Source organism: Haemorhous mexicanus, chromosome Z (assembly GCF_027477595.1).
Source record: "Haemorhous mexicanus isolate bHaeMex1 chromosome Z, bHaeMex1.pri, whole genome shotgun sequence".
Taxonomy (NCBI): Eukaryota; Metazoa; Chordata; class Aves; order Passeriformes; family Fringillidae; genus Haemorhous; species Haemorhous mexicanus.
In genome coordinates, this window is record NC_082381.1 from 4,096,309 (window position 1) to 4,238,067 (window position 141,759).

Consider the following 141,759-nt stretch of genomic DNA (forward strand, 5'->3'; position numbering starts at 1 on the left):
CTCATCTTCCTCCTCCTTGGCTTCTTCAGCAATTGGAGGGAGAGCCAGAGGATAGAGGACTCTTGGCCTTGGCACCTGTGGCAAGAGGTGGATCATGGATAAGCTGTTACCTAGGGCGTATAATTTCATTTCCTATCGCATCTACAGCAACAGCACCTAAGGAGAACTCATGAACTTTGTTGGCAATGGCATTCTTAGTCACTTCAACCAGATTGAAATGGGCCAGGTCAACAGATCTTTACATTGCTAAGAAATCTGCTAGAAGCAAGCAACGTTGTCTATGCAAAACACAGCTTTTAGGTCTTGAAAGATCTCAAATGGAAAAGTAGGAAAGAGACAGCAAGGCTTTTGAGACAGCTGCAGCAGACATGGAAAACCAGAAAGTGTTCAAAATCCCTTTCATTGCATGATAAGAGCTGGAAAATAGTGCAGAAGCATCCATGATTACTGGAAAACTAGAAAATGAACAATGCATCTCCTCTTAGGAAACCAACAAACAAATAGATGGAAGTGTCATCGCTGCCTGTGTCTAAAACACATGGATGCAGAGAGAGGATGATGTGAAGGGAAAGAGCCCTTGTGGTGAACACTGTCATGTAGGCATCTAAGGAATTCTGCTTGAAGGTCCTTTATGTGCCTCCCCTGTCCAATCTAAAGCTCCCTCAGTCCCTCAGCACCTCCTCACTGGCCTTGTGCTCCACACCCAAGCCCAGCTCCCGTGGCCTACTCAGCACATGCACCAGCCCCTCAAACACTTTCTGCTTCCCAGGGGCCCACAGCTGCACACAGCATTCCAGCTGTGGCCGCAGTGGTGCCAGGCACAGAGCGACGCTGACGGCCCTGCTCCTGCTGCCCCCACTGCCATTGACACAGGCCACGATGCCCTTGGCCTTCTTGGCCACCAGGCCACGGTCTGCTTCATCTGCAGCTTCTCCTGACCTGAAGCACCCCTGCCTCCTTCTGACCCACACAGCTCCTTATCTAAAAAGTTGCTTGTTTGACTTCAAATACAGCATCCACCATTTCAAGATGGCCTTCCTCTTCTGAGCAACACAAGACAGCTGTCAAGGACTTGCAGCTTCACCCCCACTGCAGGTACCAATGCAATTGCCAAAGCTGCAGACTTCAGCCCAAAAGTGATCAACAGAGAGTTGCCCCTTCTGCTGTTTGCCTAACAAGGAGGCTTCGACACTTCGCGGTTCCTTTCTTTGGCTACACGCAACCAGAAAGGCCAGCCACAGCTTCAAGGACAGCAGAAACATTTCCTTGAATCTGAGCAAAAGCCAAAAGGCAGCTGGGTCAACAGAGACTCTACCAGTGAAGAACGACTCAAAAAATCTGAAGAACAATTCCAAAAGCCAAAGACACCTCTCCAAAAAGGGAAAAAAAACCAAAAGAGCCCTCTGACCTCCAGCACTACCACATGTGCCCTTGGCCATAACATCGCAGAAGCCCAAAGGAGCACCTTCCCTAAGCCAAGCAGCCAGATGCTCAGCCGCCGCCCCCAGCTCTACAGTGCCCCAGCATGACAAGTCAAAGGCCAATTTCTTGCTGTCACTGCCACAGGAAATGCCTACATCCTGCAGGACTCCAGCACTCAGCATCCTCAGCCAGCAACAGCAAGTGCTGGCTGCTCAGAAACTTGCACCTCTGCCTTGCACTCAAGACAGCACCCCCAGAATGGGCACTTACTCTTTTGGTCCGAGCAGGCGGTGATGTGACCACAGCTGGACGCTTCAGTTTTTCTTGCTCATCTTCCTCCTCCTTGGCTTCTTCAGCAATTGGAGAGAGAGCCAGAGGAAAGACAGCTCTTGGTCTTGTCACCTGTGGCAAGAGGGAATCATAGGGTTAAGCCGTTACCTAGGGCTTATAACTTGACTTCCTCTCGCATCTACAGCAACACCTGCTAAGGAGAACTCATCAGCTCTGTTGGCATAGGCATTCTAAGTCACTCCAACCAGATTGAAATTGGCAAATTCAACAGATGAGTACATCGCTAGGAATTCAATATTCCTTCCTGTCTGCTATAAGCAAGCAACATTGTCTATGCAAAACACAGCTTATAGTTCTTGAAAGCTCTGAAAAGTAGGAAAGAGACAGCAAGGCCTTTGCGACGGCAGCGGTAGACATGGAAAACCAGAAAGGGTTCAGAATCTCTTTCATTGCATTGTTAAGGGCCAGAAAATAGTGCAGAAGCGTCCATGATTGCTGGAAAACTAGAAACTCAAGAAGGGTTCTCCTCCTAGGAAAGCAACCAACAATAAGATGGAAGTGTCAGCTCTACATGTGTCTAAAACACTTGGATGCAGAGGGTGGATGTTTATAAGGGAAAAAGCCCTTGTGGTGAGCATGGCCAGGTAGGCATCTATGGAAGTCTGTTTGAATGTCCCTCATGAGCCTCCCCATTTCCTGGCTAAAGCTCCTTCAGCACCTCCTCACAGGCCTTGTGCTCCACCTCCTTGCCTAGCTCCCGTGGCCTTCTCTGCGCACGCTCCAGCCCCTCGATCATTTTCTGCTTCCAAGGGGCCCACAGCTGCACACAGCACTCCAGCTGTGGCCGCAGTGCTGCCAAGCACAGGGCGACGCTCACTGCCCTGCTCCTGCTGCCCCCACTGCTGCCGACACAGGCCACGATGCCCTTGGCCTTCTTGGCCACCGGGCCACAGTCTGCTTCATCTGCAGCTTCTCCAGACCTGCAGCAACCCTGCCTCCTTCTGACCCACACAGCTCCTTATCTAAAAAGTTGCTTGTTTGACTTCAAATACAGCATCCACCATTTCAAGATGGCCTTCCTCTTCTGAGCAACACAAGACAGCTGTCAAGGACTTGCAGCTTCACCCCCTCTCCGGCCTCCAAGGCACATGCCAAAGCTGCAGACTTCAGCCCAAAAGTGATCAACAGAGAGTTGCCCCTTCTGCTGTTTGCCTCACAAGGAGGCTTCGCAACTCCTTGGTTCCTTTCTTTGGCCACACACAAGATTGGCTCCCCACAGCTTCATGGACAACACAAACATCTCCTTGAACCTGAGCAAAAGCCAGAAGGCAGCTGGGTCAACAAAGACTCTACAAGTGAGGAACCACTCAAGAAAACTGCAGAACACTTCCACAAGCCTAAGACACCTTTCCAAAACGAGGAAACAAAACCCAACAGAGCCTTTTGACCTCCAGCACTAACACGTGCGGCCTTGGCTATAACACTGCAGAAGCCCAGAGATGGAGCTTCCCTGAGCAAAGCAGCCAGAAGCTCAGCCGCAGCTCCAAGCTCTTCAGTGCCCTAGCACGACAGCTCATAGGCCAATTTCTTGTTGTCACTGCCCACAGGAAATAGCTACGTCGTGCAAGACTCCAGCACTCAGCATCCTCAGCCAGCAACAGCAAGTGCTGGCTGCTCAGAAACTTGCACCTCTGCCTTGCACTCAAGACAGCACCCCCAGAATGGGCACTTACTCTTTTGGTCCGAGCAGGCGGTGATGTGACCACAGCTGGACGCTTCAGTTTTTCTTGCTCATCTTCCTCCTCCTTGGCTTCTTCAGCAATTGGAGAGAGAGCCAGAGGAAAGACAGCTCTTGGTCTTGTCACCTGCGGCAAGAGGGAATCATAGGGTTAAGCCGTTACCTAGGGCTTATAACTTGACTTCCTCTCGCATCTACAGCAACACCTGCTAAGGAGAACTCATCAGCTCTGTTGGCATAGGCATTCTAAGTCACTCCAACCAGATTGAAATTGGCAAATTCAACAGATGAGTACATCGCTAGGAATTCAATATTCCTTCCTGTCTGCTATAAGCAAGCAACATTGTCTATGCAAAACACAGCTTATAGTTCTTGAAAGCTCTGAAAAGTAGGAAAGAGACAGCAAGGCCTTTGCGACGGCAGCGGTAGACATGGAAAACCAGAAAGGGTTCAGAATCTCTTTCATTGCATTGTTAAGGGCCAGAAAATAGTGCAGAAGCATCCATGATTGCTGGAAAACTAGAAACTCAAGAAGGGTTCTCCTCCTAGGAAAGCAACCAACAATAAGATGGAAGAGTCAGCTCTACATGTGTCTAAAACACTTGGATGCAGAGAGTGGATGTTTATAAGGGAAAAAGCCCTTGTGGTGAGCATGGCCAGGTAGGCATCTATGGAAGTCTGTTTGAATGTCCCTCATGAGCCTCCCCATTTCCTGGCTAAAGCTCCTTCAGCACCTCCTCACAGGCCTTGTGCTCCACCTCCTTGCCTAGCTCCCGTGGCCTTCTCTGTGCACGCTCCAGCCCCTCTATCACTTTCTGCTTCCCAGGGGCCCACAGCTGCACACAGCACTCCAGCTGTGGCCGCAGTGCTGCCAAACACAGGGCGATGCTCACTGCCCTGCTCCTGCTGCCCTCACTGCTGCCGACACAGGCCACGATGCCCTTGGCCTTCTTGGCCACCGGGCCACAGTCTGCTTCATCTGCAGCTTCTCCAGACCTGCAGCAACCCTGCCTCCTTCTGACCCACACAGCTCCTTATCTAAAAAGTTGCTTGTTTGACTTCAAATACAGCATCCACCATTTCAAGATGGCCTTCCTCTTCTGAGCAACACAAGACAGCTGTCAAGGACTTGCAGCTTCACCCCCTCTCCGGCCTCCAAGGCACATGCCAAAGCTGCAGACTTCAGCCCAAAAGTGATCAACAGAGAGTTGCCCCTTCTGCTGTTTGCCTAACAAGGAGGCTTCGCAACTCCTTTGTTCCTTTCTTTGGCCACACACAAGATTGGCTCCCCACAGCTTCATGGACAACACAAACATCTCCTTGAACCTGAGCAAAAGCCAGAAGGCAGCTGGGTCAACAAAGACTCTACAAGTGAGGAACCACTCAAGAAAACTGCAGAACACTTCCACAAGCCAAAGACACCTTTCCAAAACGAGGAAACAAAACCCAAAAGAGCCTTTTGACCTCCAGCACTAACACGTGCGGCCTTGGCTATAACACTGCAGAAGCCCAGAGATGGAGCTTCCCTGAGCCAAGCAGCCAGAAGCTCAGCCGCAGCTCCAAGCTCTTCAGTGCCCTAGCACGACAGCTCATAGGCCAATTTCTTGTTGTCACTGCCCACAGAAAATAGCTACGTCGTGCAGGACTCCAGCACTCAGCATCCTCAGCCAGCAACAGCAAGTGCTGGATGCTCAGAAACTTGCATCTCTGCCTTGCACTCAAGACAGCACCCCATGAATGGGCACTTACTCTTTTGGTACGAGCAACCTGTACTGTGACCACAGCTGGATGCTTGTGGACGTCTACCTTTTTTTGCTGCTCTCTGGCTTCTTCAGCAAGAGTAGAGGCAACAAGGGCAGCAACGGTTCTTGGTCCTGTCACCTGTGGCAAGAAAGAAGCATGAGGTACAGGCCATTACCTGTAATATACAATCCCATTTCTCTTTGGATCTCCAACCACATCTTGAAAGGAGAACTCATACACTTTGTTAGCAATGGGATTCTAAGTCACACCAACCAAATTGAAATGGGCCAAATAAACAGAGCATTATCCTGCTAAGAATTTGATATTTCTCTCTGTCTGCCATCAGCAAGTAAGGTCATCTCCGCAAATTTGAGCTTTTCTTTCTGGAGAGCATTTAAATGGACAAGTAGGAAAGAGCCACCAAGGCCTTTGTGACTGCTATGGCAGACATGGAAAACCAGAAAGGGTTCAGAATCCCTTTCTGTGCTTTATAAGGGCCAAAAAAGTAGTGCAGAGGCATCTTTGCTGTCTGGAAAATGAGAAAATGACGATGGCTTGTCCTCCGAGGAAACCAACAAAAAACAAGATTGAAGTGTCAGCTACGCATATGTCTAAAACACTTGGATGCAGAGAGTGGTTGTTTGGATGGGAAACAGCCCTTGTGGTGAGCACTGTCATGTAGGCATCTATAGAAGTCTGCTTGAATGTCCCTCACGAGCCTCCCCTTGTCCAGGCTAAAGCTCCCTCAGCACCTCTTCACTGGCCTTGTGCTCCACCTCCTTGCCAGCTCCCGAGGCCTTCTCTGCACATGCACCAGCTCCTCTATCACTTTCTGCTTCCAGGGGCCCACAGCTGCACACAGCATTCCAGCTGTGGCCACAGCGCTGCCCAGCAAAGAGCGACACGCACTGCCCTGCTCCTGCTGCCCCACTGCTGCTGACACAGGCCACGATGCCCTTTGCCTTCTTGGCCACCAGGCCACAGTCTGCTTCATCTGCAGCTTCTCCTGACCTGAAGCACCCCTGCCTTATTTTGACCCACACAGCTCCCCATCCACAACGTTGCTTGTTTGACTTCAAATACAGCATCCACCATTTCAAGATGGCCTTCCTCTTCTGAGCAACACAAGACAGCTGTCAAGGACTTGCAGCTTCACCCCCACTGCAGGTACCAATACAATTGCCAAAGCTGCAGACTTCAGCCCAAAAGTGATTAATAGAGAGTTGCCCCTTTTGCTGTTTGCCTCACAAGGAGGCTTCGACACTGCGCGGTTCCTTTCTTTGGCCACCTGAGACAAGAATGGCTCCCCACAGCTTCATGGACTATACAAACATCTCCTTGAACCTGAGCAAAAGCCAAAAGGCAGCTGGGCTAACAGAGACTCTACCAGTGAAGAACGACTCAAAAAATCTGAAGAACAATTCCACAAGCCAAAGACACCTTTCCAAAAAGGGAAAACAAACCAAAAGAGCCTTTTGACCTCCAGCACTACCACGTGCGCCCTTGGCCATAACACTTCAGAAGCCCAGAGATGGAGCTTCCCTCAGCAAAGCTGCCAGAAGCTCAGTTACAGGCCCATGCTCTTCAGTGCCCCAGCATGACAGGTCAAAGGCCAATTTCTTGCTGTCACTGCCTTCAGGAAATGCCTACATCCTTCAGGACTCCAGCACTCAGCATCCTCAGTCAGCAACAGCAAGTGCTGGCTGCTCAGAAACTTGCACCTTTGCCTTGTACTCAAGACAGCAACCCCCAGAATGGGCACTTACGCTTTTGGTATGAGTAGGCGGTGATATGACCCTAGGTGGACACTTGTCCTGTTCTTCCTCATTTTCCTCCTCTCTGGCTTCTTCAGCAAGAGCAGAGAGAGCCAGAGGAGAGACAGTTCTTGGTCCTGTCACCTGTGGTAAGAGAGAAGCATGAGGGACAGGCCATTACCTCTCACTTATAACCCCATTTCTCCTTGGATCTACAACCACATCTTGAAAGGAGAACTCATACACTTTGTTAGCAATGGGATTCTAAGTCACACCAACCAAATTGAAATGGGCCAAATAAACAGAGCATTATCCTGCTAAGAATTTGATATTTCTTCTCTGTCTGCTATCAGCAAGGTAGGTCATCTCTGCAAATTTGAGCTTTCTATTGTTGAAAGCTTTTAAACGGAGAAGTAAGAAAGAACCACCAAGGTCTCTGTGACTGCTGCGGCAGACATGGAAAACCAGAAAAGGTTCAGAATCCCTTTCTGTGCTTTATAAGGGCCAAAAGAGTAGTGCAGAGGCATCTTTGCTGTCTGGAAAATGAGAAAATGACGATGGCTTGTCCTCCGAGGAAACCAACAAAAAACAAGATTGAAGTGTCAGCTACGCATATGTCTAAAACACTTGGATGCAGAGAGTGGTTGTTTGGATGGGAAACAGCCCTTGTGGTGAGCACTGTCATGTAGGCATCTATAGAAGTCTGCTTGAATGTCCCCCATGAGCCTCCCCTTGTCCAGGCTAAAGCTCCCTCAGCACCTCTTCACTGGCCTTGTGCTCCACACCCTTGCCAGCTCCCGAGGCCTTCTCTGCACATGCACCAGCTCCTCTATCACTTTCTGCTTCACAGGGGCCCAAAGCTGCACACAGCACTCCACCTGTGGCCGCAGCGCTGCCCAGCACAGAGCGACGCTCACTGCCCTGCTCCTGCTGCCCCCCTGCTGCTGACACAGGCCACAATGCCCTTTGCCTTCTTGGCCACCGGGCCACAGTCTGCCTCATCTGCAGCTTCTCCAGACCTGCAGCAGCCTTGGCACCTTTTTGGCCCATGCAGCCATCCAGGCACAAAGCTGCCCATCTGACTTAAAATACAGCATCCACCATTTTAGGATGGCCTTGTTTTTCTACAGCGGCACCTTTTAAGGAGATGTTATTAAATAGATAGGAATAGAATTGTCAGTCACTCTGACTAAATTTTAATGGGCCTATTCTACTCTAGGGGAAATTGCTCTCAGTTCAGTGTTCCCCCCTGGCTGCCGTCAGCAAGCAACATTCTCTCTGCAAAACTGAGTTGGCAGTTTTTCTGGGCTCTGAGATGCAAATTAGGAAATATCCACTTATGCCTTTGTTATTTTCGTTGAAGGCGTGAAAATGGATTTTCTTTTGGCCTCCCTAGCTGGCCCTCTACACTCTACTGGTACTGGCCCTGCTGACAGCTCGCTCTACGATTCTTAAAGACCAGGAACATGAAATTTCCCTTTCTCACTCACCTCACGATCAGCACCACTGAATACACGCTTCACGTGACCTGTAGTGGGCAAGGGAAAATGAACCAGATGCTGTGAGAAAACTGCTTGGGCTGCTGAATCGCACAGAAGAAGTCAACCCCAACAGAGATGATTTCCTGTTTCACAACTTCCCTCCAGGAGACACGTTTCATTCACACAGCCAGCAAGAGATTGGGACAGTATTCTTGGCTGTGCCTACACCTTGGCCTGTTTTGCCAGTAAATGAATACAAAGATGACCAAGAAAATGCAAAGTCTTCTTTAACACTCTATGCTCCTGTTCTACCAAAAACATAAAACATCTTCTAAAATCCTCTCCTTCAGGTACTTTTTTAAATTAATCAGTTGCATGCACTAATTCTCATTAACTTGCTGGAAACAGTTGCACAAAAAAGCTTCCCCAAGATCCCCTGGAGCTGTGGCAGTTCTATTGTGGAAGAGCGCAGCAGCAGCTCCAGGGTTAAGGAGCAGACACTCACTGCTTTGGAGTTTGCATTTCATTGCAAAGGGAAAATCACTATTGTTGCACTCAGTAAAGGATTACTTAGTTAGTCAAATCCTTTCATGAGGAAATGTAGAACGAAAGAAGCTTTCCCTGAATGCTGGGAACATTTGCAGAGTTTTTAGAAGGCCCTTCAAGAACGTCTCCAGCAGTCTACATTTTCAAAGCTGTCTTGCTTGTCCCAGCAAACTGAGGAAATGACAGACTCTGCTGCCACAAACTCTCCTGTGGAGGGAACGGAAGCCCTGCAGGTTCCCTTGCAAATGCTGCCCTTGTGGCTACAGACACTCATTTTTCAGCTGAGTGTTTTGACAGGAGCTTTACCAAACCAGTGGCATTCTAATGCTCTTTCTGTTTCTAAATCAACTCAGTCACTAAGAAAGAGCAGGAAGACATACCAAAGCCATCATTCTGGTTACACCCATGGAAAACCTCTACTTACGTGCCAGGTGAGTCACAAAATATACAGAATAAGTAACAGCATATGCTCCAAAAAGTGCAGGAGCAAGTTGCTCAATCATTGTAGCACTGCTCTGCAAGTTTGCAGGCTGTGCTCCAACAGTAGAAAAAGCAAGGCTCTTGTCAGTGCACAGGTGTTCACTGACAAATGCCTCACCCAGGAGAATGCTACTGCACTGAGCAAGCTCTAGGGCTGCTCTGACGCTCAGGCCTTCCATGCACTAAGGCAACCTTCTGATGTCACCACGACAAGGTGGCAACCATGCCCTGACATCACAAAGCAAACACTCTATGTTGGTCTGTGAATTTATGCCAGGCAATAACAACCTTCCCTACAGCAAACAGAAGACAGCCTGGGAAGTTCTCCTCCATCACAAAGCAGCACAAATTCCCCTCGTGGGCCAAAGCCTGTTGTTTCAAGGGATCCAAGAGTAACTCCAAGAGTGCACAAAGCACCTACAGCCTGTACCCCAACTGAGCACTCAGATGGGACACAAGCTAAGGAAACCAGACCAAGAAAATGGCCCACAGTATTGCACTTCTGAGAAACGACCCTTGTTTTTAACTTTTTAAAGGTTTCTTAAACCTTAACAAAGGACTGAATAAGGAAAGATTCCAGCACTGGGAGTCTCCATGACTAGCAGCCACATGCTCATCTACAAAAGGGATGCTCTGCCTTTAATACCCTTAGCCCCTCCCAAAGTTTTGTCTGTCAAATCTTTCTCTGCTGTCCTCTTACATCTTGATTGGAGGTCAGGTGTTATTAAGCCGTGCCTCGTGGTCACAAGCCAGCCCTCCCCAAAAGCCCTGACTACCAAGGCTATTACAAGGGGGATAAGAAAGAGGACTATGGGAGAACATTTTCTAATAACATCACTTCGCATTTGAACACCCACATAACATCTATCTCTTAACTGTGAGAGCCAACTATTTCATTACTCACCTAGAGTGCACAGAACCAGAAGAGAAGGCACTGTGGGCATAACAGATGAAATCATTCCTAACAAATCCTCCCACATATTTGCACATTTATTGGATATTACCCGGACACCTGTGAATGTATATCTCTGCCTTTCTTCCCCTTTGAAAGTAGTCCAACTGGCAACTTGTAGGGAAACCAAGGGCTTTGTGGGGGCTGCATTACTCTGCACACACCCTGGCCAACCATGGCAAGGAGCTTTGGTGCCTAAAAAGACCAACCAGAGGAAACAGCTGGAAAAGGTTGAAAGCTACCAAGCAGGGCCTGATGCCTGCTGCCAGCTCAGGGTTAGAAAGGAGGCATTACTTTATTTTAGCGCTGGGAGCATAGGGAATCCCTTCCCTAAGCCCTGCACACCCAGCAATAACACCTACTAGTTTGTATCCATGGAACTAAGACATATTCAATACTTTCCTGAAACTCCTAGGCTAAACATTACCCCAAATTTATTGACATATTTCAATGACTTCTCAGAATTTATCGACATCAGAGTAGGAGTGTTCTGTAGGTCCCTGGTGGTCGTTGCCACAGGTTCAGGAGGAGACCCATGCACAAAAGAACCTAAGACACAACTGGGGTTGTAAAGCAAATGTATTCCATTAGTTGCAGTAGCAAACAATACATACCAACTGTTGGGGTCTCTAGCTTGTCAGAGTGACCCCGAGAAAAGTTGCAAAGTCCCTTTTTCCAGCCTGGCGCTTGAAGAAGGAGTCAGGGCTCTTCATTTCTCAGTCTCGAGGTTGTTTATTGAATCTTATCTATAAAATTATTTCTCCTGTCCTGCCGAGGTCTGCTCAGCAAGACAGTCACAGGCATTCTGCCTGCCCCCGGGGCGGTGTTATGTCTTTATGCTAAAAACTATGCATACAATGTTTACAATTACTTTCCGATACCTATCACCTATGTTAGACAGTGAGCTTCTACTCTAAACCAATCTAAATGTGCCAACATCCCAGCAGAAGATGGAGGCCAGGAAGGAGAAAGGTAGGACATGCCCAGATCCCTCCATCTTGCCCCCTGAACCCCTATTCTAGAAACCCCAAAATCTACTGTTTCACCCCATGATAAATTCACTATCATTCTACTTAATTTACTGTGGCTTGCAGATATTCATCTATGGTTGGTAACTTGCTCCACGGGTCATAATCACAACCACAGGTATTTTTGGGCTCTGTGCCCGGGTCTCTGAGACCCCTGGCAGGGGTCTTGCCTGCTCAGGACAACCAGAGGGATGTCCTGGGTCCTGACAACCAACCCCTTGATTCCCAAAAATCTGCTGAGCAGGAGAAGGAGATGGAGCATGGTGCTTGGTGGCAGGAGCAGGTAGGCAGTGCACTTGCAAGACATCCCCTGGATCAAAACCGTGTGAATCTCGTCCTTCTCACTCCTCTACCCCAGAACCAGGCTTGTATCTCCTGCGCAGGAGTGGAATTTTCCCAGTTACGGCATCAGTTCATACATGGCTGGCTGTGAGATGAGGCCATGATGACTCCATGACTCCCTGCCACCAAGGGCTCCATTAAACATTGTTCCCCTTTTTTCAAAGCTTGACTGCCCACCGATTGACCAACACATTGTTTCTCTTCCAAGGGTCAAGTTGCCACCTATTAAACAATACACTTTTCTTCATTGTCTTGTCAACCTGCTCAAACATGGATCAAATACGGCAGGGCCTCAGACACGACTCTGGTTCCTGACACAGTCGTTAGGGAAATATCCCATTCCTCAAATTCTCCTTTGGTGGTCAAGAGCCTCCTAAACACTTTCTTCCCTTTGAATGTTGAATGCATTCCAGCTACCTTCTTAGCAGGACCACTTTCTTTATTCTCAAGGCCAAGATAGCCACATGCACACAGTAAGCACTGCAGTGGGGGAATACAGGGTTCAGCACTGCCTGTTAAAGCTAAAGGAATTGACAAGATGAAACCCTATTTGTTACACTTATACGCCTCGCCCTCCTATTCTGGGAAGCAAACACAAGCATTTCATCAATACACCCTGCAAATGCTCTTGCTGAGAGAAGCCACATTGCTGTGTCAATAAAGCAGCTGGGACTCCGTTTGTTCATGCAGAGAAAGCCAATTCTTTATTCACATAACTCATTTTTATACCATTTTCACAGACCTCACGTTCAACTCCAACTGGCTGGTAGTTTTCTTGCCACACAATTCATTGCTTAGAAGGTGTTTTGGTGTGTACATGCTAAGACTCTCTCTTTTGAAGACTCACTCTTACTCAGGTGATTACATTTTTCCTTTGTGGACGTTCATGAGACAGAGTTCTTGTTTATAAGAGATGCAAACAGATTTCTTAGCACAATAGCTTGTTGTGCTAGCTGCACTCATTCCTAGGACTTTCCCCATGGGAAGTTAACTGGCTGCACGTAGAAGACGTAACAGGCCAGCTGGGAAGTTAGCAGAGCAAGGCCTGATTTTAGAAGGCCTTTCTTTTCTAATACCCCTACCTGTGTGCAACACATTGTGACTTTCTTTCAGAAATTAATGAAGAAAACACAGATTGCTGTTATGAGGAGAAAAGTTGTCCATTGTTTTTAAAGGTTGCAGAGTTCACAAGTTAAACCAATTGCTGCCAAGTTGGAGTTGTAACTATTTGCTGTTAATAATTTCATGTTGTAATCACCTGTTGTTAATAGTTTTTCTTTAATTACCTGCTGTTGATGGTTAGAAATCCCCTTCGTCGAGTATCACCCTGCTGCTACCTGGAAAATGGCACCCGGGGTTGTGAGGAGGAGGTGACATCGGGCTGGTATGCAAATGAGGAAACCCCAGACCAAACCTGGCAGGAAAAACCCCTAAAAAAAACGAGCCACCATGGAATTAAGAGATTGAAGTGATGTCTAGATGTGAGGAACAGAAACCAGTATCCGCTAAGACCCTTTTTACCTTTCACCCTAACCTAAAAGACATCGGCTAGAAAGAGGACCTCGAATGTCAAACTGAAAAACTGGGCAATGTCCTGGTACTCCCCTGAGGATGGAAGCCCCAGCTCTGCCTGCAGACCAGCGGACAAAGCTGCACTTTTCCTCCTCCGTGCCACTGGGAGCAGTGGTGGCATGTGCGAGACCCGTGGGTTCTCCCCACCCAACCTGATTTTTAATAAAGGCATTAAAGAGGAGAAGGATCTCTTGCCTTATTTATTTCAACTGCCTACTGAAATTATTCCGCACTCCCTTCCAAATCAGTTCACTCCTCAAGCAAAACTCTCAGGCACATGCCCGATTCCCTCTCTCCCAGCAGCTCAGAGCGGCATTGCACAGCGCTTGCTGTGTGCCAGACAGCACAAAGCAGGCTGGCCTGGTGGCCCTGAATATTTCTGCAAAACACTCTGCATCTCACCCCTTTGCTCTGGCTCGGTGCAGAACTGCAGGATTGCAGGCGCTTCCTCCCAGAGCTGCGTGAGGCACTGGCTCCTGCAGATGTGACCTGCCAAGCTGTCACTGCCTCCCGCCGGCCTCGCTTCCCCTGGCAGAAGTGCCGTGCCTGAAGGAGGCTGCCCTGTGCTCCAGCCTGCCGAGCAGCCCGGCTCACTCCCCCGGTGCCCAGAGTGCTGCACACACTGCTGACCTTTCCCAGGAGTTACAGAGCAGGCAGCAGAAGAGGAGGAACCCTCAGCCAGCCCAGCGGCCCTGGGCTGCCCTTCGCCTTGCTCTGCTCCTGGGCACACTCCAGACCAATGCCTCCAGTCCGGGCTGTGCCCAGCACGGCTGCGCTTCCCCTCGGGAGCAGCCAGCTGCCAGCCGGGCTCTGAGAGCCGAGGATTCGCCCGCTCCCAGGAAGAGGCACCCAGGGCCCGGCTGCTGCCCTTTGCAGCTACCTGGGCCTCCTTCCAGCCTGCCTCTGCCGAGGCTCAGGCTGCTCCGGCCTCTGCCGGGGCTCTGCTGGGGCTCCGCAAGGCCGGGCCCGCTCGCACCTCACAGGCGCTGCTGACAGCTCTGCGCCACAGGAGACCTTCCCGAGCCCCCTCTCTGATCTTTCTGCTTTCTCACTTGAGTAAGGCTCTCCTTCTGCCAAAGTCATTGCATTTAGGGATCCAATTCCAAGTGGCAGGAACCCAAATGCTCTCGAGTCACAGCTCAATGCCTGCATCTGCACAGGGTGTTTGGGCTGCCCCGCTCATTTGGTTTTTTCCTGCAAATGCCATTGCCCTTTCTGCCTCAACTAGAAATACCAAAGTTAGGCAAAAACCAGCCAGCGGGCCATATTCCAAAGGCAGTATGGTCTGGAGAGAATGAATGAAGACGAGCCTTTTCCATTTACAAACCATACTAAAGAAGCCATTTGTGTGACTTAGCACCAGTAAAAAACAACTAGTAATTCAGAAGGAAGTTTTCTGAAGGGGTCAGAAGGAGAGGAAATCTTCCAAATGAGTTGAAGTTTCAGAAACTTTATTGAATTACTTTATTGAATTAATCCTTATATATAATCCTCTTCTATAATCCTAATCTATAATCCTAATGTACAAAACTCTTCAACAGTCCTACTCTAGAATTCTACTCTGCAATGCTACTGTAAATTGCCTTTGGAGATAACATCTTGACATGAGTGTAACTTTCTCGTCTCCTAATTCTTCTTCCTCTTCTTGACTGAGTTGATCAGTTGTGACAGGATAGATGCTGGCTTGGCTGAAGTCACAAATGGATGCTGTCCATAGGAAAAAAACCAAAAAACCAAAACAACAAAGAACAGTGAACCAGGACTTTCCAAGCTCAGTGCTTCACAGACTCAATCAGGATTCCTCTGGGTCATAAAAAGACCCAGAAAGTAGAACAATGGGACCATCAGCTCTCCAGTTGTCATGTGCAGGACCTTGCCATCACAGGCAAACCTGGCCCAGAATGCCACCCATCTCTTTATTGTGATGGCTTCATCTCTCTGGGATTTTTGCCCTGCCAGTACTCTAGAAATGGTGCTTTCTGTCCCTGGGGTTTCTTCCTCTCAGGATACTAATGACTCACGTAGGCCCCTGCCTTTGAAAGACAGGCACCGTGCTGATTTCCACAGGGGGATAGAGCAGCGTCTACCTTTCCATGCCATGCCCCTCCTGTGCTGGATGGCACCTTCCTTCCCAGCAGGGCCAGCCCGGTGGCACTGGGTCCTGCAGTTCCCATTCTGCCAAAACCTGGCAGTGACCCTGGGGCAGTTCCTGTCTGCTTGAGCATGCCAGGCAGCAGATGGGGCTGGGACAAGTCCCTCCCAGCTGTCCCTGTTTGCGTGCCAGAAACCTCTAAGGGTGGGCTGGGGAGAGCAAACCAGGGCCCCTCAGAGGCTCAGAGTGAGCCCCCCACAGCCCCTCCTGCCCACAGCCAAATCTCTGACTGCTAGGCCAGGACTGGCTTCCTTGGGTTCCTTCACCATCATTTCATGTCTCCTTACCCTCATTGCTCTACTTCAATTCTTTTGCCGTTAGATAAAACTGAACACCCAACCAAATTACAAAAGAGGGCAACAGAAACAGAGGACAGAGGACCTGTCCTTTCAGGAAATGCAGAGAGAGGTGGAGATATTCAGTTTTATGAAGAACAAGCCCAGGGAGACTTTTTTGCTACTTTCCAAGACTTCAGAGTGTCTTTGAAGAAAGTGGGGGACACCTTTTTTTACAGGTCCAGTTAGAATAGGATGTGGGCGAATATTTTTAAACACAAAGGAGATCTTATCAGAGCAGGTCTAAGGAAGAACTTGTCTACTCAGAGCATGGTGCCACCCTGGCACAGATGTCCCAAGAGCTTGTAGGTGCCCCCTCCCTGGAACCATTCCAGGTCAGGTGGCAAAGGGCTCTGAGCAACCTGATCTCTTTAAAGATGTCCCTGCTCATTGCAAGACACTTGGACCAGAGGACCTTTACAGGACCCTGCCAGCCCAGCCCAGTCTAGGATTCCTCACCATTTTCATTTGTAGAGCACCAAGAGTGGAGGTGAGAAGGAAGGGGGCTCATCTGATGCCTTGGACTTCAGTCGAGGAGGAGCCCATCCCTCAGACCCTGTTTCACCTGCAGCCCCTTCACACTTTACCTGCAGGAGCTCCATGGCAGACCAGCGCTCCTCCTCGTCTTTCTGAAGGCAGCAGCTCAGGAAGTCACGCAGCAAAGCTGAGAGGAGCTTGGGATGTCGCAGCTTTGGGGTCCCTACTGTGGCTATAAGGCGTTGAGCCTGCAGAAGAAGGAAACACGAGGCTCGCCCTGCTGCTTTCACATCTCTAGGTGCTCTGCCACATGTCTTTGTTTAACCTCTCTTCTTCAGTGACAGTTTCTGCCCTGGCAGAGACCCAGAGATGACTTTCCTTTACCAACCAAAACCCCAAACCCCGATGCAACCACAGCTTTTCCACCGTCCCACAGATCTTGCCTTGGCAGCTGATTTCATTGACTGACCTAGGTAGTGGGAACTACATCAGCAAAAGCACATTTGCATCTCTGAGGATTCACACCAGCTTGAGAGGCTTTTTGAAAAAGGGACTTTGCTATGATAACTAATTTTCAAGGATTAGTAGATGAAAGGTATCTCTGCAGTGCTTGTTGGTCCCTTAAGCACTCGTGCCATAGAACTCATCAAGCTTTTTGTGTTGTTCTTGAAAACAATATTAATTGGAAGAAAGGAAATCCATCTGTTTATCCCCAGGTAAGGAAACAAACATTTACAATCTCATATTCAACACAGAGTCATTAAGATGCCTGCGCAAATGTATTGGGATGAAAATGCCTGCTTGGGCACACAGGAGCCACCTGCAGCTCTGTCCCTCAGCAGTCTGAAAAATTCTGCTTCCCATTATGTGGAAAAGAAAAAATTGTCATGGTCAAAAGAAGAAGAGGTGTCATCCCTATGGTCACCCTCTGCTTATTTGGCTCCTCAAGTCAATATATTAATGATTGGCTCATCCCAGAAAGTGCCAGGAAACACTGGCAGGTTTTGGCAGGCTCTCCACATCCCCAGGCTCTGTCTGGGGATGTGGAGAGCTTGGTGACGTGGAGAACTTGGCTTGGGCTAGGAGAGAAACATGGTCTCTCAGTGTTTCAGCAGCACTGCACAAGAAGCAGAAGAGACCCTGTGGCCTTCACACCTTCATGCCCAGGTTTCAGGCATGTTTCCCAGTGAGAAGAAACTGCACCGTGGGTTATGTTCTTCTCTAAAAACCACAGTTTTGGAAACTTTCTTGGATTTGGGTTTCCTTCTTTCACTTCTGGAAAGATAATAGCAATTCTAAGATGCTTGTTTCCTGTTACTGGGGCCATCTCCACAGACAAAAGAAGTGGAACCACTTATAACCCAAAGGCAAGTGTTGCCTGAGAATGGAGTTTGTTTGCATGTGGCAAGGCTTGAGTTCCCCCACCTGATGCAACCAAAACTACAGCAGATGCTGATGTGTTGCAGGGACATTCTTAGGAGGGGACCTTGGTGGAAGTAGTTCCAGCAGATGGCAATGGGGTTTTGTCCAATGGCACGCAGGACATGGGGCAGGTGAGAAAGACAGCGGGATCAGAGAGTATTTGCTCCTTACCGAGGCAGGACTTTGGTTGCAGTAAGGAGGTTCTCGTTCTACCATTTCAATTCCCACAATTCCAAAAGACCATATGTCCACTTTGGGGCCATATGGTTGACCTGTCACCACTTCAGGCGCCATCCACCAAGGAGTCCCGGCTAACGTGCACCGTCTATTCTGCTCAGGGGTGAGCTGAGTAGAGAGGCCAAAATCAGCTGAGGAGAAAGCAAAATACTGGTTTGATTTTAATTCTGTGCAATTAGGAAACCAACAAAAGAATTCCCCAGCAGAAGTTTGGAAATGTGCTGCTGAATGTCCTGGCATTGGCGACTTTAAAAAGCGCCCCGTTTTTTCACTGCTTCCAGCAGTGGCTTTTGTTCTTTGGAAGCTTTAGACTTGTAGTTCCCTCCCTCTGGAAGGGACGCTCACAGAGCAACGCCACTCTTGACTGCTGGTTCCTTGTCATACCTCTGTACATGTGTCAACCCTGTCACCAGCTCACAGCGAGTGCCCCTGTACTACCACCAGCTCCATTTCTGGGGAGCTGGCCATCACTCAAAGCAGCCTCACAGCCCCCATCCCTGGAACGCTGCACCTGACCAAGAACATACCGACCTAGCTTGACAGAGCCGTCTGTTCTGAGAAGGATGTTGTCGCTCTTCACATCTCGGTGGATGATGTGGTTCGAGTGAAGAAAATCCAGTCCTCGCAGGCACTGAGAGAGAAAACAGAGAGAGGAGGGCAAAAATTAGTGATGTCATTTCATCACACAGGAAAGGAAACAAAGAATCTAAAAGATTCCCTCTCCAGGGGAAAGGGGAGTAGTGGCAGAACACAGTGTCATTGAGAGGAAGAGCTTGCTGCTCCAGCACTTGAAGAGCAAGACCTTTCTAAGGAAAGGCATGTCAGCTTTTTAAAAGAGCAGCAGCACCTGCTCTAGTAGACTGTCCCCTGCAAACCAGCCAGGATGACTGCTGCTGCAGTGCATGTGCTCAGAAGCAAACAGCATTTTAGCTGCACTCCTTTTTAGCTGAGGACTGAGCAAAACGAGTCTCTCTTTTTTCTTTGCTGTTCGTTTCAAATCCTGCCACGAGCACCTTTGCTGTCACAGGCAAGGAATGCAGTGAAGACAGGCAAAAGTTTAGGAAGATGGAGAACAGCAAATACAAGAGGCAGAGCTAGAGTACAACAGCAGGAAATAAGAGTACAAGAACTGAGTACAGTGAGTGCAGTGGCACTGGCAGGCGTTTCACTTGAGATGCTTTTACTTGCCCATAGCATACCAGCCACACAGAAACAAAGTCTGGCACATGAAATCACTCCAGCTCTGAGCCCCTGTTTCCCAGACAATCCTGCCCAAGCCCTCGGAAGCACAGATGGGATTGCTGACCTCCCGACTGATGGCTGCCATCTGCTCTTCAGACAGGAAGGTCTCACTGATGACATCACTCAGGGCGCCTCCGTCCATGTACTCTAAAACCAGCCAGAGTTCCTCACCCAGAAGATAGCTGAAAGAAGGAAACAAGGGTGTGGAGATGAACATGCATGGCTACATTGATTTTTTACTTCCGGGTTTCTTGTTTCCAGGTCCCTTTGGGACTAGGACAGAATCAAAGGAATAGACATTCCCTCTCAGCTGTGCATTGTTTACAATCTGTGCAGTCTGGAGGAGAAAGGCACTGCTGTGAAAAAGGAGATGTCTTAGATGGGCAGCAAGTGAAAAGTGCAGTTTAGTAACAGCCCAGATAAAAAGCCTTTCACACCTGGTGTTTCTGGAAATAAGCACGTAGTCTTCCTGGCATGCATGACCATGGCAAAGAGGGGCAACGATCTAAGGGAAATCCACTTTAGGATGGTTCATTAGCATTTAAGAAACTTTAAAAAATCAATCCCAAAAAATGGGAAGGCAGCGAATTTTGAGGATACTGACTTAAGAAGATACAGCTGATCCAGGTTCTGAATAATTTTGGAATAATTTTCAAGCGTTCCAGGGAAAACTCATGCAAACAAGATGCACTCTCTTCTAATCCATTGGAGATGAATAGAGAAATATTAATAAGTAATAATGAACAGCTCTACTTCCTGCCACTGACCAAAGTGGGTTTTTAACCTCTCATGTTTGCTGTATGTAAATGCACATCCATGGGATAAGACCATGACCTCTCACCTGTCTAAATAATTCACAACACTGGGACTCCTATTCCTCTTCATGATCATGATTTCATTAACTGTTAGTTGCTTCCTTTGCAGTCCTTGAAGATTTATTTTCTTTATGGCCACCTAAAATGACATTGAAAATCAGTAACCTGAGAAGCTGGTGGCACGAGACCACAACACACATGGAGCAAGTGATTTTGCAATGACACAGCTGAGCTGTGCCAAACTGCCTTGTGATTAGGCACTGCAGTAATTAGGAGCTGACATTCCAACAGCCCATTTCTCTGCTTCCTTGGGGGCAGTTCCAGAACACATGGGGCCACTGACATCTTGCCTTGTCCACTTGGAAACAGTGGTGTCTCAGCTATCACCCCCAAACCTCTGACCATACTCTCTGCTGCTTTGTATGGGATTCAGAAGAAGTAATCTATGCCTTAATACTCGGTGGATACATCTTGGGCTGTGGGCAGGGCTTAGGGCTTTTAGGGACACCTTGCAGATCTCTCCCTACGTGCAGTTCCCAAGTGCACACTGCAGGTGGCTAAGGAACTACCAGTAACTTTCAGATGTATTTGCTGGCAGCCAGAAATGAGAATTCAGGACTCTGAAGCTGTAGCCCCAAAGAGCAGGGAGGTGCTCTAAGGCACCACCTTTATTTTGGCAACGAAGAGCGAGTGAGCGCCTCCTTCTCTGAAAGGAACCGCTGCCCTCCGTGCCTTTCTTCGGCAGCTGAGGAGGACAAAGTCCCAAACGTATTTCATGGGCTGGCACCAGTCTGTGCTTCTTGTGCCTTTTCAGCACAGCTCTACCCAAAGCTCCAGCCACAGCTCCCACCCCCCAGAGGGGAAGGCCCTCAAGAGCATCAGAGTCTGCAGGGGCTGTTGACATTTACCTCTCCTCCTGTGGCATTGTTGAGTGCTCTAACCACATGACCAAAACTCCTAGCAATGAAACAGAAGCAGAGAAAGGAGAAGCTGTTTAGCTCCTAGAGTGAAAGTTAGCCCATTTAGGAGATCTCTGCTGTAAATACCTAAAAGCTGCAGGATGCAGGAGGGCTCTGCCAGAAGGCAGATGATGTATGCTCTTCTCAAGTGCATGGGCACTGGGCCTGTTCATGAAGCGCTGGGGTTCAACTTCTAAAGGGAGTTTATTCTTTCCTCTTGCGTTTCACTTTCTAAATGGTGGGTTCCTATCCTGACCATAGAGTGTTTCCTTCCACAAACCAGGGGAAAGAAATGTTCCTGGGAACTGTTATCTCACAGCTTTGATAGGGGGTAGGTTGCTCTTTCTGGCAAGCAAGTTTCTTCTTTTTTCATTAGTGGGGCAGTATGATTTTGAGACATACAAAAATGCTAAAGAAATTAACACAGAGCTGTCCCACACTTGAGAGACAAGGATATCTTCCAGGTCCTGTTCCTTGATGCAGGCAAGACCTCGGCAGCATGGAGGTGTGTCTGACAATGCCTTCTGAGCACACACACAAATTCGGAGCAGCACCGAGAGATGGGAGAATCTGTCCCCAGTGTGTGAACATGTTTGCAGCTGGCCTGACTTCACGCTGGATAGACATTCCACCAGAAAAACACCTGGCCCATGGTTGTGCAGGAGTAACTGCGGTTGGACTCACCCACTGCCAATATGTTCCTTTTCAGTGTAGTTCATTGCAGGATTTTCCGTATTCACCATTCTCCCTGAGGGAAACAAAATGCAAGATGCTGACTTTAAAGCAGAGATCCCAGCTTCCAGGAGATACAAAGGGCAGCCCCACTGTCTGGTGCTCTGAGCCCTTTGTGGTCAGCTGGGTAACAACATCCAACGTCAATAGGACAGGCAGCCCTGCAGTGCAGACGGCTGAGAGACTGATTTTGTACAATCCTTTGAAGAGTTCTCTTGACAGGAAACAAAGCACAGGGAGATGCATTTCCAGGAGAGAAGGACATCTTCTCCACCTTTCAGCAGTTTGCCAAAAGAATTCCTTTCCATTTGTAAACCAGAGCAGCTCATGCTATTACCAATCCCAACAAGGCTTTCAGCATCAGGACCCTCACCTGTTTATGAGCAGGCTGAGCTCAAAGGTGCCCCTCTCCCAGCTAAGGAAGGCTCCAGCCTCTGCAGTCCCACCAGCCCTCCGGGAGAGGGCAGCCAGCACAACAAGTCTGGCAAAGCCCAAGCATGAGCACTGACAAGCAGTGAGAAGAAGCCACAGCCAGCCTGAGCCCCATACAAGTTGTTGCCCCCATTCAGGACACAACAGGATGGGCTTTGAGATCAGCCACACTGAGGTGCAGATCAATGCCCTTTTTGTCCCAACAGGTGATGGTAGACACAGAATCCACGGGGCTCTGGTCTCAGCCCCACCAGGTCTTATCTGAGAGCACAGCACTGGCAGCTCTTACGGGCAAGAAGCAGACTCATTGGGTTGTGCTGCAGAATCACAAAGGACTTGATGTGTTTTCCTAGAGACTGATGTGAGCAGGACTTTGGCCAATGGGTAGGATTGCAACAGTCATGGGAAAGAGTGGGTATCAGGTATGACAAAGTGCCATGGATCTGAGGACTATACCGTGGGTGGGCTGGAGGCTCTCTCCTGAGAAATGCCTCCAGTTAATCTGATCACATCACTTAGATGTGTCTCTTGGACACATCTTGATAAGCATAAAACTAGAAGAATAAATACAGGTTGTTATAAAAGTATCTGTTTTTTTCTTTGGGGGCACATGGAAAACACCTCCTGCTCTCTATTTGTCCTGTAACCTGATGTTCTTTCAAAAGTAGTTCTTATGGACAAAAATACAGCATTCTCATGAAAATAAACTGCAGATGTAGTAGTGGTAACAGTAAGTCACAAAAATGGCATCAACAAGATGTGGGGAAGAAGGGCTCCTTCAGGATGGAGAAAAACCAACTCCAGCAAAAAAACCCACAAGTCAACAACAAAAAACCCCAAAACACCACAAAAAAACCTCACAAAAACAAAAAACAAAAGGCTCCCACAAAAAACAACACAAAAACACCCCACCAAAAAAAAAAAACCCAGCCAAAAAGACAAAAATCCAAAACCAGTCAATTTCTGTGAGGTTTTTTTGCTCTGATGACTGGTTGGAAGTCAGGAGTCTAAGGAGGATTTAGGAAGCTGAAAATTCCATTCAGTTTGGCCACTAACAGACAGGAATTGCCTGGATTATTTGCTAGGTCACAGCCTTCTGCTGATCCAAGAACAATCCCTGCTTCAGCCTTTAGCAGAGAGGGAAGCTCAGACAAACCCAAGCCAGTCCCAGGTGCCCTCAGAGGCAGCAGGAACACCCAGAGCGCTCTCTCGCTGCCTCGGAGCACAGCACTTCCTCTGGGGAGTCCTAAATGGCCCTGTGACACCAAACTCAGGAGGAGCATTCGGTACAGCTGTGCTGACACCTGCACACAACACACTGTCCCTCAGACAAGAAACACACCAGACGTACCCAGCATCTCCAGGTACCCCTTCTCAGTCTGCTGTTTTGGAGAGACGAAGGAACTGCCCGAGCTCGAGTTCCCAGGTTTGACAGAAGGGCTTCCTCGAGGTAATGCTGATGCGGCAGCAGGTTCAGAGCCCATGATGTGCTGGTCCTGTAGCAATTCTGGTGGGCACTGTTCCTGTGCCTCATGCCAAACTTGGGGCCCTTCATTGCCAGACATTCGCTGGAAGTCTTTGCAGGCTGCCCGGTGAGGTGTCAACACTTGCACCTCAAATCAAACAGAACAAAGCAGTCAGAGACTACAGCTTGTCCCTGTCAGCCAGGAGTCACCGACTGTGAGGAAAGGGAAAGAACAGATTGACAGGGGATACAGACAGCTTGCTTCAATCCTCCATCTGGGTCACCATGTTCCCCTGTAAAAACACCTCAAGAAACAAGGAGAGCAGAACAGGCAAGCAGGAATCAATTTAGATGACTGCTGGCCAAAAGGCCAAAGGACAAGTCCAACCATCCAGGGCAGCAGTGGGGATTCAACACACCAGGAAATGTCCTTCAGAGTGACTGTAATACACACGACAGCAGGATGGCACTCAGAGGCATCACCCCACTCCCTGCTGCTCTGTACTAGAAAGGCAAGAAGGGCAGAAACCACCGGTTTGGTGACTGCAGTGGCTATCCCTCTTTCACTCACTTGCTTTTGTAGAGACTGAGAGAGGCGATTAGCTTTATCTCTGATGATTTTAATTTCTTCCTCCAGCCTCTTCTCCCTTACCTTGTTGCTAGCCTCCGAATCCTGCAGCTCTGCCTGCACATGGTCCTTGTTAGTCAGTAAACAAGAAGGGAGAGGATGTTTCATGAGTGGAGTGGCTGCCACTCTTTCACTCACCTGGTTCTGTTGATCGCCCCTCTGCTGATTGAGATTCTCCTCTTGAACTCTTCTCATGTCATCCTTGTTCTTTCTCTTCAATGCCATGATGTCACTCTGAGCTTCGGGCAGCTCTGCTTGTGGCTCTGCCTTGATGTTCTGTACACACAAGTGCAGAGCAAGTGACTGGGAGCTGCCATCAAGCTCAGCTTTCTCCTCTTGCAGCCTCAAAATCACATTTATTCAGCCACTTCTTTCTGCTTCCCTACCCACATCTGTTTCCAATGTAACCCTCCTGTCCCAGTGCTGTTCTCTGCAGATTCCAAGGCTCTGTGCTTCCAGTGCCTGTGGGACTCCTGGCCTCCTCAGTCCCAAGAGCTCCGTTTTATGCCCCTCTTCCTGCCCTTCCTGCTGTCACTTGGCCAGTCAGGCTTACCTGGCCATTCTCCTCTGGCTCTTCCACCTGCTGCCTGTGCTGCTCTTCCTGCTCTCGGGCTGGGAACAGCTCTCCCTGAGACGGGCGTGGCATCTCTGATGAAGCAGTTTGCTCCTGCTCTTTCTCTAGAAGGGCCTGCACAGAAAGCAAGAGAAGATGGGTTTTAACTTTCCATACAACCTTTGTGGGCCAAGACTCAAGGACTGATGGGCTCTCACGTTCCCAAAGCACTGTGCTGCTCTACTGGGTCATTCTCTGCCCATGGGGAAGCACAGATTCCAAAGTGACCTTGGCCCTACATTTAGAGGCCACCTGGGACAGAAGCTCCAACAGCCTCTCAGGCAGCTGACAGGGAAGGTGTGGCATTACTCAAGGGTCTGGTGAGGGCCTCCCTCTTCTTCTGCCATGTCCTGTTTGTCTTTCAGTAGTGACTGTCAGCCCGCCCTGTCGCACAGCTCCATCCTGGCTCTGCAGGTGGTTTCCTGTGTGAGCTCACCCCTTGTGAGACACACTTCTGGAGTTCATGCTCTTTTCAGGCCTGCACCAGCATTCCTGCCTTTCTGACATCTACACTCTTGTTAGAAAACCTGGTCATTCACAAGATGAGGATGCATGCACAGATCTCTGATGGAGGTCAGAGAGCCTCGATGGCCACCTCAGTATATGGAAGAGAACCAAGGTGTTTCTTCTCCCTCTGCTGTCAACTGAGAATTCTGACCAGCAGTAAAAGAGACTCTGCTAAGGCCCCATTAACGAATGCACTTACACAGCCCTGGGGAGGCCAGTGAAGGAAACCATGTGTCATGTAATGCATGGCATGTATGACCAGAGTCACTGAACACCAGCTAAACGTGGAATTGTTCCACCTCTCTAGGACAGGCAGCAATCTAAAAAGTTAACTGGAGACTTCAGGGCAGTAGAGGCCAGAGGAGGAAAACAACTCTGAGGGGGGAAAAAAACATCCTATCTGGAGGGGGAAACATCTCTGCCTGCTCAGAATCGGTGGAGGGAATGTGTCTCTAATTCTCTCCTGAAAGGGATGCTTTAGGTGACCTTTGCACCTCCAACTGCCTTGGACCAGAGCCGGGAAGATTCAATTATGTAAATGTTACATAGATAGATAGATAGATAGATAGATAGATAGATAGATAGATAGATAGACAGACAGATCTCTATACTATAATCTCTATTTTCTGACCTCTCTGTTGCTACACACATCAAAACTTGGTAGCCAGTGCCCCGCTCAGCAGCAATCCTGAGATTGCTCTCCAGTTGCTCAATAAAGCACACTCTTGGGGAATCTGGAGTGTGCAGGTCCTTATGGAAAGTGATCAGACCCAGAGCATTGCACTGGGAAATGCACTCTTTGTGCATCTGTGCTTGAGCAAGTTCTTCTCTTGGACTCGACAATACTGATAGTGCTAAAGTGGCTGGAAGCAATAAAAAGAAATAAAGGCCAGCCCCTACCAGCTCCTCTGATCTCTGAGGAGCAGCTGGAATGCAAGGGCATTGATCTCCTGCTCAATTCCCAAAGAAAACACACATTGATTTCCTTGTCTACAGAAAGTCACAGGCACTCTTAAGTTCAAAGGGATGCTGGAAGGCCTGGAGCCACAAAAGCTTCTTCTGCACCAACATCCCTGTACCAAACGGTGTGTTCTCATGCAAAAATATACTGCATTCACGAGAAGTGACACTTTGGAATAAAAAATTGTAGCAGTCCGAGTACTGTAAAAGGGCAGGAAATAAAGAGGAAAAGCAGTTTAGTTGGGAGAAAAAGAAAATGAACAAGACACTTCCTCTAGGCAAAGCAAAAAAATCACAATAAAAAAAGGAGAAGAAAGCCAATTCCAAAAGTAGGTAAAATATTTGAATGCACAGAGGAGATACTGAAGGTCCCTCACAAGGTTTCAGTGGTTAAGGCTAAAGCTCCCTCAGCTCCTCACTGGCCTTGTGCTCCACTAACTAACTTATCCTGTGGCCTTCTCTGCAAACTCTCCTGCCCCTCAAACACTTTCTGCTTCCCAGGGGCCCACAGCTGCACACAGCACTCCAGCTGTGGCCGCAGCGCTGCCCAGCACAGGGCGACGCTCACTGCCCTGCTCCTGCTGCCCCACTGCTGCTGACACAGGCCATGATGCCCTTGGCCTTCTTGGCAACCTGGCCACAGTCTGCTTCATCTGCAGCTTCTCCAGACCTGCAGCAACCCTGCCTCCTTCTGACCCACACAGCTCCCCATCCACAACGTTGCTTGTTTGACTTCAAATACAGCATCCACCATTTCAAGATGGCCTTCCTCTTCTGAGCAACACAAGACAGCTGTCAAGGACTTGCAGCTTCACCCCCACTGCAGGTACCAATGCAATTGCCAAAGCTGCAGACTTCAGCCCAAAAGTGATCAACAGAAAGTTGCCCCTTCTGCTGTTTGCCTAACAAGGAGGCTTCGACACTGCGCGGTTCCTTTCTTTGGCTACACGCAACAAGAAAGGCCTGCCACAGCTTCAAGGACAGCAGAAACATTTCCTTGAACCCGAGCAAAAGCCAAAAGGCAGCTGGGCCAACAGAGACTCTACCAGTGAAGAACGACTCAAAAAGTCTGAAGAACAATTCCACAAGCCAAAGACACCTTTCCAAAAAGGGGAAAACAAACCAAAAGAGCCTTTTGACCTCCAGCACTACCACATTCGCCCTTGGCCATAACACCGCAGAATCCCAGAGATGGAGCTTCTGTGAGCCAAACAGCCAGAAGCTCAGCTGCAACCCCGGGCTCTTCAGTGCCCCAGCATTACAGCTCATAGGCCAATTTCTTGCTGTCACTGCCTTCAGGAAATGCCTACATCCTGCAGGACTCCAGCAGTCAGCATCCTCAGTCAGCAACAGCAAGTGCTGGCTGCTCAGAAACTTGCACCTCTGCTTTGCTCTAAAGACAGCATCACAGAATGGGCACTTACTCTCTTGGAATGAACAGCCTGTGGTGTGACCACAGCTGGACGCTTCCATTTGACTTGCTCAACTTCCTCATCTTTGGCTTCTTCTCCAGGAGCAGAGGGAGGCAGGGGAGAGATGGTTCTTGGTCTTGTAACCTGTGGCAAGAGAGAAGCATGACGGACAGGCTATTACCCATCAATTATAACCCCACTTCTCCTTAGATCTATAACCACATCTGCTAAAAGGAAATCATCAGCTTTGTCGGCAATGTCATTCTAAGTCACTCCAACCAGATTGAAATGGGCCAATTCAACAGAATAGAATATGGCTATGTATTTGATATTCTTTCCTGGCTCTTTTAATGAGCAACATTGTCTCTGCAAATGCAGATTTTACTTCTTGAAAGCTCTAAAATAGAAAAGAAGAAACGAGCCAGCAAGACCTTTGCAACTCCTGCTGACACAATGGAAAACCAGAAAGGGTTCAGAATCCCTTTCATTGCATGATAAGAGCCAGAAAAGTAGTACAGAGGCATCTTTGCTGGCTGGAAAAATAGAGAAAATGAAGAGGGCTTCTCCTCCTAGGAAACCAACCAACAATAAGATCAAAGTGTCAGCTTTGCCTGTGTCTAAAACACTTGGATGCGGGGAGGGGACTTTTGGCAGGGGAACAGCCCTTGTGGTAAGCACTGTCATGTAGGCATCCAAGGAAGTCTTCTTGAAGGTCCTTCATGAGCCTCCCCTTGTCCAGGGTAAAGCTTCTCCAGCACCTCCTCACTGGCCTTGTGCTCCACACCCCAGCCCAGCTCCTGTGGAATTCTCTGCATACACTTCAGCCCCTAATCACTTTCTGCTTCCCAGGAGCCCACAGCTGCACACAGCACTCCAGCTGTGGCTGCAGCGCTGCCCAGCACAGGGCGACGCTCACTGCCCTGCTCCTGCTGCCCCACTGCTGCTGACACAGGCCACGATGACCTTGGCCTTCTTGGCCACCGGGCCACAGTCTGCCTCATCCTCAGGTGACCTGCAACAGCAGCACCCGTGCCTCCTTTTGACCCACACAGCTCCCCATCCACAATGTTGCTTGTTTGACTTCAAATACAGCATCCACCATTTCAAGATGGCCTTCCTCTTCTGAGCAACACAAGACAGCTGTCAAGGACTTGCAGCTTCACCCCCACTGCGGGCTCCAATGCAATTGCCAAAGCTGCAGACTTCTGGGCAAAACGGATCAACAGAAAGTTGCCCCTTCTGCTGTTTGCCTAACAAGGAGGCTTCGACACTGCGCGGTTCCTTTCTTTGGCCACCTGAGACAAGAATGGCTCCCCACAGCATCATGGACAGCACAATCATCTCCATGCAGCTTAGCAAAAGCCAAAAGACAGCTGGGCCAACAGACACTCTGCAAGTGAGGAACGACTCAAGAAAACTTAAAAACATTTCCACAAGCCAAAGACACCTTTCCAAAAAGGGAAAACAAACCAAAAGAGCCCTTTGAACTCCAGCACTACAACTTGGCCCTTGGCCATAACATCGCAGAAGCCCAGAGAAGCAGCTTTCCTGAGCAAAGCAGCCAGATGCTCATCTGCCGCCCCAAGATCTTCAGTGCCCCACCCAGCATGACAGGTCAAAGGCCAATTTCTTGCTGTCACTGCCTACAGGAAATGATTTTATCATACAGGACTCCAGCATTCAGCATCCTCAGCCAGCAACAGCAAGTGCTGGATGCTCAGAAACTTGCACCTCTGCCTTGCACTCAAGACAGCACCCCCAGAATGGGCACTTACTCTTTTGGTCCGAGCAGGCGGTGATGTGACCACAGCTGGACGCTTCAGTTTTTCTTGCTCATCTTCCTCCTCCTTGGCTTCTTCAGCAATTGGAGAGAGAGCCAGAGGAAAGACAGCTCTTGGTCTTGTCACCTGTGGCAAGAGGGAATCATAGGGTTAAGCCGTTACCTAGGGCTTATAACTTGACTTCCTCTCGCATCTACAGCAACACCTGCTAAGGAGAACTCATCTGCTCTGTTGGCATAGGCATTCTAAGTCACTCCAACCAGATTGAAATTGGCAAATTCAACAGATGAGTACATCGCTAGGAATTCAATATTCCTTCCTGTCTGCTAAAAGCAAGCAACATTGTCTATGCAAAACACAGCTTATAGTTCTTGAAAGCTCTGAAAAGTAGGAAAGAGACAGCAAGGACTTTGCGACGGCAGCAGTAGACGTGGAAAACCAGAAACGGTTCAGATTCTCTTTCATTGCATTGTTAAGGGCCAGAAAATAGTGCAGAAGCGTCCATGATTGCTGGAAAACTAGAAACTCAAGAAGGGTTCTCCTCCTAGGAAAGCAACCAACAATAAGATGGAAGTGTCAGCTCTACATGTGTCTAAAACACTTGGATGCAGAGGGTGGATGTTTATAAGGGAAAAAGCCCTTGTGGTGAGCATGGCCAGGTAGGCATCTATGGAAGTCTGTTTGAATGTCCCTCATGAGTCTCCCCATTTCCTGGCTAAAGCTCCTTCAGCACCTCCTCACAGGCCTTGTGCTCCACCTCCTTGCCTAGCTCCCGTGGCCTTCTCTGCGCACGCTCCAGCCCCTCTATCACTTTCTGCTTCCCAGGGGCCCACAGCTGCACACAGCACTCCAGCTGTGGCCGCAGTGCTGCCAAGCACAGGGCGACGCTCACTGCCCTGCTCCTGCTGCCCCCACTGCTGCCGACACAGGCCACGATGCCCTTGGCCTTCTTGGCCACCGGGCCACAGTCTGCTTCATCTGCAGCTTCTCCAGACCTGCAGCAACCCTGCCTCCTTCTGACCCACACAGCTCCTTATCTAAAAAGTTGCTTGTTTGACTTCAAATACAGCATCCACCATTTCAAGATGGCCTTCCTCTTCTGAGCAACACAAGACAGCTGTCAAGGACTTGCAGCTTCACCCCCTCTCCGGCCTCCAAGGCACATGCCAAAGCTGCAGACTTCAGCCCAAAAGTGATCAACAGAGAGTTGCCCCTTCTGCTGTTTGCCTCACAAGGAGGCTTCGCAACTCCTTGGTTCCTTTCTTTGGCCACACACAAGATTGGCTCCCCACAGCTTCATGGACAACACAAACATCTCCTTGAACCTGAGCAAAAGCCAGAAGGCAGCTGGGTCAACAAAGACTCTACAAGTGAGGAACCACTCAAGAAAACTGCAGAACACTTCCACAAGCCAAAGACACCTTTCCAAAAAGGGAAAACAAACCAAAAGAGCCTTTTGACCTCCAGCACTACCACATTCGCCCTTGGCCATAACACCGCAGAATCCCAGAGATGGAGCTTCTGTGAGCCAAACAGCCAGAAGCTCAGCTGCAACCCCGGGCTCTTCAGTGCCCCAGCATTACAGCTCATAGGCCAATTTCTTGCTGTCACTGCCTTCAGGAAATGCCTACATCCTGCAGGACTCCAGCAGTCAGCATCCTCAGTCAGCAACAGCAAGTGCTGGCTGCTCAGAAACTTGCACCTCTGCTTTGCTCTAAAGACAGCATCACAGAATGGGCACTTACTCTCTTGGAATGAACAGCCTGTGGTGTGACCACAGCTGGACGCTTCCATTTGACTTGCTCAACTTCCTCATCTTTGGCTTCTTCTCCAGGAGCAGAGGGAGGCAGGGGAGAGATGGTTCTTGGTCTTGTAACCTGTGGCAAGAGAGAAGCATGACAGACAGGCTATTACCCATCAATTATAACCCCACTTCTCCTTAGATCTATAACCACATCTGCTAAAAGGAAATCATCAGCTTTGTCGGCAATGTCATTCTAAGTCACTCCAACCAGATTGAAATGGGCCAATTCAACAGAATAGAATATGGCTATGTATTTGATATTCTTTCCTGGCTCTTTTAATGAGCAACATTGTCTCTGCAAATGCAGATTTTACTTCTTGAAAGCTCTAAAATAGAAAAGAAGAAACGAGCCAGCAAGACCTTTGCAACTCCTGCTGACACAATGGAAACCAGAAAGGGTTCAGAATCCCTTTCATTGCATGATAAGAGCCAGAAAAGTAGTACAGAGGCATCTTTGCTGGCTGGAAAAAGAGAAAATGAAGAGGGCTTCTCCTCCTAGGAAACCAACCAACAATAAGATCAAAGTGTCAGCTTTGCCTGTGTCTAAAACACTTGGATGCGGGGAGGGGACATTTGGCAGGGGAACAGCCCTTGTGGTAAGCACTGTCATGTAGGCATCCAAGGAAGTCTTCTTGAAGGTCCTTCATGAGCCTCCCCTTGTCCAGGGTAAAGCTTCTCCAGCACCTCCTCACTGGCCTTGTGCTCCACACCCCAGCCCAGATCCCGTGGAATTCTCTGCATACACTTCAGCCCCTAATCACTTTCTGCTTCCCAGGAGCCCACAGCTGCACACAGCACTCCAGCTGTGGCTGCAGCGCTGCCCAGCACAGGGCGACGCTCACTGCCCTGCTCCTGCTGCCCCACTGCTGCTGACACAGGCCACGATGACCTTGGCCTTCTTGGCCACCGGGCCACAGTCTGCCTCATCCTCAGGTGACCTGCAACAGCAGCACCCGTGCCTCCTTTTGACCCACACAGCTCCCCATCCACAATGTTGCTTGTTTGACTTCAAATACAGCATCCACCATTTCAAGATGGCCTTCCTCTTCTGAGCAACACAAGACAGCAGTCAAGGACTTGCAGCTTCACCCCCACTGCGGGCTCCAACGCAATTGCCAAAGCTGCAGACTTCTGGGCAAAACGGATCAACAGAAAGTTGCCCGTTCTGCTGTTTGCCTCACAAGGAGGCTTTGACACTGCGCGGTTCCTTTCTTTGGCCACCTGAGACAAGAATGGCTCCCCACAGCATCATGGACAGCACAATCATCTCCATGCAGCTTAGCAAAAGCCAAAAGACAGCTGGGCCAACAGACACTCTACAAGTGAGGAACGACTCAAGAAAACTTAAAAACATTTCCACAAGCCAAAGACACCTTTCCAAAAAGGGAAAACAAACCAAAAGAGCCCTTTGAAATCCAGCACTACAACTTGGCCCTTGGCCATAACATCGCAGAAGCCCAGAGAAGCAGCTTTCCTGAGCAAAGCAGCCAGAAGCTCAGCTGCCGCCCCAAGATCTTCAGTGCCCCACCCAGCATGACAGGTCAAAGGCCAATTTCTTGCTGTCACTGCCTACAGGAAATGACTATATCATACAGGACTCCAGCATTCAGCATCCTCAGCCAGCAACAGCAAGTGCTGGCTGCTCAGAAGCTTGCACCTCTGCCTTGTACTAAAGACAGCACCACACACAATGGGCACTAACTCTCTTGGAACGAGCAGGCGGTGATGTGACCACAACTGGACGCTTCAGTTTTTCTTGCTCATCTTCCTCCTCCTTGGCTTCTTCAGCAATTGGAGGGAGAGCCAGAGGAAAGACAGCTCTTGGTCTTGTCACCTGTGGCAAGAGGGAATCATAGGGATAAGCCATTACCTAGGGCTTATAACTTGATTCCCCCTCACATCTACAGCCACATCTGCTAAGAAGAACTCATCAACGTTGTTGGTAATGGCATCCTAAGTTACTCCCAGACTGAAACGGGCCAATTCAACAGATCATTATATATTGCTAAGAATTCATTACTCCTCTCTGTCTGCTTTCAGTGAGCAACGTTGTTTGTGCAAAATGCAGCTTTTTATTTCGTGAAAGCTCTGTAATGGAAAAGTAGGAAAGATCCAGCAAGGTTTTTGCAACTGCTGTGGCAGACATGGAAAACCAGAAAGGGTTCAGAATCCCTTTCATTGCATGATATAAGACGGAAAATAGTGCAGAAGCATCCATGCTTGCTGGAAAACTCGAAAATGAACAGGGCTTCTCCTCCTAGGAAACCAACAAAATCCAAGATGAAAGTGTAATCTCTGCATGTCTCTAAAACACTTGGATGCAGAGAGCAGACGTTTGGAAAGGGAAACAGCCCTTGTGGTGAGCAGTCTCATGAAGGCATCTATATAGTCCCACATGAGCCTGCCCTTGTCCAGGCTAAAGCTCACTCAGCACCTCCTCACTGGCCTTGTGCTCCACTAACTTAGCCAGATCCTGTGGCCTTCTCTGCACACGCTCCAGCCCCTCTATCACTTTCTGCTTCCAAGGGGCCCACAGCTGCACACAGCACTCCAGCTGTGGCCGCAGCGCTGCCCAGCACAGGGCGATGCTCACTGCCCTGCTCCTGCTGCCCCCACTGCTGCTGACACAGGCCATGATGCCCTTGGCCTTCTTGGCCACCGGGCCACAGTCTGCTTCATCTGCAGCTTCTCCAGACCTGCAGCACCCCTGCCTCCTTCGGACCGACACAGCTCCCCATCCACAAAGTTGCTTGTTTGACTTCAAGTACACCAGCCACCATTTCAAGATGGCCTTCCTCTTCTGAGCAACACAAGACAGCAGTCAAGGACTTGCAGCTTCACCCCCACTGCGGGTACCAATGCAATTGCCAAAGCCGCAGACTTCTGGGCAAAACGGATCAACAGATACTTGCCCCTTCTGCTGTTTGCCTCACAAGGAGGCTTCGACACTGCGCGGTTCCTTTCTTTGGCCACATGCAACAAGAAAGGCCTGCCACAGCTTCATGGACTATACAAACATCTCCTTGCAGCTTATTGAAGCCAAAAGTCAGCTGGGACAAAAGAGACTATACGTGAGGAAGGACTCAAGAAAACTGCAGAACAATTCCACAAGCCAAAGACACCTTTCCAAAAGGGGAAAACAAACCAACAGAGCCTTTTGACCTCCAGCATTACCACATGCGCCCTTGTCCGTCACACTGCAGAAGCCCAGAGAAGCAGCGTCCTTAAGCCAAGCAGCCAGATGCTCAGCCGCAGACCCCAGCTCATCAGTGCCCCAGCATGACAGGTCAAAGGCCAATTTCTTGCTGTCACTGCCTTCAGGAAATGACTACATCCTGCAGGACTCCAGCACTCAGCATGCTCAGCCAGCAACCGCAAGTGCTGGCTGCTCAGAAACTTGCACCTCAGCAGCCCAGAATGGGCACTTACTCTTTTGGTATGAGCAGGCGGCCATTTGACCACAGCTGGACGTTTTCGTTTTTCTTGCTCATCTTCCTCCTCCTTGGCTTCTTCAGCAATTGGAGGGAGAGCCAGAGGATAGAGGACTCTTGGCCTTGGCACCTGTGGCAAGAGGTGGATCATGGATAAGCTGTTACCTAGGGCGTATAATTTCATTTCCTATCGCATCTACAGCAACAGCACCTAAGGAGAACTCATGAACTTTGTTGGCAATGGCATTCTTAGTCACTTCAACCAGATTGAAATGGGCCAGGTCAACAGATCTTTACATTGCTAAGAAATCTGCTAGAAGCAAGCAACGTTGTCTATGCAAAACACAGCTTTTAGGTCTTGAAAGATCTCAAATGGAAAAGTAGGAAAGAGACAGCAAGGCTTTTGAGACAGCTGCAGCAGACATGGAAAACCAGAAAGTGTTCAAAATCCCTTTCATTGCATGATAAGAGCTGGAAAATAGTGCAGAAGCATCCATGATTGCTGGAAAACTAGAAAATGAACAATGCATCTCCTCTTAGGAAACCAACAAACAAATAGATGGAAGTGTCATCGCTGCCTGTGTCTAAAACACATGGATGCAGAGAGAGGATGATGTGAAGGGAAAGAGCCCTTGTGGTGAACACTGTCATGTAGGCATCTAAGGAATTCTGCTTGAAGGTCCTTTATGTGCCTCCCCTGTCCAATCTAAAGCTCCCTCAGTCCCTCAGCACCTCCTCACTGGCCTTGTGCTCCACACCCAAGCCCAGCTCCCGTGGCCTACTCAGCACATGCACCAGCCCCTCAAACACTTTCTGCTTCCCAGGGGCCCACAGCTGCACACAGCATTCCAGCTGTGGCCGCAGTGGTGCCAGGCACAGAGCGACGCTGAAGGCCCTGCTCCTGCTGCCCCCACTGCTGCCGACACAGGCCACAATGCCCTTGGCCTTCTTGGCCACCGGGCCACAGTCTGCTTCATCTGCAGCTTCTCCAGACCTGCAGCAACCCTGCCTCCTTCTGACCCACACAGCTCTTTATCTAAAAAGTTGCTTGTTTGACTTCAAATACAGCATCCACCATTTCAAGATGGCCTTCCTCTTCTGAGCAACACAAGACAGCTGTCAAGGACTTGCAGCTTCACCCCCACTGCAGGTACCAATGCAATTGCCAAAGCTGCAGACTTCAGCCCAAAAGTGATCAACAGAAACTTGCCCCTTCTGCTGCTTGCCTCACAAGGAGGCTTCGACACTGCGCGGTTCCTTTCTTTGGCTACACGCAACCAGAAAGGCCAGCCACAGCTTCAAGGACAGCAGAAACATTTCCTTGAATCTGAGCAAAAGCCAAAAGGCAGCTGGGTCAACAGAGACTCTACCAGTGAAGAACGACTCAAAAAATCTGAAGAACAATTCCAAAAGCCAAAGACACCTCTCCAAAAAGGGAAAAAAAACCAAAAGAGCCCTCTGACCTCCAGCACTACCACATGTGCCCTTGGCCATAACATCGCAGAAGCCCAAAGGAGCACCTTCCCTAAGCCAAGCAGCCAGATGCTCAGCCGCCGCCCCCAGCTCTACAGTGCCCCAGCATGACAAGTCAAAGGCCAATTTCTTGCTGTCACTGCCACAGGAAATGCCTACATCCTGCAGGACTCCAGCACTCAGCATCCTCAGCCAGCAACAGCAAGTGCTGGCTGCTCAGAAACTTGCACCTCTGCCTTGCACTCAAGACAGCACCCCCAGAATGGGCACTTACTCTTTTGGTCCGAGCAGGCGGTGATGTGACCACAGCTGGACGCTTCAGTTTTTCTTGCTCATCTTCCTCCTCCTTGGCTTCTTCAGCAATTGGAGAGAGAGCCAGAGGAAAGACAGCTCTTGGTCTTGTCACCTGTGGCAAGAGGGAATCATAGGGTTAAGCCGTTACCTAGGGCTTATAACTTGACTTCCTCTCGCATCTACAGCAACACCTGCTAAGGAGAACTCATCTGCTCTGTTGGCATAGGCATTCTAAGTCACTCCAACCAGATTGAAATTGGCAAATTCAACAGATGAGTACATCGCTAGGAATTCAATATTCCTTCCTGTCTGCTATAAGCAAGCAACATTGTCTATGCAAAACACAGCTTATAGTTCTTGAAAGCTCTGAAAAGTCGGAAAGAGACAGCAAGGCCTTTGCGACGGCAGCGGTAGACATGGAAAACCAGAAAGGGTTCAGAATCTCTTTCATTGCATTGTTAAGGGCCAGAAAATAGTGCAGAAGCGTCCATGATTGCTGGAAAACTAGAAACTCAAGAAGGGTTCTCCTCCTAGGAAAGCAACCAACAATAAGATGGAAGTGTCAGCTCTATATGTGTCTAAAACACTTGGATGCAGAGAGTGGATGTTTATAAGGGAAAAAGCCCTTGTGGTGAGCATGGCCAGGTAGGCATCTATGGAAGTCTGTTTGAATGTCCCTCATGAGCCTCCCCATTTCCTGGCTAAAGCTCCTTCAGCACCTCCTCACAGGCCTTGTGCTCCACCTCCTTGCCTAGCTCCCGTGGCCTTCTCTGCGCACGCTCCAGCCCCTCGATCATTTTCTGCTACCAAGGGGCCCACAGCTGCACACAGCACTCCAGCTGTGGCCGCAGTGCTGCCAAGCACAGGGCGACGCTCACTGCCCTGCTCCTGCTGCCCCCACTGCTGCCGACACAGGCCACGATGCCCTTGGCCTTCTTGGCCACCGGGCCACAGTCTGCTTCATCTGCAGCTTCTCCAGACCTGCAGCAACCCTGCCTCCTTCTGACCCACACAGCTCCCCATCCACAACGTTGCTTGTTTGACTTCAAATACAGCATCCACCATTTCAAGATGGCCTTCCTCTTCTGAGCAACACAAGACAGCTGTCAAGGACTTGCAGCTTCACCCCCTCTCCGGCCTCCAAGGCACATGCCAAAGCTGCAGACTTCAGCCCAAAAGTGATCAACAGAGAGTTGTCCCTTCTGCTGTTTGCCTCACAAGGAGGCTTCGCAACTCCTTGGTTCCTTTCTTTGGCCACACACAAGATTGGCTCCCCACAGCTTCATGGACAACACAAACATCTCCTTGAACCTGAGCAAAAGCCAGAAGGCAGCTGGGTCAACAAAGACTCTACAAGTGAGGAACCACTCAAGAAAACTGCAGAACACTTCCACAAGCCAAAGACACCTTTCCAAAACGAGGAAACAAAACCCAACAGAGCCTTTTGACCTCCAGCACTAACACGTGCGGCCTTGGCTATTACACTGCAGAAGCCCAGAGATGGAGCTTCCCTGAGCCAAGCAGCCAGAAGCTCAGCCGCAGCTCCAAGCTCTTCAGTGCCCTAGCACGACAGCTCATAGGCCAATTTCTTGTTGTCACTGCCCACAGGAAATGGCTACGTCGTGCAGGACTCCAGCACTCAGCATCCTCAGCCAGCAACAGCAAGTGCTGGATGCTCAGAAACTTGCACCTCTGCCTTGCACTCAAGACAGCACCCCCAGAATGGGCACTTACTCTTTTGGTCCGAGCAGGCGGTGATGTGACCACAGCTGGACGCTTCAGTTTTTCTTGCTCATCTTCCTCCTCCTTGGCTTCTTCAGCAATTGGAGAGAGAGCCAGAGGAAAGACAGCTCTTGGTCTTGTCACCTGTGGCAAGAGGGAATCATAGGGTTAAGCCGTTACCTAGGGCTTATAACTTGACTTCCTCTCGCATCTACAGCAACACCTGCTAAGGAGAACTCATCTGCTCTGTTGGCATAGGCATTCTAAGTCACTCCAACCAGATTGAAATTGGCAAATTCAACAGATGAGTACATCGCTAGGAATTCAATATTCCTTCCTGTCTGCTATAAGCAAGCAACATTGTCTATGCAAAACACAGCTTATAGTTCTTGAAAGCTCTGAAAAGTAGGAAAGAGACAGCAAGGACTTTGCGACGGCAGCAGTAGACGTGGAAAACCAGAAAGGGTTCAGATTCTCTTTCATTGCATTGTTAAGGGCCAGAAAATAGTGCAGAAGCGTCCATGATTGCTGGAAAACTAGAAACTCAAGAAGGGTTCTCCTCCTAGGAAAGCAACCAACAATAAGATGGAAGTGTCAGCTCTACATGTGTCTAAAACACTTGGATGCAGAGAGTGGATGTTTATAAGGGAAAAAGCCCTTGTGGTGAGCATGGCCAGGTAGGCATCTATGGAAGTGTCAGCTCTACATGTGTCTAAAACACTTGGATGCAGAGAGTGGATGTTTATAAGGGAAAAAGCCCTTGTGGTGAGCATGGCCAGGTAGGCATCTATGGAAGTCTGTTTGAATGTCCCTCATGAGCCTCCCCATTTCCTGGCTAAAGCTCCTTCAGCACCTCCTCACAGGCCTTGTGCTCCACCTCCTTGCCTAGCTCCCGTGGCCTTCTCTGCGCACGCTCCAGCTCCTCTATCACTTTCTGCTTCCCAGGGGCCCACAGCTGCACACAGCACTCCAGCTGTGGCCGCAGTGCTGCCAAGCACAGGGCGACGCTCACTGCCCTGCTCCTGCTGCCCCCATTGCTGCCGACACAGGCCACGATGCCCTTGGCCTTCTTGGCCACCGGGCCACAGTCTGCTTCATCTGCAGCTTCTCCAGACCTGCAGCAACCCTGCCTCCTTCTGACCCACACAGCTCCTTATCTAAAAAGTTGCTTGTTTGACTTCAAATACAGCATCCACCATTTCAAGATGGCCTTCTTCTTCTGAGCAACACAAGACAGCTGTCAAGGACTTGCAGCTTCACCCCCTCTCCGGCCTCCAAGGCACATGCCAAAGCTGCAGACTTCAGCCCAAAAGTGATCAACAGAGAGTTGCCCCTTCTGCTGTTTGCCTCACAAGGAGGCTTCGCAACTCCTTGGTTCCTTTCTTTGGCCACACACAAGATTGGCTCCCCACAGCTTCATGGACAACACAAACATCTCCTTGAACCTGAGCAAAAGCCAGAAGGCAGCTGGGTCAACAAAGACTCTACAAGTGAGGAACCACTCAAGAAAACTGCAGAACACTTCCACAAGCCAAAGACACCTTTCCAAAACGAGGAAACAAAACCCAACAGAGCCTTTTGACCTCCAGCACTAACACGTGCGGCCTTGGCTATAACACTGCAGAAGCCCAGAGATGGAGCTTCCCTGAGCCAAGCAGCCAGAAGCTCAGCCGCAGCTCCAAGCTCTTCAGTGCCCTAGCACGACAGCTCATAGGCCAATTTCTTGTTGTCACTGCCCACAGGAAATGGCTACGTCGTGCAGGACTCCAGCACTCAGCATCCTCAGCCAGCAACAGCAAGTGCTGGATGCTCAGAAACTTGCACCTCTGCCTTGCACTCAAGACAGCACCCCCAGAATGGGCACTTACTCTTTTGGTCCGAGCAGGCGGTGATGTGACCACAGCTGGACGCTTCAGTTTTTCTTGCTCATCTTCCTCCTCCTTGGCTTCTTCAGCAATTGGAGAGAGAGCCAGAGGAAAGACAGCTCTTGGTCTTGTCACCTGTGGCAAGAGGGAATCATAGGGTTAAGCCGTTACCTAGGGCTTATAACTTGACTTCCTCTCGCATCTACAGCAACACCTGCTAAGGAGAACTCATCTGCTCTGTTGGCATAGGCATTCTAAGTCACTCCAACCAGATTGAAATTGGCAAATTCAGCAGATGAGTACATCGCTAGGAATTCAATATTCCTTCCTGTCTGCTATAAGCAAGCAACATTGTCTATGCAAAACACAGCTTATAGTACTTGAAAGCTCTGAAAAGTCGGAAAGAGACAGCAAGGCCTTTGCGACGGCAGCGGTAGACGTGGAAAACCAGAAAGGGTTCAGAATCTCTTTCATTGCATTGTTAAGGGCCAGAAAATAGTGCAGAAGCGTCCATGATTGCTGGAAAACTAGAAACTCAAGAAGGGTTCTCCTCCTAGGAAAGCAACCAACAATAAGATGGAAGTGTCAGCTCTACATGTGTCTAAAACACTTGGATGCAGAGAGTGGATGTTTATAAGGGAAAAAGCCCTTGTGGTGAGCATGGCCAGGTAGGCATCTATGGAAGTGTCAGCTCTACATGTGTCTAAAACACTTGGATGCAGAGAGTGGATGTTTATAAGGGAAAAAGCCCTTGTGGTGAGCATGGCCAGGTAGGCATCTATGGAAGTCTGTTTGAATGTCCCTCATGAGCCTCCCCATTTCCTGGCTAAAGCTCCTTCAGCACCTCCTCACAGGCCTTGTGCTCCACCTCCTTGCCTAGCTCCCGTGGCCTTCTCTGCGCACGCTCCAGCTCCTCTATCACTTTCTGCTTCCCAGGGGCCCACAGCTGCACACAGCACTCCAGCTGTGGCCGCAGTGCTGCCAAGCACAGGGCGACGCTCACTGCCCTGCTCCTGCTGCCCCCATTGCTGCCGACACAGGCCACGATGCCCTTGGCCTTCTTGGCCACCGGGCCACAGTCTGCTTCATCTGCAGCTTCTCCAGACCTGCAGCAACCCTGCCTCCTTCTGACCCACACAGCTCCTTATCTAAAAAGTTGCTTGTTTGACTTCAAATACAGCATCCACCATTTCAAGATGGCCTTCTTCTTCTGAGCAACACAAGACAGCTGTCAAGGACTTGCAGCTTCACCCCCTCTCCGGCCTCCAAGGCACATGCCAAAGCTGCAGACTTCAGCCCAAAAGTGATCAACAGAGAGTTGCCCCTTCTGCTGTTTGCCTCACAAGGAGGCTTCGCAACTCCTTGGTTCCTTTCTTTGGCCACACACAAGATTGGCTCCCCACAGCTTCATGGACAACACAAACATCTCCTTGAACCTGAGCAAAAGCCAGAAGGCAGCTGGGTCAACAAAGACTCTACAAGTGAGGAACCACTCAAGAAAACTGCAGAACACTTCCACAAGCCAAAGACACCTTTCCAAAACGAGGAAACAAAACCCAACAGAGCCTTTTGACCTCCAGCACTAACACGTGCGGCCTTGGCTATAACACTGCAGAAGCCCAGAGATGGAGCTTCCCTGAGCCAAGCAGCCAGAAGCTCAGCCGCAGCTCCAAGCTCTTCAGTGCCCTAGCACGACAGCTCATAGGCCAATTTCTTGTTGTCACTGCCCACAGGAAATGGCTACGTCGTGCAGGACTCCAGCACTCAGCATCCTCAGCCAGCAACAGCAAGTGCTGGATGCTCAGAAACTTGCACCTCTGCCTTGCACTCAAGACAGCACCCCCAGAATGGGCACTTACTCTTTTGGTCCGAGCAGGCGGTGATGTGACCACAGCTGGACGCTTCAGTTTTTCTTGCTCATCTTCCTCCTCCTTGGCTTCTTCAGCAATTGGAGAGAGAGCCAGAGGAAAGACAGCTCTTGGTCTTGTCACCTGTGGCAAGAGGGAATCATAGGGTTAAGCCGTTACCTAGGGCTTATAACTTGACTTCCTCTCGCATCTACAGCAACACCTGCTAAGGAGAACTCATCTGCTCTGTTGGCATAGGCATTCTAAGTCACTCCAACCAGATTGAAATTGGCAAATTCAGCAGATGAGTACATCGCTAGGAATTCAATATTCCTTCCTGTCTGCTATAAGCAAGCCACATTGCCTATGCAAAACACAGCTTATAGTACTTGAAAGCTCTGAAAAGTCGGAAAGAGACAGCAAGGCCTTTGCGACGGCAGCGGTAGACGTGGAAAACCAGAAAGGGTTCAGATTCTCTTTCATTGCATTGTTAAGGGCCAGAAAATAGTGCAGAAGCGTCCATGATTGCTGGAAAACTAGAAACTCAAGAAGGGTTCTCCTCCTAGGAAAGCAACCAACAATAAGATGGAAGTGTCAGCTCTACATGTGTCTAAAACACTTGGATGCAGAGAGTGGATGTTTATAAGGGAAAAAGCCCTTGTGGTGAGCATGGCCAGGTAGGCATCTATGGAAGTCTGTTTGAATGTCCCTCATGAGCCTCCCCATTTCCTGGCTAAAGCTCCTTCAGCACCTCCTCACAGGCCTTGTGCTCCACCTCCTTGCCTAGCTCCCGTGGCCTTCTCTGCGCACGCTCCAGCCCCTCGATCACTTTCTGCTTCCCAGGGGCCCACAGCTGCACACAGCACTCCAGCTGTGGCCGCAGTGCTGCCAAGCACAGGGCGACGCTCACTGCCCTGCTCCTGCTGCCCCCACTGCTGCCGACACAGGCCACGATGCCCTTGGCCTTCTTGGCCACCGGGCCACAGTCTGCTTCATCTGCAGCTTCTCCAGACCTGCAGCAACCCTGCCTCCTTCTGACCCACACAGCTCCTTATCTAAAAAGTTGCTTGTTTGACTTCAAATACAGCATCCACCATTTCAAGATGGCCTTCCTCTTCTGAGCAACACAAGACAGCTGTCAAGGACTTGCAGCTTCACCCCCTCTCCGGCCTCCAAGGCACATGCCAAAGCTGCAGACTTCAGCCCAAAAGTGATCAACAGAGAGTTGCCCCTACTGCTGTTTGCCTCACAAGGAGGCTTCGCAACTCCTTGGTTCCTTTCTTTGGCCACACACAAGATTGGCTCCCCACAGCTTCATGGACAACACAAACATCTCCTTGAACCTGAGCAAAAGCCAGAAGGCAGCTGGGTCAACAAAGACTCTACAAGTGAGGAACCACTCAAGAAAACTGCAGAACACTTCCACAAGCCAAAGACACCTTTCCAAAACGAGGAAACAAAACCCAACAGAGCCTTTTGACCTCCAGCACTAACACGTGCGGCCTTGGCTATAACACTGCAGAAGCCCAGAGATGGAGCTTCCCTGAGCCAAGCAGCCAGAAGCTCAGCCGCAGCTCCAAGCTCTTCAGTGCCCTAGCACGACAGCTCATAGGCCAATTTCTTGTTGTCACTGCCCACAGGAAATGGCTACGTCGTGCAGGACTCCAGCACTCAGCATCCTCAGCCAGCAACAGCAAGTGCTGGATGCTCAGAAACTTGCACCTCTGCCTTGCACTCAAGACAGCACCCCCAGAATGGGCACTTACTCTTTTGGTCCGAGCAGGCGGTGATGTGACCACAGCTGGACGCTTCAGTTTTTCTTGCTCATCTTCCTCCTCCTTGGCTTCTTCAGCAATTGGAGAGAGAGCCAGAGGAAAGACAGCTCTTGGTCTTGTCACCTGTGGCAAGAGGGAATCATAGGGTTAAGCCGTTACCTAGGGCTTATAACTTGACTTCCTCTCGCATCTACAGCAACACCTGCTAAGGAGAACTCATCTGCTCTGTTGGCATAGGCATTCTAAGTCACTCCAACCAGATTGAAATTGGCAAATTCAGCAGATGAGTACATCGCTAGGAATTCAATATTCCTTCCTGTCTGCTATAAGCAAGCCACATTGCCTATGCAAAACACAGCTTATAGTACTTGAAAGCTCTGAAAAGTCGGAAAGAGACAGCAAGGCCTTTGCGACGGCAGCGGTAGACGTGGAAAACCAGAAAGGGTTCAGATTCTCTTTCATTGCATTGTTAAGGGCCAGAAAATAGTGCAGAAGCGTCCATGATTGCTGGAAAACTAGAAACTCAAGAAGGGTTCTCCTCCTAGGAAAGCAACCAACAATAAGATGGAAGTGTCAGCTCTACATGTGTCTAAAACACTTGGATGCAGAGAGTGGATGTTTATAAGGGAAAAAGCCCTTGTGGTGAGCATGGCCAGGTAGGCATCTATGGAAGTGTCAGCTCTACATGTGTCTAAAACACTTGGATGCAGAGAGTGGATGTTTATAAGGGAAAAAGCCCTTGTGGTGAGCATGGCCAGGTAGGCATCTATGGAAGTCTGTTTGAATGTCCCTCATGAGCCTCCCCATTTCCTGGCTAAAGCTCCTTCAGCACCTCCTCACAGGCCTTGTGCTCCACCTCCTTGCCTAGCTCCCGTGGCCTTCTCTGCGCACGCTCCAGCTCCTCTATCACTTTCTGCTTCCCAGGGGCCCACAGCTGCACACAGCACTCCAGCTGTGGCCGCAGTGCTGCCAAGCACAGGGCGACGCTCACTGCCCTGCTCCTGCTGCCCCCATTGCTGCCGACACAGGCCACGATGCCCTTGGCCTTCTTGGCCACCGGGCCACAGTCTGCTTCATCTGCAGCTTCTCCAGACCTGCAGCAACCCTGCCTCCTTCTGACCCACACAGCTCCTTATCTAAAAAGTTGCTTGTTTGACTTCAAATACAGCATCCACCATTTCAAGATGGCCTTCTTCTTCTGAGCAACACAAGACAGCTGTCAAGGACTTGCAGCTTCACCCCCTCTCCGGCCTCCAAGGCACATGCCAAAGCTGCAGACTTCAGCCCAAAAGTGATCAACAGAGAGTTGCCCCTTCTGCTGTTTGCCTCACAAGGAGGCTTCGCAACTCCTTGGTTCCTTTCTTTGGCCACACACAAGATTGGCTCCCCACAGCTTCATGGACAACACAAACATCTCCTTGAACCTGAGCAAAAGCCAGAAGGCAGCTGGGTCAACAAAGACTCTACAAGTGAGGAACCACTCAAGAAAACTGCAGAACACTTCCACAAGCCAAAGACACCTTTCCAAAACGAGGAAACAAAACCCAACAGAGCCTTTTGACCTCCAGCACTAACACGTGCGGCCTTGGCTATAACACTGCAGAAGCCCAGAGATGGAGCTTCCCTGAGCCAAGCAGCCAGAAGCTCAGCCGCAGCTCCAAGCTCTTCAGTGCCCTAGCACGACAGCTCATAGGCCAATTTCTTGTTGTCACTGCCCACAGGAAATGGCTACGTCGTGCAGGACTCCAGCACTCAGCATCCTCAGCCAGCAACAGCAAGTGCTGGATGCTCAGAAACTTGCACCTCTGCCTTGCACTCAAGACAGCACCCCCAGAATGGGCACTTACTCTTTTGGTCCGAGCAGGCGGTGATGTGACCACAGCTGGACGCTTCAGTTTTTCTTGCTCATCTTCCTCCTCCTTGGCTTCTTCAGCAATTGGAGAGAGAGCCAGAGGAAAGACAGCTCTTGGTCTTGTCACCTGTGGCAAGAGGGAATCATAGGGTTAAGCCGTTACCTAGGGCTTATAACTTGACTTCCTCTCGCATCTACAGCAACACCTGCTAAGGAGAACTCATCTGCTCTGTTGGCATAGGCATTCTAAGTCACTCCAACCAGATTGAAATTGGCAAATTCAGCAGATGAGTACATCGCTAGGAATTCAATATTCCTTCCTGTCTGCTATAAGCAAGCCACATTGCCTATGCAAAACACAGCTTATAGTACTTGAAAGCTCTGAAAAGTCGGAAAGAGACAGCAAGGCCTTTGCGACGGCAGCGGTAGACGTGGAAAACCAGAAAGGGTTCAGATTCTCTTTCATTGCATTGTTAAGGGCCAGAAAATAGTGCAGAAGCGTCCATGATTGCTGGAAAACTAGAAACTCAAGAAGGGTTCTCCTCCTAGGAAAGCAACCAACAATAAGATGGAAGTGTCAGCTCTACATGTGTCTAAAACACTTGGATGCAGAGAGTGGATGTTTATAAGGGAAAAAGCCCTTGTGGTGAGCATGGCCAGGTAGGCATCTATGGAAGTGTCAGCTCTACATGTGTCTAAAACACTTGGATGCAGAGAGTGGATGTTTATAAGGGAAAAAGCCCTTGTGGTGAGCATGGCCAGGTAGGCATCTATGGAAGTCTGTTTGAATGTCCCTCATGAGCCTCCCCATTTCCTGGCTAAAGCTCCTTCAGCACCTCCTCACAGGCCTTGTGCTCCACCTCCTTGCCTAGCTCCCGTGGCCTTCTCTGCGCACGCTCCAGCTCCTCTATCACTTTCTGCTTCCCAGGGGCCCACAGCTGCACACAGCACTCCAGCTGTGGCCGCAGTGCTGCCAAGCACAGGGCGACGCTCACTGCCCTGCTCCTGCTGCCCCCATTGCTGCCGACACAGGCCACGATGCCCTTGGCCTTCTTGGCCACCGGGCCACAGTCTGCTTCATCTGCAGCTTCTCCAGACCTGCAGCAACCCTGCCTCCTTCTGACCCACACAGCTCCTTATCTAAAAAGTTGCTTGTTTGACTTCAAATACAGCATCCACCATTTCAAGATGGCCTTCTTCTTCTGAGCAACACAAGACAGCTGTCAAGGACTTGCAGCTTCACCCCCTCTCCGGCCTCCAAGGCACATGCCAAAGCTGCAGACTTCAGCCCAAAAGTGATCAACAGAGAGTTGCCCCTTCTGCTGTTTGCCTCACAAGGAGGCTTCGCAACTCCTTGGTTCCTTTCTTTGGCCACACACAAGATTGGCTCCCCACAGCTTCATGGACAACACAAACATCTCCTTGAACCTGAGCAAAAGCCAGAAGGCAGCTGGGTCAACAAAGACTCTACAAGTGAGGAACCACTCAAGAAAACTGCAGAACACTTCCACAAGCCAAAGACACCTTTCCAAAACGAGGAAACAAAACCCAACAGAGCCTTTTGACCTCCAGCACTAACACGTGCGGCCTTGGCTATAACACTGCAGAAGCCCAGAGATGGAGCTTCCCTGAGCCAAGCAGCCAGAAGCTCAGCCGCAGCTCCAAGCTCTTCAGTGCCCTAGCACGACAGCTCATAGGCCAATTTCTTGTTGTCACTGCCCACAGGAAATGGCTACGTCGTGCAGGACTCCAGCACTCAGCATCCTCAGCCAGCAACAGCAAGTGCTGGATGCTCAGAAACTTGCACCTCTGCCTTGCACTCAAGACAGCACCCCCAGAATGGGCACTTACTCTTTTGGTCCGAGCAGGCGGTGATGTGACCACAGCTGGACGCTTCAGTTTTTCTTGCTCATCTTCCTCCTCCTTGGCTTCTTCAGCAATTGGAGAGAGAGCCAGAGGAAAGACAGCTCTTGGTCTTGTCACCTGTGGCAAGAGGGAATCATAGGGTTAAGCCGTTACCTAGGGCTTATAACTTGACTTCCTCTCGCATCTACAGCAACACCTGCTAAGGAGAACTCATCTGCTCTGTTGGCATAGGCATTCTAAGTCACTCCAACCAGATTGAAATTGGCAAATTCAGCAGATGAGTACATCGCTAGGAATTCAATATTCCTTCCTGTCTGCTATAAGCAAGCCACATTGCCTATGCAAAACACAGCTTATAGTACTTGAAAGCTCTGAAAAGTCGGAAAGAGACAGCAAGGCCTTTGCGACGGCAGCGGTAGACGTGGAAAACCAGAAAGGGTTCAGATTCTCTTTCATTGCATTGTTAAGGGCCAGAAAATAGTGCAGAAGCGTCCATGATTGCTGGAAAACTAGAAACTCAAGAAGGGTTCTCCTCCTAGGAAAGCAACCAACAATAAGATGGAAGTGTCAGCTCTACATGTGTCTAAAACACTTGGATGCAGAGAGTGGATGTTTATAAGGGAAAAAGCCCTTGTGGTGAGCATGGCCAGGTAGGCATCTATGGAAGTCTGTTTGAATGTCCCTCATGAGCCTCCCCATTTCCTGGCTAAAGCTCCTTTAGCACCTCCTCACAGGCCTTGTGCTCCACCTCCTTGCCTAGCTCCCGTGGCCTTCTCTGCGCACGCTCCAGCCCCTCTATCACTTTCTGCTTCCCAGGGGCCCACAGCTGCACACAGCACTCCACCTGTGGCCGCAGTGCTGCCAAGCACAGGGCGACGCTCACTGCCCTGCTCCTGCTGCCCCCACTGCTGCCGACACAGGCCACGATGCCCTTGGCCTTCTTGGCCACCGGGCCACAGTCTGCTTCATCTGCAGCTTCTCCAGACCTGCAGCAACCCTGCCTCCTTCTGACCCACACAGCTCCTTATCTAAAAAGTTGCTTGTTTGACTTCAAATACAGCATCCACCATTTCAAGATGGCCTTCCTCTTCTGAGCAACACAAGACAGCTGTCAAGGACTTGCAGCTTCACCCCCTCTCCGGCCTCCAAGGCACATGCCAAAGCTGCAGACTTCAGCCCAAAAGTGATCAACAGAGAGTTGCCCCTACTGCTGTTTGCCTCACAAGGAGGCTTCGCAACTCCTTGGTTCCTTTCTTTGGCCACACACAAGATTGGCTCCCCACAGCTTCATGGACAACACAAACATCTCCTTGAACCTGAGCAAAAGCCAGAAGGCAGCTGGGTCAACAAAGACTCTACAAGTGAGGAACCACTCAAGAAAACTGCAGAACACTTCCACAAGCCAAAGACACCTTTCCAAAACGAGGAAACAAAACCCAACAGAGCCTTTTGACCTCCAGCACTAACACGTGCGGCCTTGGCTATAACACTGCAGAAGCCCAGAGATGGAGCTTCCCTGAGCCAAGCAGCCAGAAGCTCAGCCGCAGCTCCAAGCTCTTCAGTGCCCTAGCACGACAGCTCATAGGCCAATTTCTTGTTGTCACTGCCCACAGGAAATGGCTACGTCGTGCAGGACTCCAGCACTCAGCATCCTCAGCCAGCAACAGCAAGTGCTGGATGCTCAGAAACTTGCACCTCTGCCTTGCACTCAAGACAGCACCCCCAGAATGGGCACTTACTCTTTTGGTCCGAGCAGGCGGTGATGTGACCACAGCTGGACGCTTCAGTTTTTCTTGCTCATCTTCCTCCTCCTTGGCTTCTTCAGCAATTGGAGAGAGAGCCAGAGGAAAGACAGCTCTTGGTCTTGTCACCTGTGGCAAGAGGGAATCATAGGGTTAAGCCGTTACCTAGGGCTTATAACTTGACTTCCTCTCGCATCTACAGCAACACCTGCTAAGGAGAACTCATCTGCTCTGTTGGCATAGGCATTCTAAGTCACTCCAACCAGATTGAAATTGGCAAATTCAACAGATGAGTACATCGCTAGGAATTCAATATTCCTTCCTGTCTGCTATAAGCAAGCAACATTGTCTATGCAAAACACAGCTTATAGTTCTTGAAAGCTCTGAAAAGTAGGAAAGAGACAGCAAGGACTTTGCGACGGCAGCAGTAGACGTGGAAAACCAGAAAGGGTTCAGATTCTCTTTCATTGCATTGTTAAGGGCCAGAAAATAGTGCAGAAGCATCCCTGATTGCTGGAAAACTAGAAACTCAAGAAGGGTTCTCCTCCTAGGAAAGCAACCAACAATAAGATGGAAGTGTCAGCTCTACATGTCTAAAACACTTGGATGCAGAGAGTGGATGTTTATAAGGGAAAAAGCCCTTGTGGTGAGCATGGCCAGGTAGGCATCTATGGAAGTCTGTTTGAATGTCCCTCATGAGCCTCCCCATTTCCTGGCTAAAGCTCCTTCAGCACCTCCTCACAGGCCTTGTGCTCCACCTCCTTGCCTAGCTCCCGTGGCCTTCTCTGCGCACGCTCCAGCCCCTCTATCACTTTCTGCTTCCCAGGGGCCCACAGCTGCACACAGCACTCCAGCTGTGGCCGCAGTGCTGCCAAGCACAGGGCGACGCTCACTGCCCTGCTCCTGCTGCCCCCACTGCTGCCGACACAGGCCACGATGCCCTTGGCCTTCTTGGCCACCGGGCCACAGTCTGCTTCATCTGCACCTTCTCCAGACCTGCAGCAACCCTGCCTCCTTCTGACCCACACAGCTCCTTATCCACAAAGTTGCTTGTTTGACTTCAAATACAGCATCCACCATTTCAAGATGGCCTTCCTCTTCTGAGCAACACAAGACAGCTGTCAAGGACTTGCAGCTTCACCCCCTCTCCGGCCTCCAAGGCACATGCCAAAGCTGCAGACTTCAGCCCAAAAGTGATCAACAGAGAGTTGCCCCTTCTGCTGTTTGCCTCACAAGGAGGCTTCGCAACTCCTTGGTTCCTTTCTTTGGCCACACACAAGATTGGCTCCCCACAGCTTCATGGACAACACAAACATCTCCTTGAACCTGAGCAAAAGCCAGAAGGCAGCTGGGTCAACAAAGACTCTGCAAGTGAGGAACCACTCAAGAAAACTGCAGAACACTTCCACAAGCCAAAGACACCTTTCCAAAACGAGGAAACAAAACCCAACAGAGCCTTTTGACCTCCAGCACTAACACGTGCGGCCTTGGCTATAACACTGCAGAAGCCCAGAGATGGAGCTTCCCTGAGCCAAGCAGCCAGAAGCTCAGCCGCAGCTCCAAGCTCTTCAGTGCCCTAGCATGACAGCTCATAGGCCAATTTCTTGTTGTCACTGCCCACAGGAAATGGCTACGTCGTGCAGGACTCCAGCACTCAGCATCCTCCGCCAGCAACAGCAAGTGCTGGATGCTCAGAAACTTGCACCTCTGCCTTGCACTCAAGACAGCACCCCCAGAATGGGCACTTACTCTTTTGGTCCGAGCAGGCGGTGATGTGACCACAGCTGGACGCTTCAGTTTTTCTTGCTCATCTTCCTCCTCCTTGGCTTCTTCAGCAATTGGAGAGAGAGCCAGAGGAAAGACAGCTCTTGGTCTTGTCACCTGTGGCAAGAGGGAATCATAGGGTTAAGCCGTTACCTAGGGCTTATAACTTGACTTCCTCTCGCATCTACAGCAACACCTGCTAAGGAGAACTCATCAGCTCTGTTGGCATAGGCATTCTAAGTCACTCCAACCAGATTGAAATTGGCAAATTCAACAGATGAGTACATCGCTAGGAATTCAATATTCCTTCCTGTCTGCTATAAGCAAGCCACATTGCCTATGCAAAACACAGCTTATAGTACTTGAAAGCTCTGAAAAGTCGGAAAGAGACAGCAAGGCCTTTGCGACGGCAGCGGTAGACGTGGAAAACCAGAAAGGGTTCAGATTCTCTTTCATTGCATTGTTAAGGGCCAGAAAATAGTGCAGAAGCGTCCATGATTGCTGGAAAACTAGAAACTCAAGAAGGGTTCTCCTCCTAGGAAAGCAACCAACAATAAGATGGAAGTGTCAGCTCTACATGTGTCTAAAACACTTGGATGCAGAGAGTGGATGTTTATAAGGGAAAAAGCCCTTGTGGTGAGCATGGCCAGGTAGGCATCTATGGAAGTGTCAGCTCTACATGTGTCTAAAACACTTGGATGCAGAGAGTGGATGTTTATAAGGGAAAAAGCCCTTGTGGTGAGCATGGCCAGGTAGGCATCTATGGAAGTCTGTTTGAATGTCCCTCATGAGCCTCCCCATTTCCTGGCTAAAGCTCCTTCAGCACCTCCTCACAGGCCTTGTGCTCCACCTCCTTGCCTAGCTCCCGTGGCCTTCTCTGCGCACGCTCCAGCCCCTCTATCACTTTCTGCTTCCCAGGGGCCCACAGCTGCACACAGCACTCCAGCTGTGGCCGCAGTGCTGCCAAGCACAGGGCGACGCTCACTGCCCTGCTCCTGCTGCCCCCACTGCTGCCGACACAGGCCACGATGCCCTTGGCCTTCTTGGCCACCGGGCCACAGTCTGCTTCATCTGCACCTTCTCCAGACCTGCAGCAACCCTGCCTCCTTCTGACCCACACAGCTCCTTATCCACAAAGTTGCTTGTTTGACTTCAAATACAGCATCCACCATTTCAAGATGGCCTTCCTCTTCTGAGCAACACAAGACAGCTGTCAAGGACTTGCAGCTTCACCCCCTCTCCGGCCTCCAAGGCACATGCCAAAGCTGCAGACTTCAGCCCAAAAGTGATCAACAGAGAGTTGCCCCTTCTGCTGTTTGCCTCACAAGGAGGCTTCGCAACTCCTTGGTTCCTTTCTTTGGCCACACACAAGATTGGCTCCCCACAGCTTCATGGACAACACAAACATCTCCTTGAACCTGAGCAAAAGCCAGAAGGCAGCTGGGTCAACAAAGACTCTACAAGTGAGAAACCACTCAAGAAAACTGCAGAACACTTCCACAAGCCAAAGACACCTTTCCAAAACGAGGAAACAAAACCCAACAGAGCCTTTTGACCTCCAGCACTAACACGTGCGGCCTTGGCTATAACACTGCAGAAGCCCAGAGATGGAGCTTCCCTGAGCCAAGCAGCCAGAAGCTCAGCCGCAGCTCCAAGCTCTTCAGTGCCCTAGCACGACAGCTCATAGGCCAATTTCTTGTTGTCACTGCCCACAGGAAACGGCTACGTCGTGCAGGACTCCAGCACTCAGCATCCTCAGCCAGCAACAGCAAGTGCTGGATGCTCAGAAACTTGCACCTCTGCCTTGCACTCAAGACAGCACCCCCAGAATGGGCACTTACTCTTTTGGTCCGAGTAGGCGGTGATGTGACCACAGCTGGACGCTTCAGTTTTTCTTGCTCATCTTCCTCCTCCTTGGCTTCTTCAGCAATTGGAGAGAGAGCCAGAGGAAAGACAGCTCTTGGTCTTGTCACCTGTGGCAAGAGGGAATCATAGGGTTAAGCCGTTACCTAGGGCTTATAACTTGACTTCCTCTCGCATCTACAGCAACACCTGCTAAGGAGAACTCATCAGCTCTGTTGGCATAGGCATTCTAAGTCACTCCAACCAGATTGAAATTGGCAAATTCAACAGATGAGTACATCGCTAGGAATTCAATATTCCTTCCTGTCTGCTATAAGCAAGCAACATTGTCTATGCAAAACACAGCTTATAGTTCTTGAAAGCTCTGAAAAGTAGGAAAGAGACAGCAAGGCCTTTGCGACGGCAGCAGTAGACATGGAAAACCAGAAAGGGTTCAGAATCTCTTTCATTGCATTGTTAAGGGCCAGAAAATAGTGCAGAAGCGTCCATGATTGCTGGAAAACTAGAAACTCAAGAAGGGTTCTCCTCCTAGGAAAGCAACCAACAATAAGATGGAAGAGTCAGCTCTACATGTGTCTAAAACACTTGGATGCAGAGAGTGGATGTTTATAAGGGAAAAAGCCCTTGTGGTGAGCATGGCCAGGTAGGCATCTATGGAAGTCTGTTTGAATGTCCCTCATGAGCCTCCCCATTTCCTGGCTAAAGCTCCTTCAGCACCTCCTCACAGGCCTTGTGCTCCACCTCCTTGCCTAGCTCCCGTGGCCTTCTCTGCACACGCTCCAGCCCCTCTATCACTTTCTGCTTCCAAGGGGCCCACAGCTGCACACAGCACTCCAGCTGTGGCCCCAGTTCTGCCAAGCACAGGGCGATGCTCACTGCCCTGCTCCTGCTGCCCCCACTGCTGCCGACACAGGCCACGATGCCCCTGGCCTTCTTGGCCACCGGGCCACAGTCTGCTTCATCTGCACCTTCTCCAGACCTGCAGCAACCCTGCCTCCTTCTGACCCACACAGCTCCTTATCCACAAAGTTGCTTGTTTGACTTCAAATACAGCATCCACCATTTCAAGATGGCCTTCCTCTTCTGAGCAACACAAGACAGCTGTCAAGGACTTGCAGCTTCACCCCCTCTCCGGCCTCCAAGGCACATGCCAAAGCTGCAGACTTCAGCCCAAAAGTGATCAACAGAGAGTTGCCCCTTCTGCTGTTTGCCTCACAAGGAGGCTTCGCAACTCCTTGGTTCCTTTCTTTGGCCACACACAAGATTGGCTCCCCACAGCTTCATGGACAACACAAACATCTCCTTGAACCTGAGCAAAAGCCAGAAGGCAGCTGGGTCAACAAAGACTCTACAAGTGAGAAACCACTCAAGAAAACTGCAGAACACTTCCACAAGCCAAAGACACCTTTCCAAAACGAGGAAACAAAACCCAACAGAGCCTTTTGACCTCCAGCACTAACACGTGCGGCCTTGGCTATAACACTGCAGAAGCCCAGAGATGGAGCTTCCCTGAGCCAAGCAGCCAGAAGCTCAGCCGCAGCTCCAAGCTCTTCAGTGCCCTAGCACGACAGCTCATAGGCCAATTTCTTGTTGTCACTGCCCACAGGAAACGGCTACGTCGTGCAGGACTCCAGCACTCAGCATCCTCAGCCAGCAACAGCAAGTGCTGGATGCTCAGAAACTTGCACCTCTGCCTTGCACTCAAGACAGCACCCCCAGAATGGGCACTTACTCTTTTGGTCCGAGTAGGCGGTGATGTGACCACAGCTGGACGCTTCAGTTTTTCTTGCTCATCTTCCTCCTCCTTGGCTTCTTCAGCAATTGGAGAGAGAGCCAGAGGAAAGACAGCTCTTGGTCTTGTCACCTGTGGCAAGAGGGAATCATAGGGTTAAGCCGTTACCTAGGGCTTATAACTTGACTTCCTCTCGCATCTACAGCAACACCTGCTAAGGAGAACTCATCAGCTCTGTTGGCATAGGCATTCTAAGTCACTCCAACCAGATTGAAATTGGCAAATTCAACAGATGAGTACATCGCTAGGAATTCAATATTCCTTCCTGTCTGCTATAAGCAAGCAACATTGTCTATGCAAAACACAGCTTATAGTTCTTGAAAGCTCTGAAAAGTAGGAAAGAGACAGCAAGGCCTTTGCGACGGCAGCAGTAGACATGGAAAACCAGAAAGGGTTCAGAATCTCTTTCATTGCATTGTTAAGGGCCAGAAAATAGTGCAGAAGCGTCCATGATTGCTGGAAAACTAGAAACTCAAGAAGGGTTCTCCTCCTAGGAAAGCAACCAACAATAAGATGGAAGAGTCAGCTCTACATGTGTCTAAAACACTTGGATGCAGAGAGTGGATGTTTATAAGGGAAAAAGCCCTTGTGGTGAGCATGGCCAGGTAGGCATCTATGGAAGTCTGTTTGAATGTCCCTCATGAGCCTCCCCATTTCCTGGCTAAAGCTCCTTCAGCACCTCCTCACAGGCCTTGTGCTCCACCTCCTTGCCTAGCTCCCGTGGCCTTCTCTGCACACGCTCCAGCCCCTCTATCACTTTCTGCTTCCAAGGGGCCCACAGCTGCACACAGCACTCCAGCTGTGGCCCCAGTTCTGCCAAGCACAGGGCGACGCTCACTGCCCTGCTCCTGCTGCCCCCACTGCTGCCGACACAGGCCACGATGCCCCTGGCCTTCTTGGCCACCGGGCCACAGTCTGCTTCATCTGCAGCTTCTCCAGACCTGCAGCACCCCTGCCTCCTTTTGACCCACACAGCTCCCCATCCACAAAGTTGCTTGTTTGACTACAAATACAGCATCCACCATTTCAAGATGGCCTTCCTCTTCTGAGCAACACAAGACAGCTGTCAAGGACTTGCAGCTTCACCCCCACTGCGGGTACCAATGCAATTGCCAAAGCTGCAGACTTCAGCCCAAAAGTGATTAATAGAGAGTTGCCCCTTCTGCTGTTTGCCTCACAAGGAGGCTTCGACACCGCGCGGTTCCTTTCTTTGGCCACCTGAGACAAGAATGGCTCCCCACAGCTTCATGGACTATACAAACATCTCTTTGAACCTGAGCAAAAGCCAAAAGCAGGGCCAACAGAGACTCTACCAGTGAAGAACGACTCAAAAAATCGGAAGATCAATTCAACAAGCCAAAGACACCTTTCCAAAATGGGAAAACAAACCAAAAGAGCCTTTTGACCTCCAGCACTACCACGTGCGCCCTTGGCCATAACACTTCAGAAGCCCAGAGATGGAGCTTCCCTCAGCAAAGCAGCCAGAAGCTCAGTTACAGGCCCCAGCTCTTCAGTGCCGCAGCATGACAGGTCAAAGGCCAATTTCTTGTTGTCACTGCCTTCAGGAAATGCCTACATCCTTCAGGACTCCAGCACTCAGCATCCTCAGTCAGCAACAGCAAGTGCTGGCTTCTCAGAAACTTGCAACTTTTCCTTGTACTCAAGACAGCAACCCCCAGAATGGGCACTTACTCTTTTGGTATGATTAGGCGGTGATATGACCCTAGGTGGACACTTGTCCTGTTCTTCCTCATTTTCCTCCTCTCTGGCTTCTTCACCAAGAGAAGAGGCAACAAGGGGAGCAACGGTTCTTGGTCCTGTCACCTGTGGCAAGAAAGAACATGAGGTACAGGCCATTACCTGTAATATACAACCCCATTTCTCCTTGGATCTACAACCACATCTTGAAAGGAGAACTCATACACTTTGTTAGCAATGGGATTCTAAGTCACACCAACCAAATTGAAATGGGCCAAATAAACAGAGCATTATCCTGCTAAGAATTTGATATTTCTCTCTGTCTGCTATCAGCAAGTAAGGTCATCTCCGCAAATTTGAGCTTTTCTTTCTGGAGAGCATTTAAATGGACAAGTAGGAAAGAGCCACCAAGGCCTTTGTGACTGCTGTGGCAGACATGGAACACCAGAAAGGGTTCAGAATCCCTTTCTGTGCTTTATAAGGGCCAAAAAAGTAGTGCAGAGGCATCTTTGCTGTCTGGAAAATGAGAAAATGACGATGGCTTGTCCTCCGAGGAAACCAACAAAAAACAAGATTGAAGTGTCAGCTACGCATATGTCTAAAACACTTGGATGCAGAGAGTGGTTGTTTGGATGGGAAACAGCCCTTGTGGTGAGCACTGTCATGTAGGCATCTATGGAAGTCTGCTTGAATGTCACTCACGAGCCTCCCCTTGTCCAGGCTAAAGCTCCCTCAGCACCTCTTCACTGGCCTTGTGCTCCACCTCCTTGCCAGCTCCCGAGGCCTTCTCTGCACATGCACCAGCTCCTCTATCACTTTCTGCTTCCAGTGGCCCACAGCTGCACACAGCATTCCAGCTGTGGCCACAGCGCTGCCCAGCACAGAGCGACGCTCACTGCCCTGCTCCTGCTGCCCCACTGCTATTGACACAGGCCACGATGCCCTTTGCCTTCTTGGCTACCAGGCCACGGTCTGCTTCATCTGCAGCTTCTCCTGACCTGAAGCACCCCTGCCTCCTTTTGACCCACACAGCTCCCCATCCACAATGTTGCTTGTTTGACTTCAAATACAGCATCCACCATTTCAAGATGGCCTTCCTCTTCTGAGCAACACAAGACAGCTGTCAAGGACTTGCAGCTTCACCCCCACTGCAGGTACCAATGCAATTGCCAAAGCTGCAGACTTCAGCCCAAAAGTGATCAACAGAAACTTGCCCCTTCTGCTGTTTGCCTCACAAGGAGGCTTCAACACTGCGCGGTTCCTTTTTTTGGGCACCTGAGACAAGAATGGCTTCCCACAGCTTCATGGACAACACAAACATCTCCTTGAACCTGAGCAAAAGCCAAAAGCTGGGCCAACAGAGACTCTACCAGTGAAGAACGACTCAAAAAATCTGAAGAACAATTCCACAAGCCAAAGACACCTTTCCAAAATGGGAAAACAAACCAAAAGAGCCTTTTGACCTCCAGCACTACCATGTGCGCCCTTGGCCATAACACTGCAGAAGCCCAGAGATGGAGCTTCCCTCAGCAAAGCTGCCAGAAGCTCAGTTACAGGCCCCAGCTCTTCAGTGCCCTAGCATGACAGGTCAAAGGCCAATTTCTTGCTGTCACTGCCTACAGGAAATGCCTACATCCTTCAGGTCTCCAGCACTCAGCATCCTCAGTCAGCAACAGCAAGTGCTGGCTGCTCAGAAACTTGCACCTTTGCCTTGTACTCAAGACAGCAACCCCCAGAATGGGCACTTACTCTTTTGGTATGAGTAGGCGGTGATATGACCCTAGGTGGACACTTGTCCTGTTCTTCCTCATTTTCCTCCTCTCTGGCTTCTTCAGCAAGAGCAGAGAGAGCCAGAGGAGAGACAGTTCTTGGTCCTGTCACCTGTGGTAAGAGAGAAGCATGAGGGACAGGCCGTTACCTCTCATTTATAACCCCATTTCTCCTTGGATCTACAACCACATCTTGAAAGGAGAACTCATACACTTTGTTAGCAATGGGATTCTAAGTCACACCAACCAAATTGAAATGGGCCAAATAAACAGAGCATTATCCTGCTAAGAATTTGATATTTCTCTCTGTCTGCTATCAGCAAGTAAGGTCATCTCCGCAAATTTGAGCTTTTCTTTCTGGAGAGCATTTAAATGGACAAGTAGGAAAGAGCCACCAAGGCCTTTGTGACTGCTGCGGCAGACATGGAAAACCAGAAAGGGTTCAGAATCCCTTTCTGTGCTTTATAAGGGCCAAAAAAGTAGTGCAGAGGCATCTTTGCTGTCTGGAAAATGAGAAAATGACGATGGCTTGTCCTCCGAGGATACCATCAAAAAAAAAGATTGAAGCGTCAGCTACGCATATGTCTAAAACACTTGGATGCAGAGAGTGGTTGTTTGGATGGGAAACAGCCCTTGTGGTGAGCACTGTCATGTAGGCATCTATAGAAGTCTGCTTGAATGTCCCCCATGAGCCTCCCCTTGTCCAGGCTAAAGCTCCCTCAGCACCTCTTCACTGGCCTTGTGCTCCACACCCTTGCCAGCTCCCGAGGCCTTCTCTGCACATGCACCAGCTCCTCTATCACTTTCTGCTTCCCAGAGGCCCACAGCTGCACACAGCATTCCAGCTGTGGCCGCAGCGCTGCCCAGCACAGAGTGACGCTCACTGCCCTGCTCCTGCTGCCCCACTGCTGCTGACACAGGCCACAATGCCCTTGGCCTTTCTGGCCACCGGGCCACAGTCTGCCTTATCTGCAGCTTCTCCAGACCTGCAGCAGCCTTGGCACCTTTTTGGCCCATGCAGCCATCCAGGCACAAAGCTGCCCATCTGACTTAAAATACAGCATCCACCATTTTAGGATGGCCTTGTTTTTCTACAGCGGCACCTTTTAAGGAGATGTTATTAAATAGATAGGAATAGAATTGTCAGTCACTCTGACTAAATTTTAATGGGCCTATTCTACTCTAGGGGAAATTGCTCTCAGTTCAGTGTTCCCCCCTGGCTGCCGTCAGCAAGCAACATTCTCTCTGCAAAACTGAGTTGGCAGTTTTTCTGGGCTCTGAGATGCAAATTCGGAAATATCCACTTATGCCTTTGTTATTTTTGTTGAAGGTGTGAAAATGGATTTTCTTTTGGCCTCCCTAGCTGGCCCTCTACACTCTACTGGTACTGGCCCTGCTGACAGCTCGCTCTACGATTCTTAAAGACCAGGAACATGAAATTTCCCTTTCTCACTCACCTCACGATCAGCACCACTGAATACACGCTTCACGTGACCTGTAGTGGGCAAGGGAAAATGAACCAGATGCTGTGAGAAAACTGCTTGGGCTGCTGAATCGCACAGAAGAAGTCAACCCCAACAGAGATGATTTCCTGTTTCACAACTTCCCTCCAGGAGACACGTTTCATTCACACAGCCAGCAAGAGATTGGGACAGTATTCTTGGCTGTGCCTACACCTTGGCCTGTTTTGCCAGTAAATGAATACAAAGATGACCAAGAAAATGCAAAGTCTTCTTTAACACTCTATGCTCCTGTTCTACCAAAAACATAAAACATCTTCTAAAATCCTCTCCTTCAGGTACTTTTTTAAATTAATCAGTTGCATGCACTAATTCTCATTAACTTGCTGGAAACAGTTGCACAGAAAAGCTTCCCCAAGATCCCCTGGAGCTGTGGCAGTTCTATTGTGGAAGAGCGCAGCAGCAGCTCCAGGGTTAAGGAGCAGACACTCACTGCTTTGGAGTTTGCATTTCATTGCAAAGGGAAAATCACTATTGTTGCACTCAGTAAAGGATTACTTAGATAGTCAAATCCTTTCATGAGGAAATGTAGAACGAAAGAAGCTTTCCCTGAATGCTGGGAACATTTGCAGAGTTTTTAGAAGGCCCTTCAAGAACGTCTCCAGCAGTCTACATTTTCAAAGCTGTCTTGCTTGTCCCAGCAAACTGAGGAAATGACAGACTCTGCTGCCACAAACTCTCCTGTGGAGGGAACGGAAGCCCTGCAGGTTCCCTTGCAAATGCTGCCCTTGTGGCTACAGACACTCATTTTTCAGCTGAGTGTTTTGACAGGAGCTTTCCCAAACCAGTGGCATTCTAATGCTCTTTCTGTTTCTAAATCAACTCAGTCACTAAGAAAGAGCAGGAAGACATACCAAAGCCATCATTCTGGTTACACCCATGGAAAACCTCTACTTACGTGCCAGGTGAGTCACAAAATATACAGAATAAGTAACAGCATATGCTCCAAAAAGTGCAGGAGCAAGTTGCTCAATCATTGTAGCACTGCTCTGCAAGTTTGCAGGCTGTGCTCCAACAGTAGAAAAAGCAAGGCTCTTGTCAGTGCACAGGTGTTCACTGGCAAATGCCTCACCCAGGAGAATGCTACTGCACTGAGCAAGCTCTAGGGCTGCTCTGACGCTCAGGCCTTCCATGCACTAAGGCAACCTTCTGATGTCACCACGACAAGGTGGCAACCATGCCCTGACATCACAAAGCAAACACTCTATGTTGGTCTGTGAATTTATGCCAGGCAATAACAACCTTCCCTACAGCAAACAGAAGACAGCCTGGGAAGTTCTCCTCCATCACAAAGCAGCACAAATTCCCCTCGTGGGCCAAAGCCTGTTGTTTCAAGGGATCCAAGAGTAACTCCAAGAGTGCACAAAGCACCTACAGCCTGTACCCCAACTGAGCACTCAGATGGGACACAAGCTAAGGAAACCAGACCAAGAAAATGGCCCACAGTATTGCACTTCTGAGAAACGACCCTTGTTTTTAACTTTTTAAAGGTTTCTTAAACCTTAACAAAGGACTGAATAAGGAAAGATTCCAGCACTGGGAGTCTCCATGACTAGCAGCCACATGCTCATCTACAAAAGGGATGCTCTGCCTTTAATACCCTTAGCCCCTCCCAAAGTTTTGTCTGTCAAATCTTTCTCTGCTGTCCTCTTACATCTTGATTGGAGGTCAGGTGTTATTAAGCCGTGCCTCGTGGTCACAAGCCAGCCCTCCCCAAAAGCCCTGACTACCAAGGCTATTACAAGGGGGATAAGAAAGAGGACTATGGGAGAACATTTTCTAATAACATCACTTCGCATTTGAACACCCACATAACATCTATCTCTTAACTGTGAGAGCCAACTATTTCATTACTCACCTAGAGTGCACAGAACCAGAAGAGAAGGCACTGTGGGCATAACAGATGAAATCATTCCTAACAAATCCTCCCACATATTTGCACATTTATTGGATATTACCCGGACACCTGTGAATGTATATCTCTGCCTTTCTTCCCCTTTGAAAGTAGTCCAACTGGCAACTTGTAGGGAAACCAAGGGCTTTGTGGGGGCTGCATTACTCTGCACACACCCTGGCCAACCATGGCAAGGAGCTTTGGTGCCTAAAAAGATCAACCAGAGGAAACAGCTGGAAAAGGTTGAAAGCTACCAAGCAGGGCCTGATGCCTGCTGCCAGCTCAGGGTTAGAAAGGAGGCATTACTTTATTTTAGCGCTGGGAGCATAGGGAATCCCTTCCCTAAGCCCTGCACACCCAGCAATAACACCTACTAGTTTGTATCCATGGAACTAAGACATATTCAATACTTTCCTGAAACTCCTAGGCTAAACATTACCCCAAATTTATTGACATATTTCAATCACTTCTCAGAATTTATCGACATCAGAGTAGGAGTGTTCTGTAGGTCCCTGGTGGTCGTTGCCACAGGTTCAGGAGGAGACCCATGCACAAAAGAACCTAAGACACAACTGGGGTTGTAAAGCAAATGTATTCCATTAGTTGCAGTAGCAAACAATACATACCAACTGTTGGGGTCTCTAGCTTGTCAGAGTGACCCCGAGAAAAGTTGCAAAGTCCCTTTTTCCAGCCTGGCGCTTGAAGAAGGAGTCAGGGCTCTTCATTTCTCAGTCTCGAGGTTGTTTATTGAATCTTATCTATAAAATTATTTCTCCTGTCCTGCCGAGGTCTGCTCAGCAAGACAGTCACAGGCATTCTGCCTGCCCCCGGGGCGGTGTTATGTCTTTATGCTAAAAACTATGCATACAATGTTTACAATTACTTTCCGATACCTATCACCTATGTTAGACAGTGAGCTTCTACTCTAAACCAATCTAAATGTGCCAACATCCCAGCAGAAGATGGAGGCCAGGAAGGAGAAAGGTAGGACATGCCCAGATCCCTCCATCTTGCCCCCTGAACCCCTATTCTAGAAACCCCAAAATCTACTGTTTCACCCCATGATAAATTCACTATCATTCTACTTAATTTACTGTGGCTTGCAGATATTCATCTATGGTTGGTAATTTGCTCCACGGGTCATAATCACAACCACAGGTATTTTTGGGCTCTGTGCCCGGGTCTCTGAGACCCCTGGCAGGGGTCTTGCCTGCTCAGGACAACCAGAGGGATGTCCTGGGTCCTGACAACCAACCCCTTGATTCCCAAAAATCTGCTGAGCAGGAGAAGGAGATGGAGCGTGGTGCTTGGCGGCAGGAGCAGGTAGGCAGTGCACTTGCAAGACATCCCCTGGATCAAAACCGTGTGAATCTCGTCCTTCTCACTCCTCTACCCCAGAACCAGGCTTGTATCTCCTGCGCAGGAGTGGAATTTTCCCAGTTACGGCATCAGCTCATACATGGCTGGCTGTGAGATGAGGCCATGATGACTCCATGACTCCCTGCCACCAAGGGCTCCATTAAACATTGTTCCCCTTTTTTCAAAGCTTGACTGCCCACCGATTGACCAACACATTGTTTCTCTTCCAAGGGTCAAGTTGCCACCTATTAAACAATACACTTTTCTTCATTGTCTTGTCAACCTGCTCAAACATGGATCAAATACGGCAGGGCCTCAGACACGACTCTGGTTCCTGACACAGTCGTTAGGGAAATATCCCATTCCTCAAATTCTCCTTTGGTGGTCAAGAGCCTCCTAAACACTTTCTTCCCTTTGAATGTTGAATGCATTCCAGCTACCTTCTTAGCAGGACCACTTTCGTTATTCTCAAGGCCAAGATAGCCACATGCACACAGTAAGCACTGCAGTGGGGGAATACAGGGTTCAGCACTGCCTGTTAAAGCTGAAGGAATTGACAAGATGAAACCCTATTTGTTACACTTAACGCCTCGCCCTCCTATTCTGGGAAGCAAACACAAGCATTTCATCAATACACCCTGCAAATGCTCTTGCTGAGAGAAGCCACATTGCTGTGTCAATAAAGCAGCTGGGACTCCGTTTGTTCATGCAGAGAAAGCCAATTCTTTATTCACATAACTCATTTTTATACCATTTTCACAGACCTCACGTTCAACTCCAACTGGCTGGTAGTTTTCTTGCCACACAATTCATTGCTTAGAAGGTGTTTTGGTGTGTACATGCTAAGACTCTCTCTTTTGAAGACTCACTCTTACTCAGGTGATTACATTTTTCCTTTGTGGACGTTCATGAGACAGAGTTCTTATTTATTACAGATGCAAACAGATTTCTTAGCACAATAGCTTGTTGTGCTAGCTGCACTCATTCCTAGGACTTTCCCCATGGGAAGTTAACTGGCTGCACGTAGAAGACGTAACAGGCCAGCTGGGAAGTTAGCAGAGCAAGGCCTGATTTTAGAAGGCCTTTCTTTTCTAATACCCCTACCTGTGTGCAACACATTGTGACTTTCTTTCAGAAATTAATGAAGAAAACACAGATTGCTGTTATGAGGAGAAAAGTTGTCCATTGTTTTTAAAGGTTGCAGAGTTCGCAAGTTAAACCAATTGCTGCCAAGTTGGAGTTGTAACTATTTGCTGTTAATAATTTCATGTTGTAATCACCTGTTGTTAATAGTTTTTCTTTAATTACCTGCTGTTGATGGTTAGAAATCCCCTTCGTCGAGTATCACCCTGCTGCTACCTGGAAAATGGCACCCGGGGTTGTGAGGAGGAGGTGACATCGGGCTGGTATGCAAATGAGGAAACCCCAGACCAAACCTGGCAGGAAAAACCCCTAAAAAAAACGAGCCACCATGGAATTAAGAGATTGAAGTGATGTCTAGATGTGAGGAACAGAAACCAGTATCCGCTAAGACCCTTTTTACCTTTCACCCTAACCTAAAAGACATCGGCTAGAAAGAGGACCTCGAATGTCAAACTGAACAACTGGGCAATGTCCTGGTACTCCCCTGAGGATGGAAGCCCCAGCTCTGCCTGCAGACCAGCGGACAAAGCTGCACTTTTCCTCCTCCGTGCCACTGGGAGCAGTGGTGGCATGTGCGAGACCCGTGGGTTCTCCCCACCCAACCTGATTTTTAATAAAGGCATTAAAGAGGAGAAGGATCTCCTGCCTTATTTATTTCAACTGCCTACTGAAATTATTCCGCACTCCCTTCCAAATCAGTTCACTCCTCAAGCAAAACTCTCAGGCACATGCCCGATTCCCTCTCTCCCAGCAGCTCAGAGCGGCATTGCACAGCGCTTGCTGTGCGTCAGACAGCACAAAGCAGGCTGGCCTGGTGGCCCTGAATATTTCTGCAAAACACTCTGCATCTCACCCCTTTGCTCTGGCTCGGTGCAGAACTGCAGGATTGCAGGCGCTTCCTCCCAGAGCTGCGTGAGGCACTGGCTCCTGCAGATGTGACCTGCCAAGCTGTCACTGCCTCCCGCCGGCCTCGCTTCCCCTGGCAGAAGTGCCGTGCCTGAAGGAGGCTGCCCTGTGCTCCAGCCTGCCGAGCAGCCCGGCTCACTCCCCCGGTGCCCAGAGTGCTGCACACACTGCTGACCTTTCCCAGGAGTTACAGAGCAGGCGGCAGAAGAGGAGGAACCCTCAGCCAGCCCAGCGGCCCTGGGCTGCCCTTCGCCTTGCTCTGCTCCTGGGCACACTCCAGACCAATGCCTCCAGTCCGGGCTGTGCCCAGCACGGCTGCGCTTCCCCTCGGGAGCAGCCAGCTGCCAGCCGGGCTCTGAGAGCCGAGGATTCGCCCGCTCCCAGGAAGAGGCACCCAGGGCCTGGCTGCTGCCCTTTGCAGCTACCTGGGCCTCCTTCCAGCCTGACTCTGCCGAGGCTCAGGCTGCTCCGGCCTCTGCCGGGGCTCTGCTGGGGCTCCGCAAGGCCGGGCCCGCTCGCACCTCACAGGCGCTGCTGACAGCTCTGCGCCACAGGAGACCTTCCCGAGCCCCCTCTCTGATCTTTCTGCTTTCTCACTTGAGTAAGGCTCTCCTTCTGCCAAAGACATTGCATTTAGGGATCCAATTCCAAGTGGCAGGAACCCAAATGCTCTCGAGTCACAGCTCAATGCCTGCATCTGCACAGGGTGTTTGGGCTGCCCCGCTCCTTTGGTTTTTTCCTGCAAATGCCATTGCCCTTTCTGCCTCAACTAGAAATACCAAAGTTAGGCAAAAACCAGCCAGCGGGCCATATTCCAAAGGCAGTATGGTCTGGAGAGAATGAATGAAGACGAGCCTTTTCCATTTACAAACCATACTAAAGAAGCCATTTGTGTGACTTAGCACCAGTAAAAAACAACTAGTAATTCAGAAGGAAGTTTTCTGAAGGGGTCAGAAGGAGAGGAAATCTTCCAAATGAGTTGAAGTTTCAGAAACTTTATTGAATTACTTTATTGAATTAATCCTTATATATAATCCTCTTCTATAATCCTAATCTATAATCCTAATGTACAAAACTCTTCAACAGTCCTACTCTAGAATTCTACTCTGCAATGCTACTGTAAATTGCCTTTGGAGATAACATCTTGACATGAGTGTAACTTTCTCGTCTCCTAATTCTTCTTCCTCTTCTTGACTGAGTTGATCAGTTGTGACAGGATAGATGCTGGCTTGGCTGAAGTCACAAATGGATGCTGTCCATAGGAAAAAAACCAAAAAACCAAAACAACAAAGAACAGTGAACCAGGACTTTCCAAGCTCAGTGCTTCACAGACTCAATCAGGATTCCTCTGGGTCATAAAAAGACCCAGAAAGTAGAACAATGGGACCATCAGCTCTCCAGTTGTCATGTGCAGGACCTTGCCATCACAGGCAAACCTGGCCCAGAATGCCACCCATCTCTTTATTGTGATGGCTTCATCTCTCTGGGATTTTTGCCCTGCCAGTACTCTAGAAATGGTGCTTTCTGTCCCTGGGGTTTCTTCTACTCAGGATACTCCAATGACTCACGTAGGCCCCTGCCTTTGAAAGACAGGCACCGTGCTGATTTCCACAGGGGGATAGAGCAGCGTCTACCTTTCCATGCCATGCCCCTCCTGTGCTGGATGGCACCTTCCTTCCCAGCAGGGCCAGCCCAGTGGCACTGGGTCCTGCAGTTCCCATTCTGCCAAAACCTGGCAGTGACCCTGGGGCAGTTCCCGTCTGCTTGAGCATGCCAGGCAGCAGATGGGGCTGGGACAAGTCCCTCCCAGCTGTCCCTGTTTGCGTGCCAGAAACCTCTAAGGGTGGGCTGGGGAGAGCAAACCAGGGCCCCTCAGAGGCTCAGAGTGAGCCCCCCACAGCCCCTCCTGCCCACAGCCAAATCTCTGACTGCTAGGCCAGGACTGGCTTCCTTGGGTTCCTTCACCATCATTTCATGTCTCCTTACCCTCATTGCTCTACTTCAATTCTTTTGCCGTTAGATAAAACTGAACACCCAACCAAATTACAAAAGAGGGCAACAGAAACAGAGGACAGAGGACCTGTCCTTTCAGGAAATGCAGAGAGAGGTGGAGATATTCAGTTTTATGAAGAACAAGCCCAGGGAGACTTTTTTGCTACTTTCCAAGACTTCAGAGTGTCTTTGAAGAAAGTGGGGGACACCTTTTTTTACAGGTCCAGTTAGAATAGGATGTGGGCGAATATTTTTAAACACAAAGGAGATCTTATCAGAGCAGGTCTAAGGAAGAACTTGTCTACTCAGAGCATGGTGCCACCCTGGCACAGATGTCCCAAGAGCTTGTAGGTGCCCCCTCCCTGGAACCATTCCAGGTCAGGTGGCAAAGGGCTCTGAGCAACCTGATCTCTTTAAAGATGTCCCTGCTCATTGCAAGACACTTGGACCAGAGGACCTTTACAGGACCCTGCCAGCCCAGCCCAGTCTAGGATTCCTCACCATTTTCATTTGTAGAGCACCAAGAGTGGAGGTGAGAAGGAAGGGGGCTCATCTGATGCCTTGGACTTCAGTCGAGGAGGAGCCCATCCCTCAGACCCTGTTTCACCTGCAGCCCCTTCACACTTTACCTGCAGGAGCTCCATGGCAGACCAGCGCTCCTCCTCGTCTTTCTGAAGGCAGCAGCTCAGGAAGTCACGCAGCAAAGCTGAGAGGAGCTTGGGATGTCGCAGCTTTGGGGTCCCTACTGTGGCTATAAGGCGTTGAGCCTGCAGAAGAAGGAAACACGAGGCTCGCCCTGCTGCTTTCACATCTCTAGGTGCTCTGCCACATGTCTTTGTTTAACCTCTCTTCTTCAGTGACAGTTTCTGCCCTGGCAGAGACCCAGAGATGACTTTCCTTTACCAACCAAAACCCCAAACCCCGATGCAACCACAGCTTTTCCACCGTCCCACAGATCTTGCCTTGGCAGCTGATTTCATTGACTGACCTAGGTAGTGGGAACTACATCAGCAAAAGCACATTTGCATCTCTGAGGATTCACACCAGCTTGAGAGGCTTTTTGGAAAAGGGACTTTGCTATGATAACTAATTTTCAAGGATTAGTAGATGAAAGGTATCTCTGCAGTGCTTGTTGGTCCCTTAAGCACTCGTGCCATAGAACTCATCAAGCTTTTTGTGTTGTTCTTGAAAACAATATTAATTGGAAGAAAGGAAATCCATCTGTTTATCCCCAGGTAAGGAAACAAACATTTACAATCTCATATTCAACACAGAGTCATTAAGATGCCTGCGCAAATGTATTGGGATGAAAATGCCTGCTTGGGCACACAGGAGCCACCTGCAGCTCTGTCCCTCAGCAGTCTGAAAAATTCTGCTTCCCATTATGTGGAAAAGAAAAAATTGTCATGGTCAAAAGAAGAAGAGGTGCCATCCCTATGGTCACCCTCTGCTTATTTGGCTCCTCAAGTCAATATATTAATGATTGGCTCATCCCAGAAAGTGCCAGGAAACACTGGCAGGTTTTGGCAGGCTCTCCACATCCCCAGGCTCTGTCTGGGGATGTGGAGAGCTTGGTGACGTGGAGAACTTGGCTTGGGCTAGGAGAGAAACATGGTCTCTCAGTGTTTCAGCAGCACTGCACAAGAAGCAGAAGAGACCCTGTGGCCTTCACACCTTCATGCCCAGGTTTCAGGCATGTTTCCCAGTGAGAAGAAACTGCACCGTGGGTTATGTTCTTCTCTAAAAACCACAGTTTTGGAAACTTTCTTGGATTTGGGTTTCCTTCTTTCACTTCTGGAAAGATAATAGCAATTCTAAGATGCTTGTTTCCTGTTACTGGGGCCATCTCCACAGACAAAAGAAGTGGAACCACTTATAACCCAAAGGCAAGTGTTGCCTGAGAATGGAATTTGTTTGCATGTGGCAAGGCTTGAGTTCCCCCACCTGATGCAACCAAAACTACAGCAGATGCTGATGTGTTGCAGGGACATTCTTAGGAGGGGACCTTGGTGGAAGTAGTTCCAGCAGATGGCAATGGGGTTTTGTCCAATGGCACGCAGGACATGGGGCAGGTGAGAAAGACAGCGGGATCAGAGAGTATTTGCTCCTTACCGAGGCAGGACTTTGGTTGCAGTAAGGAGGTTCTCGTTCTACCATTTCAATTCCCACAATTCCAAAAGACCATATGTCCACTTTGGGGCCATATGGTTGACCTGTCACCACTTCAGGCGCCATCCACCAAGGAGTCCCGGCTAACGTGCACCGTCTATTCTGCTCAGGGGTGAGCTGAGTGGAGAGGCCAAAATCAGCTGAGGAGAAAGCAAAATACTGGTTTGATTTTAATTCTGTGCAATTAGGAAACCAACAAAAGAATTCCCCAGCAGAAGTTTGGAAATGTGCTGCTGAATGTCCTGGCATTGGCGACTTTAAAAAGCGCCCCGTTTTTTCACTGCTTCCAGCAGTGGCTTTTGTTCTTTGGAAGCTTTAGACTTGTAGTTCCCTCCCTCTGGAAGGGACGCTCACAGAGCAACGCCACTCTTGACTGCTGGTTCCTTGTCATACCTCTGTACATGTGTCAACCCTGTCACCAGCTCACAGCGAGTGCCCCTGTACTACCACCAGCTCCATTTCTGGGGAGCTGGCCATCACTCAAAGCAGCCTCACAGCCCCCATCCCTGGAACGCTGCACCTGACCAAGAACATACCGACCTAGCTTGACAGAGCCGTCTGTTCTGAGAAGGATGTTGTCGCTCTTCACATCTCGGTGGATGATGTGGTTCGAGTGAAGAAAATCCAGTCCTCGCAGGCACTGAGAGAGAAAACAGAGAGAGGAGGGCAAAAATTAGTGATGTCATTTCATCACACAGGAAAGGAAACAAAGAATCTAAAAGATTCCCTCTCCAGGGGAAAGGGGAGTAGTGGCAGAACACAGTGTCATTGAGAGGAAGAGCTTGCTGCTCCAGCACTTGAAGAGCAAGACCTTTCTAAGGAAAGGCATGTCAGCTTTTTAAAAGAGCAGCAGCACCTGCTCTAGTAGACTGTCCCCTGCAAACCAGCCAGGATGACTGCTGCTGCAGTGCATGTGCTCAGAAGCAAACAGCATTTTAGCTGCACTCTTTTTTAGCTGAGGACTGAGCAAAACGAGTCTCTCTTTTTTCTTTGCTGTTCGTTTCAAATCCTGCCACGAGCACCTTTGCTGTCACAGGCAAGGAATGCAGTGAAGACAGGCAAAAGTTTAGGAAGATGGAGAACAGCAAATACAAGAGGCAGAGCTAGAGTACAACAGCAGGAAATAAGAGTACAAGAACTGAGTACAGTGAGTGCAGTGGCACTGGCAGGCGTTTCACTTGAGATGCTTTTACTTGCCCATAGCATACCAGCCACACAGAAACAAAGTCTGGCACATGAAATCACTCCAGCTCTGAGCCCCTGTTTCCCAGACAATCCTGCCCAAGCCCTCGGAAGCACAGATGGGATTGCTGACCTCCCGACTGATGGCTGCCATCTGCTCTTCAGACAGGAAGGTCTCACTGATGACATCACTCAGGGCGCCTCCGTCCATGTACTCTAAAACCAGCCAGAGTTCCTCACCCAGAAGATAGCTGAAAGAAGGAAACAAGGGTGTGGAGATGAACATGCATGGCTACATTGATTTTTTACTTCCGGGTTTCTTGTTTCCAGGTCCCTTTGGGACTAGGACAGAATCAAAGGAATAGACATTCCCTCTCAGCTGTGCATTGTTTACAATCTGTGCAGTCTGGAGGAGAAAGGCACTGCTGTGAAAAAGGAGATGTCTTAGATGGGCAGCAAGTGAAAAGTGCAGTTTAGTAACAGCCCAGATAAAAAGCCTTTCACACCTGGTGTTTCTGGAAATAAGCATGTAGTCTTCCTGGCATGCATGACCATGGCAAAGAGGGGCAACGATCTAAGGGAAATCCACTTTAGGATGGTTCATTAGCATTTAAGAAACTTTAAAAAATCAATCCCAAAAAATGGGAAGGCAGCGAATTTTGAGGATACTGACTTAAGAAGATACAGCTGATCCAGGTTCTGAATAATTTTGGAATAATTTTCAAGCGTTCCAGGGAAAACTCATGCAAACAAGATGCACTCTCTTCTAATCCATTGGAGATGAATAGAGAAATATTAATAAGTAATAATGAACAGCTCTACTTCCTGCCACTGACCAAAGTGGGTTTTTAACCTCTCATGTTTGCTGTATGTAAATGCACATCCATGGGATAAGACCATGACCTCTCACCTGTCTAAATAATTCACAACACTGGGACTCCTATTCCTCTTCATGATCATGATTTCATTAACTGTTAGTTGCTTCCTCTGCAGTCCTTGAAGATTTATTTTCTTTATGGCCACCTAAAATGACATTGAAAATCAGTAACCTGAGAAGCTGGTGGCACGAGACCACAACACACATGGAGCAAGTGATTTTGCAATGACACAGCTGAGCTGTGCCAAACTGCCTTGTGATTAGGCACTGCAGTAATTAGGAGCTGACATTCCAACAGCCCATTTCTCTGCTTCCTTGGGGGCAGTTCCAGAACACATGGGGCCACTGACATCTTGCCTTGTCCACTTGGAAACAGTGGTGTCTCAGCTATCACCCCCAAACCTCTGACCATACTCTCTGCTGCTTTGTATGGGATTCAGAAGAAGTAATCTATGCCTTAATACTCGGTGGATACATCTTGGGCTGTGGGCAGGGCTTAGGGCTTTTAGGGACACCTTGCAGATCTCTCCCTACGTGCAGTTCCCAAGTGCACACTGCAGGTGGCTAAGGAACTACCAGTAACTTTCAGATGTATTTGCTGGCAGCCAGAAATGAGAATTCAGGACTCTGAAGCTGTAGCCCCAAAGAGCAGGGAGGTGCTCTAAGGCACCACCTTTATTTTGGCAACGAAGAGCGAGTGAGCGCCTCCTTCTCTGAAAGGAACCGCTGCCCTCCGTGCCTTTCTTTGGCAGCTGAGGAGGACAAAGTCCCAAACGTATTTCATGGGCTGGCACCAGTCTGTGCTTCTTGTGCCTTTTCAGCACAGCTCTACCCAAAGCTCCAGCCACAGCTCCCACCCCCCAGAGGGGAAGGCCCTCAAGAGCATCAGAGTCTGCAGGGGCTGTTGACATTTACCTCTCCTCCTGTGGCATTGTTGAGTGCTCTAACCACATGACCAAAACTCCTAGCAATGAAACAGAAGCAGAGAAAGGAGAAGCTGTTTAGCTCCTAGAGTGAAAGTTAGCCCATTTAGGAGATCTCTGCTGTAAATACCTAAAAGCTGCAGGATGCAGGAGGGCTCTGCCAGAAGGCAGATGATGTATGCTCTTCTCAAGTGCATGGGCACTGGGCCTGTTCATGAAGCGCTGGGGTTCAACTTCTAAAGGGAGTTTATTCTTTCCTCTTGCGTTTCACTTTCTAAATGGTGGGTTCCTATCCTGACCATAGAGTGTTTCCTTCCACAAACCAGGGGAAAGAAATGTTCCTGGGAACTGTTATCTCACAGCTTTGATAGGGGGTAGGTTGCTCTTTCTGGCAAGCAAGTTTCTTCTTTTTTCATTAGTGGGGCAGTATGATTTTGAGACATACAAAAATGCTAAAGAAATTAACACAGAGCTGTCCCACACTTGAGAGACAAGGATATCTTCCAGGTCCTGTTCCTTGATGCAGGCAAGACCTCGGCAGCATGGAGGTGTGTCTGACAATGCCTTCTGAGCACACACACAAATTCGGAGCAGCACCGAGAGATGGGAGAATCTGTCCCCAGTGTGTGAACATGTTTGCAGCTGGCCTGACTTCACGCTGGATAGACATTCCACCAGAAAAACACCTGGCCCATGGTTGTGCAGGAGTAACTGCGGTTGGACTCACCCACTGCCAATATGTTCCTTTTCAGTGTAGTTCATTGCAGGATTTTCCGTATTCACCATTCTCCCTGAGGGAAACAAAATGCAAGATGCTGACTTTAAAGCAGAGATCCCAGCTTCCAGGAGATACAAAGGGCAGCCCCACTGTCTGGTGCTCTGAGCCCTTTGTGGTCAGCTGGGTAACAACATCCAACGTCAATAGGACAGGCAGCCCTGCAGTGCAGACGGCTGGCACAGAGACTGATTTTGTACAATCCTTTGAAGAGTTCTCTTGACAGGAAACAAAGCACAGGGAGATGCATTTCCAGGAGAGAAGGACATCTTCTCCACCTTTCAGCAGTTTGCCAAAAGAATTCCTTTCCATTTGTAAACCAGAGCAGCTCATGCTATTACCAATCCCAACAAGGCTTTCAGCATCAGGACCCTCACCTGTTTATGAGCAGGCTGAGCTCAAAGGTGCCCCTCTCCCAGCTAAGGAAGGCTCCAGCCTCTGCAGTCCCACCAGCCCTCCGGGAGAGGGCAGCCAGCACAACAAGTCTGGCAAAGCCCAAGCATGAGCACTGACAAGCAGTGAGAAGAAGCCACAGCCAGCCTGAGCCCCATACAAGTTGTTGCCCCCATTCAGGACACAACAGGATGGGCTTTGAGATCAGCCACACTGAGGTGCAGATCAATGCCCTTTTTGTCCCAACAGGTGATGGTAGACACAGAATCCACGGGGCTCTGGTCTCAGCCCCACCAGGTCTTATCTGAGAGCACAGCACTGGCAGCTCTTACGGGCAAGAAGCAGACTCATTGGGTTGTGCTGCAGAATCACAAAGGACTTGATGTGTTTTCCTAGAGACTGATGTGAGCAGGACTTTGGCCAATGGGTAGGATTGCAACAGTCATGGGAAAGAGTGGGTATCAGGTATGACAAAGTGCCATGGATCTGAGGACTATACCGTGGGTGGGCTGGAGGCTCTCTCCTGAGAAATGCCTCCAGTTAATCTGATCACATCACTTAGATGTGTCTCTTGGACACATCTTGATAAGCATAAAACTAGAAGAATAAATACAGGTTGTTATAAAAGTATCTGTTTTTTTCTTTGGGGGCACATGGAAAACACCTCCTGCTCTCTATTTGTCCTGTAACCTGATGTTCTTTCAAAAGTAGTTCTTATTGACAAAAATACAGCATTCTCATGAAAATAAACTGCAGATGTAGTAGTGGTAACAGTAAGTCACAAAAATGGCATCAACAAGATGTGGGGAAGAAGGGCTCCTTCAGGATGGAGAAAAACCAACTCCAGCAAAAAAACCCACAAGTCAACAACAAAAAACCCCAAAACACCACAAAAAAACCTCACAAAAACAAAAAACAAAAGGCTCCCACAAAAAACAACACAAAAACACCCCACCAAAAAAAAAAAAAACCCAGCCAAAAAGACAAAAATCCAAAACCAGTCAATTTCTGTGAGGTTTTTTTGCTCTGATGACTGGTTGGAAGTCAGGAGTCTAAGGAGGATTTAGGAAGCTGAAAATTCCATTCAGTTTGGCCACTAACAGACAGGAATTGCCTGGATTATTTGCTAGGTCACAGCCTTCTGCTGATCCAAGAACAATCCCTGCTTCAGCCTTTAGCAGAGAGGGAAGCTCAGACAAACCCAAGCCAGTCCCAGGTGCCCTCAGAGGCAGCAGGAACACCCAGAGCGCTCTCTCGCTGCCCTGGAGCACAGCACTTCCTCTGGGGAGTCCTAAATGGCCCTGTGACACCAAACTCAGGAGGAGCATTCGGTACAGCTGTGCTGACACCTGCACACAACACACTGTCCCTCAGACAAGAAACACACCAGACGTACCCAGCATCTCCAGGTACCCCTTCTCAGTCTGCTGTTTTGGAGAGACGAAGGAACTGCCCGAGCTCGAGTTCCCAGGTTTGACAGAAGGGCTTCCTCGAGGTAATGCTGATGCGGCAGCAGGTTCAGAGCCCATGATGTGCTGGTCCTGTAGCAATTCTGGTGGGCACTGTTCCTGTGCCTCATGCCAAACTTGGGGCCCTTCATTGCCAGACATTCGCTGGAAGTCTTTGCAGGCTGCCCGGTGAGGTGTCAACACTTGCACCTCAAATCAAACAGAACAAAGCAGTCAGAGACTACAGCTTGTCCCTGTCAGCCAGGAGTCACCGACTGTGAGGAAAGGGAAAGAACAGATTGACAGGGGATACAGACAGCTTGCTTCAATCCTCCATCTGGGTCACCATGTTCCCCTGTAAAAACACCTCAAGAAACAAGGAGAGCAGAACAGGCAAGCAGGAATCAATTTAGATGACTGCTGGCCAAAAGGCCAAAGGACAAGTCCAACCATCCAGGGCAGCAGTGGGGATTCAACACACCAGGAAATGTCCTTCAGAGTGACTGTAATACACACGACAGCAGGATGGCACTCAGAGGCATCACCCCACTCCCTGCTGCTCTGTACTAGAAAGGCAAGAAGGGCAGAAACCACCGGTTTGGTGACTGCAGTGGCTATCCCTCTTTCACTCACTTGCTTTTGTAGAGACTGAGAGAGGCGATTAGCTTTATCTCTGATGATTTTAATTTCTTCCTCCAGCCTCTTCTCCCTTACCTTGTTGCTAGCCTCCGAATCCTGCAGCTCTGCCTGCACATGGTCCTTGTTAGTCAGTAAACAAGAAGGGAGAGGATGTTTCATGAGTGGAGTGGCTGCCACTCTTTCACTCACCTGGTTCTGTTGATCGCCCCTCTGCTGATTGAGATTCTCCTCTTGAACTCTTCTCATGTCATCCTTGTTCTTTCTCTTCAATGCCATGATGTCACTCTGAGCTTCGGGCAGCTCTGCTTGTGGCTCTGCCTTGATGTTCTGTACACACAAGTGCAGAGCAAGTGACTGGGAGCTGCCATCAAGCTCAGCTTTCTCCTCTTGCAGCCTCAAAATCACATTTATTCAGCCACTTCTTTCTGCTTCCCTACCCACATCTGTTTCCAATGTAACCCTCCTGTCCCAGTGCTGTTCTCTGCAGATTCCAAGGCTCTGTGCTTCCAGTGCCTGTGGGACTCCTGGCCTCCTCAGTCCCAAGAGCTCCGTTTTATGCCCCTCTTCCTGCCCTTCCTGCTGTCACTTGGCCAGTCAGGCTTACCTGGCCATTCTCCTCTGGCTCTTCCACCTGCTGCCTGTGCTGCTCTTCCTGCTCTCGGGCTGGGAACAGCTCTCCCTGAGACGGGCGTGGCATCTCTGATGAAGCAGTTTGCTCCTGCTCTTTCTCTAGAAGGGCCTGCACAGAAAGCAAGAGAAGATGGGTTTCAACTTTCCATACAACCTTTGTGGGCCAAGACTCAAGGACTGATGGGCTCTCACGTTCCCAAAGCACTGTGCTGCTCTACTGGGTCATTCTCTGCCCGTGGGGAAGCACAGATTCCAAAGTGACCCTGGCCCTACATTTAGAGGCCACCTGGGACAGAAGCTCCAACAGCCTCTCAGGCAGCTGACAGGGAAGGTGTGGCATTACTCAAGGGTCTGGTGAGGGCCTCCCTCTTCTTCTGCCATGTCCTGTTTGTCTTTCAGTAGTGACTGTCAGCCCGCCCTGTCGCACAGCTCCATCCTGGCTCTGCAGGTGGTTTCCTGTGTGAGCTCACCCCTTGTGAGACACACTTCTGGAGTTCATGCTCTTTTCAGGCCTGCACCAGCATTCCTGCCTTTCTGACATCTACACTCTTGTTAGAAAACCTGGTCATTCACAAGATGAGGATGCATGCACAGATCTCTGATGGAGGTCAGAGAGCCTCGATGGCCACCTCAGTATATGGAAGAGAACCAAGGTGTTTCTTCTCCCTCTGCTGTCAACTGAGAATTCTGACCAGCAGTAAAAGAGACTCTGTTAAGGCCCCATTAACGAATGCACTTAACACAGCCCTGGGGAGGCCAGTGAAGGAAACCATGTGTCATGTAATGCATGGCATGTATGACCAGAGTCACCGAACACCAGCTAAACGTGGAATTGTTCCACCTCTCTAGGACAGGCAGCAATCTAAAAAGTTAACTGGAGACTTCAGGGCAGAAGAGGCCAGAGGAGGAAAACAACTCTGAGGGGGGAAAAAAACATCCTATCAGGAGGGGGAAACATCTCTGCCTGCTCAGAATTGGTGGAGGGAATGTGTCTCTAATTCTCTCCTGAAAGGGATGCTTTAGGTGACCTTTGCACCTCCAACTGCCTTGGACCAGAGCCGGGAAGATTCAATTATGTAAATGTTACATAGATAGATAGATAGATAGATAGATAGACAGATAGATAGATAGATAGATAGATAGATAGATAGATAGACAGACAGACAGATCTCTATACTATAATCTCTATTTTCTGACCTCTCTGTTGCTACACACATCAAAACTTGGTAGCCAGTGCTCCGCTCAGCAGCAATCCTGAGATTGCTCTCCAGTTGCTCAATAAAGCACACTCTTGGGGAATCTGGAGTGTGCAGGTCCTTATGGAAAGTGATCAGACCCAGAGCATTGCACTGGGAAATGCACTCTTTGTGCATCTGTGCTTGAGCAAGTTCTTCTCTTGGACTCGACAATACTGATGGTGCTAAAGTGGCTGGAAGCAATAAAAAGAAATAAAGGCCAGCCCCTACCAGCTCCTCTGATCTCTGAGGAGCAGCTGGAATGCAAGGGCATTGATCTCCTGCTCAATTCCCAAAGAAAACACACATTGATTTCCTTGTCTACAGAAAGTCACAGGCACTCTTAAGTTCAAAGTGATGCTGGCAGGCCTGGAGCCACAAAAGCTTCTTCTGCACCAACATCCCTGTACCAAACGGTGTGTTCTCATGCAAAAATATACTGCATTCACGAGAAGTGACACTTTGGAATAAAAATTGTAGCAGTCCGAGTACTGTAAAAGGGCAGGAAATAAAGAGGAAAAGCAGTTTAGTTGGGAGAAAAAGAAAATGAACAAGACACTTCCTCTAGGCAAAGCAAAAAAATCACAATAAAAAAAGGAGAAGAAAGCCAATTCCAAAAGTAGGTAAAATATTGCATGCACAGAGGAGATACTGAAGGTCCCTCACAAGGTTTCAGTGGTTAAGGCTAAAGCTCCCTCAGCTCCTCACTGGCCTTGTGCTCCACTAACTTAGCCAGATCCTGTGGCCTTCTCTGCAAACTCTCCTGCCCCTCAAACACTTTCTGCTTCCCAGGGGCCCACAGCTGCACACAGCACTCCACCTGTGGCCGCAGCGCTGCCCAGCACAGGGCGATGCTCACTGCCTTGCTCCTGCTGCCCCACTGCTGCTGACACAGGCCACGATGCCCTTGGCCTTCTTGGCCACTGGGCCACAGTCTGCTTCATCTGCAGCTTCTCCAGACCTGCAGCAACCCTGCCTCCTTCTGACCCACACAGCTCCCCATCCACAACGTTGCTTGTTTGACTTCAAGTACAGCAGCCACCATTTCAAGATGGCCTTCCTCTTCTGAGCAACACAAGACAGCTGTCAAGGACTTGCAGCTTCACCCCCACTGCGGGCTCCAAGGCACTTGCCAAAGCTGCAGACTTCCGGGAAAAATGGATCAACAGAGAGTTGCCCCTCCTGCTGTTTGCCTCACAAGGAGGCTTCGACACTGCGCGGTTCCTTTCTTTGGCCACACACATGACAAGATCGGCTCCCCACAGCTTCATGGACTGTACAATCATCTCCTTGCAGCTTAGCAAAAGCCAAAAGGCAGCTGGGCCAACAGAGACTCTATATGTGAGGAACGACTCAAGAAAACTGCAGAACACTTCCACAAACCAAAGACACCTTTCCAAAAAGGGAAAACAAACCAAAAGAGCCTTTTGACCTCCAGCACTACCACATTCGCCCTTGGCCATAACACCGCAGAAGCCCAGAGATGGAGCTTCTCTGAGCCAAACAGCCAGAAGCTCAGCTGCAACCCCGGGCTCTTCAGTGCCCCAGCATTACAGCTCATAGGCCAATTTCTTGCTGTCACTGCCTTCAGGAAATGCCTACATCCTGCAGGACTCCAGCAGTCAGCATCCTCAGTCAGCAACAGCAAGTGCTGGCTGCTCAGAAACTTGCACCTCTGCTTTGCTCTAAAGACAGCATCACAGAATGGGCACTTACTCTCTTGGAATGAACAGCCTGTGGTGTGACCACAGCTGGACGCTTCCATTTGACTTGCTCAACTTCCTCATCTTTGGCTTCTTCTCCAGGAGCAGAGGGAGGCAGGGGAGAGATGGTTCTTGGTCTTGTAACCTGTGGCAAGAGAGAAGCATGACAGACAGGCTATTACCCATCAATTATAACCCCACTTCTCCTTAGATCTATAACCACATCTGCTAAAAGGAAATCATCAGCTTTGTCGGCAATGTCATTCTAAGTCACTCCAACCAGATTGAAATGGGCCAATTCAACAGAATAGAATATGGCTATGTATTTGATATTCTTTCCTGGCTCTTTTAATGAGCAACATTGTCTCTGCAAATGCAGATTTTACTTCTTGAAAGCTCTAAAATAGAAAAGAAGAAACGAGCCAGCAAGACCTTTGCAACTCCTGCTGACACAATGAAAACCAGAAAGGGTTCAGAATCCCTTTCATTGCATGATAAGAGCCAGAAAAGTAGTACAGAGGCATCTTTGCTGGCTGGAAAAAGAGAAAATGAAGAGGGCTTCTCCTCCTAGGAAACCAACCAACAATAAGATCAAAGTGTCAGCTTTGCCTGTGTCTAAAACACTTGGATGCGGGGAGGGGACTTTTGGCAGGGGAACAGCCCTTGTGGTAAGCACTGTCATGTAGGCATCCAAGGAAGTCTTCTTGAAGGTCCTTCATGAGCCTCCCCTTGTCCAGGGTAAAACTTCTCTAGCACCTCCTCACTGGCCTTGTGCTCCACACCCCAGCCCAGCTCCCGTGGAATTCTCTGCATACACTTCAGCCCCTAATCACTTTCTGCTTCCCAGGAGCCCACAGCTGCACACAGCACTCCACCTGTGGCCACAGCGCTGCCCAGCACAGGGCGACGCTCACTGCCCTGCTCCTGCTGCCCCACTGCTGCTGACACAGGCCACGATGACCTTGGCCTTCTTGGCCACCGGGCCACAGTCTGCCTCATCCTCAGGTGACCTGCAACAGCAGCACCCCTGCCTCCTTTTGACCCACACAGCTCCCCATCCACAACGTTGCTTGTTTGACTTCAAATACAGCATCCACCATTTCAAGATGGCCTTCCTCTTCTGAGCAACACAAGACAGCAGTCAAGGACTTGCAGCTTCACCCCCACTGCGGGCTCCAATGCAATTGCCAAAGCTGCAGACTTCCGGGCAAAACGGATCAACAGAGAGTTGCCCCTTCTGCTGTTTGCCTCACAAGGAGGCTTCGACACTGCGCGGTTCCTTTCTTTGGCCACCTGAGACAAGAATGGCTCCCCACAGCATCATGGACAGCACAATCATCTCCATGCAGCTTAGCAAAAGCCAAAAGACAGCTGGGCCAACAGACACTCTACAAGTGAGGAACGACTCAAGAAAACCTAAAAACATTTCCACAAGCCAAAGACACCTTTCCAAAAAGGGAAAACAAACCAAAAGAGCCCTTTGAGCTCCAGCACTACAACTTGGCCCTTGGCCATAACATCGCAGAAGCCCAGAGAAGCAGCTTTCCTGAGCAAAGCAGCCAGAAGCTCAGCTGCCGCCCCAAGATCTTCAGTGCCCCACCCAGCATGACAGGTCAAAGGCCAATTTCTTGCTGTCACTGCCTACAGGAAATGATTATATCATACAGGACTCCAGCATTCAGCATCCTCAGCCAGCAACAGCAAGTGCTGGCTGCTCAGAAACTTGCACCTCTGCCTTGTACTAAAGACAGCACCACACACAATAGGCACTTACTCTCTTGGAACGAGCAGGCGGTGATGTGACCACAGCTGCACGCTTCAGTTTTTCTTGCTCATCTTCCTCCTCCTTGGCTTCTTCAGCAATTGGAGGGAGAGCCAGAGGAAAGACAGCTCTTGGTCTTGTCACCTGTGGCAAGAGGGAATCATAGGGATAAGCCATTACCTAGGGCTTATAACTTGATTCCCCCTCACATCTACAGCCACATCTGCTAAGAAGAACTCATCAACTTTGTTGGTAATGGCATCCTAAGTTACTCCCAGACTGAAACGGGCCAATTCAACAGATCATTATATATTGCTAAGAATTCATTACTCCTCCCTGTCTGCTTTCAGTGAGCAACGTTGTTTGTGCAAAATGCAGCTTTTTATTTCGTGAAAGCTCTGTAATGGAAAAGTAGGAAAGATCCAGCAAGGCTTTTGCAACTGCTGTGGCAGACATGGAAAACCAGAAAGGGTTCAGAATCACTTTCATTGCATGATATAAGACGGAAAATAGTGCAGAAGCTTCCATGCTTGCTGGAAAACTCGAAAATGAACAGGGCTTCTCCTCCTAGGAAACCAACAAAATCCAAGATGAAAGTGTAATCTCTGCATGTCTCTAAAACACTTGGATGCAGAGAGCAGACATTTGGAAAGGGAAACAGCCCTTGTGGTGAGCAGTCTCATGAAGGCATCTATATAGTCCCCCATGAGCCTGCCCTTGTCCAGGCTAAAGCTCACTCACCACCTCCTCACTGGCCTTGTGCTCCACTAACTTAGCCAGATCCTGTGGCCTTCTCTGCACACGCAGCAGCCCCTCTATCACTTTCTGCTTCCCAGGGGCCCACAGCTGCACACAGCACTCCACCTGTGGCCGCAGCGCTGCCCAGCACAGGGCGATGCTCACTGCCCTGCTCCTGCTGCCCCCACTGCTGCTGACACAGGCCACAATGCCCTTGGCCTTCTTGGCCACCGGGCCACAGTCTGCTTCATCTGCAGCTTCTCCAGACCTGCAGCACCCCTGCCTCCTTCGGAGCGACACAGCTCCCCATCCACAAAGTTGCTTGTTTGACTTCAAGTACACCAGCCACCATTTCAAGATGGCCTTCCTCTTCTGAGCAACACAAGACAGCAGTCAAGGACTTGCAGCTTCACCCCCACTGCGGGCTCCAATGCAATTGCCAAAGCTGCAGACTTCCGGGCAAAACGGATCAACAGATACTTGCCCCTTCTGCTGTTTGCCTCACAAGGAGGCTTCGACACTGCGCGGTTCCTTTCTTTGGCCACCTGAGACAAGAATGGCTCCCCACAGCATCATGGACAGCACAATCATCTCCATGCAGCTTAGCAAAAGCCAAAAGACAGCTGGGCCAACAGACACTCTACAAGTGAGGAACGACTCAAGAAAACTTAAAAACATTTCCACAAGCCAAAGACACCTTTCCAAAAAGGGAAAACAAACCAAAAGAGCCCTTTGAACTCCAGCACTACAACTTGGCCCTTGGCCATAACATCGCAGAAGCCCAGAGAAGCAGCTTTCCTGAGCAAAGCAGCCAGAAGCTCAGCTGCCGCCCCAAGATCTTCAGTGCCCCACCCAGCATGACAGGTCAAAGGCCAATTTCTTGCTGTCACTGCCTACAGGAAATGATTATATCATACAGGACTCCAGCATTCAGCATCCTCAGCCAGCAACAGCAAGTGCTGGCTGCTCAGAAACTTGCACCTCTGCCTTGTACTAAAGACAGCACCACACACAATAGGCACTTACTCTCTTGGAACGAGCAGGCGGTGATGTGACCACAGCTGCACGCTTCAGTTTTTCTTGCTCATCTTCCTCCTCCTTGGCTTCTTCAGCAATTGGAGGGAGAGCCAGAGGAAAGACAGCTCTTGGTCTTGTCACCTGTGGCAAGAGGGAATCATAGGGATAAGCCATTACCTAGGGCTTATAACTTGATTCCCCCTCACATCTACAGCCACATCTGCTAAGAAGAACTCATCAACTTTGTTGGTAATGGCATCCTAAGTTACTCCCAGACTGAAACGGGCCAATTCAACAGATCATTATATATTGCTAAGAATTCATTACTCCTCCCTGTCTGCTTTCAGTGAGCAACGTTGTTTGTGCAAAATGCAGCTTTTTATTTCGTGAAAGCTCTGTAATGGAAAAGTAGGAAAGATCCAGCAAGGCTTTTGCAACTGCTGTGGCAGACATGGAAAACCAGAAAGGGTTCAGAATCCCTTTCATTGCATGATATAAGACGGAAAATAGTGCAGAAGCTTCCATGCTTGCTGGAAAACTCGAAAATGAACAGGGCTTCTCCTCCTAGGAAACCAACAAAATCCAAGATGAAAGTGTAATCTCTGCATGTCTCTAAAACACTTGGATGCAGAGAGCAGACATTTGGAAAGGGAAACAGCCCTTGTGGTGAGCAGTCTCATGAAGGCATCTATATAGTCCCCCATGAGCCTGCCCTTGTCCAGGCTAAAGCTCACTCACCACCTCCTCACTGGCCTTGTGCTCCACTAACTTAGCCAGATCCTGTGGCCTTCTCTGCACACGCAGCAGCCCCTCTATCACTTTCTGCTTCCCAGGGGCCCACAGCTGCACACAGCACTCCACCTGTGGCCGCAGCGCTGCCCAGCACAGGGCGATGCTCACTGCCCTGCTCCTGCTGCCCCCACTGCTGCTGACACAGGCCACAATGCCCTTGGCCTTCTTGGCCACCGGGCCACAGTCTGCTTCATCTGCAGCTTCTCCAGACCTGCAGCACCCCTGCCTCCTTCGGAGCGACACAGCTCCCCATCCACAAAGTTGCTTGTTTGACTTCAAGTACACCAGCCACCATTTCAAGATGGCCTTCCTCTTCTGAGCAACACAAGACAGCAGTCAAGGACTTGCAGCTTCACCCCCACTGCGGGCTCCAATGCAATTGCCAAAGCTGCAGACTTCCGGGCAAAACGGATCAACAGAGAGTTGCCCCTTCTGCTGTTTGCCTCACAAGGAGGCTTCGACACTGCGCGGTTCCTTTCTTTGGCCACCTGAGACAAGAATGGCTCCCCACAGCATCATGGACAGCACAATCATCTCCATGCAGCTTAGCAAAAGCCAAAAGACAGCTGGGCCAACAGACACTCTACAAGTGAGGAACGACTCAAGAAAACCTAAAAACATTTCCACAAGCCAAAGACACCTTTCCAAAAAGGGAAAACAAACCAAAAGAGCCCTTTGAGCTCCAGCACTACAACTTGGCCCTTGGCCATAACATCGCAGAAGCCCAGAGAAGCAGCTTTCCTGAGCAAAGCAGCCAGAAGCTCAGCTGCCGCCCCAAGATCTTCAGTGCCCCACCCAGCATGACAGGTCAAAGGCCAATTTCTTGCTGTCACTGCCTACAGGAAATGATTATATCATACAGGACTCCAGCATTCAGCATCCTCAGCCAGCAACAGCAAGTGCTGGCTGCTCAGAAACTTGCACCTCTGCCTTGTACTAAAGACAGCACCACACACAATAGGCACTTACTCTCTTGGAACGAGCAGGCGGTGATGTGACCACAGCTGCACGCTTCAGTTTTTCTTGCTCATCTTCCTCCTCCTTGGCTTCTTCAGCAATTGGAGGGAGAGCCAGAGGAAAGACAGCTCTTGGTCTTGTCACCTGTGGCAAGAGGGAATCATAGGGATAAGCCATTACCTAGGGCTTATAACTTGATTCCCCCTCACATCTACAGCCACATCTGCTAAGAAGAACTCATCAACTTTGTTGGTAATGGCATCCTAAGTTACTCCCAGACTGAAACGGGCCAATTCAACAGATCATTATATATTGCTAAGAATTCATTACTCCTCCCTGTCTGCTTTCAGTGAGCAACGTTGTTTGTGCAAAATGCAGCTTTTTATTTCGTGAAAGCTCTGTAATGGAAAAGTAGGAAAGATCCAGCAAGGCTTTTGCAACTGCTGTGGCAGACATGGAAAACCAGAAAGGGTTCAGAATCACTTTCATTGCATGATATAAGACGGAAAATAGTGCAGAAGCTTCCATGCTTGCTGGAAAACTCGAAAATGAACAGGGCTTCTCCTCCTAGGAAACCAACAAAATCCAAGATGAAAGTGTAATCTCTGCATGTCTCTAAAACACTTGGATGCAGAGAGCAGACATTTGGAAAGGGAAACAGCCCTTGTGGTGAGCAGTCTCATGAAGGCATCTATATAGTCCCCCATGAGCCTGCCCTTGTCCAGGCTAAAGCTCACTCACCACCTCCTCACTGGCCTTGTGCTCCACTAACTTAGCCAGATCCTGTGGCCTTCTCTGCACACGCAGCAGCCCCTCTATCACTTTCTGCTTCCCAGGGGCCCACAGCTGCACACAGCACTCCACCTGTGGCCGCAGCGCTGCCCAGCACAGGGCGATGCTCACTGCCCTGCTCCTGCTGCCCCCACTGCTGCTGACACAGGCCACAATGCCCTTGGCCTTCTTGGCCACCGGGCCACAGTCTGCTTCATCTGCAGCTTCTCCAGACCTGCAGCACCCCTGCCTCCTTCGGAGCGACACAGCTCCCCATCCACAAAGTTGCTTGTTTGACTTCAAGTACACCAGCCACCATTTCAAGATGGCCTTCCTCTTCTGAGCAACACAAGACAGCAGTCAAGGACTTGCAGCTTCACCCCCACTGCGGGCTCCAATGCAATTGCCAAAGCTGCAGACTTCCGGGCAAAACGGATCAACAGAAAATTGCCCCTTCTGCTGTTTGCCTCACAAGGAGGCTTCGACACTGCGCGGTTCCTTTCTTTGGCCACATGCAACAAGAAAGGCCTGCCACAGCTTCATGGACTATACAAACATCTCCTTGCAGCTTATTGAAGCCAAAAGTCAGCTGGGACAAAAGAGACTATACGTGAGGAAGGACTCAAGAAAACTGCAGAACAATTCCACAAGCCAAAGACACCTTTCCAAAAGGGGAAAACAAACCAACAGAGCCTTTTGACCTCCAGCATTACCACATGCGCCCTTGTCCGTCACACTGCAGAAGCCCAGAGAAGCAGCGTCCTTAAGCCAAGCAGCCAGATGCTCAGCCGCAGACCCCAGCTCATCAGTGCCCCAGCATGACAGGTCAAAGGCCAATTTCTTGCTGTCACTGCCTACAGGAAATGCCTACATCCTGCAGGACTCCAGCACTCAGCATGCTCAGCCAGCAACCGCAAGTGCTGGCTGCTCAGAAACTTGCACCTCAGCAGCCCAGAATGGGCACTTACTCTTTTGGTATGAGCAGGCGGCCATTTGACCACAGCTGGACGTTTTCGTTTTTCTTGCTCATCTTCCTCCTCCTTGGCTTCTTCAGCAATTGGAGGGAGAGCCAGAGGATAGAGGACTCTTGGCCTTGGCACCTGTGGCAAGAGGTGGATCATGGATAAGCTGTTACCTAGGGCGTATAATTTCATTTCCTATCGCATCTACAGCAACAGCACCTAAGGAGAACTCATGAACTTTGTTGGCAATGGCATTCTTAGTCACTTCAACCAGATTGAAATGGGCCAGGTCAACAGATCTTTACATTGCTAAGAAATCTGCTAGAAGCAAGCAACGTTGTCTATGCAAAACACAGCTTTTAGGTCTAGAAAGATATCAAATGGAAAAGTAGGAAAGAGACAGCAAGGCTTTTGAGACTGCTGCAGCAGACATGGAAAACCAGAAAGTGTTCAGAATCCCTTTCATTGCATGATAAGAGCCGGAAAATAGTGCAGAAGCATCCATGATTGCTGGAAAACTAGAAAATGAACAATGCATCTCCTCTTAGGAAACCAACAAACAAATAGATGGAAGTGTCATCGCTGCCTGTGTCTAAAACACTTGGATGCAGAGAGTGGATGATGTGAAGAGAAAGAGCCCTTGTGGTGAGCACTGTCATGTAGGCATCTAAGGAATTCTGCTTGAAGGTCCTTTATGTGCCTCCCCTTGTCCAATCTAAAGCTCCCTCAGTCCCTCAGCACCTCCTCACTGGCCTTGTGCTCCACACCCAGGCCCAGCTCCCGTGGCCTACTCAGCACACGCACCAGCCCCTCAAACACTTCCTGCTTCCCAGGGGCCCCCAGCTGCACACGGCATTCCAGCTGTGGCCGCAGTGGTGCCAGGCACAGAGCGACGCTCACTGCCCTGCTCCTGCTGCCCCACTGCTATTGACACAGGCCACAATGCCCTTGGCCTTCTTGGCCACCAGGCCACGGTCTGCCTCATCTGCAGCTTCTCCTGACCTGAAGCACCCCTGCCTCCTTTTGACCCACACAGCTCCCCATCCACAACGTTGCTTGTTTGACTTCAAATACAGCATCCACCATTTCAAGATGGCCTTCCTCTTCTGAGCAACACAAGACAGCCGTCAAGGACTTGCAGCTTCACCCCCACTGCAGGTACCAATGCAATTGCCAAAGCTGCAGACTTCAGCCCAAAAGTGATCAACAGAAACTTGCCCCTTCTGCTGTTTGCCTAACAAGGAGGCTTCGACACTGCGCGGTTCCTTTCTTTGGCTACACGCAACAAGAAAGGCCTGCCACAGCTTCAAGGACAGCAGAAACATTTCCTTGAACCTGAGCAAAAACCAAAAGGCAGCTGGGCCAACAGAGACTCTACCAGTAAAGAACGACTCAAAAAATCTGAAGAACAATTCCACAAGCCAAAGACACCTTTCCAAAAAGGGAAAACAAACCAAAAGAGCCTTTTGACCTCCAGCACTACCACATTCGCCCTTGGCCATAACACCGCAGAATCCCAGAGATGGAGCTTCTCTGAGCCAAACAGCCAGAAGCTCAGCTGCAACCCCGGGCTCTTCAGTGCCCCAGCATTACAGCTCATAGGCCAATTTCTTGCTGTCACTGCCTTCAGGAAATGCCTACATCCTGCAGGACTCCAGCAGTCAGCATCCTCAGTCAGCAACAGCAAGTGCTGGCTGCTCAGAAACTTGCACCTCTGCTTTGCTCTAAAGACAGCATCACAGAATGGGCACTTACTCTCTTGGAATGAACAGCCTGTGGTGTGACCACAGCTGGACGCTTCCATTTGACTTGCTCAACTTCCTCAATTTTGGCTTCTTCTCCAGGAGCAGAGGGAGGCAGGGGAGAGATGGTTCTTGGTCTTGTAACCTGTGGCAAGAGAGAAGCATGACGGACAGGCTATTACCCATCAATTATAACCCCATTTCTCCTTAGATCTATAACCACATCTGCTAAAAGGAAATCATCAGCTTTGTCGGCAATGTCATTCTAAGTCACTCCAACCAGATTGAAATGGGCCAATTCAACAGAATAGAATATGGCTATGTATTTGATATTCTTTCCTGGCTCTTTTAATGAGCAACATTGTCTCTGCAAATGCAGATTTTACTTCTTGAAAGCTCTAAAATAGAAAAGAAGAAACGAGCCAGCAAGACCTTTGCAACTCCTGCTGACACAATGAAAACCAGAAAGGGTTCAGAATCCCTTTCATTGCATGATAAGAGCCAGAAAAGTAGTACAGAGGCATCTTTGCTGGCTGGAAAAAGAGAAAATGAAGAGGGCTTCTCCTCCAAGGAAACCAACCAACAATAAGATCAAAGTGTCAGCTTTGCCTGTGTCTAAAACACTTGGATGCGGGGAGGGGACTTTTGGCAGGGGAACAGCCCTTGTGGTAAGCACTGTCATGTAGGCATCTAAGGAAGTCTTCTTGAAGGTCCTTCATGAGCCTCCCCTTGTCCAGGGTAAAGCTTCTCCAGCACCTCCTCACTGGCCTTGTGCTCCACACCCCAGCCCAGCTCCCGTGGAATTCTCTGCATACACTTCAGCCCCTAATCACTTTCTGCTTCCCAGGAGCCCACAGCTGCACACAGCACTCCACCTGTGGCCGCAGCGCTGCCCAGCACAGGGCGACGCTCACTGCCCTGCTCCTGCTGCCCCACTGCTGCTGACACAGGCCACGATGACCTTGGCCTTCTTGGCCACCGTGCCACGGTCTGCCTCATCCTCAGGTGACCTGCAACAGCAGCACCCTGCCTCCTTTTGACCCACACAGCTCCCCATCCACAACGTTGCTTGTTTGACTTCAAATACAGCATCCACCATTTCAAGATGGCCTTCCTCTTCTGAGCAACACAAGACAGCTGTCAAGGACTTGCAGCTTCACCCCCACTGCAGGTACCAATGCAATTGCCAAAGCTGCAGACTTCTGGGCAAAACGGATCAACAGAAAGTTGCCCCTTCTGCTGTTTGCCTCACAAGGAGGCTTCGACACTGCGCGGTTCCTTTCTTTGGCCACCTGAGACAAGAATGGCTCCCCACAGCATCATGGACAGCACAATCATCTCCATGCAGCTTAGCAAAAGCCAAAAGACAGCTGGGCCAACAGACACTCTACAAGTGAGGAACGACTCAAGAAAACTTAAAAACATTTCCACAAGCCAAAGACACCTTTCCAAAAAGGGAAAACAAACCAAAAGAGCCCTTTGAGCTCCAGCACTACAACTTGGCCCTTGGCCATAACATCGCAGAAGCCCAGAGAAGCAGCTTTCCTGAGCAAAGCAGCCAGAAGCTCAGCTGCCGCCCCAAGATCTTCAGTGCCCCACCCAGCATGACAGGTCAAAGGCCAATTTCTTGCTGTCACTGCCTACAGGAAATGATTATATCATACAGGACTCCAGCATTCAGCATCCTCAGCCAGCAACAGCAAGTGCTGGCTGCTCAGAAACTTGCACCTCTGCCTTGTACTAAAGACAGCACCACACACAATAGGCACTTACTCTCTTGGAACGAGCAGGCGGTGATGTGACCACAGCTGCACGCTTCAGTTTTTCTTGCTCATCTTCCTCCTCCTTGGCTTCTTCAGCAATTGGAGGGAGAGCCAGAGGAAAGACAGCTCTTGGTCTTGTCACCTGTGGCAAGAGGGAATCATAGGGATAAGCCATTACCTAGGGCTTATAACTTGATTCCCCCTCACATCTACAGCCACATCTGCTAAGAAGAACTCATCAACTTTGTTGGTAATGGCATCCTAAGTTACTCCCAGACTGAAACGGGCCAATTCAACAGATCATTATATATTGCTAAGAATTCATTACTCCTCCCTGTCTGCTTTCAGTGAGCAACGTTGTTTGTGCAAAATGCAGCTTTTTATTTCGTGAAAGCTCTGTAATGGAAAAGTAGGAAAGATCCAGCAAGGCTTTTGCAACTGCTGTGGCAGACATGGAAAACCAGAAAGGGTTCAGAATCCCTTTCATTGCATGATATAAGACGGAAAATAGTGCAGAAGCTTCCATGCTTGCTGGAAAACTCGAAAATGAACAGGGCTTCTCCTCCTAGGAAACCAACAAAATCCAAGATGAAAGTGTAATCTCTGCATGTCTCTAAAACACTTGGATGCAGAGAGCAGACATTTGGAAAGGGAAACAGCCCTTGTGGTGAGCAGTCTCATGAAGGCATCTATATAGTCCCCCATGAGCCTGCCCTTGTCCAGGCTAAAGCTCACTCACCACCTCCTCACTGGCCTTGTGCTCCACTAACTTAGCCAGATCCTGTGGCCTTCTCTGCACACGCAGCAGCCCCTCTATCACTTTCTGCTTCCCAGGGGCCCACAGCTGCACACAGCACTCCACCTGTGGCCGCAGCGCTGCCCAGCACAGGGCGATGCTCACTGCCCTGCTCCTGCTGCCCCCACTGCTGCTGACACAGGCCACAATGCCCTTGGCCTTCTTGGCCACCGGGCCACAGTCTGCTTCATCTGCAGCTTCTCCAGACCTGCAGCACCCCTGCCTCCTTCGGAGCGACACAGCTCCCCATCCACAAAGTTGCTTGTTTGACTTCAAGTACACCAGCCACCATTTCAAGATGGCCTTCCTCTTCTGAGCAACACAAGACAGCAGTCAAGGACTTGCAGCTTCACCCCCACTGCGGGTACCAATGCAATTGCCAAAGCCGCAGACTTCTGGGCAAAACGGATCAACAGATACTTGCCCCTTCTGCTGTTTGCCTCACAAGGAGGCTTCGACACTGCGCGGTTCCTTTCTTTGGCCACATGCAACAAGAAAGGCCTGCCACAGCTTCATGGACTATACAAACATCTCCTTGCAGCTTATTGAAGCCAAAAGTCAGCTGGGACAAAAGAGACTATACGTGAGGAAGGACTCAAGAAAACTGCAGAACAATTCCACAAGCCAAAGACACCTTTCCAAAAGGGGAAAACAAACCAACAGAGCCTTTTGACCTCCAGCATTACCACATGCGCCCTTGTCCGTCACACTGCAGAAGCCCAGAGAAGCAGCGTCCTTAAGCCAAGCAGCCAGATGCTCAGCCGCAGACCCCAGCTCATCAGTGCCCCAGCATGACAGGTCAAAGGCCAATTTCTTGCTGTCACTGCCTACAGGAAATGCCTACATCCTGCAGGACTCCAGCACTCAGCATGCTCAGCCAGCAACCGCAAGTGCTGGCTGCTCAGAAACTTGCACCTCAGCAGCCCAGAATGGGCACTTACTCTTTTGGTATGAGCAGGCGGCCATTTGACCACAGCTGGACGTTTTCGTTTTTCTTGCTCATCTTCCTCCTCCTTGGCTTCTTCAGCAATTGGAGGGAGAGCCAGAGGATAGAGGACTCTTGGCCTTGGCACCTGTGGCAAGAGGTGGATCATGGATAAGCTGTTACCTAGGGCGTATAATTTCATTTCCTATCGCATCTACAGCAACAGCACCTAAGGAGAACTCATGAACTTTGTTGGCAATGGCATTCTTAGTCACTTCAACCAGATTGAAATGGGCCAGGTCAACAGATCTTTACATTGCTAAGAAATCTGCTAGAAGCAAGCAACGTTGTCTATGCAAAACACAGCTTTTAGGTCTAGAAAGATATCAAATGGAAAAGTAGGAAAGAGACAGCAAGGCTTTTGAGACTGCTGCAGCAGACATGGAAAACCAGAAAGTGTTCAGAATCCCTTTCATTGCATGATAAGAGCCGGAAAATAGTGCAGAAGCATCCATGATTGCTGGAAAACTAGAAAATGAACAATGCATCTCCTCTTAGGAAACCAACAAACAAATAGATGGAAGTGTCATCGCTGCCTGTGTCTAAAACACTTGGATGCAGAGAGTGGATGATGTGAAGAGAAAGAGCCCTTGTGGTGAGCACTGTCATGTAGGCATCTATAGAAGTCTGCTTGAATGTCCCTCACGAGCCTCCCCTTGTCCAGGCTAAAGCTCCCTCAGCACCTCTTCACTGGCCTTGTGCTCCACCTCCTTGCCAGCTCCCGAGGCCTTCTCTGCACATGCACCAGCTCCTCTATCACTTTCTGCTTCCAGGGGCCCACAGCTGCACACAGCATTCCAGCTGTGGCCACAGCGCTGCCCAGGAAAGAGCGACACGCTCTGCCCTGCTCCTGCTGCCCCACTGCTATTGACACAGGCCACGATGCCCTTTGCCTTCTTGGCCACCAGGCCACGGTCTGCCTCATCTGCAGCTTCTCCTGACCTGAAGCACCCCTGCCTCCTTTTGACCCACACAGCTTCCCATCCACAACGTTGCTTGTTTGACTTCAAATACAGCATCCACCATTTCAAGATGGCCTTCCTCTTCTGAGCAACACAAGACAGCTGTCAAGGACTTGCAGCTTCACCCCCACTGCGGGTACCAATACAATTGCCAAAGCTGCAGACTTCAGCCCAAAAGTGATTAATAGAGAGTTGCCCGTTTTGCTGTTTGCCTCACAAGGAGGCTTCGACACTGCGCGGTTCCTTTCTTTGGCCACCTGAGACAAGAATGGCTCCCCACAGCTTCATGGACTATACAAACATCTCCTTGAACCTGAGCAAAAGCCAAAAGGCAGCTGGGCTAACAGAGACTCTACCAGTGAAGAACGACTCAAAAAATCTGAAGAACAATTCCACAAGCCAAAGACACCTTTCCAAAAAGGGAAAACAAACCAAAAGAGCCTTTTGACCTCCAGCACTACCACGTGCGCCCTTGGCCATAACACTTCAGAAGCCCAGAGATGGAACTTCCCTCAGCAAAGCTGCCAGAAGCTCAGTTACAGGCCCATGCTCTTCAGTGCCCCAGCATGACAGGTCAAAGGCCAATTTCTTGCTGTCACTGCCTTCAGGAAATGCCTACATCCTTCAGGACTCCAGCACTCAGCATCCTCAGTCAGCAACAGCAAGTGCTGGCTGCTCAGAAACTTGCACCTTTGCCTTGTACTCAAGACAGCAACCCCCAGAATGGGCACTTACTCTTTTGGTATGAGTAGGCGGTGATATGACCCTAGGTGGACACTTGTCCTGTTCTTCCTCATTTTCCTCCTCTCTGGCTTCTTCAGCAAGAGCAGAGAGAGCCAGAGGAGAGACAGTTCTTGGTCCTGTCACCTGTGGTAAGAGAGAAGCATGAGGGACAGGCCATTACCTCTCACTTATAACCCCATTTCTCCTTGGATCTACAACCACATCTTGAAAGGAGAACTCATACACTTTGTTAGCAATGGGATTCTAAGTCACACCAACCAAATTGAAATGGGCCAAATAAACAGAGCATTATCCTGCTAAGAATTTGATATTTCTTCTCTGTCTGCTATCAGCAAGGTAGGTCATCTCTGCAAATTTGTGCTTTCTATTGTTGAAAGCTTTTAAACGGAGAAGTAAGAAAGAACCACCAAGGTCTCTGTGACTGCTGCGGCAGACATGGAAAACCAGAAAATGTTCAGAATCCCTTTCTGTGCTTTATAAGGGCCAAAAGAGCAGTGCAGAGGCATCTTTGCTGTCTGGAAAATGAGAAAATGACGATGGCTTGTCCTCCGAGGAAACCAACAAAAAACAAGATTGAAGTGTCAGCTACGCATATGTCTAAAACACTTGGATGCAGAGAGTGGTTGTTTGGATGGGAAACAGCCCTTGTGGTGAGCACTGTCATGTAGGCATCTATAGAAGTCTGCTTGAATGTCCCTCACGAGCCTCCCCTTGTCCAGGCTAAAGCTCCCTCAGCACCTCTTCACTGGCCTTGTGCTCCACCTCCTTGCCAGCTCCCGAGGCCTTCTCTGCACATGCACCAGCTCCTCTATCACTTTCTGCTTCCAGGGGCCCACAGCTGCACACAGCATTCCAGCTGTGGCCACAGCGCTGCCCAGCAAAGAGCGACACGCACTGCCCTGCTCCTGCTGCCCCACTGCTATTGACAGAGGCCACGATGCCCTTTGCCTTCTTGGCCACCAGGCCACGGTCTGCCTCATCTGCAGCTTCTCCTGACCTGAAGCACCCCTGCCTCCTTTTGACCCACACAGCTCCCCATCCACAACGTTGCTTGTTTGACTTCAAATACAGCATCCACCATTTCAAGATGGCCTTCCTCTTCTGAGCAACACAAGACAGCTGTCAAGGACTTGCAGCTTCACCCCCACTGCGGGTACCAATACAATTGCCAAAGCTGCAGACTTCAGCCCAAAAGTGATTAATAGAGAGTTGCCCCTTTTGCTGTTTGCCTCACAAGGAGGCTTCGACACTGCGCGGTTCCTTTCTTTGGCCACCTGAGACAAGAATGGCTCCCCACAGCTTCATGGACTATACAAACATCTCCTTGAACCTGAGCAAAAGCCAAAAGGCAGCTGGGCTAACAGAGACTCTACCAGTGAAGAACGACTCAAAAAATCTGAAGAACAATTCCACAAGCCAAAGACACCTTTCCAAAAAGGGAAAACAAACCAAAAGAGCCTTTTGACCTCCAGCACTACCACGTGCGCCCTTGGCCATAACACTTCAGAAGCCCAGAGATGGAACTTCCCTCAGCAAAGCTGCCAGAAGCTCAGTTACAGGCCCATGCTCTTCAGTGCCCCAGCATGACAGGTCAAAGGCCAATTTCTTGCTGTCACTGCCTTCAGGAAATGCCTACATCCTTCAGGACTCCAGCACTCAGCATCCTCAGTCAGCAACAGCAAGTGCTGGCTGCTCAGAAACTTGCACCTTTGCCTTGTACTCAAGACAGCAACCCCCAGAATGGGCACTTACTCTTTTGGTATGAGTAGGCGGTGATATGACCCTAGGTGGACACTTGTCCTGTTCTTCCTCATTTTCCTCCTCTCTGGCTTCTTCAGCAAGAGCAGAGAGAGCCAGAGGAGAGACAGTTCTTGGTCCTGTCACCTGTGGTAAGAGAGAAGCATGAGGGACAGGCCATTACCTCTCACTTATAACCCCATTTCTCCTTGGATCTACAACCACATCTTGAAAGGAGAACTCATACACTTTGTTAGCAATGGGATTCTAAGTCACACCAACCAAATTGAAATGGGCCAAATAAACAGAGCATTATCCTGCTAAGAATTTGATATTTCTTCTCTGTCTGCTATCAGCAAGGTAGGTCATCTCTGCAAATTTGTGCTTTCTATTGTTGAAAGCTTTTAAACGGAGAAGTAAGAAAGAACCACCAAGGTCTCTGTGACTGCTGCGGCAGACATGGAAAACCAGAAAATGTTCAGAATCCCTTTCTGTGCTTTATAAGGGCCAAAAGAGCAGTGCAGAGGCATCTTTGCTGTCTGGAAAATGAGAAAATGACGATGGCTTGTCCTCCGAGGAAACCAACAAAAAACAAGATTGAAGTGTCAGCTACGCATATGTCTAAAACACTTGGATGCAGAGAGTGGTTGTTTGGATGGGAAACAGCCCTTGTGGTGAGCACTGTCATGTAGGCATCTATAGAAGTCTGCTTGAATGTCCCTCACGAGCCTCCCCTTGTCCAGGCTAAAGCTCCCTCAGCACCTCTTCACTGGCCTTGTGCTCCACCTCCTTGCCAGCTCCCGAGGCCTTCTCTGCACATGCACCAGCTCCTCTATCACTTTCTGCTTCCAGGGGCCCACAGCTGCACACAGCATTCCAGCTGTGGCCACAGCGCTGCCCAGCAAAGAGCGACACGCACTGCCCTGCTCCTGCTGCCCCACTGCTATTGACAGAGGCCACGATGCCCTTTGCCTTCTTGGCCACCAGGCCACGGTCTGCCTCATCTGCAGCTTCTCCTGACCTGAAGCACCCCTGCCTCCTTTTGACCCACACAGCTCCCCATCCACAACGTTGCTTGTTTGACTTCAAATACAGCATCCACCATTTCAAGATGGCCTTCCTCTTCTGAGCAACACAAGACAGCTGTCAAGGACTTGCAGCTTCACCCCCACTGCGGGTACCAATACAATTGCCAAAGCTGCAGACTTCAGCCCAAAAGTGATTAATAGAGAGTTGCCCCTTTTGCTGTTTGCCTCACAAGGAGGCTTCGACACTGCGCGGTTCCTTTCTTTGGCCACCTGAGACAAGAATGGCTCCCCACAGCTTCATGGACTATACAAACATCTCCTTGAACCTGAGCAAAAGCCAAAAGGCAGCTGGGCTAACAGAGACTCTACCAGTGAAGAACGACTCAAAAAATCTGAAGAACAATTCCACAAGCCAAAGACACCTTTCCAAAAAGGGAAAACAAACCAAAAGAGCCTTTTGACCTCCAGCACTACCACGTGCGCCCTTGGCCATAACACTTCAGAAGCCCAGAGATGGAACTTCCCTCAGCAAAGCTGCCAGAAGCTCAGTTACAGGCCCATGCTCTTCAGTGCCCCAGCATGACAGGTCAAAGGCCAATTTCTTGCTGTCACTGCCTTCAGGAAATGCCTACATCCTTCAGGACTCCAGCACTCAGCATCCTCAGTCAGCAACAGCAAGTGCTGGCTGCTCAGAAACTTGCACCTTTGCCTTGTACTCAAGACAGCAACCCCCAGAATGGGCACTTACTCTTTTGGTATGAGTAGGCGGTGATATGACCCTAGGTGGACACTTGTCCTGTTCTTCCTCATTTTCCTCCTCTCTGGCTTCTTCAGCAAGAGCAGAGAGAGCCAGAGGAGAGACAGTTCTTGGTCCTGTCACCTGTGGTAAGAGAGAAGCATGAGGGACAGGCCATTACCTCTCACTTATAACCCCATTTCTCCTTGGATCTACAACCACATCTTGAAAGGAGAACTCATACACTTTGTTAGCAATGGGATTCTAAGTCACACCAACCAAATTGAAATGGGCCAAATAAACAGAGCATTATCCTGCTAAGAATTTGATATTTCTTCTCTGTCTGCTATCAGCAAGGTAGGTCATCTCTGCAAATTTGAGCTTTCTATTGTTGAAAGCTTTTAAACGGAGAAGTAAGAAAGAACCACTAAGGTCTCTGTGACTGCTGCGGCAGACATGGAAAACCAGAAAGGGTTCAGAATCCCTTTCTGTGCTTTATAAGGGCCAAAAAAGTAGTGCAGAGGCATCTTTGCTGTCTGGAAAATGAGAAAATGACGATGGCTTGTCCTCCGAGGAAACCAACAGAAAACAAGATTGAAGTGTCAGCTACGCATATGTCTAAAACACTTGGATGCAGAGAGTGGTTGTTTGGATGGGAAACAGCCCTTGTGGTGAGCACTGTCATGTAGGCATCTATAGAAGTCTGCTTGAATGTCCCCCATGAGCCTCCCCTTGTCCAGGCTAAAGCTCCCTCAGCACCTCTTCACTGGCCTTGTGCTCCACACCCTTGCCAGCTCCCGAGGCCTTCTCTGCACATGCACCAGATCCTCTATCACTTTCTGCTTCCCAGGGGCCCACAGCTGCACACAGCATTCCAGCTGTGGCCGCAGCGCTGCCCAGCACAGAGCGACGCTCACTGCCCTGCTCCTGCTGCCCCCCTGCTGCTGACACAGGCCACAATGCCCTTTGCCTTCTTGGCCACCGGGCCACAGTCTGCCTCATCTGCAGCTTCTCCAGACCTGCAGCAGCCTTGGCACCTTTTTGGCCCATGCAGCCATCCAGGCACAAAGCTGCCCATCTGACTTAAAATACAGCATCCACCATTTTAGGATGGCCTTGTTTTTCTACAGCGGCACCTTTTAAGGAGATGTTATTAAATAGATAGGAATAGAATTGTCAGTCACTCTGACTAAATTTTAATGGGCCTATTCTACTCTAGGGGAAATTGCTCTCAGTTCAGTGTTCCCCCCTGGCTGCCGTCAGCAAGCAACATTCTCTCTGCAAAACTGAGTTGGCAGTTTTTCTGGGCTCTGAGATGCAAATTAGGAAATATCCACTTATGCCTTTGTTATTTTCGTTGAAGGCGTGAAAATGGATTTTCTTTTGGCCTCCCTAGCTGGCCCTCTACACTCTACTGGTACTGGCCCTGCTGACAGCTCGCTCTACGATTCTTAAAGACCAGGAACATGAAATTTCCCTTTCTCACTCACCTCACGATCAGCACCACTGAATACACGCTTCACGTGACCTGTAGTGGGCAAGGGAAAATGAACCAGATGCTGTGAGAAAACTGCTTGGGCTGCTGAATCGCACAGAAGAAGTCAACCCCAACAGAGATGATTTCCTGTTTCACAACTTCCCTCCAGGAGACACGTTTCATTCACACAGCCAGCAAGAGATTGGGACAGTATTCTTGGCTGTGCCTACACCTTGGCCTGTTTTGCCAGTAAATGAATACAAAGATGACCAAGAAAATGCAAAGTCTTCTTTAACACTCTATGCTCCTGTTCTACCAAAAACATAAAACATCTTCTAAAATCCTCTCCTTCAGGTACTTTTTTAAATTAATCAGTTGCATGCACTAATTCTCATTAACTTGCTGGAAACAGTTGCACAGAAAAGCTTCCCCAAGATCCCCTGGAGCTGTGGCAGTTCTATTGTGGAAGAGCGCAGCAGCAGCTCCAGGGTTAAGGAGCAGACACTCACTGCTTTGGAGTTTGCATTTCATTGCAAAGGGAAAATCACTATTGTTGCACTCAGTAAAGGATTACTTAGATAGTCAAATCCTTTCATGAGGAAATGTAGAACGAAAGAAGCTTTCCCTGAATGCTGGGAACATTTGCAGAGTTTTTAGAAGGCCCTTCAAGAACGTCTCCAGCAGTCTACATTTTCAAAGCTGTCTTGCTTGTCCCAGCAAACTGAAGAAATGACAGACTCTGCTGCCACAAACTCTCCTGTGGAGGGAACGGAAGCCCTGCAGGTTCCCTTGCAAATGCTGCCCTTGTGGCTACAGACACTCATTTTTCAGCTGAGTGTTTTGACAGGAGCTTTACCAAACCAGTGGCATTCTAATGCTCTTTCTGTTTCTAAATCAACTCAGTCACTAAGAAAGAGCAGGAAGACATACCAAAGCCATCATTCTGGTTACACCCATGGAAAACCTCTACTTACGTGCCAGGTGAGTCACAAAATATACAGAATAAGTAACAGCATATGCTCCAAAAAGTGCAGGAGCAAGTTGCTCAATCATTGTAGCACTGCTCTGCAAGTTTGCAGGCTGTGCTCCAACAGTAGAAAAAGCAAGGCTCTTGTCAGTGCACAGGTGTTCACTGGCAAATGCCTCACCCAGGAGAATGCTACTGCACTGAGCAAGCTCTAGGGCTGCTCTGACGCTCAGGCCTTCCATGCACTAAGGCAACCTTCTGATGTCACCACGACAAGGTGGCAACCATGCCCTGACATCACAAAGCAAACACTCTATGTTGGTCTGTGAATTTATGCCAGGCAATAACAACCTTCCCTACAGCAAACAGAAGACAGCCTGGGAAGTTCTCCTCCATCACAAAGCAGCACAAATTCCCCTCGTGGGCCAAAGCCTGTTGTTTCAAGGGATCCAAGAGTAACTCCAAGAGTGCACAAAGCACCTACAGCCTGTACCCCAACTGAGCACTCAGATGGGACACAAGCTAAGGAAACCAGACCAAGAAAATGGCCCACAGTATTGCACTTCTGAGAAACGACCCTTGTTTTTAACTTTTTAAAGGTTTCTTAAACCTTAACAAAGGACTGAATAAGGAAAGATTCCAGCACTGGGAGTCTCCATGACTAGCAGCCACATGCTCATCTACAAAAGGGATGCTCTGCCTTTAATACCCTTAGCCCCTCCCAAAGTTTTGTCTGTCAAATCTTTCTCTGCTGTCCTCTTACATCTTGATTGGAGGTCAGGTGTTATTAAGCCGTGCCTCGTGGTCACAAGCCAGCCCTCCCCAAAAGCCCTGACTACCAAGGCTATTACAAGGGGGATAAGAAAGAGGACTATGGGAGAACATTTTCTAATAACATCACTTCGCATTTGAACACCCACATAACATCTATCTCTTAACTGTGAGAGCCAACTATTTCATTACTCACCTAGAGTGCACAGAACCAGAAGAGAAGGCACTGTGGGCATAACAGATGAAATCATTCCTAACAAATCCTCCCACATATTTGCACATTTATTGGATATTACCCGGACACCTGTGAATGTATATCTCTGCCTTTCTTCCCCTTTGAAAGTAGTCCAACTGGCAACTTGTAGGGAAACCAAGGGCTTTGTAGGGGCTGCATTACTCTGCACACACCCTGGCCAACCATGGCAAGGAGCTTTGGTGCCTAAAAAGACCAACCAGAGGAAACAGCTGGAAAAGGTTGAAAGCTACCAAGCAGGGCCTGATGCCTGCTGCCAGCTCAGGGTTAGAAAGGAGGCATTACTTTATTTTAGCGCTGGGAGCATAGGGAATCCCTTCCCTAAGCCCTGCACACCCAGCAATAACACCTACTAGTTTGTATCCATGGAACTAAGACATATTCAATACTTTCCTGAAACTCCTAGGCTAAACATTACCCCAAATTTATTGACATATTTCAATGACTTCTCAGAATTTATCGACATCAGAGTAGGAGTGTTCTGTAGGTCCCTGGTGGTCGTTGCCACAGGTTCAGGAGGAGACCCATGCACAAAAGAACCTAAGACACAACTGGGGTTGTAAAGCAAATGTATTCCATTAGTTGCAGTAGCAAACAATACATACCAACTGTTGGGGTCTCTAGCTTGTCAGAGTGACCCCGAGAAAAGTTGCAAAGTCCCTTTTTCCAGCCTGGCGCTTGAAGAAGGAGTCAGGGCTCTTCATTTCTCAGTCTCGAGGTTGTTTATTGAATCTTATCTATAAAATTATTTCTCCTGTCCTGCCGAGGTCTGCTCAGCAAGACAGTCACAGGCATTCTGCCTGCCCCCGGGGGCGGTGTTATGTCTTTATGCTAAAAACTATGCATACAATGTTTACAATTACTTTCCGATACCTATCACCTATGTTAGACAGTGAGCTTCTACTCTAAACCAATCTAAATGTGCCAACATCCCAGCAGAAGATGGAGGCCAGGAAGGAGAAAGGTAGGACATGCCCAGATCCCTCCATCTTGCCCCCTGAACCCCTATTCTAGAAACCCCAAAATCTACTGTTTCACCCCATGATAAATTCACTTTCATTCTACTTTATTTACTGTGGCTTGCAGATATTCATCTATGGTTGGTAACTTGCTCCACGGGTCATAATCACAACCACAGGTATTTTTGGGCTCTGTGCCCGGGTCTCTGAGACCCCTGGCAGGGGTCTTGCCTGCTCAGGACAACCAGAGGGATGTCCTGGGTCCTGACAACCAACCCCTTGATTCCCAAAAATCTGCTGAGCAGGAGAAGGAGATGGAGCGTGGTGCTTGGTGGCAGGAGCAGGTAGGCAGTGCACTTGCAAGACATCCCCTGGATCAAAACCGTGTGAATCTCGTCCTTCTCACTCCTCTACCCCAGAACCAGGCTTGTATCTCCTGCGCAGGAGTGGAATTTTCCCAGTTACGGCATCAGCTCATACATGGCTGGCTGTGAGATGAGGCCATGATGACTCCATGACTCCCTGCCACCAAGGGCTCCATTAAACATTGTTCCCCTTTTTTCAAAGCTTGACTGCCCACCGATTGACCAACACATTGTTTCTCTTCCAAGGGTCAAGTTGCCACCTATTAAACAATACACTTTTCTTCATTGTCTTGTCAACCTGCTCAAACATGGATCAAATACGGCAGGGCCTCAGACACGACTCTGGTTCCTGACACAGTCGTTAGGGAAATATCCCATTCCTCAAATTCTCCTTTGGTGGTCAAGAGCCTCCTAAACACTTTCTTCCCTTTGAATGTTGAATGCATTCCAGCTACCTTCTTAGCAGGACCACTTTCTTTATTCTCAAGGCCAAGATAGCCACATGCACACAGTAAGCACTGCAGTGGGGGAATACAGGGTTCAGCACTGCCTGTTAAAGCTAAAGGAATTGACAAGATGAAACCCTATTTGTTACACTTATACGCCTCGCCCTCCTATTCTGGGAAGCAAACACAAGCATTTCATCAATACACCCTGCAAATGCTCTTGCTGAGAGAAGCCACATTGCTGTGTCAATAAAGCAGCTGGGACTCCGTTTGTTCATGCAGAGAAAGCCAATTCTTTATTCACATAACTCATTTTTATACCATTTTCACAGACCTCACGTTCAACTCCAACTGGCTGGTAGTTTTCTTGCCACACAATTCATTGCTTAGAAGGTGTTTTGGTGTGTACATGCTAAGACTCTCTCTTTTGAAGACTCACTCTTACTCAGGTGATTACATTTTTCCTTTGTGGACGTTCATGAGACAGAGTTCTTGTTTATAAGAGATGCAAACAGATTTCTTAGCACAATAGCTTGTTGTGCTAGCTGCACTCATTCCTAGGACTTTCCCCATGGGAAGTTAACTGGCTGCACGTAGAAGACGTAACAGGCCAGCTGGGAAGTTAGCAGAGCAAGGCCTGATTTTAGAAGGCCTTTCTTTTCTAATACCCCTACCTGTGTGCAACACATTGTGACTTTCTTTCAGAAATTAATGAAGAAAACACAGATTGCTGTTATGAGGAGAAAAGTTGTCCATTGTTTTTAAAGGTTGCAGAGTTCACAAGTTAAACCAATTGCTGCCAAGTTGGAGTTGTAACTATTTGCTGTTAATAATTTCATGTTGTAATCACCTGTTGTTAATAGTTTTTCTTTAATTACCTGCTGTTGATGGTTAGAAATCCCCTTCGTCGAGTATCACCCTGCTGCTACCTGGAAAATGGCACCCGGGGTTGTGAGGAGGAGGTGACATCGGGCTGGTATGCAAATGAGGAAACCCCAGACCAAACCTGGCAGGAAAAACCCCTAAAAAAAACGAGCCACCATGGAATTAAGAGATTGAAGTGATGTCTAGATGTGAGGAACAGAAACCAGTATCCGCTAAGACCCTTTTTACCTTTCACCCTAACCTAAAAGACATCGGCTAGAAAGAGGACCTCGAATGTCAAACTGAAAAACTGGGCAATGTCCTGGTACTCCCCTGAGGATGGAAGCCCCAGCTCTGCCTGCAGACCAGCGGACAAAGCTGCACTTTTCCTCCTCCGTGCCACTGGGAGCAGTGGTGGCATGTGCGAGACCCGTGGGTTCTCCCCACCCAACCTGATTTTTAATAAAGGCATTAAAGAGGAGAAGGATCTCCTGCCTTATTTATTTCAACTGCCTACTGAAATTATTCTGCATTCCCTTCCAAATCAGTTCACTCCTCAAGCAAAACTCTCAGGCACATGCCCGATTCCCTCTCTCCCAGCAGCTCAGAGCGGCATTGCACAGCGCTTGCTGTGTGCCAGACAGCACAAAGCAGGCTGGCCTGGTGGCCCTGAATATTTCTGCAAAACACTCTGCATCTCACCCCTTTGCTCTGGCTCGGTGCAGAACTGCAGGATTGCAGGCGCTTCCTCCCAGAGCTGCGTGAGGCACTGGCTCCTGCAGATGTGACCTGCCAAGCTGTCACTGCCTCCCGCCGGCCTCGCTTCCCCTGGCAGAAGTGCCGTGCCTGAAGGAGGCTGCCCTGTGCTCCAGCCTGCCGAGCAGCCCGGCTCACTCCCCCGGTGCCCAGAGTGCTGCACACACTGCTGACCTTTCCCAGGAGTTACAGAGCAGGCGGCAGAAGAGGAGGAACCCTCAGCCAGCCCAGCGGCCCTGGGCTGCCCTTCGCCTTGCTCTGCTCCTGGGCACACTCCAGACCAATGCCTCCAGTCCGGGCTGTGCCCAGCACGGCTGCGCTTCCCCTCGGGAGCAGCCAGCTGCCAGCCGGGCTCTGAGAGCCGAGGATTCGCCCGCTCCCAGGAAGAGGCACCCAGGGCCCGGCTGCTGCCCTTTGCAGCTACCTGGGCCTCCTTCCAGCCTGCCTCTGCCGAGGCTCAGGCTGCTCCGGCCTCTGCCGGGGCTCTGCTGGGGCTCCGCAAGGCCGGGCCCGCTCGCACCTCACAGGCGCTGCTGACAGCTCTGCGCCACAGGAGACCTTCCCGAGCCCCCTCTCTGATCTTTCTGCTTTCTCACTTGAGTAAGGCTCTCCTTCTGCCAAAGACATTGCATTTAGGGATCCAATTCCAAGTGGCAGGAACCCAAATGCTCTCGAGTCACAGCTCAATGCCTGCATCTGCACAGGGTGTTTGGGCTGCCCCGCTCCTTTGGTTTTTTCCTGCAAATGCCATTGCCCTTTCTGCCTCAACTAGAAATACCAAAGTTAGGCGAAAACCAGCCAGCGGGCCATATTCCAAAGGCAGTATGGTCTGGAGAGAATGAATGAAGACGAGCCTTTTCCATTTACAAACCATACTAAAGAAGCCATTTGTGTGACTTAGCACCAGTAAAAAACAACTAGTAATTCAGAAGGAAGTTTTCTGAAGGGGTCAGAAGGAGAGGAAATCTTCCAAATGAGTTGAAGTTTCAGAAACTTTATTGAATTACTTTATTGAATTAATCCTTATATATAATCCTCTTCTATAATCCTAATCTATAATCCTAATGTACAAAACTCTTCAACAGTCCTACTCTAGAATTCTACTCTGCAATGCTACTGTAAATTGCCTTTGGAGATAACATCTTGACATGAGTGTAACTTTCTCGTCTCCTAATTCTTCTTCCTCTTCTTGACTGAGTTGATCAGTTGTGACAGGATAGATGCTGGCTTGGCTGAAGTCACAAATGGATGCTGTCCATAGGAAAAAAACCAAAAAACCAAAACAACAAAGAACAGTGAACCAGGACTTTCCAAGCTCAGTGCTTCACAGACTCAATCAGGATTCCTCTGGGTCATAAAAAGACCCAGAAAGTAGAACAATGGGACCATCAGCTCTCCAGTTGTCATGTGCAGGACCTTGCCATCACAGGCAAACCTGGCCCAGAATGCCACCCATCTCTTTATTGTGATGGCTTCATCTCTCTGGGATTTTTGCCCTGCCAGAACTCTAGAAATGGTGCTTTCTGTCCCTGGGGTTTCTTCTACTCAGGATACTCCAATGACTCACGTAGGCCCCTGCCTTTGAAAGACAGGCACCGTGCTGATTTCCACAGGGGGATAGAGCAGCGTCTACCTTTCCATGCCATGCACCTCCTGTGCTGGATGGCACCTTCCTTCCCAGCAGGGCCAGCCCAGTGGCACTGGGTCCTGCAGTTCCCATTCTGCCAAAACCTGGCAGTGACCCTGGGGCAGTTCCCGTCTGCTTGAGCATGCCAGGCAGCAGATGGGGCTGGGACAAGTCCCTCCCAGCTGTCCCTGTTTGCGTGCCAGAAACCTCTAAGGGTGGGCTGGGGAGAACAAACCAGGGCCCCTCAGAGGCTCAGAGTGAGCCCCCCACAGCCCCTCCTGCCCACAGCCAAATCTCTGACTGCTAGGCCAGGACTGGCTTCCTTGGGTTCCTTCACCATCATTTCATGTCTCCTTACCCTCATTGCTCTACTTCAATTCTTTTGCCGTTAGATAAAACTGAACACCCAACCAAATTACAAAAGAGGGCAACAGAAACAGAGGACAGAGGACCTGTCCTTTCAGGAAATGCAGAGAGAGGTGGAGATATTCAGTTTTATGAAGAACAAGCCCAGGGAGACTTTTTTGCTACTTTCCAAGACTTCAGAGTGTCTTTGAAGAAAGTGGGGGACACCTTTTTTTACAGGTCCAGTTAGAATAGGATGTGGGCGAATATTTTTAAACACAAAGGAGATCTTATCAGAGCAGGTCTAAGGAAGAACTTGTCTACTCAGAGCATGGTGCCACCCTGGCACAGATGTCCCAAGAGCTTGTAGGTGCCCCCTCCCTGGAACCATTCCAGGTCAGGTGGCAAAGGGCTCTGAGCAACCTGATCTCTTTAAAGATGTCCCTGCTCATTGCAAGACACTTGGACCAGAGGACCTTTACAGGACCCTGCCAGCCCAGCCCAGTCTAGGATTCCTCACCATTTTCATTTGTAGAGCACCAAGAGTGGAGGTGAGAAGGAAGGGGGCTCATCTGATGCCTTGGACTTCAGTCGAGGAGGAGCCCATCCCTCAGACCCTGTTTCACCTGCAGCCCCTTCACACTTTACCTGCAGGAGCTCCATGGCAGACCAGCGCTCCTCCTCGTCTTTCTGAAGGCAGCAGCTCAGGAAGTCACGCAGCAAAGCTGAGAGGAGCTTGGGATGTCGCAGCTTTGGGGTCCCTACTGTGGCTATAAGGCGTTGAGCCTGCAGAAGAAGGAAACACGAGGCTCGCCCTGCTGCTTTCACATCTCTAGGTGCTCTGCCACATGTCTTTGTTTAACCTCTCTTCTTCAGTGACAGTTTCTGCCCTGGCAGAGACCCAGAGATGACTTTCCTTTACCAACCAAAACCCCAAACCCCGATGCAACCACAGCTTTTCCACCATCCCACAGATCTTGCCTTGGCAGCTGATTTCATTGACTGACCTAGGTAGTGGGAACTACATCAGCAAAAGCACATTTGCATCTCTGAGGATTCACACCAGCTTGAGAGGCTTTTTGGAAAAGGGACTTTGCTATGATAACTAATTTTCAAGGATTAGTAGATGAAAGGTATCTCTGCAGTGCTTGTTGGTCCCTTAAGCACTCGTGCCATAGAACTCATCAAGCTTTTTGTGTTGTTCTTGAAAACAATATTAATTGGAAGAAAGGAAATCCATCTGTTTATCCCCAGGTAAGGAAACAAACATTTGCAATCTCATATTCAACACAGAGTCATTAAGATGCCTGCGCAAATGTATTGGGATGAAAATGCCTGCTTGGGCACACAGGAGCCACCTGCAGCTCTGTCCCTCAGCAGTCTGAAAAATTCTGCTTCCCATTATGTGGAAAAGAAAAAATTGTCATGGTCAAAAGAAGAAAAGGTGCCATCCCTATGGTCACCCTCTGCTTATTTGGCTCCTCAAGTCAATATATTAATGATTGGCTCATCCCAGAAAGTGCCAGGAAACACTGGCAGGTTTTGGCAGGCTCTCCACATCCCCAGGCTCTGTCTGGGGATGTGGAGAGCTTGGTGACGTGGAGAACTTGGCTTGGGCTAGGAGAGAAACATGGTCTCTCAGTGTTTCAGCAGCACTGCACAAGAAGCAGAAGAGACCCTGTGGCCTTCACACCTTCATGCCCAGGTTTCAGGCATGTTTCCCAGTGAGAAGAAACTGCACCGTGGGTTATGTTCTTCTCTAAAAACCACAGTTTTGGAAACTTTCTTGGATTTGGGTTTCCTTCTTTCACTTCTGGAAAGATAATAGCAATTCTAAGATGCTTGTTTCCTGTTACTGGGGCCATCTCCACAGACAAAAGAAGTGGAACCACTTATAACCCAAAGGCAAGTGTTGCCTGAGAATGGAATTTGTTTGCATGTGGCAAGGCTTGAGTTCCCCCACCTGATGCAACCAAAACTACAGCAGATGCTGATGTGTTGCAGGGACATTCTTAGGAGGGGACCTTGGTGGAAGTAGTTCCAGCAGATGGCAATGGGGTTTTGTCCAATGGCACGCAGGACATGGGGCAGGTGAGAAAGACAGCGGGATCAGAGAGTATTTGCTCCTTACCGAGGCAGGACTTTGGTTGCAGTAAGGAGGTTCTCGTTCTACCATTTCAATTCCCACAATTCCAAAAGACCATATGTCCACTTTGGGGCCATATGGTTGACCTGTCACCACTTCAGGCGCCATCCACCAAGGAGTCCCGGCTAACGTGCACCGTCTATTCTGCTCAGGGGTGAGCTGAGTAGAGAGGCCAAAATCAGCTGAGGAGAAAGCAAAATACTGGTTTGATTTTAATTCTGTGCAATTAGGAAACCAACAAAAGAATTCCCCAGCAGAAGTTTGGAAATGTGCTGCTGAATGTCCTGGCATTGGTGACTTTAAAAAGCGCCCCGTTTTTTCACTGCTTCCAGCAGTGGCTTTTGTTCTTTGGAAGCTTTAGACTTGTAGTTCCCTCCCTCTGGAAGGGACGCTCACAGAGCAACGCCACTCTTGACTGCTGGTTCCTTGTCATACCTCTGTACATGTGTCAACCCTGTCACCAGCTCACAGCGAGTGCCCCTGTACTACCACCAGCTCCATTTCTGGGGAGCTGGCCATCACTCAAAGCAGCCTCACAGCCCCCATCCCTGGAACGCTGCACCTGACCAAGAACATACCGACCTAGCTTGACAGAGCCGTCTGTTCTGAGAAGGATGTTGTCGCTCTTCACATCTCGGTGGATGATGTGGTTCGAGTGAAGAAAATCCAGTCCTCGCAGGCACTGAGAGAGAAAACAGAGAGAGGAGGGCAAAAATTAGTGATGTCATTTCATCACACAGGAAAGGAAACAAAGAATCTAAAAGATTCCCTCTCCAGGGGAAAGGGGAGTAGTGGCAGAACACAGTGTCATTGAGAGGAAGAGCTTGCTGCTCCAGCACTTGAAGAGCAAGACCTTTCTAAGGAAAGGCATGTCAGCTTTTTAAAAGAGCAGCAGCACCTGCTCTAGTAGACTGTCCCCTGCAAACCAGCCAGGATGACTGCTGCTGCAGTGCATGTGCTCAGAAGCAAACAGCATTTTAGCTGCACTCCTTTTTAGCTGAGGACTGAGCAAAACGAGTCTCTCTTTTTTCTTTGCTGTTCGTTTCAAATCCTGCCACGAGCACCTTTGCTGTCACAGGCAAGGAATGCAGTGAAGACAGGCAAAAGTTTAGGAAGATGGAGAACAGCAAATACAAGAGGCAGAGCTAGAGTACAACAGCAGGAAATTAGAGTACAAGAACTGATTACAGTGAGTGCAGTGGCACTGGCAGGCGTTTCACTTGAGATGCTTTTACTTGCCCATAGCATATCAGCCACACAGAAACAAAGTCTGGCACATGAAATCACTCCAGCTCTGAGCCCCTGTTTCCCAGACAATCCTGCCCAAGCCCTCGGAAGCACAGATGGGATTGCTGACCTCCCGACTGATGGCTGCCATCTGCTCTTCAGACAGGAAGGTCTCACTGATGACATCACTCAGGGCGCCTCCGTCCATGTACTCTAAAACCAGCCAGAGTTCCTCACCCAGAAGATAGCTGAAAGAAGGAAACAAGGGTGTGGAGATGAACATGCATGGCTACATTGATTTTTTACTTCCGGGTTTCTTGTTTCCAGGTCCCTTTGGGACTAGGACAGAATCAAAGGAATAGACACTCCCTCTCAGCTGTGCATTGTTTACAATCTGTGCAGTCTGGAGGAGAAAGGCACTGCTGTGAAAAAGGAGATGTCTTAGATGGGCAGCAAGTGAAAAGTGCAGTTTAGTAACAGCCCAGATAAAAAGCCTTTCACACCTGGTGTTTCTGGAAATAAGCACGTAGTCTTCCTGGCATGCATGACAATGGCAAAGAGGGGCAATGATCTAAGGGAAATCCACTTTAGGATGGTTCATTAGCATTTAAGAAACTTTAAAAAATCAATCCCAAAAAATGGGAAGGCAGCGAATTTTGAGGATACTGACTTAAGAAGATACAGCTGATCCAGGTTCTGAATAATTTTGGAATAATTTTCAAGCGTTCCAGGGAAAACTCATGCAAACAAGATGCACTCTCTTCTAATCCATTGGAGATGAATAGAGAAATATTAATAAGTAATAATGAACAGCTCTACTTCCTGCCACTGACCAAAGTGGGTTTTTAACCTCTCATGTTTGCTGTATGTAAATGCACATCCATGGGATAAGACCATGACCTCTCACCTGTCTAAATAATTCACAACACTGGGACTCCTATTCCTCTTCATGATCATGATTTCATTAACTGTTAGTTGCTTCCTCTGCAGTCCTTGAAGATTTATTTTCTTTATGGCCACCTAAAATGACATTGAAAATCAGTAACCTGAGAAGCTGGTGGCACGAGACCACAACACACATGGAGCAAGTGATTTTGCAATGACACAGCTGAGCTGTGCCAAACTGCCTTGTGATTAGGCACTGCAGTAATTAGGAGCTGACATTCCAACAGCCCATTTCTCTGCTTCCTTGGGGGCAGTTCCAGAACACATGGGGCCACTGACATCTTGCCTTGTCCACTTGGAAACAGTGGTGTCTCAGCTATCACCCCCAAACCTCTGACCATACTCTCTGCTGCTTTGTATGGGATTCAGAAGAAGTAATCTATGCCTTAATACTCGGTGGATACATCTTGGGCTGTGGGCAGGGCTTAGGGCTTTTAGGGACACCTTGCAGATCTCTCCCTACGTGCAGTTCCCAAGTGCACACTGCAGGTGGCTAAGGAACTACCAGTAACTTTCAGATGTATTTGCTGGCAGCCAGAAATGAGAATTCAGGACTCTGAAGCTGTAGCCCCAAAGAGCAGGGAGGTGCTCTAAGGCACCACCTTTATTTTGGCAACGAAGAGCGAGTGAGCGCCTCCTTCTCTGAAAGGAACCGCTGCCCTCCGTGCCTTTCTTCGGCAGCTGAGGAGGACAAAGTCCCAAACGTATTTCATGGGCTGGCACCAGTCTGTGCTTCTTGTGCCTTTTCAGCACAGCTCTACCCAAAGCTCCAGCCACAGCTCCCACCCCCCAGAGGGGAAGGCCCTCAAGAGCATCAGAGTCTGCAGGGGCTGTTGACATTTACCTCTCCTCCTGTGGCATTGTTGAGTGCTCTAACCACATGACCAAAACTCCTAGCAATGAAACAGAAGCAGAGAAAGGAGAAGCTGTTTAGCTCCTAGAGTGAAAGTTAGCCCATTTAGGAGATCTCTGCTGTAAATACCTAAAAGCTGCAGGATGCAGGAGGGCTCTGCCAGAAGGCAGATGATGTATGCTCTTCTCAAGTGCATGGGCACTGGGCCTGTTCATAAAGCGCTGGGGTTCAACTTCTAAAGGGAGTTTATTCTTTCCTCTTGCGTTTCACTTTCTAAATGGTGGGTTCCTATCCTGACCATAGAGTGTTTCCTTCCACAAACCAGGGGAAAGAAATGTTCCTGGGAACTGTTATCTCACAGCTTTGATAGGGGGTAGGTTGCTCTTTCTGGCAAGCAAGTTTCTTCTTTTTTCATTAGTGGGGCAGTATGATTTTGAGACATACAAAAATGCTAAAGAAATTAACACAGAGCTGTCCCACACTTGAGAGACAAGGATATCTTCCAGGTCCTGTTCCTTGATGCAGGCAAGACCTCGGCAGCATGGAGGTGTGTCTGACAATGCCTTCTGAGCACACACACAAATTCGGAGCAGCACCGAGAGATGGGAGAATCTGTCCCCAGTGTGTGAACATGTTTGCAGCTGGCCTGACTTCACGCTGGATAGACATTCCACCAGAAAAACACCTGGCCCATGGTTGTGCAGGAGTAACTGCGGTTGGACTCACCCACTGCCAATATGTTCCTTTTCAGTGTAGTTCATTGCAGGATTTTCCGTATTCACCATTCTCCCTGAGGGAAACAAAATGCAAGATGCTGACTTTAAAGCAGAGATCCCAGCTTCCAGGAGATACAAAGGGCAGCCCCACTGTCTGGTGCTCTGAGCCCTTTGTGGTCAGCTGGGTAACAACATCCAACGTCAATAGGACAGGCAGCCCTGCAGTGCAGACGGCTGGCACAGAGACTGATTTTGTACAATCCTTTGAAGAGTTCTCTTGACAGGAAACAAAGCACAGGGAGATGCATTTCCAGGAGAGAAGGACATCTTCTCCACCTTTCAGCAGTTTGCCAAAAGAATTCCTTTCCATTTGTAAACCAGAGCAGCTCATGCTATTACCAATCCCAACAAGGCTTTCAGCATCAGGACCCTCACCTGTTTATGAGCAGGCTGAGCTCAAAGGTGCCCCTCTCCCAGCTAAGGAAGGCTCCAGCCTCTGCAGTCCCACCAGCCCTCCGGGAGAGGGCAGCCAGCACAACAAGTCTGGCAAAGCCCAAGCATGAGCACTGACAAGCAGTGAGAAGAAGCCACAGCCAGCCTGAGCCCCATACAAGTTGTTGCCCCCATTCAGGACACAACAGGATGGGCTTTGAGATCAGCCACACTGAGGTGCAGATCAATGCCCTTTTTGTCCCAACAGGTGATGGTAGACACAGAATCCATGGGGCTCTGGTCTCAGCCCCACCAGGTCTTATCTGAGAGCACAGCACTGGCAGCTCTTACGGGCAAGAAGCAGACTCATTGGGTTGTGCTGCAGAATCACAAAGGACTTGATGTGTTTTCCTAGAGACTGATGTGAGCAGGACTTTGGCCAATGGGTAGGATTGCAACAGTCATGGGAAAGAGTGGGTATCAGGTATGACAAAGTGCCATGGATCTGAGGACTATACCGTGGGTGGGCTGGAGGCTCTCTCCTGAGAAATGCCTCCAGTTAATCTGATCACATCACTTAGATGTGTCTCTTGGACACATCTTGATAAGCATAAAACTAGAAGAATAAATACAGGTTGTTATAAAAGTATCTGTTTTTTTCTTTGGGGGCACATGGAAAACACCTCCTGCTCTCTATTTGTCCTGTAACCTGATGTTCTTTCAAAAGTAGTTCTTATTGACAAAAATACAGCATTCTCATGAAAATAAACTGCAGATGTAGTAGTGGTAACAGTAAGTCACAAAATAGGCATCAACAAGATGTGGGGAAGAAGGGCTCCTTCAGGATGGAGAAAAACCAACTCCAGCAAAAAAACCCACAAGTCAACAACAAAAAACCCCAAAACACCACAAAAAAACCTCACAAAAACAAAAAACAAAAGGCTCCCACAAAAAACAACACAAAAACACCCCACCAAAAAAAAAAACCCAGCCAAAAAGACAAAAATCCAAAACCAGTCAATTTCTGTGAGGTTTTTTTGCTCTGATGACTGGTTGGAAGTCAGGAGTCTAAGGAGGATTTAGGAAGCTGAAAATTCCATTCAGTTTGGCCACTAACAGACAGGAATTGCCTGGATTATTTGCTAGGTCACAGCCTTCTGCTGATCCAAGAACAATCCCTGCTTCAGCCTTTAGCAGAGAGGGAAGCTCAGACAAACCCAAGCCAGTCCCAGGTGCCCTCAGAGGCAGCAGGAACACCCAGAGCGCTCTCTCGCTGCCTCGGAGCACAGCACTTCCTCTGGGGAGTCCTAAATGGCCCTGTGACACCAAACTCAGGAGGAGCATTCGGTACAGCTGTGCTGACACCTGCACACAACACACTGTCCCTCAGACAAGAAACACACCAGACGTACCCAGCATCTCCAGGTACCCCTTCTCAGTCTGCTGTTTTGGAGAGACGAAGGAACTGCCCGAGCTCGAGTTCCCAGGTTTGACAGAAGGGCTTCCTCGAGGTAATGCTGATGCGGCAGCAGGTTCAGAGCCCATGATGTGCTGGTCCTGTAGCAATTCTGGTGGGCACTGTTCCTGTGCCTCATGCCAAACTTGGGGCCCTTCATTGCCAGACATTCGCTGGAAGTCTTTGCAGGTTGCCCGGTGAGGTGTCAACACTTGCACCTCAAATCAAACAGAACAAAGCAGTCAGAGACTACAGCTTGTCCCTGTCAGCCAGGAGTCACCGACTGTGAGGAAAGGGAAAGAACAGATTGACAGGGGATACAGACAGCTTGCTTCAATCCTCCATCTGGGTCACCATGTTCCCCTGTAAAAACACCTCAAGAAACAAGGAGAGCAGAACAGGCAAGCAGGAATCAATTTAGATGACTGCTGGCCAAAAGGCCAAAGGACAAGTCCAACCATCCAGGGCAGCAGTGGGGATTCAACACACCAGGAAATGTCCTTCAGAGTGACTGTAATACACACGACAGCAGGATGGCACTCAGAGGCATCACCCCACTCCCTGCTGCTCTGTACTAGAAAGGCAAGAAGGGCAGAAACCACCGGTTTGGTGACTGCAGTGGCTATCCCTCTTTCACTCACTTGCTTTTGTAGAGACTGAGAGAGGCGATTAGCTTTATCTCTGATGATTTTAATTTCTTCCTCCAGCCTCTTCTCCCTTACCTTGTTGCTAGCCTCCGAATCCTGCAGCTCTGCCTGCACATGGTCCTTGTTAGTCAGTAAACAAGAAGGGAGAGGATGTTTCATGAGTGGAGTGGCTGCCACTCTTTCACTCACCTGGTTCTGTTGATCGCCCCTCTGCTGATTGAGATTCTCCTCTTGAACTCTTCTCATGTCATCCTTGTTCTTTCTCTTCAATGCCATGATGTCACTCTGAGCTTCGGGCAGCTCTGCTTGTGGCTCTGCCTTGATGTTCTGTACACACAAGTGCAGAGCAAGTGACTGGGAGCTGCCATCAAGCTCAGCTTTCTCCTCTTGCAGCCTCAAAATCACATTTATTCAGCCACTTCTTTCTGCTTCCCTACCCACATCTGTTTCCAATGTAACCCTCCTGTCCCAGTGCTGTTCTCTGCAGATTCCAAGGCTCTGTGCTTCCAGTGCCTGTGGGACTCCTGGCCTCCTCAGTCCCAAGAGCTCCGTTTTATGCCCCTCTTCCTGCCCTTCCTGCTGTCACTTGGCCAGTCAGGCTTACCTGGCCATTCTCCTCTGGCTCTTCCACCTGCTGCCTGTGCTGCTCTTCCTGCTCTCGGGCTGGGAACAGCTCTCCCTGAGACGGGCGTGGCATCTCTGATGAAGCAGTTTGCTCCTGCTCTTTCTCTAGAAGGGCCTGCACAGAAAGCAAGAGAAGATGGGTTTCAACTTTCCATACAACCTTTGTGGGCCAAGACTCAAGGACTGATGGGCTCTCACGTTCCCAAAGCACTGTGCTGCTCTACTGGGTCATTCTCTGCCCGTGGGGAAGCACAGATTCCAAAGTGACCTTGGCCCTACATTTAGAGGCCACCTGGGACAGAAGCTCCAACAGCCTCTCAGGCAGCTGACAGGGAAGGTGTGGCATTACTCAAGGGTCTGGTGAGGGCCTCCCTCTTCTTCTGCCATGTCCTGTTTGTCTTTCAGTAGTGACTGTCAGCCCGCCCTGTCGCACAGCTCCATCCTGGCTCTGCAGGTGGTTTCCTGTGTGAGCTCACCCCTTGTGAGACACACTTCTGGAGTTCATGCTCTTTTCAGGCCTGCACCAGCATTCCTGCCTTTCTGACATCTACACTCTTGTTAGAAAACCTGGTCATTCACAAGATGAGGATGCATGCACAGATCTCTGATGGAGGTCAGAGAGCCTCGATGGCCACCTCAGTATATGGAAGAGAACCAAGGTGTTTCTTCTCCCTCTGCTGTCAACTGAGAATTCTGACCAGCAGTAAAAGAGACTCTGCTAAGACCCCATTAACGAATGCACTTACACAGCCCTGGGGAGGCCAGTGAAGGAAACCATGTGTCATGTAATGCATGGCATGTATGACCAGAGTCACTGAACACCAGCTAAACGTGGAATTGTTCCACCTCTCTAGGACAGGCAGCAATCTAAAAAGTTAACTGGAGACTTCAGGGCAGAAGAGGCCAGAGGAGGAAAACAACTCTGAGGGGGGAAAAAAACATCCTATCTGGAGGGGGAAACATCTCTGCCTGCTCAGAATTGGTGGAGGGAATGTGTCTCTAATTCTCTCCTGAAAGGGATGCTTTAGGTGACCTTTGCACCTCCAACTGCCTTGGACCAGAGCCGGGAAGATTCAATTATGTAAATGTTACATAGATAGATAGATAGATAGATAGATAGATAGATAGATAGATAGACAGACAGATCTCTATACTATAATCTCTATTTTCTGACCTCTCTGTTGCTACACACATCAAAACTTGGTAGCCAGTGCCCCGCTCAGCAGCAATCCTGAGATTGCTCTCCAGTTGCTCAATAAAGCACACTCTTGGGGAATCTGGAGTGTGCAGGTCCTTATGGAAAGTGATCAGACCCAGAGCATTGCACTGGGAAATGCACTCTTTGTGCATCTGTGCTTGAGCAAGTTCTTCTCTTGGACTCGACAATACTGATGGTGCTAAAGTGGCTGGAAGCAATAAAAAGAAATAAAGGCCAGCCCCTACCAGCTCCTCTGATCTCTGAGGAGCAGCTGGAATGCAAGGGCATTGATCTCCTGCTCAATTCCCAAAGAAAACACACATTGATTTCCTTGTCTACAGAAAGTCACAGGCACTCTTAAGTTCAAAGTGATGCTGGCAGGCCTGGAGCCACAAAAGCTTCTTCTGCACCAACATCCCTGTACCAAACGGTGTGTTCTCATGCAAAAATATACTGCATTCACGAGAAGTGACACTTTGGAATAAAAAATTGTAGCAGTCCGAGTACTGTAAAAGGGCAGGAAATAAAGAGGAAAAGCAGTTTAGTTGGGAGAAAAAGAAAATGAACAAGACACTTCCTCTAGGCAAAGCAAAAAAATCACAATAAAAAAAGGAGAAGAAAGCCAATTCCAAAAGTAGGTAAAATATTGCATGCACAGAGGACATACTGAAGGTCCCTCACAAGGTTTCAGTGGTTAAGGCTAAAGCTCCCTCAGCTCCTCACTGGCCTTGTGCTCCACTAACTTAGCCAGATCCTGTGGCCTTCTCTGCAAACTCTCCTGCCCCTCAAACACTTTCTGCTTCCCAGGGGCCCACAGCTGCACACAGCACTCCACCTGTGGCCGCAGCGCTGCCAAGCACAGGGCGATGCTCACTGCCCTGCTCCTGCTGCCCCACTGCTGCTGACACAGGCCATGATGCCCTTGGCCTTCTTGGCCACTGGGCCACAGTCTGCTTCATCTGCAGCTTCTCCAGACCTGCAGCAACCCTGCCTCCTTCGGACCGACACAGCTCCCCATCCACAAAGTTGCTTGTTTGACTTCAAGTACAGCAGCCACCATTTCAAGATGGCCTTCCTCTTCTGAGCAACACAAGACAGCCGTCAAGGACTTGCAGCTTCACCCCCACTGCAGGCTCCAAGGCACTTGCCAAAGCTGCAGACTTCCGGGAAAAATGGATCAACAGAAACTTGCCCCTTCTGCTGTTTGCCTCACAAGGAGGCTTCGACACTGCGCGGTTCCTTTCTTTGGCCACACACATGACAAGATCGGCTCCCCACAGCTTCATGGACAGCACAATCATCTCCATGCAGCTTAGCAAAAGCCAAAAGGCAGCTGGGCCAACAGAGACTCTATACGTGAGGAACGACTCAAGAAAACTGCAGAACACTTCCACAAGCCAAAGACACCTTTCCAAAAGGGGAAAATAAAGCAACAGAGCCTTTTGACCTCCAGCACTACCACATGTGTCCATGGCCATAACACCGCAGAAGCCCAGAGATGGAGCTTCTCTGAGCCAAACAGCCAGAAGCTCAGCTGCAACCCCGGGCTCTTCAGTGCCCCAGCATTACAGCTCATAGGCCAATTTCTTGCTGTCACTGCCTTCAGGAAATGCCTACATCCTGCAGGACTCCAGCAGTCAGCATCCTCAGTCAGCAACAGCAAGTGCTGGCTGCTCAGAAACTTGCACCTCTGCTTTGCTCTAAAGACAGCATCACAGAATGGGCACTTACTCTCTTGGAATGAACAGCCTGTGGTGTGACCACAGCTGGACGCTTCCATTTGACTTGCTCAACTACCTCATCTTTGGCTTCTTCTCCAGGAGCAGAGGGTGGCAGGGGAGAGATGGTTCTTGGTCTTGTAACCTGTGGCAAGAGAGAAGCATGATGGACAGGCTATTACCCATCAATTATAACCCCATTTCTCCTTAGATCTATAACCACATCTGCTAAAAGGAAATCATCAGCTTTGTCGGCAATGTCATTCTAAGTCACTCCAACCAGATTGAAATGGGCCAATTCAACAGAATAGAATATGGCTATGTATTTGATATTCTTTCCTGGCTCTTTTAATGAGCAACATTGTCTCTGCAAATGCAGATTTTACTTCTTGAAAGCTCTAAAATAGAAAAGAAGAAACGAGCCAGCAAGACCTTTGCAACTCCTGCTGACACAATGAAAACCAGAAAGGGTTCAGAATCCCTTTCATTGCATGATAAGAGCCAGAAAAGTAGTACAGAGGCATCTTTGCTGGCTGGAAAAAGAGAAAATGAAGAGGGCTTCTCCTCCTAGGAAACCAACCAACAATAAGATCAAAGTGTCAGCTTTGCCTGTGTCTAAAACACTTGGATGAGGGAAGGGAATTTTGGCAGGGGAACAGCCCTTGTGGTGAGCACTGTCATGTAGGCATCTAAGGAAGTCTTCTTGAAGGTCCTTCATGAGCCTCCCCTTGTCCAGGGTAAAGCTTCTCCAGCACCTCCTCACTGGCCTTGTGCTCCACACCCCAGCCCAGCTCCCGTGGAATTCTCTGCATACACTTCAGCCCCTAATCACTTTCTGCTTCCCAGGAGCCCACAGCTGCACACAGCATTCCAGCTGTGGCTGCTCCTGCTGCCCAGCACAGGGCGACGCTCACTGCCCTGCTCCTGCTGCCCCACTGCTGCTGACACAGGCCATGATGACCTTGGCCTTCTTGGCCACCGGGCCACAGTCTGCCTCATCCTCAGGTGACCTGCAACAGCAGCACCCCTGCCTCCTTTTGACCCACACAGCTGCCCATCAACAATGTTGCTTGTTTGACTTCAAATACAGCATCCACCATTTCAAGATGGCCTTCCTCTTCTGAGCAACACAAGACAGCAGTCAAGGACTTGCAGCTTCACCCCCACTGCGGGCTCCAGTGCAATTGCCAAAGCTGCAGACTTCTGGGCAAAACGGATCAACAGATACTTGCCCCTTCTGCTGTTTGCCTCACAAGGAGGCTTCGACACTGCGCGGTTCCTTTCTTTGGCCACCTGAGACAAGAATGGCTCCCCACAGCATCATGGACAGCACAATCATCTCCATGCAGCTTAGCAAAAGCCAAAAGACAACTGGGCCAACAGACACTCTACAAGTGAGGAACGACTCAAGAAAACTTAAAAACATTTCCACAAGCCAAAGACACCTTTCCAAAAAGGGAAAACAAACCAAAAGAGCCCTTTGAGCTCCAGCACTACAACTTGGCCCTTGGCCATAACATCGCAGAAGCCCAGAGAAGCAGCTTTCCTGAGCAAAGCAGCCAGAAGCTCAGCTGCCGCCCCAAGATCTTCAGTGCCCCACCCAGCATGACAGGTCAAAGGCCAATTTCTTGCTGTCACTGCCTACAGGAAATGATTATATCATACAGGACTCCAGCATTCAGCATCCTCAGCCAGCAACAGCAAGTGCTGGATGCTCAGAAACTTGCACCTCTGCCTTGTACTAAAGACAGCACCACACACAATAGGCACTTACTCTTTTGGAACGAGCAGGCGGTGATGTGACCACAGCTGCACGCTTCAGTTTTTCTTGCTCATCTTCCTCCTCCTTGGCTTCTTCAGCAATTGGAGGGAGAGCCAGAGGAAAGACAGCTCTTGGTCTTGTCACCTGTGGCAAGAGGGAATCATAGGGATAAGCCATTACCTAGGGCTTATAACTTGATTCCCCCTCACATCTACAGCCACATCTGCTAAGAAGAACTCATCAACTTTGTTGGTAATGGCATCCTAAGTTACTCCCAGACTGAAACGGGCCAATTCAACAGATCATTATATATTGCTAAGAATTCATTACTCCTCCCTGTCTGCTTTCAGTGAGCAACGTTGTTTGTGCAAAATGCAGCTTTTTATTTCGTGAAAGCTCTGTAATGGAAAAGTAGGAAAGATCCAGCAAGGCTTTTGCAACTGCTGTGGCAGACATGGAAAACCAGAAAGGGTTCAGAATCCCTTTCATTGCATGATATAAGACGGAAAATAGTGCAGAAGCTTCCATGCTTGCTGGAAAACTCGAAAATGAACAGGGCTTCTCCTCCTAGGAAACCAACAAGATCCAAGATGAAAGTGTAATCTCTGCATGTCTCTAAAACACTTGGATGCAGAGAGCAGACATTTGGAAAGGGAAACAGCCCTTGTGGTGAGCAGTCTCATGAAGGCATCTAAGGGAGCCTGTTATATAGTCCCTCATGAGCCTGCCTTTGTCCAGGCTAAAGTTCACTGACCACCTCCTCGCTGGCCTTGTGCTCCACTAACTTAGCCAGATCCTGTGGCCTTCTCTGCACACGCAGCAGCCCCTAATCACTTTCTGCTTCCCAGGGGCCCACAGATGCACACAGCACTCCAGCTGTGGCCGCAGTGCTGCCCAGCACAGGGCGATGCTCACTGCCCTGCTAATGCTGCCCCCACTGCTGCTGACACAGGCCACAATGCCCTTGGCCTTCTTGGCCACCGGGCCACAGTCTGCTTCATCTGCAGCTTCTCCAGACCTGCAGCACCCCTGCCTCCTTCGGACCGACACAGCTCCCCATCCACAAAGTTGCTTGTTTGACTTCAAGTACACCAGCCACCATTTCAAGATGGCCTTCCTCTTTTGAGCAACACAAGACAGCTGTCAAGGACTTGCAGCTTCACCCCCACTGCGGGTACTAATGCAATTGCCAAAGCCGCAGACTTCTGGGCAAAACGGATCAACAGATACTTGCCCCTTCTGCTGTTTGCCTCACAAGGAGGCTTCGACACTGCGCGGTTTTTTTCTTTGGCCACATGCAACAAGAAAGGCCTGCCACAGCTTCATGGACTATACAAACATCTCCTTGCAGCTTATTGAAGCCAAAAGTCAGCTGGGACAAAAGAGACTATACGTGAGGAAGGACTCAAGAAAACTGCAGAACAATTCCACAAGCCAAAGACACCTTTCCAAAAGGGGAAAACAAACCAACAGAGCCTTTTGACCTCCAGCATTACCACATGCGCCCTTGTCCGTCACACTGCAGAAGCCCAGAGAAGCAGAGTCCTTAAGCCAAACAGCCAGATGCTCAGCCGCAGACCCCAGCTCATCAGTGCCCCAGCATGACAGGTCAAAGGCCAATTTCTTGCTGTCACTGCCTACAGGAAATGACTACATCCTGCAGGACTCCAGCACTCAGCATGCTCAGCCAGCAACCGCAAGTGCTGGCTGCTCAGAAACTTGCACCTCAGCAGCCCAGAATGGGCACTTACTCTTTTGGTATGAGCAGGCGGCCATTTGACCACAGCTGGACGTTTTCGTTTTTCTTGCTCATCTTCCTCCTCCTTGGCTTCTTCAGCAATTGGAGGGAGAGCCAGAGGATAGAGGACTCTTGGCCTTGGCACCTGTGGCAAGAGGTGGATCATGGATAAGCTGTTACCTAGGGCGTATAATTTCATTTCCTATCGCATCTACAGCAACAGCACCTAAGGAGAACTCATGAACTTTGTTGGCAATGGCATTCTTAGTCACTTCAACCAGATTGAAATGGGCCAGGTCAACAGATCTTTACATTGCTAAGAAATCTGCTAGAAGCAAGCAACGTTGTCTATGCAAAACACAGCTTTTAGGTCTAGAAAGATATCAAATGGAAAAGTAGGAAAGAGACAGCAAGGCTTTTGAGACTGCTGCAGCAGACATGGAAAACCAGAAAGTGTTCAGAATCCCTTTCATTGCATGATAAGAGCCGGAAAATAGTGCAGAAGCATCCATGATTGCTGGAAAACTAGAAAATGAACAATGCATCTCCTCTTAGGAAACCAACAAACAAATAGATGGAAGTGTCATCGCTGCCTGTGTCTAAAACACTTGGATGCAGAGAGTGGATGATGTGAAGAGAAAGAGCCCTTGTGGTGAGCACTGTCATGTAGGCATCTAAGGAATTCTGCTTGAAGGTCCTTTATGTGCCTCCCCTTGTCCAATCTAAAGCTCCCTCAGTCCCTCAGCACCTCCTCACTGGCCTTGTGCTCCACACCCAGGCCCAGCTCCCGTGGCCTACTCAGCACACGCACCAGCCCCTCAAACACTTCCTGCTTCCCAGGGGCCCCCAGCTGCACACGGCATTCCAGCTGTGGCCGCAGTGGTGCCAGGCACAGAGCGACGCTCACTGCCCTGCTCCTGCTGCCCCACTGCTATTGACACAGGCCACAATGCCCTTGGCCTTCTTGGCCACCAGGCCACGGTCTGCCTCATCTGCAGCTTCTCCTGACCTGAAGCACCCCTGCCTCCTTTTGACCCACACAGCTCCCCATCCATAACGTTGCTTGTTTGACTTCAAATACAGCATCCACCATTTCAAGATGGCCTTCCTCTTCTGAGCAACACAAGACAGCTGTCAAGGACTTGCAGCTTCACCCCCACTGCAGGTACCAATGCAATTGCCAAAGCTGCAGACTTCAGCCCAAAAGTGATCAACAGAAACTTGCCCCTTCTGCTGTTTGCCTCACAAGGAGGCTTCGACACTGTGCGGTTCCTTTCTTTGGCTACACGCAACAAGAAAGGCCGGCCACAGCTTCAAGGACAGCAGAAACATTTCCTTGAACCTGAGCAAAAGCCAAAAGGCAGCTGTGCCAACAGAGACTCTATACGTTCGTGAGGAACGACTCAAGAAAACTGCAGAACACTTCCACAAGCCAAAGACACCTTTCCAAAAAGGGAAAACAAACCAAAAGAGCCTTTTGACCTCCAGCACTACCACATTCGCCCTTGGCCATAACACCGCAGAAGCCCAGAGATGGAGCTTATCTGAGCCAAACAGCCAGAAGCTCAGCTGCAACCCCGGGCTCTTCAGTGCCCCAGCATTACAGCTCATAGGCCAATTTCTTGCTGTCACTGCCTTCAGGAAATGCCTACATCCTGCAGGACTCCAGCAGTCAGCATCCTCAGTCAGCAACAGCAAGTGCTGGCTGCTCAGAAACTTGCAACTTTGCCTTGTACTCAAGACAGCCCCCCATGAATGGGCACTTACTCTCTTGGAATGAACAGCCTGTGGTGTGACCACAGCTGGACGCTTCCATTTGACTTGCTCAACTACCTCATCTTTGGCTTCTTCTCCAGGAGCAGAGGGTGGCAGGGGAGAGATGGTTCTTGGTCTTGTAACCTGTGGCAAGAGAGAAGCATGATGGACAGGCTATTACCCATCAATTATAACCCCATTTCTCCTTAGATCTATAACCACATCTGCTAAAAGGAAATCATCAGCTTTGTCGGCAATGTCATTCTAAGTCACTCCAACCAGATTGAAATGGGCCAATTCAACAGAATAGAATATGGCTATGTATTTGATATTCTTTCCTGGCTCTTTTAATGAGCAACATTGTCTCTGCAAATGCAGATTTTACTTCTTGAAAGCTCTAAAATAGAAAAGAAGAAACGAGCCAGCAAGACCTTTGCAACTCCTGCTGACACAATGAAAACCAGAAAGGGTTCAGAATCCCTTTCATTGCATGATAAGAGCCAGAAAAGTAGTACAGAGGCATCTTTGCTGGCTGGAAAAAGAGAAAATGAAGAGGGCTTCTCCTCCTAGGAAACCAACCAACAATAAGATCAAAGTGTCAGCTTTGCCTGTGTCTAAAACACTTGGATGCGGGGAAGGGAATTTTGGCAGGGGAACAGCCCTTGTGGTAAGCACTGTCATGTAGGCATCTAAGGAAGTCTTCTTGAAGGTCCTTCATGAGCCTCCCCTTGTCCAGGGTAAAGCTTCTCCAGCACCTCCTCACTGGCCTTGTGCTCCACACCCCAGCCCAGCTCTCGTGGAATTCTCTGCATACACTTCAGCCCCTAATCACTTTCTGCTTCCCAGGAGCCCACAGCTGCACACAGCACTCCAGCTGTGGCTGCAGAGGTGCCCAGCACAGGGCGACGCTCACTGCCCTGCTCCTGCTGCCCCACTGCTGCTGACACAGGCCACGATGCCCTTGGCCTTCTTGGCCACTGGGCCACAGTCTGCCTCATCCTCAGGTGACCTGCAACAGCAGTACCCCTGCCTACTTTTGACCCACACAGCTCCCCATCCACAATGTTGCTTGTTTGACTACAAATACAGCATCCACCATTTCAAGATGGCCTTCCTCTTCTGAGCAACACAAGACAGCTGTCAAGGACTTGCAGCTTCACCCCCTCTCCGGCCTCCAAGGCACATGCCAAAGCTGCAGACTTCAGCCCAAAAGTGATCAACAGAGAGTTGCCCCTTCTGCTGTTTGCCTAACAAGGAGGCTTCCCAGCTCCTCGGTTCCTTTCTTTGGCCACACACAAGATTGGCTCCCCTCAGCTTCATGGACAACACAAATATCTCCTTGAACCTGAGCAAAAGCCAGAAGGCAGCTGGGTCAACAAAGACTCTATGTGAGGAACCACTCAAGAAAACTGCAGAACACTTCCACAAGCCAAAGACACCTTTCCAAAACGAGGAAACAAAACCCAACAGAGCCTTTTGACCTCCAGCACTAACACGTGCGGCCTTGGCTATAACACTGCAGAAGCCCAGAGATGGAGCTTCCCTGAGCAAAGCAGCCAGAAGCTCAGCCGCAGCTCCAAGCTCTTCAGTGCCCTAGCACGACAGCTCATAGGCCAATTTCTTGTTGTCAGTGCCCACAGAAAATGGCTACGTCGTGCAGGACTCCAGCACTCAGCATCCTCAGCCAGCAACAGCAAGTGCTGGCTGCTCAGAAAATTGCACCTCTGCCTTGTACTCAAGACAGCACCCCCAGAATGGGCACTTACTCTTTTGGTCCGAGCAGGCGGTGATGTGACCACAGCTGGACGCTTCAGTTTTTCTTGCTCATCTTCCTCCTCCTTGGCTTCTTCAGCAATTGGAGAGAGAGCCAGAGGAAAGGCAGCTCTTGGTCTTGTCACCTGTGGCAAGAGGGAATCATAGGGTTAAGCCATTACCTAGGGCTTATAACTTGACTTCCTCTCGCATCTACAGCAACACCTGCTAAGGAGAACTCATCAGCTCTGTTGGCATAGGCATTCTAAGTCACTCCAACCAGATTGAAATTGGCAAATTCAACAGATGAGTACATCGCTAGGAATTCAATATTCCTTCCTGTCTGCTATAAGCAAGCAACATTGTCTATGCAAAACACAGCTTATAGTTCTTGAAAGCTCTGAAAAGTAGGAAAGAGACAGCAAGGCCTTTGCGACGGCAGCGGCAGACATGGAAAACCAGAAAGGCTTCAGAATCGCTTTCATTGCATTGTAAGGGCCAGAAAATAGTGCAGAAGCATCCATGATTGCTGGAAAACTAGAAACTCAACAAGGGTTCTCCTCCTAGGAAAGCAACCAACAATAAGATGGAAGTGTCAGCTCTACATGTGTCTAAAACACTTGGATGCAGAGAGTGGATGTTTATAAGGGAAAAAGCCCTTGTGGTGAGCATGGCCAGGTAGGCATCTATGGAAGTCTGTTTGAATGTCCCTCATGAGCCTCCCCATTTCCTGGCTAAAGCTCCTTCAGTACCTCCTCACAGGCCTTGTGCTCCACCTCCTTGCCTAGCTCTCGTGGCCTTCTCTGTGCATGCTCCGGCCCCTCTATCACTTTCTGCTTCCCAGGGGCCCATAGCTGCACACAGCACTCCAGCTGTGGCCGCAGTGCTGCCAAGCACAGGGTGACACTCACTGCCCTGCTCCTGCTGCCCCCACCGCTGCTGACACAGACCATGATGCCCTTGGCCTTCTTGGCCACTGGGCCACAGTCTGCTTCATCTGCAGCTTCTCCAGACCTGCAGCAATCCTGCCTCCTTCTGACCCACACAGCTCCTTATCTAAAAAGTTGCTTGTTTGACTTCAAATACAGCATCCACCATTTCAAGATGGCCTTCCTCTTCTGAGCAACACAAGACAGCTGTCAAGGACTTGCAGCTTCACCCCCTCTCCGGCCTCCAAGGCACATGCCAAAGCTGCAGACTTCAGCCCAAAAGTGATCAACAGAGAGTTGCCCCTTCTGCTGTTTGCCTCACAAGGAGGCTTCGCAACTCCTTGGTTCCTTTCTTTGGCCACACACAAGATTGGCTCCCCACAGCTTCATGGACAACACAAACATCTCCTTGAACCTGAGCAAAAGCCAGAAGGCAGCTGGGTCAACAAAGACTCTACAAGTGAGGAACCACTCAAGAAAACTGCAGAACACTTCCACAAGCCAAAGTCACCTTTCCAAAACGAGGAAACAAAACCCAACAGAGCCTTTTGACCTCCAGCACTAACACGTGCGGCCTTGGCTATAACACTGCAGAAGCCCAGAGATGGAGCTTCCCTGAGCCAAGCAGCCAGAAGCTCAGCCGCAGCTCCAAGCTCTTCATTGCCCCAGCATGACAGGTCAAAGGCCAATTTCTTGCTGTCACTGCCTACAGGAAATGCCTACATCCTTCAGGACTCCAGCACTCAGCATCCTCAGTCAGCAACAGCAAGTGCTGGCTGCTCAGAAACTTGCACCTTTGCCTTGTACTCAAGACAGCAACCCCCAGAATGGGCACTTACTCTTTTGGTATGAGTAGGCGGTGATATGACCCTAGGTGGACACTTGTCCTGTTCTTCCTCATTTTCCTCCTCTCTGGCTTCTTCAGCAAGAGCAGAGAGAGCCAGAGGAGAGACAGTTCTTGGTCCTGTCACCTGTGGTAAGAGAGAAGCATGAGGGACAGGCCATTACCTCTCACTTATAACCCCATTTCTCCTTGGATCTACAACCACATCTTGAAAGGAGAACTCATACACTTTGTTAGCAATGGGATTCTAAGTCACACCAACCAAATTGAAATGGGCCAAATAAACAGAGCATTATCCTGCTAAGAATTTGATATTTCTTCTCTGTCTGCTATCAGCAAGGTAGGTCATCTCTGCAAATTTGAGCTTTCTATTGTTGAAAGCTTTTAAACGGAGAAGTAAGAAAGAACCACCAAGGTCTCTGTGACTGCTGCGGCAGACATGGAAAACCAGAAAGGGTTCAGAATCCCTTTCTGTGCTTTATAAGGGCCAAAAAAGTAGTGCAGAGGCATCTTTGCTGTCTGGAAAATGAGAAAATGACGATGGCTTGTCCTCCGAGGAAACCAACAGAAAACAAGATTGAAGTGTCAGCTACGCATATGTCTAAAACACTTGGATGCAGAGAGTGGTTGTTTGGATGGGAAACAGCCCTTGTGGTGAGCACTGTCATGTAGGCATCTATAGAAGTCTGCTTGAATGTCCCCCATGAGCCTCCCCTTGTCCAGGCTAAAGCTCCCTCAGCACCTCTTCACTGGCCTTGTGCTCCACACCCTTGCCAGCTCCCGAGGCCTTCTCTGCACATGCACCAGATCCTCTATCACTTTCTGCTTCCCAGGGGCCCACAGCTGCACACAGCATTCCAGCTGTGGCCGCAGCGCTGCCCAGCACAGAGCGACGCTCACTGCCCTGCTCCTGCTGCCCCCCTGCTGCTGACACAGGCCACAATGCCCTTTGCCTTCTTGGCCACCGGGCCACAGTCTGCCTCATCTGCAGCTTCTCCAGACCTGCAGCAGCCTTGGCACCTTTTTGGCCCATGCAGCCATCCAGGCACAAAGCTGCCCATCTGACTTAAAATACAGCATCCACCATTTTAGGATGGCCTTGTTTTTCTACAGCGGCACCTTTTAAGGAGATGTTATTAAATAGATAGGAATAGAATTGTCAGTCACTCTGACTAAATTTTAATGGGCCTATTCTACTCTAGGGGAAATTGCTCTCAGTTCAGTGTTCCCCCCTGGCTGCCGTCAGCAAGCAACATTCTCTCTGCAAAACTGAGTTGGCAGTTTTTCTGGGCTCTGAGATGCAAATTAGGAAATATCCACTTATGCCTTTGTTATTTTCGTTGAAGGCGTGAAAATGGATTTTCTTTTGGACTCCCTAGCTGGCCCTCTACACTCTACTGGTACTGGCCCTGCTGACAGCTCGCTCTACGATTCTTAAAGACCAGGAACATGAAATTTCCCTTTCTCACTCACCTCACGATCAGCACCACTGAATACACGCTTCACGTGACCTGTAGTGGGCAAGGGAAAATGAACCAGATGCTGTGAGAAAACTGCTTGGGCTGCTGAATCGCACAGAAGAAGTCAACCCCAACAGAGATGATTTCCTGTTTCACAACTTCCCTCCAGGAGACACGTTTCATTCACACAGCCAGCAAGAGATTGGGACAGTATTCTTGGCTGTGCCTACACCTTGGCCTGTTTTGCCAGTAAATGAATACAAAGATGACCAAGAAAATGCAAAGTCTTCTTTAACACTCTATGCTCCTGTTCTACCAAAAACATAAAACATCTTCTAAAATCCTCTCCTTCAGGTACTTTTTTAAATTAATCAGTTGCATGCACTAATTCTCATTAACTTGCTGGAAACAGTTGCACAGAAAAGCTTCCCCAAGATCCCCTGGAGCTGTGGCAGTTCTATTGTGGAAGAGCGCAGCAGCAGCTCCAGGGTTAAGGAGCAGACACTCACTGCTTTGGAGTTTGCATTTCATTGCAAAGGGAAAATCACTATTGTTGCACTCAGTAAAGGATTACTTAGATAGTCAAATCCTTTCATGAGGAAATGTAGAACGAAAGAAGCTTTCCCTGAATGCTGGGAACATTTGCAGAGTTTTTAGAAGGCCCTTCAAGAACGTCTCCAGCAGTCTACATTTTCAAAGCTGTCTTGCTTGTCCCAGCAAACTGAGGAAATGACAGACTCTGCTGCCACAAACTCTCCTGTGGAGGGAACGGAAGCCCTGCAGGTTCCCTTGCAAATGCTGCCCTTGTGGCTACAGACACTCATTTTTCAGCTGAGTGTTTTGACAGGAGCTTTCCCAAACCAGTGGCATTCTAATGCTCTTTCTGTTTCTAAATCAACTCAGTCACTAAGAAAGAGCAGGAAGACATACCAAAGCCATCATTCTGGTTACACCCATGGAAAACCTCTACTTACGTGCCAGGTGAGTCACAAAATATACAGAATAAGTAACAGCATATGCTCCAAAAAGTGCAGGAGCAAGTTGCTCAATCATTGTAGCACTGCTCTGCAAGTTTGCAGGCTGTGCTCCAACAGTAGAAAAAGCAAGGCTCTTGTCAGTGCACAGGTGTTCACTGACAAATGCCTCACCCAGGAGAATGCTACTGCACTGAGCAAGCTCTAGGGCTGCTCTGACGCTCAGGCCTTCCATGCACTAAGGCAACCTTCTGATGTCACCACGACAAGGTGGCAACCATGCCCTGACATCACAAAGCAAACACTCTATGTTGGTCTGTGAATTTATGCCAGGCAATAACAACCTTCCCTACAGCAAACAGAAGACAGCCTGGGAAGTTCTCCTCCATCACAAAGCAGCACAAATTCCCCTCGTGGGCCAAAGCCTGTTGTTTCAAGGGATCCAAGAGTAACTCCAAGAGTGCACAAAGCACCTACAGCCTGTACCCCAACTGAGCACTCAGATGGGACACAAGCTAAGGAAACCAGACCAAGAAAATGGCCCACAGTATTGCACTTCTGAGAAACGACCCTTGTTTTTAACTTTTTAAAGGTTTCTTAAACCTTAACAAAGGACTGAATAAGGAAAGATTCCAGCACTGGGAGTCTCCATGACTAGCAGCCACATGCTCATCTACAAAAGGGATGCTCTGCCTTTAATACCCTTAGCCCCTCCCAAAGTTTTGTCTGTCAAATCTTTCTCTGCTGTCCTCTTACATCTTGATTGGAGGTCAGGTGTTATTAAGCCGTGCCTCGTGGTCACAAGCCAGCCCTCCCCAAAAGCCCTGACTACCAAGGCTATTACAAGGGGGATAAGAAAGAGGACTATGGGAGAACATTTTCTAATAACATCACTTCGCATTTGAACACCCACATAACATCTATCTCTTAACTGTGAGAGCCAACTATTTCATTACTCACCTAGAGTGCACAGAACCAGAAGAGAAGGCACTGTGGGCATAACAGATGAAATCATTCCTAACAAATCCTCCCACATATTTGCACATTTATTGGATATTACCCGGACACCTGTGAATGTATATCTCTGCCTTTCTTCCCCTTTGAAAGTAGTCCAACTGGCAACTTGTAGGGAAACCAAGGGCTTTGTGGGGGCTGCATTACTCTGCACACACCCTGGCCAACCATGGCAAGGAGCTTTGGTGCCTAAAAAGACCAACCAGAGGAAACAGCTGGAAAAGGTTGAAAGCTACCAAGCAGGGCCTGATGCCTGCTGCCAGCTCAGGGTTAGAAAGGAGGCATTACTTTATTTTAGCGCTGGGAGCATAGGGAATCCCTTCCCTAAGCCCTGCACACCCAGCAATAACACCTACTAGTTTGTATCCATGGAACTAAGACATATTCAATACTTTCCTGAAACTCCTAGGCTAAACATTACCCCAAATTTATTGACATATTTCAATGACTTCTCAGAATTTATCGACATCAGAGTAGGAGTGTTCTGTAGGTCCCTGGTGGTCGTTGCCACAGGTTCAGGAGGAGACCCATGCACAAAAGAACCTAAGACACAACTGGGGTTGTAAAGCAAATGTATTCCATTAGTTGCAGTAGCAAACAATACATACCAACTGTTGGGGTCTCTAGCTTGTCAGAGTGACCCCGAGAAAAGTTGCAAAGTCCCTTTTTCCAGCCTGGCGCTTGAAGAAGGAGTCAGGGCTCTTCATTTCTCAGTCTCGAGGTTGTTTATTGAATCTTATCTATAAAATTATTTCTCCTGTCCTGCCAAGGTCTGCTCAGCAAGACAGTCACAGGCATTCTGCCTGCCCCCGGGGCGGTGTTATGTCTTTATGCTAAAAACTATGCATACAATGTTTACAATTACTTTCCGATACCTATCACCTATGTTAGACAGTGAGCTTCTACTCTAAACCAATCTAAATGTGCCAACATCCCAGCAGAAGATGGAGGCCAGGAAGGAGAAAGGTAGGACATGCCCAGATCCCTCCATCTTGCCCCCTGAACCCCTATTCTAGAAACCCCAAAATCTACTGTTTCACCCCATGATAAATTCACTATCATTCTACTTAATTTACTGTGGCTTGCAGATATTCATCTATGGTTGGTAATTTGCTCCACGGGTCATAATCACAACCACAGGTATTTTTGGGCTCTGTGCCCGGGTCTCTGAGACCCCTGGCAGGGGTCTTGCCTGCTCAGGACAACCAGAGGGATGTCCTGGGTCCTGACAACCAACCCCTTGATTCCCAAAAATCTGCTGAGCAGGAGAAGGAGATGGAGCGTGGTGCTTGGTGGCAGGAGCAGGTAGGCAGTGCACTTGCAAGACATCCCCTGGATCAAAACCGTGTGAATCTCGTCCTTCTCACTCCTCTACCCCAGAACCAGGCTTGTATCTCCTGCGCAGGAGTGGAATTTTCCCAGTTACGGCATCAGTTCATACATGGCTGGCTGTGAGATGAGGCCATGATGACTCCATGACTCCCTGCCACCAAGGGCTCCATTAAACATTGTTCCCCTTTTTTCAAAGCTTGACTGCCCACCGATTGACCAACACATTGTTTCTCTTCCAAGGGTCAAGTTGCCACCTATTAAACAATACACTTTTCTTCATTGTCTTGTCAACCTGCTCAAACATGGATCAAATACGGCAGGGCCTCAGACACGACTCTGGTTCCTGACACAGTCGTTAGGGAAATATCCCATTCCTCAAATTCTCCTTTGGTGGTCAAGAGCCTCCTAAACACTTTCTTCCCTTTGAATGTTGAATGCATTCCAGCTACCTTCTTAGCAGGACCACTTTCTTTATTCTCAAGGCCAAGATAGCCACATGCACACAGTAAGCACTGCAGTGGGGGAATACAGGGTTCAGCACTGCCTGTTAAAGCTGAAGGAATTGACAAGATGAAACCCTATTTGTTACACTTATACGCCTCGCCCTCCTATTCTGGGAAGCAAACACAAGCATTTCATCAATACACCCTGCAAATGCTCTTGCTGAGAGAAGCCACATTGCTGTGTCAATAAAGCAGCTGGGACTCCGTTTGTTCATGCAGAGAAAGCCAATTCTTTATTCACATAACTCATTTTTATACCATTTTCACAGACCTCACGTTCAACTCCAACTGGCTGGTAGTTTTCTTGCCACACAATTCATTGCTTAGAAGGTGTTTTGGTGTGTACATGCTAAGACTCTCTCTTTTGAAGACTCACTCTTACTCAGGTGATTACATTTTTCCTTTGTGGACGTTCATGAGACAGAGTTCTTGTTTATAAGAGATGCAAACAGATTTCTTAGCACAATAGCTTGTTGTGCTAGCTGCACTCATTCCTAGGACTTTCCCCATGGGAAGTTAACTGGCTGCACGTAGAAGACGTAACAGGCCAGCTGGGAAGTTAGCAGAGCAAGGCCTGATTTTAGAAGGCCTTTCTTTTCTAATACCCCTACCTGTGTGCAACACATTGTGACTTTCTTTCAGAAATTAATGAAGAAAACACAGATTGCTGTTATGAGGAGAAAAGTTGTCCATTGTTTTTAAAGGTTGCAGAGTTCACAAGTTAAACCAATTGCTGCCAAGTTGGAGTTGTAACTATTTGCTGTTAATAATTTCATGTTGTAATCACCTGTTGTTAATAGTTTTTCTTTAATTACCTGCTGTTGATGGTTAGAAATCCCCTTCGTTGAGTATCACCCTGCTGCTACCTGGAAAATGGCACCCGGGGTTGTGAGGAGGAGGTGACATCGGGCTGGTATGCAAATGAGGAAACCCCAGACCAAACCTGGCAGGAAAAACCCCTAAAAAAAACGAGCCACCATGGAATTAAGAGATTGAAGTGATGTCTAGATGTGAGGAACAGAAACCAGTATCCGCTAAGACCCTTTTTACCTTTCACCCTAACCTAAAAGACATCGGCTAGAAAGAGGACCTCGAATGTCAAACTGAAAAACTGGGCAATGTCCTGGTACTCCCCTGAGGATGGAAGCCCCAGCTCTGCCTGCAGACCAGCGGACAAAGCTGCACTTTTCCTCCTCCGTGCCACTGGGAGCAGTGGTGGCATGTGCGAGACCCGTGGGTTCTCCCCACCCAACCTGATTTTTAATAAAGGCATTAAAGAGGAGAAGGATCTCCTGCCTTATTTATTTCAACTGCCTACTGAAATTATTCCGCACTCCCTTCCAAATCAGTTCACTCCTCAAGCAAAACTCTCAGGCACATGCCCGATTCCCTCTCTCCCAGCAGCTCAGAGCGGCATTGCACAGCGCTTGCTGTGCGCCAGAAAGCACAAAGCAGGCTGGCCTGGTGGCCCTGAATATTTCTGCAAAACACTCTGCATCTCACCCCTTTGCTCTGGCTCGGTGCAGAACTGCAGGATTGCAGGCGCTTCCTCCCAGAGCTGCGTGAGGCACTGGCTCCTGCAGATGTGACCTGCCAAGCTGTCACTGCCTCCCGCCGGCCTCGCTTTCCCTGGCAGAAGTGCCGTGCCTGAAGGAGGCTGCCCTGTGCTCCAGCCTGCCGAGCAGCCCGGCTCACTCCCCCGGTGCCCAGAGTGCTGCACACACTGCTGACCTTTCCCAGGAGTTACAGAGCAGGCGACAGAAGAGGAGGAACCCTCAGCCAGCCCAGCGGCCCTGGGCTGCCCTTCGCCTTGCTCTGCTCCTGGGCACACTCCAGACCAATGCCTCCAGTCCGGGCTGTGCCCAGCACGGCTGCGCTTCCCCTCGGGAGCAGCCAGCTGCCAGCCGGGCTCTGAGAGCCGAGGATTCGCCCGCTCCCGGGAAGAGGCACCCAGGGCCCGGCTGCTGCCCTTTGCAGCTACCTGGGCCTCCTTCCAGCCTGACTCTGCCGAGGCTCAGGCTGCTCCGGCCTCTGCCGGGGCTCTGCTGGGGCTCCGCAAGGCCGGGCCCGCTCGCACCTCACAGGCGCTGCTGACAGCTCTGCGCCACAGGAGACCTTCCCGAGCCCCCTCTCTGATCTTTCTGCTTTCTCACTTGAGTAAGGCTCTCCTTCTGCCAAAGACATTGCATTTAGGGATCCAATTCCAAGTGGCAGGAACCCAAATGCTCTCGAGTCACAGCTCAATGCCTGCATCTGCACAGGGTGTTTGGGCTGCCCCGCTCCTTTGGTTTTTTCCTGCAAATGCCATTGCCCTTTCTGCCTCAACTAGAAATACCAAAGTTAGGCAAAAACCAGCCAGCGGGCCATATTCCAAAGGCAGTATGGTCTGGAGAGAATGAATGAAGACGAGCCTTTTCCATTTACAAACCATACTAAAGAAGCCATTTGTGTGACTTAGCACCAGTAAAAAACAACTAGTAATTCAGAAGGAAGTTTTCTGAAGGGGTCAGAAGGAGAGGAAATCTTCCAAATGAGTTGAAGTTTCAGAAACTTTATTGAATTACTTTATTGAATTAATCCTTATATATAATCCTCTTCTATAATCCTAATCTATAATCCTAATGTACAAAACTCTTCAACAGTCCTACTCTAGAATTCTACTCTACAATGCTACTGTAAATTGCCTTTGGAGATAACATCTTGACATGAGTGTAACTTTCTCGTCTCCTAATTCTTCTTCCTCTTCTTGACTGAGTTGATCAGTTGTGACAGGATAGATGCTGGCTTGGCTGAAGTCACAAATGGATGCTGTCCATAGGAAAAAAACCAAAAAACCAAAACAACAAAGAACAGTGAACCAGGACTTTCCAAGCTCAGTGCTTCACAGACTCAATCAGGATTCCTCTGGGTCATAAAAAGACCCAGAAAGTAGAACAATGGGACCATCAGCTGTCCAGTTGTCATGTGCAGGACCTTGCCATCACAGGCAAACCTGGCCCAGAATGCCACCCATCTCTTTATTGTGATGGCTTCATCTCTCTGGGATTTTTGCCCTGCCAGTACTCTAGAAATGGTGCTTTCTGTCCCTGGGGTTTCTTCCTCTCAGGATACTCCAATGACTCACGTAGGCCCCTGCCTTTGAAAGACAGGCACTGTGCTGATTTCCACAGGGGGATAGAGCAGCGTCTACCTTTCCATGCCATGCCCCTCCTGTGCTGGATGGCACCTTCCTTCCCAGCAGGGCCAGCCCAGTGGCACTGGGTCCTGCAGTTCCCATTCTGCCAAAACCTGGCAGTGACCCTGGGGCAGTTCCCGTCTGCTTGAGCATGCCAGGCAGCAGATGGGGCTGGGACAAGTCCCTCCCAGCTGTCCCTGTTTGCGTGCCAGAAACCTCTAAGGGTGGGCTGGGGAGAGCAAACCAGGGCCCCTCAGAGGCTCAGAGTGAGCCCCCCACAGCCCCTCCTGCCCACAGCCAAATCTCTGACTGCTAGGCCAGGACTGGCTTCCTTGGGTTCCTTCACCATCATTTCATGTCTCCTTACCCTCATTGCTCTACTTCAATTCTTTTGCCGTTAGATAAAACTGAACACCCAACCAAATTACAATAGAGGGCAACAGAAACAGAGGACAGAGGACCTGTCCTTTCAGGAAATGCAGAGAGAGGTGGAGATATTCAGTTTTATGAAGAACAAGCCCAGGGAGACTTTTTTGCTACTTTCCAAGACTTCAGAGTGTCTTTGAAGAAAGTGGGGGACACCTTTTTTTACAGGTCCAGTTAGAATAGGATGTGGGCGAATATTTTTAAACACAAAGGAGATCTTATCAGAGCAGGTCTAAGGAAGAACTTGTCTACTCAGAGCATGGTGCCACCCTGGCACAGATGTCCCAAGAGCTTGTAGGTGCCCCCTCCCTGGAACCATTCCAGGTCAGGTGGCAAAGGGCTCTGAGCAACCTGATCTCTTTAAAGATGTCCCTGCTCATTGCAAGACACTTGGACCAGAGGACCTTTACAGGACCCTGCCAGCCCAGCCCAGTCTAGGATTCCTCACCATTTTCATTTGTAGAGCACCAAGAGTGGAGGTGAGAAGGAAGGGGGCTCATCTGATGCCTTGGACTTCAGTCGAGGAGGAGCCCATCCCTCAGACCCTGTTTCACCTGCAGCCCCTTCACACTTTACCTGCAGGAGCTCCATGGCAGACCAGCGCTCCTCCTCGTCTTTCTGAAGGCAGCAGCTCAGGAAGTCACGCAGCAAAGCTGAGAGGAGCTTGGGATGTCGCAGCTTTGGGGTCCCTACTGTGGCTATAAGGCGTTGAGCCTGCAGAAGAAGGAAACACGAGGCTCGCCCTGCTGCTTTCACATCTCTAGGTGCTCTGCCACATGTCTTTGTTTAACCTCTCTTCTTCAGTGACAGTTTCTGCCCTGGCAGAGACCCAGAGATGACTTTCCTTTACCAACCAAAACCCCAAACCCCGATGCAACCACAGCTTTTCCACCGTCCCACAGATCTTGCCTTGGCAGCTGATTTCATTGACTGACCTAGGTAGTGGGAACTACATCAGCAAAAGCACATTTGCATCTCTGAGGATTCACACCAGCTTGAGAGGCTTTTTGAAAAAGGGACTTTGCTATGATAACTAATTTTCAAGGATTAGTAGATGAAAGGTATCTCTGCAGTGCTTGTTGGTCCCTTAAGCACTCGTGCCATAGAACTCATCAAGCTTTTTGTGTTGTTCTTGAAAACAATATTAATTGGAAGAAAGGAAATCCATCTGTTTATCCCCAGGTAAGGAAACAAACATTTACAATCTCATATTCAACACAGAGTCATTAAGATGCCTGCGCAAATGTATTGGGATGAAAATGCCTGCTTGGGCACACAGGAGCCACCTGCAGCTCTGTCCCTCAGCAGTCTGAAAAATTCTGCTTCCCATTATGTGGAAAAGAAAAAATTGTCATGGTCAAAAGAAGAAGAGATGTCATCCCTATGGTCACCCTCTGCTTATTTGGCTCCTCAAGTCAATATATTAATGATTGGCTCATCCCAGAAAGTGCCAGGAAACACTGGCAGGTTTTGGCAGGCTCTCCACATCCCCAGGCTCTGTCTGGGGATGTGGAGAGCTTGGCGACGTGGAGAACTTGGCTTGGGCTAGGAGAGAAACATGGTCTCTCAGTGTTTCAGCAGCACTGCACAAGAAGCAGAAGAGACCCTGTGGCCTTCACACCTTCATGCCCAGGTTTCAGGCATGTTTCCCAGTGAGAAGAAACTGCACCGTGGGTTATGTTCTTCTCTAAAAACCACAGTTTTGGAAACTTTCTTGGATTTGGGTTTCCTTCTTTCACTTCTGGAAAGATAATAGCAATTCTAAGATGCTTGTTTCCTGTTACTGGGGCCATCTCCACAGACAAAAGAAGTGGAACCACTTATAACCCAAAGGCAAGTGTTGCCTGAGAATGGAGTTTGTTTGCATGTGGCAAGGCTTGAGTTCCCCCACCTGATGCAACCAAAACTACAGCAGATGCTGATGTGTTGCAGGGACATTCTTAGGAGGGGACCTTGGTGGAAGTAGTTCCAGCAGATGGCAATGGGGTTTTGTCCAATGGCACGCAGGACATGGGGCAGGTGAGAAAGACAGCGGGATCAGAGAGTATTTGCTCCTTACCGAGGCAGGACTTTGGTTGCAGTAAGGAGGTTCTCGTTCTACCATTTCAATTCCCACAATTCCAAAAGACCATATGTCCACTTTGGGGCCATATGGTTGACCTGTCACCACTTCAGGCGCCATCCACCAAGGAGTCCCGGCTAACGTGCACCGTCTATTCTGCTCAGGGGTGAGCTGAGTAGAGAGGCCAAAATCAGCTGAGGAGAAAGCAAAATACTGGTTTGATTTTAATCTGTGCAATTAGGAAACCAACAAAAGAATTCCCCAGCAGAAGTTTGGAAATGTGCTGCTGAATGTCCTGGCATTGGTGACTTTAAAAAGCGCCCCGTTTTTTCACTGCTTCCAGCAGTGGCTTTTGTTCTTTGGAAGCTTTAGACTTGTAGTTCCCTCCCTCTGGAAGGGACGCTCACAGAGCAACGCCACTCTTGACTGCTGGTTCCTTGTCATACCTCTGTACATGTGTCAACCCTGTCACCAGCTCACAGCGAGTGCCCCTGTACTACCACCAGCTCCATTTCTGGGGAGCTGGCCATCACTCAAAGCAGCCTCACAGCCCCCATCCCTGGAACGCTGCACCTGACCAAGAACATACCGACCTAGCTTGACAGAGCCGTCTGTTCTGAGAAGGATGTTGTCGCTCTTCACATCTCGGTGGATGATGTGGTTCGAGTGAAGAAAATCCAGTCCTCGCAGGCACTGAGAGAGAAAACAGAGAGAGGAGGGCAAAAATTAGTGATGTCATTTCATCACACAGGAAAGGAAACAAAGAATCTAAAAGATTCCCTCTCCAGGGGAAAGGGGAGTAGTGGCAGAACACAGTGTCATTGAGAGGAAGAGCTTGCTGCTCCAGCACTTGAAGAGCAAGACCTTTCTAAGGAAAGGCATGTCAGCTTTTTAAAAGAGCAGCAGCACCTGCTCTAGTAGACTGTCCCCTGCAAACCAGCCAGGATGACTGCTGCTGCAGTGCATGTGCTCAGAAGCAAACAGCATTTTAGCTGCACTCCTTTTTAGCTGAGGACTGAGCAAAACGAGTCTCTCTTTTTTCTTTGCTGTTCGTTTCAAATCCTGCCACGAGCACCTTTGCTGTCACAGGCAAGGAATGCAGTGAAGACAGGCAAAAGTTTAGGAAGATGGAGAACAGCAAATACAAGAGGCAGAGCTAGAGTACAACAGCAGGAAATAAGAGTACAAGAACTGAGTACAGTGAGTGCAGTGGCACTGGCAGGCGTTTCACTTGAGATGCTTTTACTTGCCCATAGCATACCAGCCACACAGAAACAAAGTCTGGCACATGAAATCACTCCAGCTCTGAGCCCCTGTTTCCCAGACAATCCTGCCCAAGCCCTCGGAAGCACAGATGGGATTGCTGACCTCCCGACTGATGGCTGCCATCTGCTCTTCAGACAGGAAGGTCTCACTGATGACATCACTCAGGGCGCCTCCGTCCATGTACTCTAAAACCAGCCAGAGTTCCTCACCCAGAAGATAGCTGAAAGAAGGAAACAAGGGTGTGGAGATGAACATGCATGGCTACATTGATTTTTTACTTCCGGGTTTCTTGTTTCCAGGTCCCTTTGGGACTGGACAGAATCAAAGGAATAGACATTCCCTCTCAGCTGTGCATTGTTTACAATCTGTGCAGTCTGGAGGAGAAAGGCACTGCTGTGAAAAAGGAGATGTCTTAGATGGGCAGCAAGTGAAAAGTGCAGTTTAGTAACAGCCCAGATAAAAACCTGTCAGGCATGGTGTTCCTGGAAATAAGCAGGTAGTCTTCCTGGCATGCATGACAATGGCAAAGAGGGGCAACGATCTAAGGGAAATCCACTTTAGGATTGTTCATTAGCATTTAAGAAACTTTAAAAAATCAATCCCAAAAAATGGGAAGGCAGCAAATTTTGAGGATACTGACTTAAGAAGATACAGCTGATCCAGGTTCTGAATAATTTTGGAATAATTTTCAAGCGTTCCAGGGAAAACCCATGCAAACAAGATGCACTCTCTTCTAATCCATTGGAGATGAATAGAGAAATATTAATAAGTAATAATGAACAGCTCTACTTCCTGCCACTGACCAAAGTGGGTTTTTAACCTCTCATGTTTGCTGTATGTAAATGCACATCCATGGGATAAGACCATGACCTCTCACCTGTCTAAATAATTCACAACACTGGGACTCCTATTCCTCTTCATGATCATGATTTCATTAACTGTTAGTTGCTTCCTCTGCAGTCCTTGAAGATTTATTTTCTTTATGGCCACCTAAAATGACATTGAAAATCAGTAACCTGAGAAGCTGGTGGCATGAGACCACAACACACATGGAGCAAGTGATTTTGCAATGACACAGCTGAGCTGTGCCAAACTGCCTTGTGATTAGGCACTGCAGTAATTAGGAGCTGACATTCCAACAGCCCATTTCTCTGCTTCCTTGGGGGCAGTTCCAGAACACATGGGGCCACTGACATCTTGCCTTGTCCACTTGGAAACAGTGGTGTCTCAGCTATCACCCCCAAACCTCTGACCATACTCTCTGCTGCTTTGTATGGGATTCAGAAGAAGTAATCTATGCCTTAATACTCGGTGGATACATCTTGGGCTGTGGGCAGGGCTTAGGGCTTTTAGGGACACCTTGCAGATCTCTCCCTACGTGCAGTTCCCAAGTGCACACTGCAGGTGGCTAAGGAACTACCAGTAACTTTCAGATGTATTTGCTGGCAGCCAGAAATGAGAATTCAGGACTCTGAAGCTGTAGCCCCAAAGAGCAGGGAGGTGCTCTAAGGCACCACCTTTATTTTGGCAACGAAGAGCGAGTGAGCGCCTCCTTCTCTGAAAGGAACCGCTGCCCTCCGTGCCTTTCTTCGGCAGCTGAGGAGGACAAAGTCCCAAACGTATTTCATGGGCTGGCACCAGTCTGTGCTTCTTGTGCCTTTTCAGCACAGCTCTACCCAAAGCTCCAGCCACAGCTCCCACCCCCCAGAGGGGAAGGCCCTCAAGAGCATCAGAGTCTGCAGGGGCTGTTGACATTTACCTCTCCTCCTGTGGCATTGTTGAGTGCTCTAACCACATGACCAAAACTCCTAGCAATGAAACAGAAGCAGAGAAAGGAGAAGCTGTTTAGCTCCTAGAGTGAAAGTTAGCCCATTTAGGAGATCTCTGCTGTAAATACCTAAAAGCTGCAGGATGCAGGAGGGCTCTGCCAGAAGGCAGATGATGTATGCTCTTCTCAAGTGCATGGGCACTGGGCCTGTTCATAAAGCGCTGGGGTTCAACTTCTAAAGGGAGTTTATTCTTTCCTCTTGCGTTTCACTTTCTAAATGGTGGGTTCCTATCCTGACCATAGAGTGTTTCCTTCCACAAACCAGGGGAAAGAAATGTTCCTGGGAACTGTTATCTCACAGCTTTGATAGGGGGTAGGTTGCTCTTTCTGGCAAGCAAGTTTCTTCTTTTTTCATTAGTGGGGCAGTATGATTTTGAGACATACAAAAATGCTAAAGAAATTAACACAGAGCTGTCCCACACTTGAGAGACAAGGATATCTTCCAGGTCCTGTTCCTTGATGCAGGCAAGACCTCGGCAGCATGGAGGTGTGTCTGACAATGCCTTCTGAGCACACACACAAATTCGGAGCAGCACCGAGAGATGGGAGAATCTGTCCCCAGTGTGTGAACATGTTTGCAGCTGGCCTGACTTCACGCTGGATAGACATTCCACCAGAAAAACACCTGGCCCATGGTTGTGCAGGAGTAACTGCGGTTGGACTCACCCACTGCCAATATGTTCCTTTTCAGTGTAGTTCATTGCAGGATTTTCCGTATTCACCATTCTCCCTGAGGGAAACAAAATGCAAGATGCTGACTTTAAAGCAGAGATCCCAGCTTCCAGGAGATACAAAGGGCAGCCCCACTGTCTGGTGCTCTGAGCCCTTTGTGGTCAGCTGGGTAACAACATCCAACGTCAATAGGACAGGCAGCCGGCAGTGCAGACGGCTGAGAGACTGATTTTGTACAATCCTTTGAAGAGTTCTCTTGACAGGAAACAAAGCACAGGGAGATGCATTTCCAGGAGAGAAGGACATCTTCTCCACCTTTCAGCAGTTTGCCAAAAGAATTCCTTTCCATTTGTAAACCAGAGCAGCTCATGCTATTACCAATCCCAACAAGGCTTTCAGCATCAGGACCCTCACCTGTTTATGAGCAGGCTGAGCTCAAAGGTGCCCCTCTCCCAGCTAAGGAAGGCTCCAGCCTCTGCAGTCCCACCAGCCCTCCGGGAGAGGGCAGCCAGCACAACAAGTCTGGCAAAGCCCAAGCATGAGCACTGACAAGCAGTGAGAAGAAGCCACAGCCAGCCTGAGCCCCATACAAGTTGTTGCCCCCATTCAGGACACAACAGGATGGGCTTTGAGATCAGCCACACTGAGGTGCAGATCAATGCCCTTTTTGTCCCAACAGGTGATGGTAGACACAGAATCCACGGGGCTCTGGTCTCAGCCCCACCAGGTCTTATCTGAGAGCACAGCACTGGCAGCTCTTACGGGCAAGAAGCAGACTCATTGGGTTGTGCTGCAGAATCACAAAGGACTTGATGTGTTTTCCTAGAGACTGATCTGAGCAGGGCTTTGGCCAATGGGTAGGATTGCAACAGTCATGGGAAAGAGTGGGTATCAGGTATGACAAAGTGCCATGGATCTGAGGACTATACCGTGGGTGGGCTGGAGGCTCTCTCCTGAGAAATGCCTCCAGTTAATCTGATCACATCACTTAGATGTGTCTCTTGGACACATCTTGATAAGCATAAAACTAGAAGAATAAATACAGGTTGTTATAAAAGTATCTGTTTTTTTCTTTGGGGGCACATGGAAAACACCTCCTGCTCTCTATTTGTCCTGTAAC

The 141,759-nt window shown here is 49.3% G+C and overlaps 4 protein-coding genes across 4 annotated transcripts in view; all 4 read right to left on the minus strand.

Annotated features, from left to right (window-relative positions):
• Positions 1-14,975: 14,975 nt before the first annotated feature.
• On the minus strand, positions 14,976-23,636 carry LOC132342047 (serine/threonine-protein kinase PAK 1-like). The gene is made up of 8 exons (XM_059874232.1): positions 23,504-23,636; positions 23,443-23,456; positions 20,056-20,168; positions 19,279-19,396; positions 18,504-18,603; positions 17,907-18,103; positions 16,424-16,561; positions 14,976-15,056 (listed from the first exon to the last, which is right to left on the minus strand). Exons 1-8 carry the CDS (start codon positions 23,634-23,636, stop codon positions 14,976-14,978), a joined length of 894 nt encoding a protein of 297 aa, XP_059730215.1.
• A 176-nt stretch (positions 23,637-23,812) lies between these two features.
• On the minus strand, positions 23,813-80,802 carry LOC132342048 (serine/threonine-protein kinase PAK 3-like). The gene is made up of 14 exons (XM_059874233.1): positions 80,770-80,802; positions 78,877-79,008; positions 75,485-75,622; positions 75,290-75,403; positions 71,151-71,263; positions 70,374-70,491; positions 69,599-69,698; positions 69,002-69,198; positions 67,519-67,656; positions 31,264-31,395; positions 27,750-27,881; positions 24,384-24,521; positions 24,189-24,302; positions 23,813-23,830 (listed from the first exon to the last, which is right to left on the minus strand). Exons 1-14 carry the CDS (start codon positions 80,800-80,802, stop codon positions 23,813-23,815), a joined length of 1,617 nt encoding a protein of 538 aa, XP_059730216.1.
• Positions 80,803-104,383: 23,581 nt separating this feature from the next.
• Positions 104,384-119,086, minus strand: LOC132342052 (serine/threonine-protein kinase PAK 1-like). Its single transcript, XM_059874241.1, has 10 exons — positions 119,054-119,086; positions 117,161-117,292; positions 114,212-114,346; positions 113,602-113,934; positions 109,466-109,578; positions 108,689-108,806; positions 107,914-108,013; positions 107,317-107,513; positions 105,834-105,971; positions 104,384-104,464 (listed from the first exon to the last, which is right to left on the minus strand). The coding sequence occupies exons 1-10, from the start codon at positions 119,084-119,086 to the stop codon at positions 104,384-104,386; spliced, it is 1,380 nt and encodes a 459-aa protein (XP_059730224.1).
• Positions 119,087-120,401: 1,315 nt separating this feature from the next.
• Positions 120,402-141,759, minus strand: part of LOC132342053 (serine/threonine-protein kinase PAK 1-like) — a 22,197-nt gene continuing 839 nt past the window's right edge. The window contains exons 3-9 of the mRNA XM_059874242.1: positions 139,017-139,129; positions 138,242-138,359; positions 137,467-137,566; positions 136,871-137,067; positions 135,388-135,525; positions 122,415-122,546; positions 120,402-120,428 (exon numbers count right to left, since the gene is read on the minus strand). Of these exons, the coding sequence (XP_059730225.1) occupies positions 120,402-120,428; positions 122,415-122,546; positions 135,388-135,525; positions 136,871-137,067; positions 137,467-137,566; positions 138,242-138,359; positions 139,017-139,129 (825 nt within the window). The remainder of the gene's footprint in view (positions 120,429-122,414; positions 122,547-135,387; positions 135,526-136,870; positions 137,068-137,466; positions 137,567-138,241; positions 138,360-139,016; positions 139,130-141,759) is intronic.

Excerpts from the sequence above, each read along its gene's own strand:
- LOC132342047 (XM_059874232.1), bottom strand. The coding sequence starts at position 23,636 with ATGGGCTCTGAACCTGCTGCCGCATCAGCATTACCTCGAGGAAGCCCT. Across the intron at positions 18,604-19,278 it reads TGGCAGCCATCAGTCGGGAG|TGCCTGCGAGGACTGGATTT; the intron begins GTCAGCAATCCC and ends TTTCTCTCTCAG. Across the intron at positions 16,562-17,906 it reads GCAACCAAAGTCCTGCCTCG|GCTCAACGCCTTATAGCCAC; the intron begins GTAAGGAGCAAA and ends CTTCTTCTGCAG.
- LOC132342052 (XM_059874241.1), bottom strand. The coding sequence starts at position 119,086 with ATGGCTTATCCCTATGATTCCCTCTTGCCACAG. Across the intron at positions 113,935-114,211 it reads AGCCAGAGGAGAATGGCCAG|AACATCAAGGCAGAGCCACA; the intron begins GTAAGCCTGACT and ends TTGTGTGTACAG. Across the intron at positions 108,014-108,688 it reads TGGCAGCCATCAGTCGGGAG|TGCCTGCGAGGACTGGATTT; the intron begins GTCAGCAATCCC and ends TTTCTCTCTCAG.
- LOC132342048 (XM_059874233.1), bottom strand. The coding sequence starts at position 80,802 with ATGGCTTATCCCTATGATTCCCTCTTGCCACAG. Across the intron at positions 69,199-69,598 it reads AGACGGCTCTGTCAAGCTAG|CTGATTTTGGCCTCTCCACT; the intron begins GTCGGTATGTTC and ends CTTTCTCCTCAG. Across the intron at positions 24,303-24,383 it reads GGGGCGATCAACAGAACCAG|GCAGAGCTGCAGGATTCGGA; the intron begins GTGAGTGAAAGA and ends GACCATGTGCAG.